This window comes from Patella vulgata, chromosome 8 (assembly GCF_932274485.2).
Source record: "Patella vulgata chromosome 8, xgPatVulg1.2, whole genome shotgun sequence".
Taxonomy (NCBI): Eukaryota; Metazoa; Mollusca; class Gastropoda; family Patellidae; genus Patella; species Patella vulgata.
Genome location: NC_065886.2, coordinates 33387339 through 33497110, shown reverse-complemented (window position 1 = coordinate 33497110; position 109772 = coordinate 33387339). Strand labels below are relative to the sequence as shown.

At 36.8% G+C, this 109772-nt stretch overlaps 1 protein-coding gene and 3 long non-coding RNA genes across 8 annotated transcripts; all 4 read left to right on the top strand.

Annotated features, from left to right (window-relative positions):
- The first annotated feature begins 11397 nt into the window (after positions 1–11397).
- Positions 11398–20132, top strand: LOC126829862 (uncharacterized). 2 transcript variants are annotated; one of them, XR_007683564.2, is made up of 6 exons: positions 11398–11515; positions 14376–14451; positions 15195–15288; positions 16195–16338; positions 17108–17227; positions 17726–20132. It is a non-coding gene; the product is annotated as an uncharacterized LOC126829862 (long non-coding RNA). The 2 variants fall into 2 exon arrangements; XR_007683565.2 differs by having other exon boundaries at positions 17622–17750.
- Positions 20133–36477: 16345 nt separating this feature from the next.
- On the top strand, positions 36478–74195 carry LOC126829848 (pericentriolar material 1 protein). Of its 3 annotated transcripts, none has more exons than XM_056102736.1 (37): positions 36478–36583; positions 38770–38975; positions 39108–39350; positions 40435–40596; positions 42106–42204; positions 43053–43145; positions 43568–43717; positions 44433–44633; positions 45964–46071; positions 48527–48620; positions 49816–49997; positions 50291–50459; positions 51247–51412; positions 52185–52349; positions 52767–52979; positions 54297–54506; positions 55114–55246; positions 55998–56076; positions 56271–56448; positions 57423–57544; positions 57847–58038; positions 58194–58276; positions 58596–58752; positions 59562–60123; positions 60621–60830; positions 61259–61481; positions 62979–63083; positions 64308–64487; positions 64908–65090; positions 65647–65885; positions 66238–66373; positions 67132–67284; positions 67938–68074; positions 69706–69928; positions 70531–70602; positions 70846–70966; positions 71446–74195. In XM_056102736.1, the coding sequence occupies exons 2-37, from the start codon at positions 38793–38795 to the stop codon at positions 71460–71462; spliced, it is 5943 nt and encodes a 1980-aa protein (XP_055958711.1). In that variant the 5' UTR covers positions 36478–36583; positions 38770–38792; the 3' UTR covers positions 71463–74195. The 3 variants fall into 3 exon arrangements, with proteins under 3 accessions (XP_055958711.1, XP_055958710.1, XP_055958712.1); XM_056102735.1 differs by having other exon boundaries at positions 43050–43145; XM_056102737.1 differs by lacking the exon at positions 62979–63083 and having other exon boundaries at positions 40435–40602; positions 43050–43145.
- Positions 74196–92828: 18633 nt separating this feature from the next.
- LOC126829861 (uncharacterized) lies at positions 92829–102720 on the top strand. 2 transcript variants are annotated; one of them, XR_008789145.1, is made up of 6 exons: positions 92829–93009; positions 93130–93404; positions 99039–99171; positions 100107–100239; positions 100929–101017; positions 101459–102720. It is a non-coding gene; the product is annotated as an uncharacterized LOC126829861 (long non-coding RNA). The 2 variants fall into 2 exon arrangements; XR_008789144.1 differs by having other exon boundaries at positions 92829–93404.
- Positions 102721–103730: 1010 nt separating this feature from the next.
- Positions 103731–106094, top strand: LOC130013966 (uncharacterized). Its single transcript, XR_008788934.1, has 3 exons — positions 103731–104247; positions 105183–105315; positions 106005–106094. It is a non-coding gene; the product is annotated as an uncharacterized LOC130013966 (long non-coding RNA).
- Positions 106095–109772: the final 3678 nt, after the last annotated feature.

The window sequence follows — 109772 nt, the reverse complement described above, 5'->3', positions numbered from 1 at the left end:
ACCCTGCTGGCCATTAACCTTAATATAGTGAAATTATTGACTCTGCTGACTTTTATCTTATAAGTGACATTACTCCCCCTGCTGGCAATTACTCTTTAAATGAGATCACCAAACCTGGTGAGACTACTGATCATGCTGGATGTTCCCCTTTAATCTGGTTAAAAATGGGGGTTGGCCGGGTTGTTGAATGGTTTAACGTGTGGCGTTAGATCAAAGGATCTGTCACCAAGTTAAGTAGAGTGGTTTTCAATTCCCTGCTTGTACGTGACAAGGAGTGGGGTTGCCTGTCCAATCTTATGAGTTTTCTCTGAATCCTCCGGTTTCCTCCAACTGCCTAAGACCCCTATGTGCAAGCAACTATTAAAATAAATTGAACCATGTGTTTGTCCCAAAATGACTCTAGTTTGTGTCAAGTGGACAATAAACCCCATTTCTCTCTCTTTCTCTCTCTCTGGTGAGACTACTGACCATACTGGATATTCCCCTTTAAGCTTGTTAAAAATAAGAAGTTTAATTGTTTGATCCCACGACCCACCTCGCCCTTTATTTCACCACTCATCGTAAACTGATTCTATTAATATATTGACACAACGTAATTAAAGTCAAACGATGAGCACGCAAAAAACTACGGAGACATTTATAAGACACGTAGCAAGTATGTTTGTACATGGTTGGTCATCATGATTAGACTGTAATACATCCTGAAACTTGCCAATTTATTTTTCAATGGTAATTCTATTGATTAAATCCTTGTGATCTTTTAAATTAAATAAGATCCTTTTGAAATGAGATCTTTTTAAAATGAATCAATCAATAAGTTAAAAGAACAAAATAAGGAAAATGTGCACTTTGTAGAAAATTTGTTTTTGAATGTTTAAAATAAATTGTATTCAATTATTTATACAGTTGGCTAAATTGTGTAGAATAACACGAAAAAAACCCTAAAAATTTCCATCTTTAAAATATAGTTAAATTTTGTCTTAAGAGGCATTAGGGTTGTTAAAATCTTTGCCCATTGATAAAACTGTTTTTTTGGTAGACTAATGTTTACAGGTGTGCTTGTTTGGTTTCAGTCCCACAGGTGACCAAGTGTTTTAATGAGGGCACATGAAATCATGTTGTTTATAATAGTTTCGATTTTTATGGTTTCTATACATCCCATTTGACACAATCTGATTAAAATACAGATCTATATTTCGTTTCGTTTTTTTAAACTTTTGATGGCCTCTACTTCATGATGATCTGACCAGTTGTATTGGGAGGTCGCGTTGGGGTCATACGAATGGCTTTTGACCCTATTATGTCAGACATTTTGTTAACCAATCAAAGTTGATGTTAATTTCAAGTAGGATACCCATAGTTCATTGCATCACACGCCAAGAACTTGCTGCAACAGACTGTTTCATTGGCTAATCCCTCACATCAGCCAGAACGGGGGTTATAAAACAACTCTTCCAGATCCTTGTGTAGTAAAGACAAGTAAAACAAAATTTTGAACTATAAAAAATGAAACGAAATAGGATCTGTATTTTTATCACACTGGGTATTGTCAATCGCTTCCGTAATCATGTGGATTTCATGCCACTTGGGAAGATGCCTGGGTACCAGTGGATTCTTGACTCTGAGTTTGCTCGCTCTCTCTCTCTCTCTCTCTCTCTCTCTCTCTCTCTCTCACTGAATCCATGAAACATACATTGTGTGGCCTCATTTTCCTGTGCCATTTTATCAGTTTCCCCATGTCAATGGTGCAGGCTGATGGGGCCTGACAAGTACAGTCTAGTCATTGGATGGGACGAGAATCCAAGGTCAGATTTCAAAGCCTTGAGTAGACTGTATGGCCGCTGCCAGGGCAAAATTTCACTCATAACACACTGTATGGTGTATGTCCGTCTTCATTAGCCCAGTTGGTGCAGAAAAGTAGGATGTTACACCCCACTGCATTGAAATTTTATCAGTGGACATTTCATACTGTAAAATTTTTCTCAGATTGTAACATAACTGATCAAACATCTTCATTATCCCAGTCATCTTCATCAGCCCAGTCCATACAGAACAGTAAGCCGTTAAACCCCATTTCATTTCATTAATGACAAAAATGAATTACCAGCTTACCTTTTTGAATTAAGCAGTCTAAAATGATATAATCGTGTGTATTCCAGTATGTAAAATAAAAACCCTTTTTAAATTAATTAAAAGCTGATCAAAAATGCTGTACGGTAATCGTGTATATTCCAGAAGGCAAAATTAAAGCCCTTTTATACTTGTATTCCAGCGAATAAAATGAATCACATGTTTACATGGGACTCCACTAAAATAAATTGTATGGTTGCACTGAACAATAAAACTAAGCCAGGTAATTGGTAGATATCTCTATGATTGAATTTTATTATTACCTGGCAATTACGTCCAATAGAAATAGTTAATCCTCAGAGTAATAATGCGAAATCCATACTTTAACTGACTTACTGTAGTAAATGTTTATATCTGTGACAGGATGCCCTTGTCGGGAATTAAACCTGCAAGTCCACGACCCCACGAATGGAATATTTACACTTCCCTGGAGTGAGCCAAAGGAAATAATTCTCCACGACCAAGTCATGCATCGTTACTTTAAACTCATTGAAAACCACAATAGATCGTAATGTACACGAGGAGGGCCTGACCATTACAGCGGTCTAGTCATTTGGATGGGATGAAAAACAAGGTCCATTGTACACATTGGTGTGCATGTAAAAGATCCCTTGGCTGTTGGAATTCAACATAAAAGTAGGCTGTATCTGCTGTTTGGACAAAATTTCCCTCATAGCACACTGTATGGCGTATGCTCATCTTCATTAGCACAGTCTGAGCAGAACAGTAGGACGTTTGGCCTCATTTCATTTCATTTCATTTGTAATGTACACGGCTCTAAAAATATATCTCAGCCTTATTGTTTTCAGCATATATATCACAAACTGATTTAACTAATACACAGTGCCGGACTGGGCCCACCTGTCCACCTGTCCGTGACAGGTGGGCCTAAGCATCATTAAAAAAAGTGGGCCTAAGCCTATAAAGAAAAAAGAAAAAAGAGAAAGAAAAAAAAAGAGAAAGAAAGGAGAGGAGGAGAAAAGAAAAGAAAGAAGGAAGGAGAGGACAGGAGAAAGAAAAGATAGGAAAAAAATGACAAACAACACGAAAAAAGAAGTGTACTAGAATTCTCAAATTCATCTTATGATAGTGCTCTTGGGTCATTCTGTTATCTAATTGTATCATGAAATCAAACATTTGCCTTCTTCTGCTTTGGTCTGAAATGCTTGGAAAATGGGTTTGTGGTTGTCAATTTTCAAAATTTTCCTGGGGGGAGAGCCCCAAAGACCCCCCTCGGACCGCGCTCGTGACACACCTTTGGTGGGTACTTGTGTGGACCTTGGTCAATGACCTGACAGGTGGGCCTTGGCCCACCAGTCCGGCACTGCTAATACATACAAAACACTAATGTTTCTCTAAACTCTACATTTGATAAAAAATCAAATTAGAATGAATCTATAATATATCTATAAAAAAAATTCAATTGGAATTTGTACTTAAATCAACATATTTTTTTTATTACATCCTGTTTAAATGGAATGTAAATCCAGATGAAGGTTCTTGTGCAACACCATGATCGAACACTCAACCTCCAGCTTAGCGAGGCAATGTCTTACTGGCTGAGTCACCTACGACTCCAATAGTTAACGGAAAACCAGCACAAAAATTACACATATTATGTAATCAGTCCTGAAATGACCTGGTTTGTGCTGAGTGGATGTTAAACCCCATTTCTCTCTCTCTCTCATATTTTGTAAGCCAGGATGCCACATTTGTTCAACAAGGACCCAGGTTCAATCGTTAGTGTTAGCAGACAAAACTCCACTCTCATTGGTGGAGAATGGCTGGTCTGGTTTCCACCCACCATCGGTGGGGGAAGAGGGAGTGTCAGGTTTCCACACGTCTCAGTGGTGGAGAATGGAGGGTCTGGTTTCCACCCATCTCAGTGATGGAGGATGAAGGGTCTTGCAAGAAAAAGTGTTTAGTGATTTGGATGGGACATTAAACCTAGGTATTGTTGAGATTTTTAGGGTTTTGGTGTTAAATAAAACAAGAGATATCATTATTGCTGGTTACTTTTATAGCCCTCCCAACACACACACACCTTCCCCCACCCCCTTGCGAGCATCTCCTGCTAAGTCCCTTTTTATCTCATTTTTGACCTTATATGGATTTTTATATTTCTTCACCCATTAGAATGTATTAACAACATCGTTTTGTCCATGAATATTTTTCTAGATTATTGTTGCTCCCTATGTGCTCCCCCTCCCCCACGCTGAACTCCCCTTTTGTCTCATCTTTGACTTTAGCTTAGAACGGATTTTAGTTTTTGGTCACCCATATTATCTAGATTTATTACCAACATTCTTTTGTCCATGTATTTCTTTATAGATTAGTTCCCCGCCAAAAAAACAAATCCCAGGTCCATGCTTGAACGATTTCTGTTGTCTGATTATTTTCCTACCTTAAACTCAAAACTCCTGTATCCATTACCAAAATACTCGTATTAATCCAAAATACGTCAATCTATCATTTAGAAACCAATAGATCAATCAGCTTAATCCTGTATCTACCACAAGCAGTGTTCAGCTTTAAAACCAACAATATTGAAATAAATAAAATATAAAAAAAGAATTCAAGCAATCTTTTATCTGAGTAAAGATCACATTAATATATATTTAGCTTGAAGCTTTAAATTGTACGTTTATATCATTAAGAGAAGGGTTATGCTAGGCATGACTGCATTTGTTTACATACTCAATTAAGAAATTCATCTTTTTGACGATTTGTCACAAACTATTTCCTAACTAAACAAATTACTTTACGGTTGAGTAAACAATGACGACGGCCAATTAAAATAGATGTATGTCCTGTGAAACATATGGTCAATTACAGTACATGGTGATGCTAGTTTTTTTTATTCATAACGGTTTGACGCTAGATAGAATATATTGACTTTATTTATTTCTATAAACTCATTGTCATTTCTACGCTGGAAAATACTGGAGAACTGCACAAGAAAACAAAGACTGAACAGACAGACAACACAATACCTTGGCCATCTTATGACTAAAGGTGATAACAATTGTAACCTTATTTATTATTTCAATGCTACTCGAATATATTTAATTTTTAAGTGAAGAATTTTTGGTTCACTTTCATTCAGATTTCGAGACACTATGAATCTTTCAACCTATATAGTTATCATTTATCTGTCTATTTCTGAAATTTGTCTATTTCAGAACTTAATTTGATTTCACTTCATCAACGGGTATAAATTCCTTTAGGAAACCTAAAAAAACCCAATACATCATTCTTGTTTGTATAAGAATTGAATGGTGATTACCACTGTTCAAATAGCCTTGAAAAAAAATGAACAAACTACAATATTCAACACATCTACCACAGAAATTTAGGTTATTTTTATAAAGTTGAAATGACAGACATATATTTTTATAAAGTTTAGATAATTTTTATAAAGTTTAGGTTATTTTTATAGGTAAAGTTTAGATTATTTTTATAGGTAAAGTTTAGGTTATTTTTATAGGTAAAGTTTAGGTGATTTTTATAAAGTTTAGGTCTATATAAGTTTAGGTTATTTTTATGAAATTTAGGTTATTTTTATAAAGTTTAGGTTATTTTATGGGTTATTTTTTTTAAATTTAAGGTTATTTTTATCAAGTTTAGGTTATTTTTATAAGTTATTTTTTTTAAAGTTAAGATTATTTTTATAAAGTTTAGGTAATTTTATAGGTTATTTTTTTAAAGTTAAGGTTATTTTTATAAAGCTTAAATGATGAGAGATATATTGAATGTTTAAATCTCTGTGCATAATTTAGTTTTTTCTGAAAATATCATTAATGAAAAATTCATAATATCTTTGTATTGTAAATCCTGAACAGAATGGAGCCATTTTTGAACAGATATCCCCATTAGAGATTTAACTTCAAACAGTCTCTTAAATGATGATCAGAGATTTTAAAATGTAAGGTAATCATGAACATATACCATTAGAACATTGTGAAAAAAATGTATGGTAATCATTCATATATATATATATCATTATAACATTGCAAGAAAAAAATGTGTGGTAATCATGCATATATACTAACATGTCATTAAAACATCGATAAAAAATGTTATTTGTTAAAGATGCATCAGGTCCTTTTTCTGAATTCAAATGTTATAAATATTATCAACTAGACATTTATTTACATGACAAACCAATAATTAAATTAGATTGATTAGATATTGAATGGATTGGAACAACTTTGCTATTTAATATTTAACGATGAAATAGATAATTCAGATTTTGTTTATCATGGTAGCAATGGTACTTGATAATCAAGACTATCTTGTCATAAAAAATTACACAAACACCTGTAACGTCAATCAAATGACATTTTCAATATATTCATTTCTCATTATCTATCTTTAAACTATTATATCAAGAATGGCACACTCTTTATCTAAATCTTACATAATGCACCTTTAAATCCTACCATAGAATTTTTTTATTTTAATATACCGGGTAGTTAGAATGATAGAGAAATATGTTGTTTAGCTATTATACCATGAAGTGATATCTCTAAAATAAAAAATCATGGTGTAATGTTAAGTTAAAGTTGATCAACTCGATTGATTGAGAAAAATCCTGTTGGCACATTAAAACGTTTGTTGTTTAATAAAGATATTAATATCCTGAGAGCCGAGGTGGCTCAGTGAGTGAGGTGCTGGCTCATTACCCAGGGGGTACGAGTTTGATCCGGATGTTGGCTGAGAAAGTTCCCACATAATTTTCCACTGTGGATTCCCCATGTCAGAAGTGCAGGATGGAGGGCCTGGCAAGGAACAGTGTCTAGTCATTCAGATGGGACAAAAAGAAAAGGTCCGATGTCCACTTTGGCTTGCACGTAAAAGAACCCTTGACAGTTGGAATCTAATTGCTTTCAGAGCAATAGTTCCCCCATAGCACAGTGCATGGTCGTCTTCATTAGCCTGTTGATGTTAAACCCCATTTCATTCCATTCATTCATTATTTCATTAAAATCCAGACCACACTATTATAATTTCAAAGCTAAAACCAAAACGAATAATATTTTATCAATACTTCTAATGGTACACATATAACAGAAAAATTAAAAGAAAAAACCCCAAAACTGGAATTCAGAAAAATTTAGAGGTTGTACCTAAACAAACAAAAACTTTTTTATCTTTAAGTTCTGGTTAAATTTGGGGTGATTTTTAAAAAAAATTGAGAAAACATAAGGAACAGAAAAACAGCTTCAGTCAAAAACAAATTTTGTTTTGAGTCGATTTTTTTTAGTTGATAATCATATTTGGTGTTGTAAAAATACTTTTGATGTTGACGGAAGATTTGTGAACAAGCTGTCCATGCCAAACATCGCATCGTGAAGTTGGTGATATTATCCCTGTTCGTCATCTCACAGCATACATCAGCACAATATCTTATTGACAGAGACTACCCGAACAAACTCTAGTCTTTATTGACAAGTCAACAAGAAAATACTGTTCTTGATACCTTTCAATAAGCAGACCTGAGTATCAGACTCAATCAGGGCGGTGTCCTCCACCAGAAAATTAAAAAAAAAAAGATTTGATTTGGTGCATTCTGAGTGAGTAACACAAGTATAATGCAATTTTTTTGTATTAGAACCTAAGTTTTCAAGTTAGTCAAGCTACGAATCCCAGCCAGTCCTTTTTAAAGACAGTCACTTTTAACAGGCTATATGAGAGACCTTTAGCAAAAAAATGAAAATCACATGCTCAGGCGCGGATCCAGAGGGGAGGTTTTGGGGGGGGGGGGGGGTCCAACACCCCCCCCCCCCTGCTCAGCTACATAAATTGTTTTGTAAAACAACCTTTTTTATGAGAAAAGTGTCATAATTGTGCTTTATCCTTTATCGTCAGATGGTTCGACGGGATTGGCAGTCAAAGCACGGGATAATGATATAGACATGTGATATCACAATTAATGCTTTGCATCAATAAAATTGAATCACAATGTTATCGTATTAATTCATAATAAAAATTGACGTCAAACAGGATGTTGGATTTAAAAAGATCAATATGTATGTATATACGCCAAAATGACGATAGAGACCATGTATTTCTCCAAAAATTTCAAGCCGGGGGGGGGGGGGGGGCGGAGGATACATTTTCTCAGGAACCTGGCAAACCCCCTCCTGCAAAAATTCCTGGATCCACCCCTGCATCTGCATGCTTTTGTTTCCATTTGAGGGATAGAAAGTATGCATCACACTTGTAACAGAAAGCAAAGTGTCGACTGTGGGGAGACAACCTTTCGAACCGCCTATGCTTTGGATCCCATTGGCAGTTGGGATTCGCTGAAGATTAGTGGGTGAAATATCTCCCATAGAACACTGCATAACATATGACCATTTCTGTAAACTGACTGGAATATTTTTAAATCTGGAATTTATCAATCTGATCAAAATACAGATCTATATTTTGTATCGTTTTTTTATACTTCGATGGCCTACACTACATGAAGATCTGACCGGTTGTAGTGATAGGTCGCGTCAGAGGTCATACGAGTGGCCTTTGATCTATGACATCAGACATTTGATTAACCAATCAGCATTGATGATACTAGTGGATTACCCACAGTTCCGTGCAAAACACGCCTAAAGCTCGCCGTAAGAGACCGTTTCATTGGCTAATTCCTCCCACCATTCAGAACACGTCAATGATAACAACTCTTCCAGATCCTAGTGTAGTAAAGACAAGTTAAATGAAATTTTGAACTATAAAAAACGAAACGAAATAGGATCTGTGTTTTAATCAGATTGGGAATTTATCTGCTTATTATTAAATCAATCTCGGAATCAAATTGTGTTTTCCTCAACAGCGAACGATTTAAAACAGGAAGAGAATGACAATAATTGCATGAAAATTTGACTGAAGCCAGAGTTCAATAGATCATCGAAGACTTGTTGACTCTGATCAAATCAAATTTACACAAAATAACGTCACAAACAACGACTTCATTCTTGATCAACACCATGCTGAACACTTGACCAATGAAAGGCTGATATTTTAAAGACCACACTAAGGTGAAGAGGTCAAGTATCGTTGTTGAATGTGGTGTAGAGGATTTAATGTCATTTGTTGAGTCCGTCAACCCAATCCACTGTTTATATAAACACACCTCAACAAAAATGCAATCGGCACGGAGGAACTAAGAGCCTTTTACACTACAAATTTCAAGCGTGCCAGGAACATTGCTGAGAACGGAATGGTCAATTTTTTTGTATTGTAAACCGGTCAAACATAATTGACCGTACAATCTGGACCACAGAAAGCAAAATCTTTCTGATATAAACATATACGTTAAGTTTCGTCAAAATCAGATGAAAATATGGGTATATAAAATGTGAAAATAAGGCGGCTATATAATGTAGGTTTATACAAATGTGTAAATGCTTTGGCATTCAAACTGCATTGCCTGGTTAAAAATAAAGTAAAATCACAGAAATATTATAAATTTAATGTTGTAGTGTTATATAAGATTCATTTTTAGAAATTGTTTAAATACTACATCATATTTCCTTTTCTTTGTTTTAAATTGTTTTATTAGTTTCACTCTCCATCAAGTTCTTAACAGTGGCATCTTGGGCAAACATGGATGAACTGATCACTTAAAGTTAGGGATTGGCATTTGATATTTAACAGGAGTTCCATGAACCATGAATGCTGCATTTTAGTGAAGCATATAGTGTCTCTATCTACCACGGCCTGATTAACCCTGTGTGGGGGTGGGGGGGGGGGACAAGACAATGGGAAGGAGGATTTCAGAGCAAACCTCAAAACCTATTATATTCGAAATAATGTATGGATGATCTCATATTTCCTGAAGAACTCGCGCCTCTATCAGAGGCGTAGCCCTGAAATATATATTGGGGAGGGGGGTCCGCAACCCTAACCCCTAACCCATTTTTTAAAACCCCTAAAAAATATAAACAAACACCATGTGGCCATGCTGTCTACCAAGACACCGCGTGCAAAAGCATTATGGTTACGTTGCTGGCTGAGCAGGTGATAAATATTTGGTTTAGACAGTAATGTTTTTGAGTACCTACATGTACATGCGATTCACTCTGATAAGTGGCAGAAAAAAATTAACAAAATATTACTGACAGGCTAACTAGACACAATTTTATGGAACACAGGTACTTTTCACTTCACACATGTTTCCAGGATGATTATCTCTGTGTTTTATTTTAGCAGTATAAACCATATTGGGATATGTACAGGTTTTATACAGATAGAATCTTAACTAATCCAAATAATTGTTGTAAATAAATAGGAGTTTGGACCTACTATGTAAATTTTTTGGGGGGTCCAAGTATATTCAGGCCCCCTCAGAAAAACAATTGGGTTTTAGAAAAATTAACAATAACTTCAACTTACCAAAGAAGAAGCGATGAGGCTCCACCCAAAGGAATAAAACATGGCGTTACCTTAAAATAACGCCCCAGATGCTTCTCTGTTCGTTTTGACAGAATTTTAACCAGCATAGTTTAATTATAATAAAGACGTCTTACCTCCCCGAATAAAATTTAGAAATTCATTTTTAATCATATACACGTGCTCCCCGATAGTCTTCGTCATCATCCAGACTAATCTGTTCTTGCTATAGTGGGCTTCACGCTGTGTCCAGGAATCATATGGCGGGAAAATCATCGTGCACGTGTTTCAGTTCAGTCTTTCCAGTAACATTCCATCAATATAATATGAGAAAGGCTGGAAAATAATTATCAACATATACCGTATAATAAATGCCGTAATGATTTTGGGGAAATGAAATGAAATACCTCTTAGACTACTATATAGCGATGCAGGCGATGAGGACATATAATGTTCCCCGGTGAATGCCGATTCCGCCTACTACTACTAGCCTACTCTTTTCTTGCGAATTTCAACTGCCATTGGTTCATTCGTCCATGTCTGCCAACGTGTAGGCCTACGGGACCGCGGTTTTACGTCCTATCCAAATTATAAGACTGCCGCACCCTTATTAAAGAATGCTACCATTGCTAGTGTTATTTTTTTTTCTTTTTGGGGGGGACGGGGTGGGTGTGTGTGTGTGTGTGGGGGGGGGGGGGGGTCCCCGTTTTCTATAGTCTAGGCCTATAGGATGAATTTTAGTATTCCAGCAGAGGCTCAGTGGGCGGATTCTTCAACATCTAATTTACATTATGTCAGATGTTAGAAACGAGAGTGGTAAATGGAAACGAAAGTAGTGAAGATCTTGTTTGATTGGCTTAGACTTTTTGGGTTCAAGCAAAGTTCAGTGTTACTGTTACAATCAATTATGGTTGATTTCGAGTGCTACAAAGTCTATCAAGAATAATGCCGGGATTTGTCAGATGCCAGGAGAATGAAGCTCTCGTTGTTTCGGGTTAGTAGGATCATGGCAAATCTTTAAAAAGCTGCATCTGCAGATCTCAGAATGTCAGGTCGTGATTGCAGCAATTAAAATTGGGAGAATGTGGATGACTAGGGCGGGATGGAAGATTCCGTTATATTGTAAATACTCGTTAAATGCTGAAACGTTCAACGGACGGATGCCAGAATCCAATTCATTAGCAAATGTTAGAACGTGCTAAAATGATTCATCAACTATTTTACTAGACTACCGATGGTCATGTTTATATACTTCATAACGAAACATTATTATTGCAAAGAGGACGGCGGAACAAGAGTTGATTTACGGTGACAAAAGTATAAATCATTCTTTCACGCTCGCTGAAAGGGGCATAACTTCTGTATAATTTTATAGGTATCAGACCACAGTTATTGTTATCTGAATTTGGCAGTATTGATATTGACTGGAATGGATATAGCTTCCATATCAGCACTATCTAACCCAAGTAGTGTCTGTTTCAGAATCGAATACAAAATGTGGATCATTTTGTCGCCTATAACCGGACCGAATCAAATCTTTGCATGCAGGTATATAAATTCATTCAATTAGCGGCCTTGATCTGATGCTCAAAGCATCAAATCTTTTCAAGACCATCACGGAAGGGTAGTTGGCATAGCAAACTTCCATTTCATACCATTATTAACATAAAGTTATTATACGTTAAATATACATTATAGATAATGAAAAATGAATATATTGAAAATTTCAGTCTAATTTTTATTACTTTATTTTGAGTGAAGTTATGATTGGTTGAAGTTTTGACAAGATACTGTTGACTTAAAAGTACCATTGCTATCATAATAAAGAAACTCTTGATTATCCATTTGAGTCATGTGGCATGGTTTTGATTCCCCGCTTGTAGGCCTACATGATAAGAAGTAGGGTCGTCTGTCCAACCCCGTGGGTTTTCTCTGGTTCCTCTGGTTTCCTCCCACTGCTGAAGACACCCATGCATAAACAAATTATTGAAATAAAAATTGAACGATACCTTAGTTCCAAAATGACCTAGTTTGTGTTGAGTGGAGTAGAGGTTGAACACTCTCTCTCTCTCTCTCTCTCTCTCTCTGACAAAATGAGTGGGAATGCGCAAAGTCTAATAATGAGCTACAGACAAAAACAAGTGAAAATGTTGATTTTGATCGAAATTGAGATTTTCACAAGAATGAGTCTATAAATTATACTAACTATATTGACCCAAAAGATTTAAAACAGCAATAAAGCATCTTAAAACACCTTTATATGGATGTTTTGTTAGAGTACCGTATTCTTAAATCTTTCTTTTTTCTTAAAATCTCAGTGAAATTAGTTATTTTTTGAGGCACGCAGCCAATCCTTACGTAATACTTGGCATCGTTGTGAAGTCGTGAATCACAAGTTATAATTATAAATATGGCCAAAGTATTACTGATAATCCCAATCTTAACGAATACAAACAAATTTTAAAACCCATAGAATACGTAAAAATTCTCATCCCAGACACTCCGCGCTGTGCATTGTGGTATTATGGCTTCGTTGTGCGTTTATCATTCTATCATTCTATCTTGGGTTCAGATTCTGATGCCATTGCGGTGCCTGAAAATAACAGTTGACCTATTGTACATGCAATTTACCTTGTTGAACCTTGTTTTACTTTGTTGAACTTGTGAATGTTCGAATGACAAGAGTTATAATCGGATCTGTATGAAATTTATATGCATTATTTGAATTAGTAAAATGAGAAAACCTGTCGAATTTCAACAATTTCTGAAAATTACTTCCAGAGTTAAGGATCTTGTTTCAGTTTGTAGAACCTTGTGAACCCTCAAACAACGAAAATTATAATCTGATCTGTATGAAATTGTCTTGCAATATTAAGTGTAGGGAGACTGCACCACACATAATTTACACAAAAACAAATATACGGACAAGACACAACACGCAGAAATCACAAACAAAGGAACAATTCAAATTATTGCCCCCAAATATCTACAAAAGAAAAAAATATGCGACAACCCTTGTCGGATGATTTAGTTGCTGTGCAGGGGCGGATCTAGGAATTTTGAAAAGGGGGGGGGGGCGCCGCAAAATGAGGGCACTGACCGTGGAGACGGGGCACGCCGCTGAGAGGGGATTTATTCGTCATTTCCTTGCATCTGTAGCCATTCCAAGAGCTATTTGGCTGATATTTTCGTCTAAGTAAACGTTCGGAAATCGTTGAAAAAGAGCCTTAAAATCGAGCAAAAAAGCCAGTTGAACATGTGACTCGAAAATTGTCAAGGCGAGCGAGGCATTATGATGGGTAAAAAGACGAATCTATTCCCTAGCCACTTCACTATTTAAGCCTTGTAACTTGTACTTTGTACTGCCCACACATGAAACAATGCTACATCAAGTTGCACTAATGCGCGTCGATGATGGGCATGAGTGTATACGCCGCCGATTCCACAAGATGTCTGTCTATAGTCACTCTATAGGATTCGGGCACCGTCAGCTAAACAACAAGAATTCGTTTAAAAGTGGAAGCATTTTAATTAGATCAGAGTGGTGTGTTTGAATCTATGGTTTGGGTCATTTGGGATCCCTGCAACGGGTTGGGAACGGACATATTTGGGTCTGAGAAAGGGCACTTTCAGCAGTAAAAAAGGGCACTGTCTAAAATTAGGGGGGCGCACGCCTCTCACGCCCCCCCTTAAATCCGCCTTTGCTCTGGGTGTATGTTTCATTGCCTGGCAGCCTATCTTTTATTTTTTTTGTCTTTTAAGGTTGTGGTCTTCATAAACCGAAAATCCGCCTTTGCTGTGGGTGTATGTTTCATTGCCTGGCAGCCTATCTTTTATTTTTTTTGTCTTTTAAGGTTGTGGTCTTCATAAACCGAAAATAGTGAGTGATGGAGTAACTTTCATATGGCCAGGACTTCAGAAGGTGGACAGGTATTAAAAACTAACATTAGACATGATTCCTGTTACTAAATTATGGGGATGTTGGATGGCCAAATGGTAAGCGTGTGCGCGTTGTATCATAAGGTCTGGTTTCGATTCCCTGGTTGTACGTGACAAGGAGTAGGGTTGCCTGTCCAACCTCGTGGGTTTTCTCCAGGTCCTCCGGTTTATTCCCACTGCTAAATGAAATTGAACCATATGTTTGTCCCAAAATGACCTAGTTTGTGTTGAGTGGGCGTTAAACCCCATTTCTCTCTCTTTAGTAAATTATGGGAGCTGCTGTGGCTCGTTGGGTAAGATGCTTGCTCGCTAACCAGAAAATCTTGGGTTACCTCCTGGTGTTAGACTGTTAGCTGAGAAAGTTCCTCTGTTGTGGTTTCCTCTTGTCAGTAGTGCAGCGCTGAGGCTGAGGGCCTGGCAAGGACAGTGTCTAGTCATTAGGATGATACAAAAAAACAACAGGTCCAGTGTACACATTGGCATGCACATAAAAGAACCCTTGATAGTTGGAATTAGAAATAAAGTGTCGACTGTTGGGGCGCTGTCTGGGCAAAATTTCCCTCACATCACACTGCGTGGGGTATGGCCGTCTTCATTAGCCCAGTTGGTTCAGAAAAAAAGGATGTGAAATTTCATTTCATTTTCTTTTAGTTGAAAAAAGCTGTTTTTGAACATCTCAGAACTGTTTAGCAATTCATATTACATAAAAAAAATCTGTATTTTGTTTCTTCTAGATTGGTCACCAAACCTTTTGATATAAAAGTAGACCTCAAGAATCAGCCAACTCAAAACTCAACCGTATTAGTAAATCTTAAGGCCCAAGTTCAGGTAGATATTATTTGTATTGTTGAACTTTTCATGATCTAATGGGGTGGGTGAAGGGGGGCGAATGGTTTATCGTGGTGTTTTAGATCATAAGGTCTGTCATTGTCGAAAATTGTGGGTTTTCTCCGATTTATCAGGTTTCCTTCCACTGCTAGAGACTCCTAAGCCCAAGCAAATTATTGAACCATATAACTGTCCAGAAATGACCTAGTTTGTGTGGATATTAAAACCCCTTTATCCTTCAGGCTTATACTCTTCCCTTTATTGGGGAGTGGATGGCTGAATGGTTAGCACATGCGCGCTGTATCATAAGGTCTGTCATTGAGTCAACTGGCATGGTTGGGTTTTCTCCAGGTCCCCCGGTTTCCTCCCACTGCTAAAGATCACTACGCACAAGCAAATTATTGAAATAAAAAATTGAACCATATAGTAGTCCTGAAATGACCTAGTTTGTGTCGAGTGGACGTTAAACCCCATTTCTCTCTCTCCTCCCTTTATTGATTCTTTAGACCAAGTAAAAAATAACTGTGTTTATGGTTACTTGTCCCAAAAAATAGGGTCAGTCAGTCGAAGATTTGTTTTTTTTTCATTTTGTGGGATTTGTATTATCTATTTCTAGCTTAATTACTGAGTAAAGTTCTTGAAAATAATACCAAAATGTCAGTGTTGGAAGTTGCCCACAGAAAACCATGCTAAGACAAAGTTATAGAGCCTGGGAAATGAGACAAAATATTTAAGGTTGGCAACTTTGTTAATAAAAAATAGGATCAGCCGGGTTACCAAAAACACAGGTTTTTTCAAATTTGGCCTTGTCCCATATCATCTTATAACCAAGAGGAACATTTGGTTACGCATGGATGATAAGATAGAATGCACGTCTGAAGGAAATGTGTGTGTTTTTTGTTATAGATGAGAATTGGAACCGAGAACGAAGAGCTGTTACGTGAAGCAATTGGTTCATTTTTGTCTAAATCAGAAGAAGAAATACAAAAGACTTTACAAGGAACTGTCGAAGGAATCCTGTCAACGGCTTTAGGATCAATGACTGCCGAGGTACATTTAATTTAGGGTCCATTGCATCAACACTTGCATCCAAACAATTAAGCCTCGGAACTGGGTGGATTGGTTGAACGACACCACATATAGAATATGATAATATGAAATGATAAATTGAATAATGGTCATAGTTCAAGATCCATGGGCAGTTCAAGATTTATGCGTGGGTTATATGTTTGGACGCACGTGTTGAAATCTTGTAACGCTCCCTTAGTACACAATGGGGGTAGGGGGAATGGGATGTGGAGGGTCAATAACCTCCTGAAAAGTTTGTTTCTGGTCATTCAGCCCAAAATGGGGGTGGGAAAAGGGGATGTGCAGTTAGGGTCGCCAGAGAAAGACAAATTTTTGATGTGAAGCATTGGTGTCATGAGGGGACGAGCCCCATCAATTTCAGTGCTCCACAACATTTCATTCTTGAGTTATCCCCCTTTTCCAAAAACCTTGTTAGTGCTATAGAAATTACAGTTTTAACACATTATCCCCCCTTTTCCAAAGACTGGGGATAAGGGCTACAGTTTTAAATGCATTTGTTCCAACAGTTTTTAACAATTTTTTTTCAAATTCGATGTGAAACATTCAGATAGGATGAGGATGAGCTCTACCGATTTCCAAGTTCTCTGTCCATCTCACATAAAATGTGGGCGTATCTTGCAAGGCAACCCACTCTTTGACTTTTGAATATATTATATTATGAAATATCTAGATTGGTGTGCCTCTAAATACTGAAAAAATTTGGTGTCTTGCAACTTTATATATTTTGCAGGATTTAAAGTCTAAGGAAGAGACTTTTAAAAGTTCAGCATCTGAAGCTCTGTCTATGGAATGTATAAATATGGGTGTCCTTGTTGGGAGTATTAGTGATATTGAGATTTCTGATGACCATGTAAGTATATAAATGGTTCAACGTCCTACTGTTCTTCTCTGACAGGGACATACAGTGTGCTATGAGGGACATTTTGCCCTGACAGCGGCACTATGGCCTACTCTAATTTCAAATTCTAAAAGTCAAGCAAGTGTTCTTTTAGGTGCACGCCAAAGTGTACACAAGATCTCCGAGGAAATCAGGCTGGAAAATACCGGAAGTGAACCCAAGACCTCTTGGTTAGGGTGCCAGCATCTTACACACTGAGCCACTGTGACTCCCTGTATATTAATGAAAATGAAATAAAATGAAATGGGGTTTTAACGTCCTACTATTTTGCGCTGACTGGGCCAATGACGACAGGCAAACACCTACTCTTATTTCAAATTCCAACTGTCATAGGTTTCTTTTACAGGCACACCAATTTTCGAGCCCATCCAAATGACTAGACATAAACAACAAAGAAAACTATCAAGTGAATTAATAGCAACAGAAATATTTTATTGTTTTTATTTGTAGGGTTTTTATAAGAATTTAAAAATGAAAGAAATGAATGACAATCTTACTGAAATTAACTTGACTACAACATGATATTTGACTTAGGTGGCAAATAAGGAAAAAATAACATGCAATTTTAATCTGGCGCTGTATACATATATATGTACATGTCTTATTTAATTGGTATCCTGTTTGTCTGTTATAAGCAGCAGGGGATTATTAAAAGGGGTTTGTCCTTTCTGTCTGGTTGAGTTACCATGATGTTAAACCAGGGGTACACACTACACCACTTTGACTTGGATTTTTCTTTTAATAAACAATATTTCTATTCCATAAATATCTAAATTTGGATTGGGGAACAGGCTAGGCTTCTGTGTGTCCCCTATCTCTAAGCTTAAGTTGTACCAATGAATAATGCATTTCTATTTATGTTGTGAATAATTTTTTTTCTTCATTTCTTATAAATGGTGCTCTTAGTAAATGTTTACAGTATTACTAAATGATATTTTTAATTATTTATTTAAAAATTGTTTTGAATTTACTAAATATTACAATGTTAGTAAATGTTTACAATATTACTAATATGTAATGATATTTTCTAATTATTTATTTAAAAATTGTTTTGAATTATTTTTCTTTTATATTATTATTGGTAAGATGTACTTTTTTTTAAAACCAAATATTTAATCTATTGTATGTTATAAAAACTTATATTTACCTTTAGGCTTGGCAGGCTGAACCCTAGTGGAAGTGCCGGGTTTACCTGAACCCTAGGGCCCTAATATACTCTTCAAAAAAAGTAGGGATATTCAAAAACAATAAAAAAACTGCGAAAATGCACTGCTGTTTTTATAAGAGGTAACCAGTGTATGTTAATAACAAGCCAATTGCCTACACATGAACATAAACGCCCCCATTTCACTTGCAAAGAGATACACCGTCAAAAGTGAAAATGGAAGTTTTTGATTTTTGTCTTAATAATGAGTAATTGCTCCACCAATCCTCAGACATTCAGCAATTCGTTGTGTCATGGTCCTAATAAACCATCCAATCACAATTTGGGGCTACCTGACCCACTCCTCTTGCAGTGCCACAGCCATTTCTTGCAGTGTTGTCGGTTGACATTGATGTCGACGACACGTCTACCGATCAAATTAAACGTAACACACTAAAGCAAAGATATGCTAAACAGTAAATCTTATGCAAGAACCGATAGGAAAGCCAACATGGATAGATAATCAAGCACGCGGCAGCTTTCATCAACCCTTCCTTGAAGTGTCAAATTTGACAATGAGCCCCTCCCACGTGTATGGTGCTATTGCGTGTCGCATGTGCAGCTCAGTGGTTCTGTTGGGGTGATAGGTTCTTCATCTGTGAACATACTCTCAAAGCATGTCAAGTGTCCATGACTATTTATCATATCACAACCTGCATAGGTATTTGCATTTCAATATCCCCTACTTTTTTGAAGAGTATATATGGAGTCCCCGACCAAGGTGTATAATATTTTTGACACTGCCATAAGTCTTTCTTACATGCACTGTGGTCTTAAACATCTGTCATCATCCTCGGCTTTGCTCATTAGTGTTTAAAACACACTTTTTCTTCCTCTAGTCGTAAGAGTGGGGACATTGAGAGTTGCCTCTAAAGCGGGATAGCCTAAACCTTTCTTTGTCTAAATCCAACACTTTATTTACCTTTTAAACATTATAGTTAACTCTAGCAAGGTACTGAGGAGAGGATTTCAAGATTTCTAAAGGCAGGTTCATTTTGAGACTCTAGGCATATGTGCTGGATCGGGGGCTTGTCCAGGAATTTGAGCAAGAGATGGACCGGCTGGTTGGAGAGAATGTCAGGTTTTGTGTGAGGTGTTTGATAAAATCTGAATCCCTAAGACAATATTTCTGCTCATGTAGGTGCATAATAGGATTACACTGGAGTGAGGCAAAAATGGTGGCAAACAATACTTCATACGTTTGTTTGTTTGGGGTTATTTCAATGAATAAACGATATCTATGATGCAACAAATCCACTATTACTATAACTCAAAATAATTTATACCGATTTTTGATAACTTGTCATTCTTTATGCCAAATTGACATTTTTAATTTAGTAGGACGTTAAAGCCCATTTCATTTCATTTCATTTCATTTCATTTCATTTTTCATTTAAAATCATAACGTTATTGTGTCAAAATTCCCCTCAAAATGATTTTTTCAATCGAGGGATTTCTTGGAATACACAAATTAAGTCCCTTAATTGGTTACTGAAGGAATGCCTTTTAAACACTGGTAGAAAGTTGTTTAATAGATTTACTCACAATGTCCATCTTTTTTTTTTACATTTAAACAACATTATATTACACTATCTACTAGCTACATTATATTTAATCTGATATACAATTGTTTTATAAAGTTTGTATTGCGTTTTATACCTACAATTCATTTTATAATTGTATAAAACAAATTTAATAAAATCAGTTGAAATGTGCCTTTATTTTTATAGACCCACATTATGGGTGAGGTCAGAACAAAAAGTTAGTGCTAGTGTGTAGCACCACCGGTCGCCACATCCTACGTATGACCCATGCATCTTTTCTTACTACATATCTTAGTAACCTTGTGATCGTCTAGTATTTTCACCTGTCGTCTTTGCTAAACTTCATGTGTATTTACTTCCTTTCTATCTCAGTTAGTTAAGACATTTGTCTTTCCAGGAAAAACAATGCAACAGTTTGTTTTTATACGCCCACATAAAAATGTGGACGTATATTGCCGTCGCCCCCGTCCGTCCGTCTGTCGTTCCGTCCGTACGTCCGTCCGTCCATCGTCCACAATTTCTTGTGAACGCTCTAACGCCAAAAGTTATCATCCGATCTTTCTGAAATGTATATGCATTATTGAAATTAGTGAAACGAAGAAGCCTATTGAGTTATGGCCCTTGTTTCACTTTATTGAACCTTAAAAGTGAACACACTAACATCAAAAGTTATCTGCCGATCTGTATGAAATTTGCATGCGTCATTTAAATTAGTAAATTTCAGCAATTTCCGTTTATTACTTCTAGAGTTATGGCCCTTGTTTCACTTTGTTTAACCTTGTTATTAATGCTCGATTGATGAAAGTTATCATTCAGTATGTATGAAATTTATATGCATCATTTAAATTTGTGAAACAGAGGTCTATTGAATTAAATTATAATCTGATCTGGGTGGCTGAATGGTTAGCACGTGCGCGCTGTACCATAAAGTCTGTCATTGAGTCAACTGGCGTGGTTTCGAATCCCCGGTTGTACGTGGCAAGGAGTAGGGTCGCCTGTCCAACCTCGTGGGTTTTCTCCGGGTCCTCCAGTTTCCTCCCACTGCTAAAGACCCCTACGCGCAAGCGAATTATTGAAATAAAATTAAACCATGTGTTAGTCCCGAAATGACCTAGTTTGTGTCGAGTGGACGTCAAACCCCATTTCTCTCTCTCTCTCCTGCCTGGCAGCCGCTGGTTTCATTTTAAGTCTGATCCGTCAATCAAACATGTCATTGTCATCAGACCAAGAACTAACTATTTTTTATAATGAGGAAGTACACCTCGCCAAATACAAGAGTCGCATTTCTGAACGACTGTGGGGGCACATCAGCTAGCCGTAAACCTAAATCAGAATATTGTACATGTATTTCAAAAATTGCAGAAAACTCAAATTCACCCAAATTTTTGTTAAATTTTGTTTTTTCGCTTATAGGAAAAGAACAAACAGACATTCTGCCCAAACGTACCGATGATAAAACATGGGCTAACACATTCAACAGTCTCTTTGTCGAGAAAATTGAAAATATTAGACAAGGCCTTGACATGGAAATTTCTGATATGAATAGTCCAAACATAGACAATTATTCAATTAGGTTTGTTAGTGATTAACTGGTTGCCTTTGACGCGTTCACTGAAGAAGAGATCAAGGAATTAATATCAGGAAGCAACGACATGTGCGTTGGACCCTGTGCCCACCAACATTCTGCTTTAAAAACATTAGTATCTGTTATTTAACGGATTATAAATCTAACCTTGGAATCTGGCACATTTCCTAGAATTTGGAAGTAAGCAGTTGTGAAGCCACTAATCAAAAAGTTCAACCTTAACGCCAAACAATTTAACAATTATTGACCAGTTTCCAATTCCGGATAGAACATTGTACTACGAATTTCATTTGGTTTTGAAGGAGAGGGACGATCACTTGTAACGATAGACCTGATATCGAAGCTTGAACCTCCAACATTTCAAACGATTAATACGAATTTGGTTTCATAAGTTGAAGTTTGGGAGAAAGTTTATGTAGCACAGCAAGTCCACCGCCTTTTGGGTTAGATCTACTTCATATGATCAACTTCAAGTTTGGTCAAAGATGACGAGATGTAAACAGGGCTAGTGCTAATCCCAACCCTAACCCCCACACTGGACCTAGCCCTAACGCACACCCTAAACCTAACCTACAATCTCGGCAATAATCTCGTGCCCTAAATTTACACCCTAACCTAGAGCCGTCATTTCTTTGATGATTGATTCATCACCGTTTACTTTTAGCCACGATTCGGTGTCAAGATCATCCTCAAGTAAAGTATCATAATATGTTGATACGTGAAGACTAAAATTTAGGAAAGACTTGGGTTAGATTAGAGTTCCTTAAATTTGTCTATTTTCCGGGAGGTTCCTTGGAGTTGAAATAACACGTATTCGAAGCTTCTAATTATTTCTTCCCCCTCGATAACCTCTTCTCTTTTATTTAGTTGAGACTACCTGAGTTCAGGGATACGCATGCATTCCAATAGTCGCGCGTTTATTGTTTTTTTTGTTCATGCACGTCAGCTTTAATAAGGAATAAATCTTCTGTGCTGGAATTATTAAAGGTTCAGTGAGTATAATATGTTTAAACAATTGGCGAGTAAAAATCTGTTCTTAATGAGGCAGTTTTATGGTCTGTCCAGAAGTACAAGAGCATCGCTAACGCTGGAATATACGTCCACATTCCAGCTTTGATTGATATGGTACTTTTTTAAAATGAAGAGAATGAAATATGAAATGTCTGCAATGATTGTGGACAAGAGGCACAAGTTCTAAGGTAGACAAAGGAAAAGAATTGCTAGCTATTTATCACCTGTAAAATTTTAATTCACATGAATGTATAATAATATACCAATATGAATAATACCTGTCTTGGTTTTAGAAAAAATAAATATTTATATGTATCTATGGTAACATCTATTTTACATCTATAGATTAAAGGGAACACAGAAAGATATGACCAAAACGCTCGCCTACCATTGAAATACAGCAGCGAGTATACCCGATTATGTGTTCCACTGTCGACACAGTAGGCCCAAGGCAAAATTAAAACTCAAATTAGTAAACATGCCGATACCCGCTTAATCTTTCGGGAGAAAACGCGCATATGTGCAACCCAAATCAACACTTTAAAAAACAAAAACAAATCAAATTGGTTTAGCTCGTCTACGTTGAATACGGTAAACAGTTTAGCTACTCTACGTTGTGTAAACAGTTTAGCTGCTTCACATTGTGTAAACAGTTTACCTCCTTCACGTTGTGTAAACAGTTTAGCCACTTCTTGTTGTGCAATCAGTGTAGCTCCTACACGTTGTGTAAACAGTTTACCTCCTTCGCGTCGTGTAAAGAGTTTAGCTACTTTTTGTTGTGCAATCAGTTTACTGTTTAGTTCCTTCGCGTTGTGTAATCAGTTTAGCTCATTCACGTTGTGTAATCAGTTTAGCTTCTTCTTGTTGTGTAATTAGTTTAGTCCCTTCACGTTGTGTAATCCCTCGGGATTTTATTTAATTATGTACTTTTACTAGGTACTCGATATAAAACTCTAGTTAACACGATATGAGAATCAACACTTGCCCGAATATTTTGACCAGAAATTGTTCAGAATATTCGGGCACGTGTTGATGTCGTTCGAAAGAAATATAAAACAGTAGAATGCAAATGGATACCATCCCATTTGGGCATAGTAGTAAATAAGCCTGCAGACAAAAATGCACCCCCCCCCCCCCCAGCTCGTACGCCTATGAATGCATCTGTTCTTGACCTGGACATCAATATAATTAACAATAAATTTAATGTCGGTATTTTCGACAAAACGGGTAAATTTGGTATTGAAGTAATAAAATACCCTTCAATTTATAGTAAAATACCAGATACCACGCTATATAGTGTTTTCAATTCACAGGCATTACGATTTTTGACAATATGTAACAATAAAGAACTATTTCTTTCCCGAATAAAATCTCTTTATTTTAAATGCACTGCCAAAGGCCGTACACAATTACGCATTTTAAAAGAAATTTCGAAACTTCCATTTCTTCAACATACAAAGTTTGACAGTTCTTATAAGTATATAACCGACTACATATTGGATAATGATCAAATTTAAATTTTATTTTAAATTTTCTTTAGTTACCTAATCCTGTCTGAATTATCCCCCTTTTTATGCCTTTATAAATACACTTACATAGTATGATTTCTTCAGCATACCTGTTTTGCATTTCTTGTGTGTGGTATTATATTAATATATTATAAATTGTACAATTTGTACAGTTTATAGCGTATGCCCTTCTTCATTAGCCCAATGGGGGCAGAACAGTAGGGCATTACACACCATTTCATTTCTTTTTTTTTACGTCTCTGCACCAATCGGACTATTGAAGATATTATAGGCATGCTCTATACAGAGTGCTATGATGGAAATATTCAATGGACAGTTAAGTGGCATTTCTTCATCGAATTTCAACTGTGAAGGGTTCTTTTATGTGCACGCCAGTGTGTACACAGGAGCTTGTGTTTTTGTCCCATCTACACAACCAGATACTGCTCTTTGTCAGGCCCTTCGTCCTGCACTACTGAAAGGGAGTAACCATGCTGCAATATCCCGGGGAACTTTCTTGAACAACACCAGGACCAGTGTACATAATCATAATAGTGGTCAAGGATTTTTTTACTGTTTTCTGTTCGTATTGTTTAATCATGTTTTCCACGACTGTCATATAATACAGCTCCGTTAAATTTGTTTAAAAAATTATATATTGTGATGACGTTCCATTGTAGATTTCAGCAAATATTTATACAGTTCATTCACATTTGAAGTTAGCTGCGGATTGGCAATAGTTTTGATTGCAACATGTTCTTGTCTTCATCCACGGATCCAGGGTTTTTACTTTGCTTTTCCACATAAAGCAAGCGGATTCTTTTTCCCCACGTTTTTTTTACTATCCGCACTAATGACACCAAACATCAGTTAGCCGGAGCTCCTGTATTAACTTGTTTTTATTTTGACAAAGGGGGAAGATGATCCGTTCTCTCTTCTCACGACATCGATTTTTAAAACCATTTTTTAAAGCGACTTTTAGATATTCAAGGACTTGTTTTTTATGTTCTTACCCAATTTCCTTTTTATATTTTATTACGTCTTCATATGTAAATAACTTAATAAAATCAATCTGTCCACATAAAAGATCCCTTGGCAGTTGGAATTCGATATAAGAGTAGGCGATAGTACCGCTGCCCGGGTAAAATTTCCCTCATAGCACACTGTATGGCGTATGCCCGTCTTCATTAGTCCAGTATAGGAGCAGAACAATAGGACGTTAAACCCCATTTCATTTCATTTCATTTCATTTATAATGTATTGAACGTTGTATTTTTAATAAACAACAGAATTGAGACAACGTATTTTGTTTTCTGTTCTTATAATTTAGGAATTCAGTTTTATTTGGTCAAAAAATTTGGGGTTCTCTAGACATCATCATGTATGCTCAGCGCCTAGTAACTTTTAATTAGAGAGCAATATCAGTTTTTGCGCACGACAGGTTCACCGCATACTTAACGCCCGAATTAATTCCAGTACGAAATGCCATATATTGGACTGATACAGTATCGTCGCGTGTATATTGTAGCTCTGATCCGTTGTAGTCCTCAGTGGCTGGTCTGAGTAATACACTGGTATTTGTCCAATTTATCCGAAATGGTGTATATTGTTTAGGATTTAACAAGAATCGCGTATCAAAAGTTCTTGATTTTTCAGACCCCCCGTTTTCTACTCTAAGTGTTGTTTTACTGTTACCGTATCCGCCAATCACCAACTCATACACCAAAGTAGAAATATTTGTAGACTTAAATAAACCGATTACTGCATCCTTACAGCCCTTTATCCACACAACTTCCGATTGCTTGTCGTGGATATTTCTGAATTCTGTGTAAGGGGACCCCGCTCCGATATAAATTATTTCACAATTTATCAAATAGACACCACAGATTAAAACAATAAACCAAGGCCACCACAGAACAGCCATTTCATCCTCAGACGGTGTTTATTAATTAGTGCAGTTAATATAAACGTCTAACTGAGCATTAAAATCTGACAATGCTATTCGCAGTTGATTTCTAAATCCAGTTCCAAGCTGATAATAAACGCAATTAATCCAAAAATGATGCTTTAGAAATCAAGCAGCACTAAGCGGATTATAAAAACAAATTTAGCCAAAGACGATGCTTTCTGTCTTAGAAATCCATTGCTAGGCCGTTTAATAATTCAAATTCAACTTTATAGGATGCTTTCTGTCAGAGAAGTCAGTAGCCGATAAACAATACAAATTCAGTCTTATTGGATGTTTTCTGTCATAGAAAGCCAATAAATAAAACAAATTATGTCTTAGAATTAAAGTAGCTAAGTCTCTAACTCAGTATCATCCAAAGTCTTTGACATCGAAAACACGAATTACTTGTCAATTTAAATCAACATTGGCGTTGTTATCGTATCTTGAAAAGATGGGCTTCTGATATCCAATATTTAAGACAAAATAAACATTTTACCATTGGTACACGAATTGTATACCATAATGCGTTTCAGCTCCATTTGTAATAGGGGACTCGAAGAACGAGGCTAGACATATTCCACAAGTCATGTCAAACGGTGAAGCCATATTCTTATCTGGAGAGCATGCGCAATAAATACTATCGGCGTAGACTGGAATAACCAGACGCTACAGATAGCCATTCGATTGACACTTCTGGCGTATTTCGCCGAACATAACTGATTTGAAATTAGAGTAAAAACGGAAACGATTGAATATAAATCAGTTTATATACATTCATATTACATTATTATATGCGTTGCGACCCATTTGTGTCAATTTCTAGGTCCCAAATATTAGCGATTTAGCTCCTTTAACCTCAATGTACATTGACGGTAATACTCCTAAACCGTCATTGGTCAAACAGCCTCTAATAGCAATGTCCCACAACAATTATTAAACATGCATTATGTAAGAGCAAAATCTGCTAATTACAAGTCTTTCTTTAGGCCTGAAATGTTATCTAAATTATCAATTAGACATTAATTAACTTATCCAGACCACAATAAACTCTCGATGTCAAGGCTAGTCTTCCATGTAGGCTGGATTAGATTCCTATATGCCGCTATAAACGGCCAAAGATAATTAAATCAGAAAAAATGGATAATCGAGACTATGCTGTTTATATTAATGATTTTAGTAATGATAACCGAGACTATGCAAAAATTTCTCCGGTTTCTTTCTCGGCTCTTACTGGATCAATTTGACTGAAATTTTCAGCAAATTACCTTTACACTATCTAGTTTTTAACTATTATAGCGAGAACTGCCATCTCCTTATCTTATCTCCCATAATGTATCTTTAAATATAACTCTTTCCTGGATAGTTTAAAGATACATTCGCACCAAAGTATTTTATAGGGTAGTTATTTCCAATATAAGTATGGCATATTTGGAATGTAGAGACACCCATGAGTCTTACTAGAAAAAAATTGTATAGAACAAAAATGTAAGAATGTCCCTATCGGCGAAAGGAGTGTTTTATGTGCTAAACTAATGGCTAACAGTTGTGAGAACACTAAAAGACTCTAAGATTAAAAGTCGGAAAAAAGCTATTAAGAGGATAATCCATGAATTTACTTACCTTGTCTTCGATGTTTATGGTAACGACAAATACGAGCTGTAATTGGTTTCTCCTTCAATTAAGTCACGTGAAAAAGCTTTTTAAAATTGATTATTGTGTCATGGGGTATGTTTTGAGGGGTGATATGAAGAAAATCCTTGATAAATAAAGTAGTTTGAATATGTTGTTAGTCCGCATACATCATCAAATCACACGGTTTGTACGTGGGAAGGCATCTTTAAATTTCCAGTCTTGCTTAACACAAAGAGGCATTTCCTGATAAGACTCAATGCACACATAACTAATACGTTTACTGTATGACTGTGTTGTCACAAAAAAACATGCGAAGTTCATTAAAAATCTAAATCAGAGACTATTTGTATGATCAATTATTATATAAAAATGTTGTCAACAAACAGAAAGTGTTTTCTTTCATCAAGAAAAAAATCGCTAGTTCCATTGATTTTACGTCGCCATTTCCATTCATATCGCCAGTTCCATTGGTTCTATTTTACGCCGCCGTTTCCATTGGTTCTATTCATATCACCGATTCCATAGGTTCTATACATATCGCCGTTTCCATTGGTTGGTTCTATTCATATCGCCGTTTGAATTGTAGGTTTTTATACGCCCACATTTTCATGTGGACGTATATTGTAGTCGCCCCTGTCCGTCCGGACGTCCGTCCACAATTCGTTTGTGAACACTCTACGGGTCACAATTCTTATCCGATTTTGACGAAACTTGAAATATAGGTTTATCTCCAAAAGATCCCGGTTGCTTTCGATATTGGCATGTATAGGATCGAAACTTCATGGATTATGGCCCCTGTTTGTACGAAAAATCACGTTTTTATCTTGCGGACCCTATAGAGGTCACAATTGTTATCCGATTTAGTTGAAACTTGAAAGGTCACAATTGTTATCCGATTTAGTTGAAACTTGAAATGTAAGTTTATACCCCAAAGATCTCGGTTCCTATCGATATTCGCGCATATCGGACAGTAACTTCCTGAATTATGGCCCCTGATTGTACGAAAAATCGCGTTTTTAGCTTGTGGACCCTATATAGAGGTCATATTTTTTATCCGATTTAAAAAAAAAAACGTATTATTATATCACCTTTACACCCTAAGGATGACTGAGTTGGAATGTCGTGAAAATCGGCCCAAAACTGACAGACAAAATGGACGCCCGTCGTTCTCAAATAGCGTAAAAATATGGTATATCAAGGTTGTGGACCCTATAGAGGTGACAATATTTATCCGATTTTGTTGAAACTTGAAATGTAAGTTTATAACCCAAAGATCTCGGTCTCTTTCGATATTGGCGCATATCGGGTAGTAACTTCCTGAATTATGGCCCCTGATTGTACGAAAAATCGCGTTTTTAGCTTGTTGACCCTATAGAGGTCTTAATTTTTATACGATTTAAAAAAACGTATTATTATATCGCCGTTACACCCTAAGGACGGCTGAGTTCGAAATTCGTGAAAATCGGCCCAAAACTGACAGACAAAATGGCCGCCCTTCGTTCTCAAATAGCGTAAAAATATGGTATATCAAGGTTGTGGACCCTATAGAGGTCACAATTTTTATCCGATTTTGTTGAAACTTGAAATGTAAGTTTATAACACAAAGATCTCGGTTCCTTTCGATATTGTAATTTCCTGAATTATGGCCCTTGATTGTAGGAAAAATCGCATTTTTAGCTTGTGGACCCTATAGAGGTCATAATTTTTATCCGATCTAAAAAAAAAACATTTTAGTATATCACCGTTACACCCCAAGGACGGTTGAGTTTGAATTTCGTGAAAATCGGCCGAAAACTGACAGACAAAATGGCCGCCCCTCGTTCTCAAATAGCATAAAAATATGGTATATCAAGGTTGTGGACCCTATAGAGGTCACAATTTTTATCCGATTTTGTTGAAACTTGAAATGTAAGTTTATAGCCCAAAGATCTCGGTTCTTTTCGATATTTGCACATATCGAATTGTAATTTCCTGAATTATGGCCCTCGATTGTAGGAAAATCACTTTCTTTTTAGCTTGTTCTCTATCCATCTCTCGAAAATGTGGGCGTATCCTGCTTGGCAGCCGCTGGTTTTTATATCACATCGTCATTTCCATTAATTCTATATCACACCGTCATTTCCAGTCCATTCATCAAAATAACCTCGAACACTCAAACGTGAGAAGCATTGTCGCCGTTTTGGACAGCTGATTAAATAAACAGAAATATTGTCGTCGTTCGTAGAGTTGATATCGCAGACAAGAAATATTGTCACTGAGCTTCTAATTCTATATAATTCTCGGGCTTCTGAACATGCCCTTGATCTTACCGCCTGTATGACCAATGGAGACTGCGGTTGCGGGATGGCCTGGTGGTCTAGAATGTCGCGCTTTAAAATGTATTAAAGAGCTCCTTAAATGCTGCAAAGGAATACTGTAATTTTATTAGAAAATTTATTTACCATCATTATTTCATATTTTGATATATAATTATTTTAAATATTCTCGAAGGGTTTCGCCATTTCACCAAGTTTCGAGATTGAAAGCTATAGATAAATGTAGTCTACTGTGTTTATATCGTTAATGGTAAATGATACTATAATTAAATTTTGTATATATACTAAACAGCAAAAAATACGTCAGTACGATTTCAAAATCAGAGAGGCACTTTAATCAAATTATTCTAGAAAACGACTTACTCAATGGATCAAAGCAATTTTTGGTGAACAGTATGTTGACACATTAGTGATTAATTCATCACAATTCCGAGACATTATGTACGAGAAGGTTTAGAGTCTGTACACAGTCTATGCCAATCTGTTTCACAGAGAATTACGAACGTCTTCTAATATCTCTGTAAAAGATGACTGCCTTCAACACGTGCCGTCACAGCACGCGGCGTCAATCATTGGCTGAATGGCGCGTGCATTGTTTACATAAGACGTTACTGCTTCGGGCAGAATGCTGCCTTTTAGTCATTTTTATACCCATTTACACTAAATAGGAAATAATTTTTACCTACAAATACGTCAAACGTCTTCATTTATTTTTCTAATACATCAAAAAAAAAAATGTTTTAGAATTTAATTTGTCGGTGGAAAAAAGTTAATATATACTATTCAAAAAAAGTAGGGGATATTTGATTTTTAAGTGTTATTAAAGTCACCTAATGAAACTGACGAAGAAACAAATGACAAAATGAAATGAAGTTCACATTCATCGATTTATTCCAAATGATCGTTAGACTAAGTAAGGCACAGACTGACCATTATAAGGGTAAAATGATACCCGGGGTCAAACAGCAAAGTTACCACAACCAAGTCAGTAACGGGTAAATCCTCCTCTGTTTGCCAAACAAGCATTGATCCGACGTGGCATACTCCTAATGAGACGTCTAAGGTCATTTTGGTCCAGATTGTCCCATTCCTGTTGCAACGCAGCAGCAAGTTCTTGGACATTGGCAGGACGTTGTTGACGTTGACGTAACCTCTGTCCAAGCATGTCCCAGACATGCTCGATGGGGGAGAGGTCGGGACTCAGTGCTGGCCAAGGTAATGTGGTGATGTTCTGTTGTTGGAGGTAACCTGTAACGATCCTGGCCCTGTGACATCTTGCGTTGCCATCCTGGAAGATGAAACGGCGGCCATGACGTCGTGCGAACGGCACAACATGGACTACCAAGATGTTGTCCCGGTAGTACTGGCCTGTAACACGCCCTGCAACAACATGTAAAGCCGTTCTTCCAGCAACAGTGATGCCTCCCCACACCATAACAGAACCACCCCCAAATCGATCATGTCTGATGACGTTAACGTCTTGGAAGCGCTCGTTTCGACGACGCCACACCCTCCTACGTCTGTCTAAAAAATCAACAGTGAACCTTGACTCATCTGAAAACATCACATTGCTCCAGCGTCGATTATCCCAGTGTTGACGATCCCTACACCAACGACGTCTTGCCTGAATGTGATGATCTCTCAAACAAGGGATCACGCGAGGACGTCGGGCGCGAAGGTGACCCCTATGCAGTCGATTCCGAATCGTCTGGCCACTCACTCTCACACCAGTGTCTGTTTGAAGACGAGCGCTGATCTGATTTGCTGTGATGACACGATTTCTCAAGGCCAGGGTACGGATAAATCGATCCTGGGCTTGAGTTGTCGCCCTTGGTCGACCTGAGGGTGGTCTGTCCTGTACAGATTGTGTATCACGGTATCTGGACCATAGCCTGCTTATGACAGACTGAGAAACATTCATCGTCCGCGCCACAACCGCCTGTGTTGTGCCGATCTGTAGCATGCCAAGGGCACGTAACCTTTCATTTTGGGTAAGCCGACGTATATCAAAATTTGTTTTCTGGTCACTAAAACAATTAAACTGATGTTTCCACCCTGGAATTCAATGCCACAATGACTGTAACATTCAAAGTCAGAGTCGTGCAAATCTTGGGTTGGACCCCCATGATGATCCCAAGCATCACCTGCATTCCATGCGGTAGCTATTGGTGCGTTTGGGCGTCACATGTAACTGGAAATGTTTCTTCTGTTAGGTTCTATAGTGACTTTTTTCGTAGTCATTTGCATATTTTAGTATTATGCCCCCAAAATCAAATATCCCCTACTTTTTTTGAATAGTATATATTTGAGACTCATTAAGTCGCATTGATGTCATCCGTATCAGTGATTATAGCGGCCTAGCGAATATTCACTTCTGATCAGTGTGAGTCTATACATCAGTATCTGGGTGTGTCCACAGTGAGTGTCAATAACAGCAGCGCAGCGTCTGTACATGGAGTGGGCCAGATGATTGATGAACGCCATTGGCACCTAGAACCACGCTCTCAGAAAAGCCTGGCACAATCCATCGGCTGTGTTTGGCCTCGGTACGACGTTATTAAGTCTCCTCTGAATTTCATCAATCGGGTTTAAGTCCGGATTAAGGGCTGGCCAGTGCATAACGTTGACACCGTTCTGCTGTAGAAAGTCCCGAGTAATTCTGGCGGTGTGGGCACGGGCGTTGTCATGCTGGAAAACGTTGTTTCGATGACGTGCGAAATGTGGTATGACGTGGGGTCTGAGAGCTTGATTGATGTAGCGCACTACTGTGATGCCGCCTCCTCTCCCTGGACCAAGATTTTGGATAACCACAGGACTCACTCTCTGGTTCAGGCTGAATCCACCCCAAACCATTATGCTTGGACCTCCCCACGAGTCTCGTTTCATGACACATTGGTCAGAATAACGCTGGCCACGCCGACGCCATATTCTGGTCCTGCCATCTGCAGTTGATATACGCAATACCGACTCTCATCCGTGAACAGAACAGTTCTCCATTGCCTGTGTCACCAGTTCAGGCGTTGTTGGGCAAACTGTAGACGTTCACGTCGATGGCGAGGGGTGAGGATCGGTCCACGGTAAGGTCTATGACAAGGGGTGTTCTCTCTGGTGAGACGTCGGCGCACTGTATCGGTACTGATGGGTCTTCCGTGTGTTCCCACTGTTTGATGTGCTGTCTCAGATGCCTGTGTGATTGGATTCTGCACGTGCTGTCGCACAACATGGCGGTCTTGTCGCCTTGTGGTAATCCTTGGTCTACTGTAGATGGTCCGAAAATTGATCTGGAAGTGCAGCGTCGAGCCTTCCAAGCGCCTGGTTCCTCTGAGCTGTCGTGAGTCATGGCATGCTGCTGACGTTGTAGTGTGAATGATTCAGCCAGATATGGGGGTGCATTTTATAGGGCTGGTCCCGGTGAACAGCACGTGCAGCATGAGTTACATGAAAATCATGGAGAACACATTACCATCTCAGACGTCATATTGCGTTTTTGAGAACATTTCCCGGGTTCAATTCTGTGTTTGGGAAGGAGCTTTATTGCTCAGGTAAAGTTGGAGATGTGGTAACAAATATACAATAAAAACATTTGGCAAGTTTTATGCAATGCGTCTATTCAGAGTAACATACCAGTCTGACGTTTCTTTTGCTGCTTAGTATATTTTAACTGTGTGTGTTTGGGGAGTGTTTGGCAATGCTATGTAGCGTACATCTGTAGGGTGAAAGTGGGACAAAATGGAACCCCTCAACTCTATTCTTTCCTGAGATAAGGTAGCTGGAAAATATATGTACAGTTTAAGTAGTCGAGAACATGGGCCTAACGTCCTTTAAAGTTACAATTTCATATTTTCTAAGAAAGTCAAAACATAATTATTTCTATGTCTTTTGCTCAATAGGTTGTCAACTCACTATTATACGATCATAGGTGTCATTCTCACTTAAAACTCATTTACACCGGAAATAATAATACAATTACCTCCCTTGTTTTCTATTCTCCACCATGGAGTAGCTATCCTCAAACGTTTGAATTTGAAGAGGAAAATGATATTTTTGCCAATTTCTCAACTGGCAATGGTGAATTATAGGATTATTCTTTAACAAGGTAGGACTGTTTATAGATACCATCTATTTTAAGGCTTTATTTTAATAAATTTTAAAAATATAACGTAAAAATATGAAATTGCAACTTTAACGTTATCATGGCGAACTGGGCATATCAGCGGTGAAGGGAAGCACCTGCCATGTGAACGTTTTGCCGTTTACTGATCTGTCTGACGGTGAATTGTAGATAGCGTGCCTTTGTGTACAAATTTCGTTCAGGAACCGTTTTTCATACGATAAAGCTTTTTAAATAAACTAATTTTATTGTGCCTGGGCAATTCTAGTGCCGTTCGTTTGGCTAGGCGAGATCGGGGTAATTTTTATTTTCGACCGAAGAGGACCCTTTCATTTGTACTAAATGGACCCCTATGCCAGTTTGCCCCGTACGAAATTTCCAGTACAATCACTGATAAGGATGACATCGATGACAAATTAAATTCTAAAACATTTTTTTTATTCTAATTATTAGAAAAATAAAAAAAAAAACGTTTGTAGGTAAAAATTATTTCCTATTTAGTCTAAATGGGCATTAAAATAAGTAAAAGGCACCATTCTATAGCCCGAACCTTGGTCCATTTCGTACCACTTTCCCCTATATTTGATATACATGTACTAGAATGGGTGAATTGTTAAACATGTATAGGTTCTCCCCCAGAAAATTTTGAAACCTTTAAGTCAATTTCCTTGCATCTGAGGCTATTTCTGAAGGAAAGTTAGGCCCTACTCTTTTAAATGTATAGGCTCTCTCCTAGCTGGCTTGCGGTTGTGTTTCGGTCCCTGGCGTCAGTATATATATATGTGGCTAGGCTTGGAGATAGGCATACAGCTACGGCTGGGGCTATTTGCCACATGTGGTGCTGTGAGGGACGCCGTTCTCAAGGGTTATTCCGAGTAGCCTACTCCGGAAATTAAGACCCCTGCGCGTGCGCTGGCCGGTGTTAAATAATCAATAGGACCTTTTGAGAGAGAGTGAGAAATGGGGTTTAAAACGTCCACGACACAAACAAGGTCATTTCGGGACTAACATAGGCCTATGGTTTAATTTTATTTAAATAATTCACTTGCGCGTAGGGGTCTTTACAAGTGGGAGGAAACCGGAGGACCCCGAGAAAACCCACGAGGTTGGACGACAGGAGACCCTACTCCTTGTCACGTACAACCAGGGATTCGAAACCAGGCCAGTTGACTCAATGACAGGCCTTAGGATACAGCGCGCTCGTGCTTGCTGGCTGCGGGGGGGGGGGGCAGTGAAGTTTTTAGGGGGGGGGGGCACACCCGGCATAGTCTACAGTAGGTATTTTACAGCTGGTTGGCAATTTTTTTTCAGGGGGGGGCAAAACATTTTTTCAGGGGGGCATTGCCCCCCGCTGGCTATGGGCCTGTTTTGAACCACCCGTAAATCTTAATTGATTGAGACAGAATCTACTCAAAACACATTTTGGATTGTAGATCAGAAGGTGACCGAGAGATTCTAATTTAGATTTTAAAATATTAAGTAGGCCTACTGGGAAGTATTAATAAAGTAAATTTAATGGCTCAATACCACTCTTGTTTTAACTGAATTTTATGTCCCAATCTTTATTCTGGTCAACAAATTGTACTATTAGAATATTTCAATTAATTGATGATACAAATTTCATCTTAACACACCTTATTTAAAAATTTTGAAAAATTCAACATAATGGTTTGAAACGTCTAACGTAAACCTTTTCAAATGAAACTTAGATTTAAAAATATTTTCGAACCCCCTGGACAAGTAAAATAGGATGTAATGGATAATTTACACAACAGGTAGGACACTTAATTAAACATCTAGTACTTAAATAGAGATATTATTTATTTTCTCGAGCTTTCAAGCCAGCAAGAGTTTTATTGTCCCTTTAAATTGGACCATATTTGTTAGTCCCGAAATTACCAAGTTTGTGTGTGGCAGTTTAGTTAACCATAACTAGTAGGCCTAGTAGCCTATAGTCATAGACTATAAGGTCCATGGTTCACCCACCACCCCCACCCCCCATCTCTCATTACACAACCCATTTGAGGACACGGTGGTCAGACATGCAGGAAGAAAGATAAAAGTAGACATGTTAAATTTTATCAATTGAACTTGGCGGTAAAAGTAGCCAGTATGCGCAATTGTAAAGCAGTAAAACGTATTTCCGTTTAAGGAAATAAAGTAGTCCCCGTTTCCACGGCTTGTCAACAATTATTTTGTGTTAAGTATAGGTAATTCCACGACTGTTATGTGATAAGTACGTGTTATGTGCATCAATTTAGAGAAAGTCATTAAATAGAGACTTTCGAGAACAGTTTCCACGAAAACGCATCTGGTTTTGACAGGTAAATATTCATGCGCGGTATCAAAATGGCGACTGAAATGTGATATCGTTCTGACAGCATACCAAAGATCAACTATTTTCGTAATAATTTTGCAGTAATCAAGCCTCTAACAGATTGGTTTAAAAGGTAAACGTCAGTTTTATTCATTGATTTCATTGTTTTATGCTATCAAACTTTCATGGTCAAAATATTGAAGTGTGTTGGTCAGCGCAGAGGAAGCGTCTGCACGCCGTTTATGGTTGGTGTGTACCTGCCGGTGCATGCTGTTCTGGTTGTACATGTATGAATGACATCAGAGATGATCATGGTCCTTTTATTACCACGCTCCAGTGAATCGATTGTCGGTCTTGATTACACGATTAAGCATGTCCGTGAATCTGAAGAAAAAATCACAACATATTTTAGGTCATCTACACATGTAGTTCTACTCTAGTGTAGAGTTATTTTGGTTGACAGGAAGTTGTAACTGTTACTCGTAGTTAGTAGTTAGTGTGTGTGAATTGTAATTAAGCCAAGGTAAACACTTAGAATCTGCCTACTACTATTGTCAGGATGCATAGGCTATGACTAATTCTGGGTTTGATACATTACATGTGTTACTGTTGGAAATTAGGATTGGCTAAGTCACGTGGTGTTTTCTAACCTTTTTCTCTAAATTCATAACAAAACATCATCATGAACCTTGCTCGTCTTGTAGTAAAATTAAGTCACTAAAATTTACTATTTGCTAACAGTACCATAATATGAATAAAATTCCATTTATTAGTATCATAGCAAATAAGCAATCCAAAGGTACATATGTCAGGAGAACCCTCAAGGGACCATTTTTCAGGTACCATATACAGCATATTGTAATTGGTAAAACTGAAAGTAGAAATAAAGTAAATAATTGAAAATACAGTGCGGTATCGAAATCAATAGTAAACTGTACTGTAGGCCCTACACATGTAGATACATCTGCCTTGCTTAATTGGTACTTATGTATCCACTTTGTGTTGATATTGGGGAGAGATATAGAACAGGTTTGTCTATTTGACTTGTTTAATAACTGGCATTATTTTAGTTTAACATGTACATGTAGTGTATGTAGGCCTATGGCCATGATCTGATTCAACGCATAGACACAGTGTATGTTAACCTACATGCACATGTAACTTTGATTGTACACAGTTTGTCAGCCTATGATTGATTTAACACATTTTGTGTAGGCCTGAGTGTATTTAGTAGTGTATGTGTAGGCCTGTGATCTGCGTTGAATTAACACATAAAACCAACATTTTAATTCCTACATTGTACATCAACGATTTTAGTTGAAAACACTGAGTATGCCTTTAGAAATTTTTAGAAGTATTTATTTCTCTTCTATTTTCATATTGAATGAAATTCAATATGTTTATTTAGCTGTTGTGTGTATGAAAGATGTCAAACGGATTATAGCGGAAGCACGAAATAGTCCACTAATTATTCAATATGGCACATATTATATCGCTTTTACCAGAATAGCAGAAGTTGACATTTTGCTAACTTGACATTTTTGTTAACCGTACATAAACCAGGTGCTTCGGTTATAAAAAGCCGTAAAGTCGAAAAGTCCCAACCCAAAATGATCACATGAGCGTTTTAAATGGACAGCATTTACATGTAGTGCAGTGATGTATTCTCGAGGTATGAAGTAAATGCATCGCTGTGTGCAGTATGATAAAACTTGGCATGCTTGTATTTTGGTTATTTGCAAATCGATTGAAAGATCAATTTTTGATACAAATACAAAGTCTCAATTCCAAGTTACATGTAGCTGCATTGACATCATGGTCAGTTCCATGGTGCCTTTAGCTGTGTGGAAGTGGGGGGGGTGCGGGGAAACTGGAAACAGAGGACCTGGAGAAAATCTATGAGACTGGACAGGGAATCCTACTCCTTGCCACGTACACGCGGGAATCGAAATCATGCCGCTTTATTATTTACTCATCCAACCCCCAACCCCCCATGGTCAGTTCTTGGTACATGTACATCTAATACACTGTTTTAGATGCATTTTTAATCCCTTGTCAACTACGTACATTGTACGGTATTGTGAAAGATGAATATCAGTTCAGAAGTATTTTATCTTCCTACAAAACATAGACCTGATAATGTCAAATTTATAACATTGTATATCGACCCAAAGGGCTTTCATAGATAGAGGTCTGTTTCACTGTTTACATCCTCCTCAGCTTGTTTCACACACAGGTTGAAACAAACCTGTCTTCATTAGCCCAGTTGATGCAGAAAAGTAGGATGTAAATCCCCATTTCATTTAATTTCTATTGCAGTCGACTGTAAATAACTAATCAAAATGGCATCTGGAGGAAGAAGTAAAGCCTTCTCTTTATCTAAGCTACCACAGTCTGATCCTCGACCATCACGAGGTAGCTGGCAGAAAACATCAGCTAATTCAGATGATCAAAATGAAACAGAACAGCAGCAAATAAATTCCAGTCAGAAGAATCTTCATAAAGAAGTTCGTATCAATAATTGGGTATGTTAATATACATATTATTCTATATATTTTACTGTACATTATTTCAGTTAATAAATATTACTACCATATGGTAATAGAAAAATTCTGTCCGGCATCTCCCACAGTTCCCTATCTTTTTATTTATTTCAGGATTTCACTGACTGGAGACCAAACTCAGCATCAACTGATTCCAAGAGACGTAAAAAATCCAAAGGAAATCCAGAACGCGAGCGTGAGCAGTCCTTATCTTTAGATTCGCCACCGCAAAGGGATAAGAAGCCCCGAACTCCATCGTCGTTTCCGCGAACCAAGATTGGACCAAGCACACCAACATCCCAGAGACGAGCTCTGGAAAACCTGAGAAGTCGAATGACTTTTAGTGAAACTGATGAGGTAATATTAGCCACCATTTGAGATAAATCTGTTAAACAAATTAATCTGTTAATATTATTTGTTGATGACGTTTATTTTATGTTTATTTTTCAACTAAACCAGGCCTTGTACATGAGACTGTTTGCTTTTACTCAAACAAAACCATTTGTCTCGCTTATTGAAGGGGGTTTGAGTGGCCGAACGGTTTAACACAGAACTCTGTCATTGAGTCAAGTAACGTTGTTTCGATTCCCCTGCTTGTATGTGTCCAGGAGTAGGGTTGTCTGTCTTAACTCTAAGATTTTTTCCAGGTCCTCTGGATTAAACAACCTACGTGCAAGCGAATTACTGAAATAAAGTTGCCCCATATGTTAGTCCTGAAATGACCTAGTTTGTGTCGACTGAACGTTAAACCACATTTCTCTTTCTCCGAATGGTTTAGTGTGTGCACATAAGATCACGAGGTCTCTCATGGAGTCAAGTTGTGTGGTTTTGATTCTCCACTTGTACGTGAGAAGGAGTATGGTCATCTTTCCAACCTCATGGGTTTTCTCTGGGTCCTCAGGTTTCCTCCCACTGCCAAAGACCCCTATGCGCAAGCGAATTATTGAATATAATTGAACCATATGTTAGTCCCACTGTACATATTATGAGGTAAGGGTACATGTATTAAATTGCAGGCAAGATCCAAGTGAAGTTGTAACCTGCTCCCGCATATTATTTGATTTTTCAATCTTTCATTCCATTTTTTCCTATAACCATGGATTAGTTTAGTGGGAATTACCCCCCTTTATTCATAAGAAACCGTAAGGGGGTGGGGGGTTATGGGGGGAGCTGCAGTTCCAGTTATACACATTCGTAACAAATCGATTTATGAACTATTTAAAATTTTATGTAACTGAAATGAACATCTGTTGTATTTTTTTGGTTGTTGGTTATTCTCTTTGGAGACTTTGGTTAGATTAATACTTGCCAAGACCAGCTTGTATTTCATTGGCCAGAAATGAATAAAAATTTTGTCAAGATATTGTTGACTGTATTAGAAAATGTCGCGTAACAAGAGTGTGTTTTAGTTAGAAATATTTTTTTTATCACATTTTTGTAGGCGAGTACTGATGGTGAAAGGAACAATGAGAGAGCTGTTCCAATTGGACGTCGACAACCACCTAACTTTACCCGACAAGATACGACTAGTACTGTAGACGGGGCGACGTTACACATGTCCTTACCCAATAGGAACAATAACAGAGATGAATCCATGTCAGATGTAGGGGTAACATTATTTATTTTTATTGTCCCTCCACTTTCCCACTCTTTATTAGTCTTGCAGAAAAAAAATGTATTGATGTATGTTAGCGTCGGTTTTAAAAACAGAAATGGGTTTTAACGTCCAATTGGCACAAACTAGGTAATTTCTGGACTTAGATACGGTACTTTTATTTCTAAATTCTATGAAATGTTTGCTCATAGGGGTCTTTAGCAGTGGGAGGAAACCAGGGGACCTGGAGAAAACCCGCAATGCCACCAGACTCAATGACAGACCTTATGATCTAAAGTGCACTCTTTGATAATATCTCTGTTTCAAAGAAAGCAAATATGGCTTAGTTTTTGGTATACAAGTGGGCATGGAGTTTTCATGTTTTCTGATTGAGAGAGATAAAGTTTCTACTTTTTTGACTTGACTGTTTAATATTTTAATTCTGTTTTATTTTCAATTCACATGTTTTATTCTACTAATTATTTATATATATCACACAATATTTGATTGTGGTTCACAAAATAAGACAAAGAGTAGTCTGGAGTTTTTAATTAGTATTGTCATGAATAATTAATGTTTAGTGTTTACTGGTACTATACCAAGTTCTATTGGTAGTACTATATACAGTATTGAATTCTCTACATGTATACAATGACTGTAATATTTTATATCACTGATGCACTGGTAGGCAGGGGAAACAGGAATATTTTTACATGCAAAATCCAGAGAGTTCACCAGTCTACACCAACCAGGCTAATGAAAATGAGCATATGCCATGGCAGAGGGTCTGACAAGGACAGCTGTCTAGTTGTTTGGATGGAATTAAAAACTGAGGTCCTATGTACACATTGTCGTGCATGTGAAAGATCCTTTGACAGTCAGAATTCAATGAAGAGTAGGTCGTAACGCTGCTGTTCGGGCAAAATTTTCTTCATAGCACATTTGATTTCATTATACACCATGCGTTTCCACCTACTCCTTGTCAAATTCCAACTGCCAAAGGGTTGACTTGACTTTTCACCCCGTTTGAATGACCAGACGCTTTTCCTAGCTACTTATTATATATATGGAAAAAAAAATTAAATTAAGGCGGTTAGAGGTGACTTTTGGAGAGATGATTAAAGGTTACAAATACTAAATAGAATTCCATTCAGACAGAAGTCTGGAGTTCATGTTTTACCATACATGCACATGTATCTCCATATATTTTGATTCCGTCAAAGTTAGAAAGAAGATAAATTTCAACTTTCATTGTTTTTCCAGCTAGTTAGAATTTAGCTGAGATCATAATCAGATTCAGAAACAAAGTGGCCAAAATCCAGCTTCTTAGGTTTAAATTTTAAATACAGGAAGATAGTTATTCTAAAAGAATTAGGAAAACTAATTGACAGTTGTATTTTTGTTGCATTCATTAAATGACGATTTATTTCAAGAGCCATAACTCTATAAATATTCATCTAATTATACTAAAAATAACTAAATTGTGGTTTGATCAAAGTCACTGTCTATATATTTCAGCTTGATAGTAACCAGATTGTGGGAAGATTAATGCAGATTAGAGATTATATAAAACAAGCGAATACGATGAGAGATACCTTAAATAAATCAAAAGAAGCTGTAAGAAAATATTATTAATAGAATATTGTAACTCATCCTGCCCACCTGTACTGCTTACATCAAATATAACCATGGTGGGATGTCATTTTGTATTGCTCATACATGTCATGTATCAAATTCAAATATAATCTGCCCATATTAATATCAAATATAACCCATACTGTCCATAAGGAATATAACCTGTACTGCCTATATCAAATATAACCTGTAATGCACCCATATCAAATATAACCATGATTGTATGTAATTACGTATACCATACTGCCCATATCAAATGTTACCCATACTGCTCATATCAAATATAACCATGGTGGGATGTAATTACTGTACTGCCCATATTAAATATAACTTAAATTGCCTATATCAATGTAACCATGGTGGGATGTAATTACCGTACTGCCCATATCAAATATAACCTGTACTGTCCATATCAAATATAACTGTGGTGGGATGTAATTACCATATTACCATACTGCCTATATCATATATAGCCTGCCAATATGAAATACTAGCAGATGACCCGGCGCTGCACAGGTTGTGTGCATAACCCCGAAACCAGAAGTGGTAGGACAACGCCACCAGCCGTATGTTACTCCCTGGTTCAAGTTACCCCTCAACACCAAATTTCATCCTCAGGACAGCCCTAGTGTAGATACACCAACCCTAAACAGACAAATGACAGTCACAAATATTAGTATAGATAAGCTGCCCATAAGAAATATTACCCACACTGCACCCAAATCAAATGGTGGTGGGATGAAATTACCACACTGGTACTGTCTATAATAAATATAATCTTTAAAGTTATTATAGAGTGTGAATCTTAGTTTGTTTTGTTTTTTCAGCAGGCTAATAAAGATGATATGGGTAAATTGAAGAAACTTGTTGATAATTTGAAAGAACAGGAACGAGGTTACATGGGTCTTTTGCAGCGAATGTTGGTGAGTTAAAATATTCTACAGTAGCATTAAACATACATTATGCAAGAGCTAAATCTTCCTATTGCAGGTTTTTCTTTAGGCCTGAAATGTTATATAAACTATTAATTACACATTTTTATACGCCCACATTGAAATGTGGTCGTATATTGTCATCGCGTCCGTCCGTTCGGCCAAAGTTAATATTCGATTGACTTTGAATTTATACACAGTGTTTAAGGTCATGAGACGAAGAATCCTATTGATTTTCAACGATTTCTGATAATTACTGCCAGAGTTATGGCCCTTGATCACTTTGAAAAATCTTGTGGATGTAGACGACCAAATGGTTTAAATCTGAAGGTCAATCATTGAGTCAAGTAGCATGGTTACGCTTGTGTATATCAACTGAAGTTATCAACTTGTGTATATATATATATGTGTAGGCTATTAGAGATGATGGTATCATAGAGAATGGTAATGGTTTATTACACCCGATGTTACCAGATGGCGATGATGATGGTGATAAAACAGGATCAGATGATACAGTTTCGGTAGATTTAGAAGTACAAACAAATGCATCTGATACAACTACTGTAAGTACACTGGAGATCGATTCATTACTATGTCTATTATTCTAATGATAAAATGAGGCCTGATAATATAAATAATGGTAGGTCGCTACTGGTCATTTGCCCAGGGCTCAACTCAGAAACCAGAAGTGGTAGACCATCGCCACCAGGCCTAGTTACTCCCCAGTCGGAGCTACCCCTATACACCAAATTTCCGCCTCGGTACCGCCATAGTACGTAACCGCCAACCCTGAACAGACAAACAAATAAACAACAGTCACAAATATATAGATTATAAAATGGAGTCTGGTATAATTGGGACCTACTGAAAGTTATATTAATATGAGATTAACCAGTGACAATTCGCTTTTATGGTTTTTGTGCTTGATGTTATTCTATGCTTTTCAAGGCCAAGAATAATCCTGGTCGCGCAGGGCCACAGATAATGAAAGACTCAACACATGGTTTAAACATGGGTGAATAGTCTAAAGCATGCGCCATAGATCATTGGATTCTACTCTCAATGTTTCGATTGATAGTTTATTAACGCTCGAATGGACAATCTATACTTTGTACTTGACAAGAGAGTCAAGCTCTTTATCTAAATCTTACAAAACTCATCTTTAATATTGGTTGTACGGTTTTTACATTTATTAATCAGAAATAATATACAGTAAAATATATAGAATAATGTTTATATCATCATGGTGTTGAAATATTTGATGTTGTTCTTTTAAAGGAAGAACGTACGAACAGTTCCTCATCACGACCATATATAGAGGGTAAATTAGGTGATACTGATGATGAGGATGAAGATGGTGATGGTGTAGATGTAGAAGAAAGACAAAGTTCGAAAGGTTCAACGAGTATGGATAATACCCTCGTAGCACAACGTAATACACCTGCAGCTGAATGGGATTTCGGTGTGGATGCTTTACAGGTAAGTGCCCTACACCTATTCATGTATAATGTGGTGACTCAGTGAGTAGGGTACTGGCTCATTAACCCTTGGCACAAGGTATGATCTCGGGTTGGCTGAGAGAGTACCTCAAAATTTTCAAGCGTGGTTAGATTTTGGGGATACTCGATTGTCAACCGGGAACTTCCCAAATTGACATAATTACAATCGAGTGACGCGGAATTTAGTACTGTCATAGTTCTGCCAGTCTCAACAACGGAGGAGGTGTGAGAAGAATCATGAGATGATTTAAAGGAGCTAAACCAGTAACTCAATATTTTCAATAATTCGAAATTAAAAAAACAAATTAGAATTTAATATTGGTTCATTTCAATCAATATTGATGTTGTTATTTTGCCATGAAAATATAGGATCCTTATATCCAATATTCATGAACATTTTAAATCTGTACACGAGTCAAGTACACTATGGTTTCGGGTGCATTTTGCATTGAACAAAAAACAAATATCCTACAAGGCAATGCAGAAGTACAGGTTGTTAAAAAGCGACAAAATAAAAGTGTAGAATGGAGTAAGCAGGCGGAAACAACTGTTGTTCAATTTTGACAGTTGAGGTATTTCACCTAACATAATTGATTATAAATTACAATAAGAAATTAAAGATTGAATATAAATCATTTCTTATACATTCATATTAATTTAAAATATTACAATGTGCTTCTAGTACCATTTTCGTCTATTTTAAGGTTCCAAAAAATAGAGTCATATGCCCTTCAACACAACCAATATGTTTGAGCTGTCATGAATGGTTGAGATATTTCTTATGCGGTTTGCGCATGCAGTTGTAGACTGAAATCCCCCTTAACACTCGATTGTCAATATTTTTAGGAATGAGAGAATTCAATTTTGAAATGTACAATCAAGTAATCCCCCTTGTCTGGTGGAGGACTGAGGCCTAGCAAGGAAGAGTGTCTAATCCCTCGGAATGGCAGAAAAAACTGAGTCTTTGTACATGTTGGCAAACACTTGACACATGGAAATTGAACTAAGTGTAGGCCATATAACCGCTGTCTGAGAAAAAAGGTCCCTCATAGCACACTGTATGGAGTAAGCCTGTGTTCATTAGCCTGGTTGTTGCAGAGAAATGGGACTCTAAATCATCACTGTAGTGGTTGCCATATCCAAACTCTGACAAATTTACATAAAAATTGGGGTCTATTTTGATTTTTACAACCAGCTTTTAATTCTGAATATTGAATTAAAAAATGTGAAAAAAATGAAAGGAATTGAGTTAAATTGGTCACAAAAAAGAAGTTACAATTTTTATGCCTGTTCATTCTTTGTTATTTCAGACGGATGAAGTTTTACCAGGTCAGTTAGATGCCGCAAGAACCAACGAACTAGCTGCGTTACAACAACAGCAAAATTTACTCAAAATATTGTCTGAAAAACAAGAACAGGTACATCTTTTTTTCACATCAAAATATTTATTTCTCTGGTTTATCGGAAGCTTCTGTGGCTCAGTGTTAAGTAGCTGTCTCGCTAATCTGGATGTCCCCTGTTCGATCCCAGTTCCTTGGAGTGCCTGGCAAGGGACAACATATAGTTGTTTGGTTGATGCAAAAAACCCAAGTCCCATGACAGTTGGAATTTGGTATACCGTATTTTTCGGTGTATAAGGCGCACTTTTTTTACCAGGTATTTTATTTTCTAGAAGGGGTGCGCCTAATACATAGTATTAAGCAAATCTTGGCTTTTCTGTGTGTCAACATCGAGGTCTGAAGTTGATCATATCGACAACAGCAATAAAGATGGCGGCCATTTCCCATACCGATATCCCGTATACCGTTAGTCATAGACGACAGTGGCAACAATATGGGTCAATAGCGGTTTAGTGTTATTAAAATATCTGCAAAGATATCGTAAATAATTAGATGACATATTTTTCTGCTATTCCGACATTCCGATGTCGTCATTTTTCGTGCAATAAATATGGCGGCCATTTAAGATACGGTATCGGCTTTCCCGTATACCGTTAGTCATATTTCTATTATTCCGGCTTTTCCGTATACCGTTAGTCATAAACGACAGTGCTAACAATATCTGCAAAATTCTCGTTAATATTTCTATTATTCCTGCGTATTTGATGACATATATTTCTGCTAATCCGTTTACCGGTACAGTTAGCCACTGTCGCAATCCAAACAGTGTGTCGTCAACGGTGATATCAGTCAAGTTGACGAAAAGGCGGGCCTTACGACAGACAAAGAGTTTTCATTGGCTATTAGAAGGGTAATTTCCATTGAGCACACGCTCATTATACCATAGGCTATGGGTATTGTCTGTTACAATGACAGCGTTAATGGGCGGGATTACAGTTAAACTGACAGAATACCAATTCTCTCTCAATTTATGGAAAACGTGCGGCGCTCCACCTATTCGCTTCTTTACTAGGTTTCATGTCGGTAAGTTTCCCCTTCATCGCCCTCCAACGTCTCACGTTTGACTCCCCCAAACTAAATTGACGACCCGCGGCCCTATTACCGTGTGCTTCAGCGTAACTAATTACCCTCAACTTCTCCTTAGCGGTATAAGCGGTTCGTCTCGTAGCCATTCTGAATAAATAATTTTTAAGAATGATGGAATGTTCACTGGTGTTTTATATACATCGGGGTGTTTTCTTTGAGCAAGACTGTCTTTTAGTAACCGTTTTAAGTTACCGACGGTTTTCATTCAACATGGATTCAGTGATTGGCCCATTGTTATAATTTACCGGTATAGTTAATTATCTACCAGTGAGTTGTTATCGTTTTCTTTATGAAGTCGTTTGTAGTTGACAAAATCATTGTTTCTTTGATTGGTATTAAAAATGCTATTGTATTATTTTACCGGTATAGTTAATTATCTACCAGTGAGTTGTTACCGTTTTCTTTATGAAGTTGTTTGTAGTTGACAAAATCATTGTTTTTTGATTGGTATTAAAAATGCTATTGTATTATTTTACTGATAGATCTAAATGGCTACAATCTGGGTATTGTCATGACGCGTGGAGTGGGCGGGGCAACAGACGCTATCGTTTGTCAGTTGTTTGCATAACTTGGAGTAAACTGGAATTGTTGTTTCTCTTTTACCGGTAGTCAGGATTTAAGTTGTGAGTAGCTGATCATGATATATTATTTCTACAGGTATTATTTAATTTGTTTATCATCAAAACCGATTCATTTATCACAGACAATTACTCACGAATTTAACACGATGTAATAGACGGCCATGTTTGTTGTGGGCGGGACTTGAATGACAATTTCACTACCGTACGAGCAACAGAATTACAGCTGAAAGTTATGCAATAATGCAATTGCGTGTTATAATTTATATAAACAAATGTAACAAAAGCAATTTATTTCATAAAGAAATATAATTATATAAAGCTTGATACGGCTAAATATCGGTAATTATTATAACTGTAAACAATAGAGTTTGACCTAGTTCCTGGAGATCGCAGGTGGATTTGAGTCACATATGTTATGGCACGAGTTTCACACGCGCTGGGAAAGGGTGCGCCTAAGCCACGCATATTTTTTTTTTCCTGAAACACCTCTGCCAAAGTCGCCCTGCGCCTTATCTACGCATGCGCCTTATACACCGAAAAATACGGTAAGTGTAGGCCTTAGCAATGCTGTCCAAACAAAATTTCCCTCAAAGCACACTGGGTGGCTTATGCTTGGATAAATTAGCCCTGTCGATGCAGAAAAGTAAGACATTGAACCCCATTTCATTTATTTGCCTTTGTATGGATTTCATACTTTGATTATCTTCTCTAAGTAACAATAAAATTCATTCTTTTCTTTTATATTCCAATGAAATATTGTCTGTTATAAAAATTAGATATTTCATTATTTATTAATATATTTACAGCTGCGAGCTCTACAGGGAAGACAGGATGCTTTAATGGCTATGCACAAAGAAGCTGAAAGAAAACTGGTTGTAGCACAAAACAAGGAAAATAAAGGTAGCTTTTATATACAGACTAGTGGATGACCCGTCACTGCACTAGTTGTGCCTATGACTCAGGACGCGGCAGGCTAACGGCAATGCCAGTAGGCCTATGTTAATCCCTGGTCCGAGCTACTCCTATACAAAAAAGCCTTCGTATAGCCACCAACCCTGAACAGACAAACGAAAGTCACAAATATTAGTATAGATATTGCATTTTGTTGATAGTCGGGAGCCACAGTGTCTTAGTGTGTAAGATGTTGGCTCGCTAACTGGTAGGTCTTGTGTTCGCTGCCGGTGCTGGCCGATAAAGTTCATCGTGAATTTTCGGAGTGGCTCCCTTTTGTTAGTGATGTAGGACGGGGAGGGTTCAGATGAAACGTACAAGAACCCATGACAGTTGGAATTGTACATGTCGCCCACTTTCCCGGTAAAATTTTGCTCATAGCACACTGCATGGCGTTTGCCAGTCTCCATCAGCCCAGAAGGTGCAGAAAAGTATTACGTTAAATTTCATTTCATTTGTTGATAGTCTAGAGCTCTGATACTTTATTCTTGAAAACAATCAGCATGCATGCTGGGGGGGTTGGATGGCCAAACTAGAGCTCTGAATCTTTATTCTTGAAAACAATCAGCATGCATGCTGGGCGGGGTGGGGGGTAGGGGTTGAATGACCGAATGGTTAGCACATGTAGCAGACTTTTATTTAAATCGTCGGCAAAATCCATGCTTTAGCAATGAGTACGGTAACGATAGCACGTAGATTTAATGACCGCCAAAATAAAAACCGGCAAATTTGAAAACTTTTTTCAATGAATTAATGTAGATAGATGAAGTTTTGGAATTATTTGGACTTTATTTCAGATACTTTTTTTTTTGTTTTTCTTATTAAGAAAAAGACTTGAATAAATATTAAATAAACCGCACTCCCACATCAATTCTTTTTTAAAGGATTGTCTGAGAACCAGAATATTTTTTTTTTTGTGCTGTCTCATAGTTCCTTGGTTTTCAGTCATGAATTTATTAACTCATGACCCCATAATCCCTTTATATACAAGATGTGTGTCAGTAATAAACATTGTATTCTATATAATTGTGTCCTGTGTATTTTCAATTCACTTACTAAATACCATTGAAATAATTCATCGATTTTTATAGTTCAGAAAGTTTTGTTGTAATAATCATACATATTTCTTTTTTTTCCGTTATAGCAAAAGCCTCTGTAAAATTAGCGACGGAAGCTGTACAGAAAGCAAATAATCCTAATGTTAGTCAGAACGGTGATATTGGTGGGGAGGAGATGGCGGACCTAGCTTCTACGGGGGTACAATTTGAACAACTCATGGCCATGAAAAATAGACTTGAGATGTTGAAGAGTGCTTCTGCAGATTTAGTAAGTTCTCATGTCTATTGTTTGTATTGAATATCGGATGAAAATTTGAATCTGTCTTCAGAATCCTATTTTGTTCATGTCATGTCAGGAGCCACAGTGGCACAGTGCATAAGACACTGGAGGCAGGCTTATTACATGACAAAGCTGCAATTCAAATCCTGAATTGAACCATTTTTTGAATGATCTTCTTATTTGACATTTATCTTTCACAATATTGTAGTTTGGAAGTGTTTCTTATAGCGCTAAAATGATGCATCAGGATGTTAACATTTTGTGTAATTTTCTTGGTTCAGGCAGCCGACGAGCAAGATGATAAACCGGTGTCTGGTGATGAAGAGGCTGGAAGACAACAGCTACAAAACAAGCTGGAAGATCTACAAGGCAAAAAACAACGAATGGATGATCTGTTGAAAGAACTTCAAACTTTACGATCCCAGAGATTTGAAACTCTCTTAAATGGCGGTAAGTCGTTAAAAATGTTTTCAGATTGTGTCAATTTCTATATTAGATATTAGTACTTTATAACATTGATGTTATGTGTTGTATTTATAGAGGCATTTAGTGCTTTGGAGATGTGGGTGCTGCAGTGGCTCAGTGAGTAAGGTCTCGAAGATTGATCTCTGTGTTGGCAGAGATAGTTCCTCTGTATTTTCTGGCATGGTTCCACCTTGTCAGTGGTGCAGGATGGAAGGGCCTGGCAAGAACAGATGTTTAGTCGTTCGAATGGGACGAAAAATGGAGGTCCTGTGTACACACTGGCGTGCATGTAAAAGTACTCTGGACAAATTGTATATGATATATAAGGGTAGCCAAGTATGAGGCAGAAAAGTAGGAATTTAAACCCCATTTCATTTCATTTCTTAGAGTCACTCGCTCACTGGTCAATAAAAGCATTTTTTTGTCAATTTTCCATGATTTTGTCTATACAGTTAAAGATGCCTTCCTGTGTAATTTGATGATATATTTTTACTAAAAACATATTTTAACTAATTTATCTGTCAAAAGGTTTTGTCAAACCTCTCTCAAAACCTTTTAATTGCAAGTAAACAATCCCATGCAGCTAGAATCTATTTGGAGGCTAAAGTATATGTGATATATTGAATCCAATATCTAAAGTGCATGGTATATGTCATATATTGAGTCCAGTATTGAAAGTACATCTGATATATTGATTCCTGTATCTAAAGTAGATGTTATGTGATATATTGAATCCAATACCGGTATCTAAAGTATATTTGATATATTGTAGATGGTGAAGGTGGAGCCAGTGGTGATGCTAATGGTGGTGCTACAGCTAGTGCTACATCATCACAAGCTAAACTCAGTGAAGCTCTCGATACATTAGATCAAGCTGATAATACAGCCGATTCAGCTGAACAAGTTCTTAGTATGATGGATGCACAGAACAAACTCGAGTAAGTTGATTTCAATAATTCTCTAAAATCTTTATATTATTAGGGTTCTAGTAAAAAGGGAGATTGTAAAGGTCACTGTTAGAGAAGTTAAAGAATTGTGTATGTAGTCGTGCGTTGTCATCACCCCTCAAAATCACATGACAACGCTCTTTATAGACCATTATGGCCACTTTTAGGCTGTGTCCATGGACGTAGGACATTAAATTAAACCCCATTTCATTTCATTTTATATCCATGCACATTTATTTTGTTTTTCTTGAAGCTGTCTTAAGATTGTGAGAATGGACTAATGGATTTATATTCTCTTAACTAATTCACAGCAATTTTGTAACAATAATTTAGTGGCTTAGTGAGTAAGACGCTAACTTACTAACCATTAGTTCTTGGGTTCGGTTCTGGCGCGGTTTCCCCTTGTCAGTGGTGCAGTGAGGGCCTGGCAATGACAATGTCCAGTTGATCGAATGGGATGAAAAACTGAGGCGCTGTGTACTCATTGGCATGCGTATAAAAGAGCCATTGACAGTTGAAATTCAAAATAAGAGTAGGCTGTAGCGCTGCTGTCCGGGCAAAATTTCCCTCATAGGACACAGTTTGGCATAAGTCTGTCCTCATTAGCCCAGTTGGAGAAGAACAGTAGGACATTAAAGTAGTTAAAACCCATTTGATTCCATTCAATCAGAATTTTGTTATTTTGGTCGTAGAAATGACTACCAGTATGTTTATTGTATTGTAGAAATGATGACCAGTATTTTTATTGTTTGTTGTATTGTAGAAAATTACAGGAAGTAAAAGAGAGATTAGATCAGTTACGTGGTTTAGTTCAGTATTATCATGGAGCGAAAACTGTAGATCCTGACACAGTAGACGGTATCGACCAGTCATCTGTACCAGCTTATAGCGATTACGGTGAAGCTGAATCATCTGAAAATACGCAACAGTAAGTATAACAAGAAAATACATATGGATTTCTTGTTTGGAGGCTTGGATTCCTGATGCCAAGTGCACTTTGGATCATAGGTCTGTCATTGAGCCAAGTGGTGTGGTTTCGATTCCCTGCTTAGCCATAAGTGACCCACTAGGCTCTATACTGACTGCCTGTACAGTCACCTGCTATAGAGATACAGGCTTCACGGAAAATAGAAACAAAATGCATTTTTGATATTTTACACTTATGAATGAGATATAGGGCAGAGATGTTGGAATATTTTAACACATGGTACAATTGTTCAAATGGGACTAGAGGGTATCCACATTAAAATTAAGTTGAAAAAATTCAACTCACTAACCAATAGCTTTTGATTGCGTAAAGAGCACTCATTCATAATAATTAATTTTGATTATTTTCTTTTTTCAGGCGTCATCCAGTAGATGTAGAAAAGGTATTTCAGTCCTCGTTAAATGCCCAGAATCTTATGAACCCACTGGGAGGTATTTCACAGCCCTCTGCTGGTACACAATACGAGTTAGACTCGCAACAATCCGACGAAGATAATGCATCTAATAATGATTCACAGATGTCTAGTCTAGGTCCGTGGGGAGATGAACCAGAAATCAGAGAAAAAGTCAGGTCAGTTCACATTTACATCATAGACAAAATTATCTAGTTATTCGGGTGGGACAGAAAATCAAGGTCCTATGTTATTAAGAAAAGAAATGAAATGGGGTTTGACGTCCTACTTTTCTACACCAACTGGGCTGATTAAGACCGGCATACGGGTGGTATTAGGTCTGGACAAGAATTTCTGTAAATCGATATATCACAATATGTAAATTTTATTGACAATATTTTTTTTACCATTAAAAATACTGCAATAATCCAATATATTGTGTAACTCTAGATTATCGCCATTCCTCCAACAATATTCTCTCAAAGATTATTTTATTTTATTGAAACAAAGTATTAATCAGATTGGTCATACATGAGAATTCTTACTTCATAAATCCATACACAATGCAGCTGTATTAAAGCAAACTAGAGTTGGACAATAACTTTTATAAATCAATATATCGCAATATGTGAATTTTATTGACAATAAATTTTTGATAACGCTATAATCCAATATATTGCTTAGCTCTATGTCTGTTTCCCTAAAAATATTCTCTTAAGCAATATTATATTTTATTGAAATCTGTGGGTAAGACGCTGGCTCACTAGCCTGGAGGTTGGGTGTTCGAGCCCTGCATTAGCCGAGAAAGTTTATCCAGATTTTCCGGTGTGGTTCCCCCTTGTCAGTGATGCAGGACGGAGGGCCTGACAAGGACCGCTGCTTGGGCAAAATTTCCCTCATAGCACACTGTATGGCGTATGCCCGTCTTCATAAGCCCAGCATAGGAGCAGAACAGTAGGACGTTAAACCCCATTTCATTTATTGAAATCTGTTTGAAGGGTTTGCCAACTCTGTCAAGCCTTTTGTTTTGAAGCAGTATAATGGCAATATTTTGTGGATTTTTATATTGATGTTGCAATAATGAAAATTTCAGATATCGTCCAGCCCTAGGTGGTATGAGGGAAATTTTCCCTGGACAGCGACACTATGACCTGCCCTTATTTCGAATTCCAACTGTGCTGAGGTTCTTTTACGTGCATGCCAATGTGTAAATGGTACCTTATTTTACATGCCATCCAAATCACAAGAGACTGTTTCTTGCCAGGCCCTCAGTCCTGCACCACTGACAGGGGGAAACCAGTCTTCTCACTATTCCCGTATTGAATTGCGAGACACTAGATCGTTCTTTTTGCGATTCTTTTTGTGTTTTTTTTTTTGTTGCTTCAGTGAGTAAGCCTGTATGGCGTATGCCCGTCTACATTAGGCCAGTCGGATCAGAACCTCACTTCATTTCTTTTCATTATTTTACCAAGAATTTCTGTGATTATTATTTATAGACAACTGAAGGCTACAAAAGAGAAACTTCAACAGTTACAAGATTTGGTTGCCATGGTGCAACAATCTCCGGAAATGGCACAGACTTTACCAGATAATATCGTAGAATTAGCGGGCAGCATGGAGGAAGAGAGAGGACAAGAAACAAGACAGAAACAAGATAGAAATATTTCCATCAGTGAAGGCGAGGTACCAAATCACGATGCTCAGAGGTAATTTAACTGTTTTCAGTTTGAGGGAGTGATCCAATGAAAGTGCTTTAGATCGTAAGGTCTGTCATTTGGTCAAGTGGCATTGTTTGATGCAAGGCTTTTAGGTGACCAGGAGTCGGGTTGCTTGCCTTACTTTGTAGGTTTACTCTAGTTTCTTCACACTACTAAAAAGCCCTACATACAGCAAACTTGATATAAAGATGTACCTTATGTTAGTAATGAAATAATCTAGTTTGTGTCCCTGACAAAACCTGGAGACGTGTCTGTCGATGTCTGTGACTAGTCCCATTTTTCCAGGCTTGTATATAATTAATAGTAATACTTCGGGGATATACCAGAAGAAAATCTCTTGTGTGAAATGTGATGAAATGAAATGAAATGGGGTTTAATGTCTACTGTTCTGCTCCAAATAGGCTAATGAGGACGTGCATGCGCCATTCAGTGTGCTATGAGGGAAATTTTACCTGGACAGCAGCGCTACGACCTAATCTTGTATCGAATTCCAACTGCCAATGTATTGTTTACGTGTGTATGCCAATGTGTACACAGGACCTCTGTACGGCGTCCCATGAAATGTGAATATAATTATTTGTGAAATTGTTTTCAGTGATATAACTGGAGGAGAATCTCTGTTGTCCGTTAAAGATCAAATAAAAGAACTGAGCGAATTAAAAAAGGAACGGGAGAGACTCCTCGCTATCCAGAATCAACTTAAAGAACTCAACGAACATTTTGAAGAGGCAAGTTCTATGCAGGGACGTCCTTTAACAACACAAACTGTTTACTGTCCATATTGCCGTCGCCCCTGTCTGTGTGTGTTTGTGTGTGGCCTACAGGCCACAGTTCTTCTTAAGTGATCATCTTGAAACTTTACATACTTATTCCTTATACCCTAAGGATGATCCCTATTGTTTTTGGTGCATGCCCGACCCTCAGTGGGCAGAGCCACGCCCATTTCTTGTATTTGTTTGTCATCTACAGGCCGCATTTCTTAACATATCATCTGGAAACTTTGCATACTTATTCTTTGTACCCTAAGGAACATCCCTATTGTTTGTGGTGCATGCCCAACCCCCAGGGGCAGAGTCACGCCATTTTCTTTATGTGTGTCCCCTACAGGCCACAATTCTTAATCGATCGTTTTGAAAAATGTTCATATTTATTCCTTATACCCTAAGAATGATCCCTATATTTTTTGGTGCATGCGCCCATTTCTTTTATTTGTTTGTTTGTCATCTACAGTTGATTAGGTAAAACATACTTGCATGAATGTTATTTACAGAGTGAAAAATAGTATTAAGAAAATAAAAGATTCCACACACCTGAAAAAATATATTTTACAATATTAAAAATATTAAGAAAATAAAAAGATTTCAACCCTTGATAAAATATATTTTACATTATGTTTCTTTACAAACAGAAAAAATTATTAATAAAATAAAATAATATATTTTTCAACTCCTGTGACATTTTGTGATATTTGTTTTATAGGAAGATCATGAAGAAGACGATGATAGAAACCCAGAAAATAAAAAACGTGTCCAATCAGAACCTGGTCCCGTTGTTACATGTAAATAGAACTGTTTAATTACTTTGATGGGGGGTTGGGTGGCCAAATGGTTTATCTAATGATGAGCTGTACAGTAAAATAATTGATTATATTGTAGTTGTGTCTAATGATGAGCTGTACAGTAAAATAATTGATTATATTCTGGTTGTGTCTATTGATGAGCTGTTCAGTAAAATAATTCATCTATATTCTAGTTGCTTCTAATGATGAGTTGTACAGTAAAATGAGAAAGCAGAGAATGTTGCGTGAAGAATTACGATCCAAGAAGAAAGAATTAGAAGCTATTATGAAGAAAGATCGAAATAAACGCCAATATTTTAAAAATCAAGACAATCAAAGCGATACAGTCTCTTACTCTACAGACGCTTTTGGGTAGGTGTTCATTATATCATGTTTAGCTTTAATTGTTCCAGGGGGTTGGGTGGCCGAATGGTTAATGCATGCGCGTTGCATCATAAGGTTTGTCATTGCCTCAAGTGGCATGGTTTCGATTCTCCGCTTGTGCGTGACAAGAAGGGTCGCCAGTTTAACCTCGTTGGTTTTCTCCTGGTCCTCTGGTTTCCTCCCACTGCTAAAGACCATTAGTTAGTCTCAAAATGACCCAGTTTGTCTTGAGTGAAAGTTGAACCCCATTCCTCTATCTCTCTCTCTCTCTCTCTCTTTAACAATCTGATTAAAACACATATCCTATTTCGCTTCTTTTTTTATAGTTTAAAATTGCGTTTTACTTGTCTTAACTACACTAGGATCTTGAAGAGCTGTTATATTACTAGCATTCTGGTTGAAGTGAGGGATTATCCAATGAAACTGTCTGTTAGGGCAAGTTCTTAGCATGCGATGCAGGGAACTGTGGGTAAACCACTAGAAACATCAACACTGATTGATTAAACAATGTCTGACGTCATAGGGTCAAAAGCCGCTTGTACAACCCCTGAATCGATCTACCATTACAACCAGTCAGATCTTCATGTAGTGTAGGCCATCGAAAGTGTAAAAAAAAACGAAACGAAATATAGACCTGGTTTCTCCTTGTCAGTGGTGCAGGGTGGAGAACCTGGCAAGGAAAAAGTTTATAGTCATTCAGATGGGACATAAACACTGTTGGTTTGGGAAAAATTGCCCTCATTGTACACTTCATGGCATTAGCGAATGTTTTAGACCATAAGGTCTGTCATTGAGTCAAGTGGCTTGGTTTTGATCCCACACTTGTATGTTCTTGTTCTACGGGTCCTCTGGTCTCCAACAAACTGCTAAAAGACCCTACGTGCAAGCTTGTGTTAAGTGAACGTTAAACTGCGCTTGCATTTCTCTCTCGGTCTGATTATTTTGTATTGTGTTTTCTTTAGGGCGAGTGCTAGTGCTGATGCTACAATGGCCACATGGGGAGGATCAACCGTTGATAATCTGGAAAATATAACAGAAACAAGAGATGGTGATGGTGATAATAATAACGATGATGATGATGATGGTACGTTTGTATACACATACAATATAAGTACTTCTTCTATAGTTTCTTTATGTACCCACATTGTATCTGTTTTTAGAGAACATTTATATTTAAACATTTTTTAGATAGTATTTATGTTTAAACAGTTTTTACATACTATCTATGTTTAAACTGTTTTTACATACTATTTATGTTTAAATTGTTTTTATATACTATTTATGTTTAAACTGTTTTTACATACTATTTATGTTAAAACTGTTTTTACATACTATCTATTTTTAAACTGTATTTACATACTATCTATGTTTAAACTGTTTTTTCAGCATATTTGAGCGATGGAATTGTACAAGTAGAAGAAGAGGAAGAAGAAAATGATTCGGATAATAATACGTACACGATAGAAGCTGATGCCCGACAACGTCGTGCAGCTCGTACTAAACCCTCCCCTACACCTGATGTACGACCCAAAACACGTAAAACAGCCTCATTTCCTAGAGCTCTGGCTGTCCGAGAAGGTATTTTCTTTTTAAAAAAAAAAAAGCAACGCAAATCCAATTTATAGAATCCTGTTACAAGTAAAATAAACAAGTCTGACAATTTTTTTATTACATTCTCTTACAGAATTAAATAATTTTAATTAATTAAATGCAATAATTTTTTTTATTTACAGAAGCTTCTGGAAGTCAGAGAGCAAAACCACAGAAAAAACGTCCAGCCAGAAAAACAAGGTTACAAAGAAGATCTAAACAAGAGGTAAATTCTGTTTACTACTATGATCAGTATCTTAATTTATAAGATAATGATTTAGTTTATTTGGTAATGTGCCTAAAATCCAAATGGATTTAACAAGAAACATCATCCAGTATAAATAGAATTGAAACACTTGTTCGAGGAGGAGGGTCGTCATCTGTCCAACCTTGTGAATTTTCTCCTGGTTCTCAAATTTCCTCCAACTGCTAATGGACCTCAACACACAAGTGAATTATTGAAATGAAATTAAACAATACATTAGTCCCATAATGACCTCATTTGTGTTGAGTGGAAGTTAAACCCGATTTCTCTGTCTCTATAGAATTATAGATCAGCTGAAGAGATTGTACGAGATGTAGAGACCGGAGATAGTTCACGATTAGACGCTATACAGCAACAAGTTGAACAAACCTTTCTCTTATTACAAGAACAGCAACAAAACAACACGCTACAGTCAGCAACGTCTCCTAATATCAGTGGTAAGTAACATATTACAATCAGCAACATCTCCTAATATTAGTGGTTAGTAACATATTACAATAAGCATTGTCTCTTAATGTCAGTGGTTAGTAACATATTACAATCAGCATCGTCTACTAATGTCAGTGGTTAGTAACATATTACAATCAGCATCGTCCACTAATGTCAGTGGTTAGTAACATATTGCAATCAGCATCGTCTACTAATGTCAGTGGTTAGTAACATTACAATCAGCAGCGTCTCCTAATATTAGTGGTTGGTAACATATTACAATCAACAACATCTCCTAATATCAGGGGACTGGTTAGTAACTTATTACAACCAGCAACATCTCCTAGTATCAGGGGACTGGTTAGTAACATATTACAATATCAGATTTATTGTTTTAAAAGTTAAAAGGTTTATGTGCCTGATCACCATTTTTCGTAATTAGTTTAACTTTAAAATATCTTTTCCTGCCAACCATTTATGAAAGCTATTGCATGATTATTATTGTAATAAACAAAAACACATACTTGTTCTCGGTGAGAGAATAATCTTACTATTACAAGTAGCTGTTTTCGTAAGCAGTGGCTCGGTGAGTAAAACTTTTCTCAATCCTGGTGTGGTTCGCTCGTCCGGTGCAGGACAGAGGGTGTGGCAAAAGACAACCATGGTCCTGTGTACACATTGGCCTGCATGTAAACTAAATGTTGGTAGTTCAAATTCAATATAAAAGCAGGGCGTGGCGCCTCTGTCAGAGTAAAACTACAGTATTACAGCTATCCATTAATAACTAAATGCCACTTACATATTGTTATTATTGTAGGTGTATCTATGGGTAATGGTATGAGACAAGGTGGTCTGCTACCAGCTGAGATGTTACAACAACAGATGTACCAACAACAGATGATGATGTCAATGAATCAGTGTTACCAACAACTTAACATACAACAGATTGAGATGCAGAATCTACAACATCAGTTACAACAGATCAGTTTATATCTAACGGACACGCATCAAACTCAGAACCAAGCAGACGAGTTAACACCCGTAGCGTCATCTTCCACTACCATTCCACCAAGTCCAAACTTCTCTCATCAATCGACAGCACGTCAAACTTCCTTCACCTTGAACCCTCATTTTCCAGCATCCTTCTCACAGTTAGATTCAGTGCGACAATCCACACATCTTGAACCTTCCTCAGTCAGTAGAAGTCCCGCTCGTCACGAACCTCCACAGCCTCAAACCAACAACTTACGTCCAATCCCTCCACCGCGAGTTCAGTCGTATCAGCTGAACAGCAACCTCAATAACCGTATGTCTAGAGACGGAGAACGCGATGTACGAGCCAAGATTAACACAGATGATTACATCAGATCCAAGAAAACGTAAGTACAATTTTGAATCCTCTCATTAACCACATATCCGTGAGGAAGTCATCCCAGAATGGCCAAGTTCCTGTTGAGTGGACAAATAATTATTACATTTACTACAGAAAATGTTTGCCACAAGTAGGTGTCACTAGAGAAGCCTTGTCAAAATGTTGCTCAGTAATAAATGTTGGGGTGATGATTTTTTACTGTCACAGAAAAAAATGTGGAAATAACGGAATCCGTCAGTTGAAACGGTATTTACAATCTGAAATGGGATATTCAAAAATCTATAAATAAATGTGATCATAAAATGCACTTATTGCTGATGTTTTATAGATATTATTACATACATCTCGAAAAACGAAAATTTCCATCTTGTGAAACAAAGAAAAAAACAATTTTCATAATATTTAAAACGGAAAGTCCATCACCCCTATAAACAGTAAATGTATTCCATAGAATTGTGACCTGTATATGTAAATAAATAATATGAATGTTTTTATTATTTATAGTAAAGATAATCAGACATCCAGCCCTAGAGACGGAGCTAGCTATGACAGAAATCAGGCTTATGAGAGAGCAAGTAATCGAATTGGTGACAGTAGGAGAAGTCGTGTTAGTAGGGGTAGTTACAGACATGGTGTTGCCTCGACAGTTGGTGGTTATACAGATACGAGTCTGACAGGAGTCGTCTCAGCTCGTCTCCGTGAGAGTAGAAACAGGTATGGGTCCTTTTACAATGTGCTTAGTTAATTATATATCTGTAGTTGTAGCTGCTCTGGCAAAATTCAATCTTATATTCAAGGGTCATTGGACACAGTCTCTAAATGTTTTCTTAAAATGGGATCTGCTGTGTCTCAGTAAGACACTGGCTTGCTAGCCTGGAGTTCCTGGTTTCGCTGCCAGTGTTGGTCCAGAAAGTTCCTAAGTGGGTAGGACAGAGGAGGGCCTGATAAGGATAGTGTCTAGGTGGATTTTGGTATAAGATTAGGCTGTAGCACTGCTGTCCAGGTGAAATCCCCTCATAGCACACTGCAGGGCATATGCCATCTTTATTAGCCCAGTTGATGTAAAACAGTAGGACTTGAGAGTGTATTTCATTTTACTCAAGCTAACTATAACAAGTTGATTGATTATGTACTTTAAACAGAGATGGTGAAGGATCAGAACTGTCATTGTTTGAAACGTTACGGGAGACGATTTATTCTGAAGTAGCAACATTGATTTCTCAAAATGAAACTAGACCTCACTTCCTGATAGAATTATTTCGCGAGTTACAGCATTTATCCAATGATTATCTCCGACAGCGTGGATTGTACGCGGTACAAGAACTTGTATCACGAACGCTGGCCACGGAAGAAGATCCTTTAGCTGTGAGTATTTAAATTCATATTTAAAGGGGCATTATGTAAGATTATATAAAGAGATGACAGTTCTCGCTATAATGTTAAAAAAAATAGATAATGAAAAGGGAATATGTTGAAAATGTCAGTCAAATTACTTCACTTTCAGCCCAGATGTCTTACAATAACACTGCAGCCTTGATTGTCATTGCTACCGTTGTGATGATAATAAACAAAGTCTTGATTACCCATTACATGGCTAGAAATTCATGCAAATCTCTGAATCTATTTCTTACAAGGATTATCGCAAGAGCTTACGCTGTGAATCTACAAGGATTCGCATAAAAATTTTGTAAAAAAAAAATCATTAAAATCAGACCCATTAAATGGCATTGAGAGTTGATTGTGTGGTCTTGGTAAGTTAATGTCTAATTCATAATTTATGTAACATTTAACTTTTGTATAATGCCTATTTAACTAAACCATGATAGGCCTGTCTCAATTACATTTTTGATCAACAAGAACCCTCAGGATTTTTCCAACTCGGCCTTCTCTTGTCAAGGGTTGTGTCTCCGAGTCTGACAAAGGGTGCCTAGTTGTTCAGATGGCACAAAAAACCTGGGGAGCATCTGTTTGCACATAAAAGAACCTTGACAGTTGGAAATTGAAGTATTTAAACTTTCATATAACTTATATCAAGAAGTAGCATTTAATTAGGTCTAGTACTTAGTACATCTTCTGTGAAGAAAATTAGAGAAAAGTGATATATAATAATACCCATCCCTAAACCATTACTAGAGACTGCTGTTCTTTAGATCGCCTCAAAATGCCAGAGATATTGGATCATTTACTAGTTTGTGCAAGTGACAGGGTGGTTTGGGGTGATATAACCCTTAGGTAAGGGTTAACCACAACATCCTGTTAATGTATTATATGGACTGTATATATTCTTGGTCTAGCATGCTTTACTCGTCACCCTATCAGCTGTTTAAATATTGGCTCATTGGCTCATGAATGAGAATTATAAATCAAATGGTGCTAGTGTATGGTGTTTGTTTGTAGCATGGCTTGTGTGTATTTGTCAGTTATTATCTTTCATAAATAATTCTCATAGACAAGAAAAATCATTATACAGCTGTATGGTAGAAATAAATTTGACAACTTCTAGCATGAAATACCTACTAAAATGTAGTGGCTCTTTGTTTTAGGGTGAATTGGGTTGGGGTTTTGAGATTATGGAACACCAAATCAACAAATATTCAATGAATTAAGGATGGAAATATGTACAACTGATTAAAAATCGATTGATTTGGCATTCCATAGTTTATTTAATACCAGGACTGAGCAGATTAAAACACTATACCCTCCTGACTTAAGCTTTCTGGCCTGTCTGAAAAGGTTAGGGACCCCCCGAGATACTTGATTGAAACGACAATTCATCTAAGTTGCTCAGACCTGTGTCTGTCAGACCTCAACGACAATCACCCTGAAACAGTGGTTTGTAATACGTCCGTAAAATATCTGTAGGTACAACGATCAAGATGGCTTCGTACATTTACAACTGGTGATGATAATTTAACAGCATCAGAACTAACACCTAGTGAAAGTTTTATAACATCGGATGATGAACAGGTGATGGCTTATTATCGTCTTCTAATTCTAGAATAGTTACACTTTATATAGCTACTTTCTTTTATACCTGCTTTTGTTAATACAGTTTGATAGCATGATTAATTATAGCATGACTCTTTGCATGATTTTTATTGATTTCAAATATTGGACTGAATGAATCACTACTAATTAAAGCACTGTTGTTGGGGTCTACTGATATAACCTGTGATAACCAGTCCCTTATATATTATATAGAAAGACTCACTATAACACTGTTTCACTGTTGTTGGGGTCTACTGATATAACCTGTGATAACCAGTCCCTTATATATTATATAGAAAGACTCACTATAACACTGTTTCACTGTTGTTGGGGTCCACTGATAACCTGTGATTACCAGTCCCTTATGTATTATATAGAAAGACTCACTATAACACTGTTTCACTGTTGTTGGGGTCTACTGATAACCTGTGATAGCCAGTCCCCTAAATATTATACTGAAGGGCTTCACTGTAGCATTGTTGATTCCATCTTTACTAGTAGGCTTGATCTCGCTTTAACGCCGTACATCTTATCAATGCCTTTAATCTGAGCATGTTTGTGTCACAAATGCTACTGTTCTCGCGGTTGGAGTTAACGTAGGTATAAGTTCGAGAATTATAAAGCAATTGCTTCAGGAAACAGCCTTATACTATACAGAGGTTTCAGTTGATGTTTTTGTAATAGCACCATATGTATGAATAAAATATTGTGTTTAGTAATAAGCATGATGTTAAATTATATTTTATAAACAGGTATCTTACAATCAAGTATAAACAAATTAAAAACCGTTTAGTTTGTCCTGGTTGTTATGTGTGTATTCTCCATCTTAGTTTGTAGCAGTGGCTAAGTGAGTAAGACACTTGTTAGCTAATGTTAATAAGCAGGTATCAGACTCACTATTGCTGTTAGGTAATAATAATTGCTAAAATGAGAAATAATTGTAATGATTACATTTCAAAAGTAATGGTGATGGTAATATAATTAATTACATTTGCAATGACATGGCCCCACCCCTGGACTTGGCTAAGAAAGTTCCGCAAGATTTTCCGGTGTTTTTTCCATTGTCAGTTGTGCAAGATAGTGGGCCTGACAAGGAACAGTGTCTAGTCGTTTGGAGGTCACAAGTACAGATTAGTGTACATGTAAAAGAACCCTTGAAAGTTGGAATACGAAATAAGTGTATATGTAATTGGTTAATTACAGGTGAGAGAATATACAGAGAAGAGGAAGAAGTTAAAACATCAGGGATCAATAAAAAACAACCCATACGATTATACAGAACAAGTCGAGAATACAAGTTCTTTATCAACGCCATCTACAGGCCTGATAGAATCACCCTTTGCTAACGAATCTCTCGGTGATACAGTTATACATTTAGATAAGGTAAGTATGTAGTAACTGTCCTATACAACACTAGAACTTTCCTGTAAATAACTATATAGTAAATGCACTTTGCTAATCGAGTTTGTGATGTCGGACTTCCTGCATGCTTTTCCCTTGTCAGTGGTGCAGGATGGAGGGTCTGGTAAGGAACAGTGTCTAGTTGTTCAGATAATACAAAAAAGGTTTCATGTACACATTGAGTGCACTTAAAAGAGCCCTTGACAGTTGGAATTTTGAATAAGAGTAGACCGTACAATCACTGCTTGGGCGAAATTTCCTCTGACGCACACAGCAGGGCATGTGCCTATTCATAAAAGTACATGTAGGTTGTTAAACCCCATTTTATTTCATTCCTTGTTTATGAGATTATGATGCTTGGCTGTAGAAGATGATTAATATCACGTATGGTAATTATTTCAGGCTTTAGAACGAATGAGAGAAATGGAGAGAAAAGAATTAGAGGAAGGAAGATTAAATGAACAATCGTTAGAGATAGTTTATAATCGTGTACGTGAAGCACGGCAAGCAGCACGTTTATCAGAACAACAACAAACCACTGCTAGTCTAGATCAAACAAGTGAAAGCTCTGTACCAGAAATAATGGTTAGTTTTATTCAAATATTCTCATATTAGATCATATTCAATTTTTCTATGCACCAATTGTATGTTCTCCAATGTGTCGCTAAAAATCATATCAGAAGTAAAATCTCTGCCAGCTCAAAAGGTCTTTTACCACTCAGTTTATTTGCCATCCTGCATGAGGCATTGAATGCCTATTTATTCTAATTATCAGGAGACTATTAGTTCTTCCAGGGACTTGAGGAATGCACATATATATATAAGAGCTCTTGGCTGTTTGAATTAAACTAAGACTGAGAAGAAATGCAATTGCCAGACCAAATTATCATCTCTGTTGGTTAAGAACAGTAGAACATTAAACTCAATTTCATTTTATTGCTCTTCTCTTTCCATAGGACCTGTGTACACTTGCAATTTGGAATTCAAAATCTAGTCAAATTTCTCCTTGTAGCCTACTGCATGGCATATTTCTGTTTTCACTAGCTGGGTTGGTGCAGAAAAGTAGAAAGTTAAACCCTATTTCATTTCTCTTCTCTTTTAGTATTCACATAAACCCTGTTTTTATTTTCTTTTCTTTCAGTATTCACGTATCAACAGTAGTTTAATAGATCAGCAGGTCAAACAGATAATAACGGAAGTTCTACCCGTTGTCAAGGAACATGTTGATGATGTCTGCTCACCTCAACTACTCGCTTATATAAAACGTCTGGTTCTGTCTCTAACACGACAAAATGACAGTCGACAGGAATTCACATCCTTCTTTCACCGTCAACTCGGCTCTATTTTACACGATTCCCTCGCTAGGTTTGAAGGCAGAAAGTAAGTCATGTTCGATATTGAATTTTGAAAATACAAGTAATCCATAAAATGTACCAAAAAAGACAAATAGGTTTGGAGGTTCAAAGTTTATATAAAAACAAAATCGTAATTAAACTATTATATGTTCCTTGAATGACATTTACTCATGGATGTACTATAAATGTAAGGTTATTATTCATTATTGATCATTGCTTGATAAAGATACCTGTAAGAGTATTGGAAGTTGCATGTAATAAACTAAGAAGTAGTAAATCCATAAAGTTGTGTTATTACGAAAACTATTATATGTTGGGAAGGGGGGCTTATTTTCAGGAAGTTGTATAACTGTAATCAATATGTGTTCTATTTATAGAGTGAGAGAATGTGGAGATGATTTACTAGATGATATGTCAGATGCTCTTTATGACGAGCTAGCGTTTTTTAGAATGATGCAAGATTTAAATCAACCTGGTTTAAACAATACAACACAATCCAACAAGTCTAGCAAGGTAAAAAAAATATCATCACAAATAGCTTGATTCAGTAAAAATATCATCACAATTAGCTTAATTAAATATCACATTTAGCTGGATTCAGTAAACAGTAAATACCAGAAATTTTTCATGTTAAATAAACAGATTGATCTTGATAAATTACTATATAATTTTATATATATGGCTTTTTGCCAGTGTGCTACAAATGGATTTTTTTTTTTTTATGTTTGCAACATTGTCATCAAGCTTGGCTGCTGTCGATAGGAATTGGTTGCAACCAATCGTAGTATAACGGCTTGTTTATGGAGAACACAGCTTTCGCATTTTGGTATTTAATAGTATTTTGATCAGGGATCCTAGCTATTTTGGTCATGTTTGCCACTCTTGATTGAGAACTTAATTATCTGTCAGTCAGTGAATTAACATGTCATAAAATTAGAAATTCAAAAAATTTAACCTGAAAACATGATAATAAAGTTAATATTTATATTTTTTATTTGAAAAAATCCTTTAAAAACATAAATAAAGATTTGGAATTACGCTAAAACATTTCATATTCATTGAATTTTGACACAAATATCTTGCTTATTTGAGATATATAAAATATTGACTGACTGGGAAAGTTATGAATTGAAAGCACTGGTTTTGATATTATGTTTTTTGTTATTCTTTCTGAACCCTTAGGTTTATTTTAATTAGGTTCATGACTCGTGTTCAAGTTGTCCCATTTAATTTATAAACAATTATTACACTTGTGTTTGATCTATATTTAGACGTCCAGTCCTGATAAATCTCCATTACATCGACCAGTACGACCTATTTACACCAAGATTGAATCTAGGGGTCAAAGTTCATCAGAAGAAAGTGAAGATGATTCACAGAATAATTTACGTGTTCCGGCCAGAGAAGAGGAAGATCTGGGAAAGGTTAATAATGATGATAATTCATTTATTTATACAGTGTAACAAAATCCAGCCAATAGCTCCACTAAAGCACTTTGCAAAACTTTAGACATGGGATTTTGAAGTTGAAATGATATTGGGTTTAACCTCCTACTGTTCTGCACTGGCTGGGCTATTGAAGATGGGCAGTTGCTATACAATGTGCTATGAGGAAAATTTTGTCTGGACAGCGGCAGTATGGCCTACTCATTTCAAATTCCAACTGTCAAGATATAGTAAAACATTTATCACGCATCTTACCGTAATTTTGAATGCACACCACTAAGATAGATGCAAATCTTTCAAATAGTTGAGTTCAATTAAAAGACTTAATAAACCAATACATGATTTGCGTTGATACAGAAAAATCAAATATTCTGTGATGCCAAATTACAGTTGATAGATGTCAGTGGAAATCATATCTTGGACAGTTTTAATGAAACATTCATTACACTCACCAGGTCCAGTTTGAAGGCTTCCCACAGTGCAAGATAAGTCAGATAGTCTATCGAAGCTAAATTACAGTTGATGATACCAAAGGGAATTATACATTAGACTGTTTTAATTAATAGAAAATGTCTTTCAGTAGATTTAAGTGGTGTATGAGTATTAATGTGAAATGTTTTGATATAATTTAGGAGCGCGATGATGAGCTGGCGTCAGAGATGATGATTCAAGATGGAGATGATAAAGATCAGGAAACGGAGTGGCCGTACAAAACGTCATCAGGTGTTAAGATAGAACTGGCTGTTAGTGAAACTAAACCATTTACAAGGTAGAATAGTTTCTTATTAATCTGTTGAAACTAAACCATTTACACGGTACATGTAAAATAGTTTCTCATTAATCTGTTGAAACTAAACAATTTACAAGGTAAAATAGTTTCTTATTAATATATTGAAACTAAACCATTTAGTTTCTTATTAATCTAAACCATTTACAAGGTAGAATATTTTCTAGTTAACATGTTGTAACTAAACCATTTACAAGGTAAAATAGAATCTTACTGTGTTTAAGGATCAGTTTATAAATACCTGGAGGGTGGATGGCCGAATGGTTAGCACGTGCGCGCTGTATAAGGTCTGTCATTGAGTCAACTGGTGTGGTTTCAGTTCCCCGGTTGTACATGACAAGGAGGGTCACCTGTCCAACCTCGTGGGTTTTTTTTTTCCTGGTCCTCCGGTTTCCTCCCTCTGCTAAAGACCTCTACACGCAAGGAAATTATTGAAATAAAATTATGTTAGTCCTGAAATTACCTTGTTTTTGTCAAGTCGACGTTAAACCCCATTTCTCTAGCTGAAGAATATTAAATTATGTTTTTAGGATCCGTTTAATACACAGAGTATTTTTAGGATCAGTAAAAAACACTTGGAAGAGTATTAAATTGTTTTTGTCCCCCGCCTTTCGAAGAAAGCAGGGGACTATTAAAATGGGTTCGTCCGTCTGTCTGTCTGTCTGTCTGTCTGTCCTTCTGTCTGTCCGTCTGTCTGTCCGTCACACTTTTTGGGACACAATAACTCTCTTCCTAATTGAGCTAGAATGTTCAAACTTGGTGTATGTGTTTATGAGGTCAATGCCTTGATGGAGTTCGAAGATGAGCATTTTCCGCTTAGGGTAAGCAGAGATAAGCAATTTGATTGGTTGATGCTTTGGGACACGATAACTCTCTTCCTAATTTGGCTAGAATGTTCAAACTTGGTGTATGTGTTGATTAGGTCAATGCCTTGATGGAGTTCGAAGATGAGCATTTTCCGCTTAGGGTAAGCAGAGATAAGCAATTTGATTGGTTGATGCTTTGGGACACGATAACTTTTAATTGAGCTAGAATGTTCAAACTTGGTGTATGTGTTTATTAGGTCAATGCCTTGATGGAGTTCGAAGATGAGCATTTTCCGCTTAGGGTAAGCAGAGATAAGCAATTTGATTGGTTGATACTTTGGGGCACGATAACTCTCTTCCTAATTGAGCTAGAATGTTCAAACTTGGTGTATGTGTTGATTAGGTCAATGCCTTGATGGAGTTCGAAGATGAGCATTTTCCGCTTAGGGTAAGCAGAGATAAGCAATTTGATTGGTTGATGCTTTGGGACACGATAACTTTAGTTCTAATTAAGTGAGATTGATGAAACTTGGTGTATAGTTTCATTACAGTAATACCTTGACTAAGTTTGATAATGAGCATTTTCTGCTCAGGGTAAGCAGAGCGATACGCAATTTGATTGGTCGAGACTTTGGAAAACAATAACTCTCCTACTTTGATTGTTAGACTATAAGTAAAGATATACTGTTTGATTGTTCAATACTTTGTAAAAGATAATTTGTGATAAATTTATATGTGTCCTCTAATTATTTTCCTATTTCGGCGGGGGACATCAGCCTCACTGTTGGCTTGTTTGTTTTATTTTAGGATCGGTAGTGACGAAGATGATGAAGACAGTGATGAATCTCACAGTGCTGAAGATCCTTCAGAAACGGCCGTATCTCGAGATGCCAAAATGTCCTCCCAACCAATCAATGGGGATATTAGTCAGGAAGGGGAGCAGTCTTCCCTAGATAACCAACAGGGGAAGACGGAACAAGATGGCGATGTTAAAGTCAACAATAATACAGATGTTAAACAAACGCACATGGTAGGTGGTGAAAAACTTTACAAAATATTTCAAGCGCTACAAGCACAATATTTGTGGAGTTTTGGCACTATAGAAATGGACACTATAGAAATATAAAATTTTAAGTGTCCAGTTTTAATCTGACCATTCAGTTTTGATAATGAGTGTCCAATTTACAAACGTTTAATTTCTTAATCACTGTTAAAAATTAAACAACCCAATTGATTATTGTTATATAATGATTAATTTTTGAACACTAGTCAGGAAATTAAATACTTGTAAATTGGACACAAATTGTCAAAATTAATCACTGACACATGTACACATTAGATGATTTGGGGTGATTTTAAACGGTTTTTACGAATTTTTAAACACAGATTTGATGTCTAACAAATGTGAAAGAAATTAGTGCTAGATACACAAGATGAAATGATACACAGGTTACAGTGTGAGTGGACAAGTGGTGAACTATAGATCGTAGGGCCTTTTATGGATGCAAGTTGTGCCTCTTTCTGATGCCCACCTGGTCTTCAACAGGGTCAACCACCAAAAAAGCCATACAAGGCGAGGGAAAAAGATACTTTGAACAAGACATGACCCATATTTTCTTGGATATTTTACAGGTGAATGGTGAGAGCGAACCTGCTGATGTTACTATAGATGATCTTCCTACAGCATTAAATATAACCTGCTCAGTAAGTTTATCCTACTCAATAACCTGCTTAATAAGTTTTTTCTACTCCGTATGAATATATATACTATCCTACAGTATATTAGAGATATCTTAGTTCTAATTTAAATATACAATGCCCTATAATATAATACAGATATCTTACACTGCCCTACCATATATTATAGATATTTTAGTTTTAATATAAATATCTACTGTCCTACTACATATTATTGTTGTGCCTACATTATATTATTGATATCTGCAGAAAGATACTGAGAAGATGGCAAAGGAAGAGGAAGAAAAATTATCTGTTGACGCTGCTATTGTGGAATCCATGGAAACATTTCAAGAATTAGCTGGTGATGGAAATGCTTTAAAAGATCCAGGTACAGTCTTATAAAATATATCACCATTCAATTCTTTCTTTCACTTATAAAATATATAAAGATTCAATTCTTTCTATGTATAATTATTGACTTCTTTCTTTCACTTACTTAAAACCCAGAATTAAATCTTATTAAAATAGTTGTGTGTTTTTTTGGTGGGGGTGGTGTGTTTCCTGGTCCTAACTCGAGAGCCGCAGAGGCTCAGTGAGTAAAACACTGGCTCACTTAACAAGGAGGTACCGGGTTTAGTCTAGGTGTTGTCTCGGAAAGTTGCTCTGGACCTTTACACTTGTCTGTGGTGCAGGACAGAGAGCCTACCAAAGAACGGTGTCCAGTTGTTCATATGCTAAAAGAAAAAAAACATGTAAAATTAGCTTCTAGCTCAGTGCATAGGTCGATTGGTGCAGAAAATGATGTCAAACCACAATTTCATTTGTAAACTTTGAATGTTAAAAATCTGATATTTTCATTCTTTTCAGATAATTTTGGAAAATAGATGAAGATTTTGGTCAAAAACTTTGTTTGATTTATAAAACTTAATTGAGTTAGTTAAAAATGAAATTAATTAGATCTAGTTTATATTTATATATATCATTGTTCAACTATTTTAAATATATGCAATTAGTTAAACTTCATATCACCATTCCCTGTTCATCAAGAGTTTTTTGGCTGATTTAAAATTATTTTGATTTTCCGTTGACTAGACTGAAAACTAATACAACTTGTTATTTGGGTTTTGTTCCTTGTAGTACGGTCATCCTCCATTTACTATTGAACTATTCATTTTAGGGGTTGGATTTAAACAAATCTTTAAATGGCACTAAGTATATTGTTTGTAAGATCTTACTGTAAAGGGTAGTTGCCATGTAGACACTAGCTCCCCTCTCAACCAGCAGATCTTTAAAAAGAACAGCCCTCATTAAGTTGTATTTATTGTAACAGCTGTTTTAAACATAAGATCTTGTAATAGAAAAGTGCTTTTTCACCAAACCTCACCTTCCTTGAGAATATCATATTTCGGCAACGTACAGAAAATTGTGTGCTACATGAAATTACCTTGCACTGCCCCAACCAATACCTAATTATAGCTGGGTTAATTGGAATGTAAGGGTAATGCGGCACAGATACTGTGAGAGTGAAGATCAACCATGTAGTTCTAGATTTAATTCACTAACTGCTGTTCTGTTTCCCTCCCTCTGTATGATGTTGGTTATTGTGAAAAATCCCTCTTGTGTTATAAAATGCTGTATAATACACTTTGATTCAGAGATTTATTAATATTTCTAGAAGAAATTTATTGTACAGGCATAATTTCTTGTTGTATGGCTTGTAATATAGGTTCGTTCTCTGTAAATATACAGTCCTCCCCCATGAGGTATATAAATTCATTGTATATTAGTACCAAGTTTGTAAATTAAGCCACCCACAGAACAAATGTTTATTATTGGGTGTTTATATTAAACAATAACACAACATAGTGCCCTGTTGATAGTGATGCCCTGTTGATGGTATTACATTGATAGTGTAGTTCTATTAATGGACATACCCTATAAATGCCCTGTTAATGATTGTTATTTGACTTGAATTGTTTGATAGTTTGAGTGATAAAGATATTTTGCGGAACACCTTGATTGTTGAATGTATATAATGGTGAGAAAGTTGTTTGATTTGATTCCATCCATGCTAACATGTGCTTTATATATACAATGCTTACTGATTGACTGACTGATTTAATTTGAGTTAATTTTGTGGACAAATTTTATCTTTTTCAATAATAATTTATATGATGAAGAATATTTTAATATCTACATATTGTCACAAAATAATAAAATATGTTTTTGATATAAATTAAGATAATTTTATTTGAGTTCAATATTGTGTCAAATCCAAAATCATTTTTAATTATAAAGATATTTTCTTTTGAGAGAATAAGTATATCATCTGTTTAAACAAGCTGATATTTATCTGAAATAATTCCTAGGAAGAATCAAATTGCATAATGATCCCACAATAAATTGAATAAGTTATTTAAAGGGTGTCGACCACTGTTTTTTACCACCACCTGTCGTTAAAGACAAGACTCATCCGTTCATCATTTTGCAAGGGAAGTTCTAAGGGCAGGTAACCAAGAGGTCTGGAGTTGGATCCTAGGGATCCCAGTATTGGCTGAGAAAGTTCTCCATGATTTTTCGAGAGTAGATTCCCCCTTGCCTATGGCAATCTCTTTTTGTTCAAGGCAAAGCTGGTATGTGGGTGTATATGGATGCTTTGTGTGGCTTACTTTACAAATGTGATTAAGTTTGTCAACAAAATTGCCTATGTATATGTTACTACTTGTTCTAGATTTGTTATTTTTGTATTTTATGATGTTTGGACTATTTATTGTCTGAATGAAGTTGAGTTAACTTGCTTTATTTAATATAAATTATAATCTTGGCAGTGTGAACAGTGTTCTTTGGTTTATTTAAAGAGTTGTAAAATTATGCTTCAGTTTGTGTTCAGTCTTCATTAAATATCCTTTAATATTTGCGATTTGCCGTGAAAGCAGTTGATTGTATTTACTGACACACATGTATTTTGAGTTCAGGTGATAGAGAGAGAATCGTTAGCTGTCCAGAGTCATTTTTGATTGGCTAGTAGTTCTAACAAATCCAAGTCATTTCTTATTGGCTAGCTGTCCCAACATAGCCCAGAGTCACTTTATATTAATCTGTGGCCCAAACATAGTCTATAATTTTTTCCTGATTGGCTTGTGGTCCTTAGGTATTCCAGAATTATTTATGATTGGCTAGCTGTCCTAACATAGTCCAAAGACATTTCTTATTGGCTAGCTGTCATAACATAACATTGGCTGGCTGTTCTAACATGGTACAGAATCATTTCTGATTGTCTAGCTGTCCTAACACAGTCCAGTAGCCTACATGTTTACAGATGTACTCCTGATTGGCTAACTGTCCTATCAGAGGTATTTCTGCCCTCCCCCTTCCCGTAATTATAGGTGCTCTATTTATTACATGGTTGTCAGTAATTACAACAGATTGGTTTAATATATTTATTAGTTTTCTGAGTTTTTTTGAAAATAGAAATATTAAAATGTTCATAAAGATTCATTTCAATTATTTTGACCAGTAATAATAATCCCATAAATTTAGAATTTGACCATAAAATATAATTTTATCTGTGAAATATCATATTATACATTGATATATTAAAGTTGTTATTTAATGAGGTGTTTATGTGTCCTACACCAACCAGGGTGTCATAACGTCCGTATACTACTGTAGATTATTTATTTTTTCGGAGTGCTATATAGAGGCTTTAAATATTAAAGTATGGTATATATTTGTGTGTTTATTGTAAAAGCAAATAGTGTGATATTAAAACAAAGGGTTGTGTGGATATCAAGTTCAAACCAAGGCTTACTTTCTCAATATACCTAGGTCACAATTCTATGGAATACAATTACTGAGCCACGTTTCAACTCATTATCGGAATCCCCAGTGGCATCGTTCCTTTAAGCGGAGACAATGATTATATGTGTAGTTTAAAGATAGAAAACATGACATTGGGCTGTATATATTAATACAACACCCTCGTTCAATATCAATATACTACGTAATATATTGCTGCTAACCTTTTAACTTCTCTTAAAATACAGATACCCAATGAGGCCAGTATTTTCCACCATCTTGTTTAAATTAGGCACGATTGTCACAGTGTCCGATTCTTTGAAATAATGTATGCCAACATGAAAGGATGAGGTCACATTAATACATCTACATGTATATAGATTAGATCTGATAATTGTGTATTGGGTGTATACTATTATATAATACCGGTATTCAGTATGACCAACTTGCCGTAAGTTATAGCATTCTATATATTATACCACATTATAATATTACAGAGGGGTATATTATATATATTTTGTCAAAAACACGTTTTTCACAAATAAAATCTGCCTAAAAAAAAGATTTTTAGTTTTTACTACATTATTTGAAATGTTGTTGAACGTACTACATTTAATTTTGTTTGAAAGATTCGTTGAAATATCACAGTCCAGCCATCGATGTGATATTTTTTAAAAGATATGTATTGCATTGCACTCGTAACCATAGAAATGAAAATAAATAGAGGATATTTGTCGTTTTAGAGTGAATAACATTTTATTTCATTCGTGAAAATATAAGTTTTCTTGCTTCTCGATGAAATAAAATACGTTATTCACGACAAAACGACAAATGTTCTATTTATTTTATGATTTTACAATCATTTTAGGTAAAAACAACTAGCCAGTGGAATAACACTTTTATTTCACTGATAAAACGCGGTATTCCACTACTGATCATAAAATAAGAAGAATGTGTTAGTCGCAAAACGACCTAAGTAAAGTCTAGACAGGACAGGAAATTCCATTACGTAGTTTTATCCAAATAACTCCACCTTAATAGTCACAATTCTTATAAGTTACGTAATGCTGATATTTAATGTCAGTGGCTATACTTGGCCCTTAAGACACGAGAAGTCATTCGGATGGGTAAGAAAAGAAAACCCGATGTGCACGTAAAAGAAAGCTTGACTCTCAAAATAAGAGTAGGCCGTAGCGTCCCTGTGCGGGCTAAATGTCCCTCCTTGCAAACTGTTTGGCGTTAACCCAGTCAGTGCCGATACGTAGGACGTTAAACCCCATTCATTTTTAATAGCCAAGATTCTTTATGAGTTGCATAATGCAAATAATTTAGCTCTGTGAGCGACCATCTCAGTTTTGAGCAAAAGCTTCGGGGTTATTTCTTTGGGTCACCATAATGTGTATATTTATCCGCACCATTAAGGGTTGTACTTAAAGAGTGATACAGTTATTAATATGGTCGGAAATAAACAGGTAACTGGGAATAAAGGAATGACAAATCGAGTCAAACTCATCAGCTGTAAATATTCGCTTGGCTGCTGCTATGATTGTATGGAAGACCAAACAGCTCATTATTCACTGTTCTTGGTCCTTATTTCTTAATTCAGTCCTAAACGTACCCGAAATAGTAAATACAGTTGCACCAATATTGTCATATCACTACAGTACTAGAAGTCCTACGCTTAATAAATTCATATCTGACTTATCTGTTTGAATTATATTATTAGCACAGGCACTTGAAGGGATTAAAATAAAATTTCTTACTACTACTTGACTATATATTATCTAATCATGTTACAATTGATTTAATATCTGATCATTTCACCATCATTAGTCAATTGTTGTTGAAGAAACCGAAACCTTAAAAGACCAAAATAACTTACAGGAAGAACAAACATTTAGGTATCGACGCATTCAAAACATCTATAGAAAACAGTAAATTAACTAATTCCTTGACGATCAAATTTAACTGTTTAATGTTACACTCTCCAATATACTTGATAATCATGCACCGACAGTTTCCAAGGAAATAATCCTAAGACCCAACAGAAAATCGTTTTCTAATGACATTCGTGTATCAAAACTTACTAGGCGCTAGGCAGAAAAGACACGGAGGAGTACTAAACTTAGAGGTCCACCGTCAGCTATATCAGCGTGCAGGTACAGATACTAACAACCTTATCTCTAAGGCTAAACGTGAATTTTCTTCACAAGAATTTGCACAAAACTCAAAATATCCAGGTCAACTCTACATACATGCTAATAATATTTTAAAACGTCCTAATGGTAGTATTCTCCCTAAAGGTAATCCCAATGACGTCTGTGAACAATTTCAAAACTTTTTCTCAGATAAGACAACTAAAATAAGATTTGAACTAAGTAACCAGTTATTTCCTGAACCTTTGAAGAATCTGGGTTTAATGGCGATCTCAGTTTTCTTACTTTTACAGAAGTTTCACAAACCAAACTGAAAGAAATAATAATGGCAAGCTCTACCAAATCATGTGAACTTCATCCGATCCCATCGTGGCTACTCAAACGTTGTATTAATGAACTTCTGCCTATTATACATCATCTCATTAATAATATTCCTTAAGTGGCATTTAGTAACTGGGCTGCTGTTTTCCATAAGTATGTTTATTAGTTTATCTCATTAATAGTTCTCTAAAAGAAGGACATATGTCAAAACCTTTAAAAGTAGCATTTGTTCGCCCTCTTCTGAAGAAATCTAACCTTGATGTAAATTTATTAAAGAACTACAATCTCAAATCCTTCTTTCCTATCTAAACTTTTTGAAAAAGTCGCTGCATATCAACTCAAGTCGCATTTTAATGCAAACAATCGCAGTGAAAAGTTTCAAAGTGCATATAGATCAGGGCACAGTACAGAAACAGCGCTTGTTAGTGTTTGTAATGACATTATCAAATATACTGAAAACAAGGCACCAACAGCATTGGTATTATTAAATTTAAGCGCTGCCTTTGACATATTAGATCAGTCAATTCTTATCATCAGGTTCATTTGCTCCACAGGATCTGCCTGTCATTACATTACACAAGGTTTTTAAGATGACTAATTTTTCAAGTTGAAATCAGTATAAATATAAACCGGATATGGATAGCCTTGGAGATACGCATGCATGGAATGCAATGGTAAGCCGAGTAATTTGCCCTCTAAACGTTACCCACTACACATTCGATCGGTTATAATGTTTTTAACAGGATATTGCATGCAATGTATCAAGTAGGCGTAATCTAATTTGACACCTTGGGGTGGGCGTCTGTCTACACGTGAACTTTATATCACTTAGTTAGGGTGACCCGTGCACTTTACAGAAAGTTGGTCTCGACACGGCTAAATGTGCACGCTTTAGTTGCGTGTCTCGAACTGATTTCTGACTACCCCGCACTCGCTTTGAGTCGATAAATAGCCATGGCACGTGCAATTCTCTACAAATATATCAACTATTATAGCCGTAAAAAATCTATTGTTGACGATTTTAAATAGCAGTAAAATTTAGCTTCTTGGTTATTACAGCAGCTTTAGTAATTACGTTTGTTTTATTTTTTAAATTGCTTTATCATTAACTGTACCGTTAAGAGCGGCATCTTTTGGTTTAGTACAAATACTATCTCTGAATCACTTTCTTTAGCAGGAACATGATACTAGCAGTAGTTTCATTTTACTTTTACAAGTTTCTTAAAACAATTGTTGAGTTGTCTAAAGTGCTTATTTCTAAATTCAATTTCTTGTTCTAGCTTTCTGTTATGTTTCGTAAAAAAGTAGTCTTGATTATCCCGACCTGTCAATCAGACGTAGAATGGTCGATAGACTGGTTAAGCGAGACTAATTTCAAAACAAGGGCACGTAACCTATCTTTTACTCAAAAGTGTCTGGATGTTATGGACGCAACTTGGAACCAGTTTTCAGTCTATTATTTATAGATGATTAATGGTCATAGCTTATTAAGTACAACATGATCGTTTATTTAGTGACTATAATTGTGTGAAACTGATTTGAGGCTTGGCATATATATAAATATTGTGGCGTAATTGTCGAGATATTTGGAGATTTTTATTTATGGTGGGTCACCCTAACTTAGTAAAGATGTGTGGCTTCGATAACACACCTGTACGTGACAAGGAATATGATTACCTGCCTAATCTAGTCTGTTGTCTCGTGTTTCCTCCCCCGTTAAGGACCTCTAGCGCAAGCTACGGACGTATAAACCCGGCTTTAAAACGAAAACTGCCAGCTCTGTATCTAAACCTTAAATAATGCATCTTTATTTGCTTAGAAATATTTTACAGTACTGTTTACCATATCGTTGTTAATAAGAGCAAATATTTAAGCTCATAGCCTTATCGGCTAAAAACAACCATTCATCTAGTGAGACGATTAACCCAACTTCGCAGAAAAACCGAAAGAGTGTGGCGTAAAACCAAGTTAGAGGTTCATAACCCAATATATAGAGCACAGTCTGCCAAGAATAGTTACTATAATAATAAATTATCATCTTCACAACCACGTGATTTATATAAAATTGTTCAGTCTCTTACATCCCATACAACTCAACGGCTTCCATCATCAACTGATGAGAGATTTTGTTCTTTTTTCCCAACTAAAGTATCTGACATTAGGAAGGGACTAGATAGTCTGGTTGACTCCGATACGGAGGATAAAAAACCACTTCCGTCGTTAGATTGCAATCTAAATTTATTTGTTACTGTTTCTGAAGAATAGGTTAAGAAGATTATACGAAAGAGTAAATCTGCTACATGTAATTCTAATCCTCTTCAAACCTGCTTCTGAAAGAGGAGAAGGTATTGGAGGTTCTGCTTCCAATCATTACTGGCATTGTTAATCATTCTATAACCACTAGTACTGTTCCTGTTTGCTTAAAGTCAGCTCTGATTTCACCTTTGTTGAAAAGACCAAACCTTGATCCTCAGCTGTGTACATAGGCGTACGGGCTCGATGACGGTTAGGGGGGCAGAACCCGAAATGCCCGAAAAAATTTCGGGTTTACAAACAGAACAGCGGCGTCGGCCTTCCTCGAGAGGCGAAGAAGCAGAGCTTACCTTGCATGCCCCCCCCCCCCCCAAGAAAATTTTGGAATATTTGACGGCTGCAAACACGTTTTCCTGCTATTTCAGTCCTTGAACAAAGTGGTCTATTATAGCCTAATTAAGATGGCTGACTCGAATTCCAATCAAAAGATCAATCGTTTACAGACCACGAAGAAGGGAATGTTAGCAGAAAATTTAACTACCGCAAACGCGTTTTCCTGCTATTCCAGCCTGTGAATGCAGCAATTTCAATTTGGTCCAATATAGCCTACCTGGCTGACCCAAATTCCAAACAACCAATCAATCGTCGCGGAGTATGGAGGGCTCACCCTCCCGGAGAAGATTTTGAAAATTTAACCACCGCATATGCGTTTTCTGCTATTCTAGCCCGTGTGAGCAACTCCAACAGTATCCAATGGTTTTGTAACCTTGTCCTAAATCCCATTTTGAATTCCAACCATTCAATCAGACTGTTGCAGCTGCATTCACAAATAATAATCGATGCCCGAAAAATGTCGCACAAAGTAGAGTGGCTCCAGACAAAATGTTTTAATCCATAGTCAACTCAGTACAAGTTAGTGGTATTCAATTAAAAAATAAGTAAAATTAGTGTTTTATTAGGGCCCGGTGACAGGGAAGCAAAACAAGAAATGCCCGAAAAAATTTCAGGTTTACAGACAGCGGCGCCGGTTTTCTTCGAGAGGAGAAGCGGAGCTGACCTTATAAGGACCCCCCCAAGAAAGATTTTGGAATATTTGACAACCGCAAACGCGTTTTACTGCTATTACAGCCCGTAAAATTAGTGTTTTATTAGATTTCGGGCACTTTATTTTGCCAAGTAGATGAAATAAAAATATTTTTTCACTTTACCCGTCTGCCCGAAAAGTCAGCTTGCCCGAAAGTTAGGGGGCCAGCTGCCCCCCCCCCTGCCCCCCCTGGTTCGTACGCCTATGGCTGTGTAAGAATTACCGACTTACTTACCATTCATCGACAAAGTTATTGAAAGAGTTATTGGTTCTCAAATTTCAAATTATCTGTCTGAAAATGATTTACACGAATCGCTTCAATCTGCTTACAAACGAGGTCACAGCACAGAGACGGTTCTACTTAAAATTAAAAACGATATTGACCTGGCACTTGATAAGAATCTAACTGTGTGCCTAGTACTTTTGGATCTCAGTACTGCTTTTGATACTATAGATCATTAAATTCTATTTCAAAGTCCGGGATGTTCAGTTGTGATCGTGGTGCCGCACTGTCATGGATAAAGTCATGTCTTCAAGATAGAACACAACAGGTGTAAATAAACAGGTATGTGTCTAAACCATGTGCTGTTACAATAGGTGTTCCACAAGGATCTGTATTGGGACCTCTACTTTTTCCCTTATCCATTATTCCAATTGGTCAAATCATAAGAAGACATGGGGTACAAAACCACGGCTTTGCTGATGACAACCAAATATATGGATAATTTCAGCACAACACCTATCTTGCTTCCAAGAATTCTATCAGTAGACTAGAGCCTTGTCTTAATGACATTCGAGGATGGATGACCTTAACGATGACAAATTCGAATTTCTTGTCATATCATCAAAATCACAATCCAGTAAATTGTTTAAAGCGGATTCCATTCAGATAGGTGATTGTTCTATATCCCCCAAGAAGCAGGCTAAATATCTTGGCTATATGACCGATGAATTTATGTCCCCAGTTCCCAAAATCAATAGTATCATACGGAAAATGCATCTTCAAATGAGAGCTGTTTCGAGAATACGCTCCAATCTTAATACTGATGCTTGCCAGGGTGTTGTTAGAGCATTAGTAACATCGCATATGTACTATGCAACAGCTTTAAACAGACTGCAAATAGCTCAAAACAATGCTGCACGTCTCATAACTAGATCACGAAAATGTGATCATATAATGTAAGTTACACAAACTCCATTGGCTTCCAGTTCGAGCGAGAGTTCAATTTAAAGCTCTTGTGAATGTGTTTAAATCAATTTATTCTGACACTGCACCAAGTTATTTAAATGAATTCTTTGATTTCTATACTTCCAGGCGATCTAACCTTCGTTCTTCAGGTGATCGTAGCATTTTGTGGATTCCTAAATATAATAAAAGGTCTGGTGAATATGCTTTCTCTATCAGAGCAGCTAAAATGTGGAATGATCTTCAAAAAACTCTTCGATAGTCCTCTTCCATCCTGAGCTTTAAGACTAACTTAAAAACATATTTATTTCGAAAATGATTTCGAACTGTTTTGTTGTGAATGCGCTTAGAAACTTTCATGTGTAATGAAGCGCTATATTAATCGAACAATAATAATAATAACTTCCAAACATGAAAGTCAACTGGTGTGGTTTCGAATCCCCCAGTTGTACGTGACAAAGAGTAGGGTCGCCTGTCCAATCTCGTGGGTTTTCTCCGGTGCCTCCGGTTTTCTCCCACTACTTATGACCCCTACGCGCAGGCGAATTATTGAAATAAAATTAAACCATATGTTAGTCCCGAAATGACCTAGTTTATGTCGAGTGGACGTTAAATCACATTTCTCTCTCTCTCCAAACATGAAGGGTGATTATTTGATAGTGACCACCGGAGACAAGAAATATGCAGAGACCGATATGTTCTACACGATGAAATTAAAAACTCCACGCCTGTAATCGGCCTGAATAAATGTTGAGAAAGGTCGAACAGGTAGCACCGCATTATCTGGGGTCCGTTGATAAAGTAGTTGAGATTGAACTGTGGACAGATGATTCGGGTTTTGGTAGCCTTCCTAATCTCCAGGTCCTACGGTTTACTCTCACTGCTAAAGACACAACCTCCCCCTCTATTTTTTCTCTCTCTCTCTCTCTCTCTCTGGATGCATTACAGAGCTGACGGGTACCGCGTACGAGTGCAATACGCGGTATACATGTCCTTTCAGTTCTGTATTTTAGTATATCATTCTATATTATTAGTAGACAATTAAGCTCATGATCATGGTGGAGCTATTCTTGTTTGTGTTGATTAAACATGACAATTTATATAAACGTACTGTAGATCGGACAGGTAGAACAAGCAGTTAATTACCTGCCAATTAACAGTACCAAAAATCTTAGTTTAATTCTGAAAATACCAATCGGTAAATCCAAACTTCCGCTTTGATCTGTTCAAAAAATTTTGCAGCAAACAGTGGTGAATGAAAAATGAAATGAAATGAAATGGGGTTTAACATCCTACTGTTCTATTCTGCTAGGACGTTAAACCCGACGAGGATCCGTTGAGAAATAACCGAGATATGGGCAATCTGAAATTATTTTTGTCCCATCCGTAAAACACTTCCTGTTTGTCAAAAATGACCCAATTTATATTTTACAAGCCAACAGTGAGGCCGATGTCCCCCGCCGAAATTCCGAAATAAATAGATGACACATTAATTAATTGTACGTTTATATTTTTCAAAAGTATCGAGCAATCAAACTGATTATCAACTATACATTAAAGGAGCTAAATCGCTAATATTTTGGACCTAGAAATTGGCACAAATGGGTCGTAACACATATAATAATGTAATATGAATTTATATAAACTGTTTTACATTCAATCGTGTCCGTTTTACTGTGAATTGTCATCAGTTATGTTCGGCGAAATACGCCAGAAGTCTCAACCGCAAGTCTGGTTATTCCAGTCAACACCGATGTTATTTATTGCGCATGCTCTCCAAATAAGAATATATCACCGTTTGACATGACTTGTGGAATATGTCTAGCCTCATTCTTTGAGCACCTTGTTACAAATGGCATTGAAACGCATTATGTTTATTGTGTCTTAAATATTGGATATCAGAAGCCCATCTGATATCATCGAACTACATCAAGGCATTCGCCTAATGAACACCTACACTAAGTTTGAACATTCTACCTCTATTAGAAATAAAATGAAATGGGGTTTAACGTCCTACTCCGACTGTGCTAATGAAGACGGGCATGTGCCATACAGTGCCCGGGCAGCGGCACTATGGTCTACTCTTTTATCGAATTCCAACTTCTAAGGGATTTTTAACATGCATGCCAAACGACATGAGGAAACGACTGCACCAATGACATGAGGAAACCACGCCAGAAAATCTCGATGAACTTTCCCGGCCAATGCAGACCTCAATTAGAAGGAGAGTTATTGTGTTTCAAAGTCTCGACTAATTATAATTAAATTGCTTATCGCTCTGCTTACCCTCAGCAGAAAATGTTCATTATCAAACTTAGTCATGGTGTTGATGTGATAAAACTATACACCAAGTTCAATCACTCCCACTTACTTAAAATTAAAGTTATCGTGTCCAAAGCATCAACCAATCAAATTGCTTATCTCTACTTACACTTAGCAGTTCTACGGAGACCAAGAATATCTACGTTGGCAGAATGTTTGCACCATGCATAGTTTGGGCTGCAAACTCTGGCTAAAATCGGTTACCCCCCCCCCCCCCCCAAAAAAAAAAAAATAGAATCCGAAAATACAGCACTGTCGCGTTTCGGTATGTCAGGTTTTTGTTTTAAAAACAAATAAAATCTACAAACACAATTATATGCCTACGTACCGGTAGCCTACTGAATAAAATAAAACTAGATCCATGTGTCATCATTAAAAGATATGTTGAGAAACAATCGTGTGTACATTTAGAAAAAAAATTAAGGGAACTATATTTTCTGAAGAATCTGCTGTATTGTGGCAAAGGGATAATGGACTACGGGCCTAGTTTTTCTAAGATTGTCTATTGGAAAAATGGCATTCTTTGTATGCCTACAATTACTTGCAGTTACTGTTAAGTTTTAATTCAAAATCATATGAGGGGTAGGGATCACGTGGCTAAGTGGATAAGACGCTGGCTCGCTAGCCTGGAGATCGGTTGTTCGATCCCTGCATTGGCCGAGAAAGTTCATCCAGATTTTCCGGCGTGGTTCCCCCTTCAGTGATGCAGGACGGAGGGCCTGACAAGGACAGCTGTTTAGTCCTTCGGATGAGACGAAAAACCGAGGTCCCGTGTATACATTGGAATGCACGTAAAATATTCCCTTGGCAGTTGGAATTCGATATAAGAGTAGGCGATAGTGCCGCTGCCCGGGCAAAATTTCCCTCATAGCACACTGTATGCCGTATGCCCGTCTTCATTAGCCCAGCATAGGAGCAGAACAGTAGGACGTTAAACCCCATTTCATTTCATTACATTTCACATGGGGCGTTGGATGGCCGAATGGTTAGCACGTGCGTGCTGTATCATATAAGACATGTCATTGAGTCAACTGGCGTGGTTTCGAATCCCCGGTGGTACGTGACAAGGAGTAGCGTCGCCTGTCCAACCTCGTGGGTTTTCTCCGGGTCCTCCGGTTTCCTCCCACTGCTAAAGACCCCTACCCGGAAGCGAATTATTGAAATAATATTAAACCATATGTTAGTCCCGAAATGACCTAGTTTGTGTCCAGCGGACGTTAAACCCCATCTCTCTCTCTCAAAATCATATTTCCCCTTTTACTGGTAAGTCCCGTGTACACATTGGCGTGCACGTAAAAGACCCCTTGGCAGTTGGAATTCGGTATAAGAGTAGGCCGTAGTGCCGCTGTCCGGGCAAAATTTCCTTCATAGCACACTGTATGGCGTATGCCCGTATGGCGTATGCCCGTCTTCATTATAGTCTGGTCGGGGTAGAAAATTTGCGGGAAGAAATTCCTACCCAAATGATTTCTTCATTTTCTGAAACAACTATGTCCCTAGTGTTCCAGAAAAATTTTCCCCGCCGATCGGAGTTGAGCAAAATTTTTTTACAGCATTTGTAAATTTTGACCCCCTGGGTCAACATAATGAAACTGAAAACCATTTATAACTTCAAAAATATCAATTTTACAGCCTAGAAATATATTATCAACATAGGAAGGTGATACCAAGGAATCCAGAAATGACGCCAATAGTAATGTACGACGTCACCGTGACGTCAGAATACAAAATGGCGGAACTATGACGCCACTGTGATGTCAAAATTCAAAATGGCGGAGACGTGTTGTGAATAAAGCAATAACAGCAAGCAAATAGACAAGAGGAATAAAATATTCATTCGGATCATTTGTTCTACCCCGTACCAATTTCATCTTCTAAATCAATGCTGATTTGTTCGCTATTGAGACAACCCTCCCCGTGGCATCCTCCACGCGCTTCAACACATTTCAAACCATTCTGTGTACAAGAACATGACGAGCATTGTTGTTTCAACGATTTACATTTACACCAGATGAAATTCAGAACGTTGTCTGGTGCTGATGGAAGAACAGTCGCGATGGGAACGTATCTATTCTCTATCACTTGCCAACCCCAATTCACAGGATCGACGCCATCGTCTAGTTCATCCCAAATTCTAACCTGAACATGAATGCGGTGAGCATGCTGCTCGGCCGCAGCAGCTGTTGGGTGAAGTCTATTGATTTGAATGGAAATGTTTTCAGCGATCATAGCTTTGTACCTTAGGTACCGGACTTTAGTCGGAGATATCTCATTTTTGTGACCATACATTGACATTGCACAGAATAACCTTTCCCCAGCTTCAGATACTTCGAACTGGGAACTTCCAGGTGAAGCTATTGTCTTGCTAGCTTCCTGAAAGATGTCACTGTTCGTATGTTTAAGAAGTCCCAATTTACCGAATCCGAAACAACCAGATTTCCCTCACCAAATTGTCGTATTTGGTTCATAGCTGTCGAACACGACTATTGGCGAGGGAAATCTTTTTACAAATGACCGACAGTTTTCTAAGATGTTGGAGATATTCGTACCCTTATTCCACCTTACAAAGTTGATTAGCAGACCTCCATCAATGACAGTTATTTCACTGGCGAGCGAAGTGTTCGAAACGGGTGAAACGTTCTTGAGCAAATGCTCAGCGAGATCGGACTTGGTTACATGTCGCATGAAAGCTCCTGCAAACAGTGAGGAAGGGAAGGCACTCAACTCATATTTGAAGAACTGTTGAATATCTGTACCTGTGCGCTGTGCCACCGTAATACATCTTTGGAAAAGAACTTCTGGTTGCACTCGCACTGTCTTGCCTTGAACTTTAACACCTGGCTTCAGGTCCCTCGCCAATCGTCGTGTTCAGCGTCTATGAACCAAATATTAAGGATCATGAGCACGAGCGCCGAGCTGCTACGTCTAAATATAGGAGCAGTGACATTTCTCTGAAATCGGACACCACAGTTATCTATAGTCAAGCCCAGTTTCTGGCCAACACTGAAAACAAAATCCGTCTAATCAATCAAGTGGTCAACGATCTTGAATTTTGACATCACAGTGACGTCATAGTTCCGCCATTTTTTATTCTGACGTCACGGTGACGTCGTACGCAAAGCCCTGTACAGGGAAAGTTACGACAACTCATTTACAGGCGCCATTTTGGTGTCCCAACTATAACGCCATATAAACTATGACGTCATGGCGTCATATAGCTTTACTTAACAAAACGTTTTATTTTTTTCTTGGTATAACGTTTTACGGGCTACAGTTCATCATAAACAAATTGCAAAAGTAACCAATGCAGTTTGGTTCAATGATAAATATGTCAGACGAAATCATACTCAAATTCGGCCAAAATGACATGATTAACAGAATTCAATTTGGTGTTCTTCAGGAATTTTCGGAGAGTGGTTATGCAAGCGAAATGTGTGGAAAAATCGAATTTGACAAACATCAATAAAAAAAAATGTATTTGTCATTTGGTGGCGGGCATTTCTTTCAATATGACTGCCAAATTTGGTAAAAGAATATCATTTTAAAAAATAAAAATTAAAATGAAAAAAACAACATTAATTTGGTAATAAAAGGGCAGCGATAATTCATTTTAGGTACATTGAAATGTTGGCAATAAAGATAATATAATAGTTTTTAGTTACACATTGTTTACCAACCACCCATAGATCCTTTAATGACAATAAATCATATCCTTTATTCAGCTCGACGCTATACCGGTATTTAAAATGATTAGATGCAGTTCGTTTAACTTGAATGTAGATATTATATATCTATGTTGCATATATAGGACTTTTCGGTTGAATCATATCTTAGAAGTATCTTATTTCATAGTTTTACGTATTTGTCGACATTATAAAGGTATACTTTTTCTATTGTTTCATTTAGCCTATGCGTTTTCTTGTTTCACTTGACTAAACAACTAAACACAAAATTTTGTAGGAATGTATATAGGCTTTTATAGATTGAAAAAAAAGCTGATAAAAATTGAGATGTGTGGAACATGTTCGAGGCGATTTGTAACAAATCTCAGACACGATATATATTTGATACTAGTTGAGCATCAGAACAACATGATTATTTCATTGGAAATGGGGCGCAAATAGCCAAAAGAATCCTTCACTGGGCCCCTTCAATATCTGTCTACCTGTGGAATAACATGTACATTATTTGTATCTGTTAAATTTTTGCGGTTTATATATTAGATTAATATTATTATTTACCCATGGGCGGGGAGTGATAACGTCTTACCCCAAACAAATTGCAAAAGAAACCAGAAAGTTTCGGAGAGCGATATCTCGTATCAAATGTCACTGATGAAACATATGCCCGAAACACATGTCACGCTAGACACCTTTTATTTGAATTACACTGATTTTACACTGATTTTAAGTTACACTGATTTTAAATGTTTTATCCATTAGTCAATTTAAAGAAATTTCTATTTTCGAAAAATTGATGATACAATTAATGATTGATGACTGAAAACTGACACACAATCCGGAATGACTCCAGACCAAAAATCATGGAATTTCAGGCATTTATTTTGCCGGCTAGAAGGCAAAAAGGTTGTATCTCCCAAATTACTATTTAAATTTTCATTTTTCACTTTACCCGTCTGCACAAAAAATCTGATTTTTAAAAGCGTATGCAATTTAATTGCGCTTTTATTTGGTGTATCTTTTATTTCACTTTCTTATGAATTAGACTATTCTTATAACAATAATGTGCGCTTTCTGTATAATAATAATAATAATAGTTTGTTCAGCTATACTTTTCGTTTAAAAAATGTATTCTATGACATATCTATATACATACTTGTCGGGGGCAGGCAACTTCGACACAACAATAAAATAGATAGTGAGTAGGTACAAATACTTGGGACCCAAGATGGCGTCTAACTACACTTGAGGTCATATTTTCATGACGTCATATGAAATTTCTGGCTTCACAATTGTCGCAACTTTATCTATAATATTATACGGCTTTGGTCGTACGTTACTTTTGACGTCATTTCTGGATTCCTTGGTATCACTTTCCTTTATGTTGATAATACATTTCTAGACTGTAAAATTGATATTTTTGAAGTTATAAATGGTTTTCATTTTCATTATGTTGACCCAGGGGGTGAAAAGTTCAAAGTGCTGTAAAAATTTTTGCTCAACTCCGATCCGCGGGGAAAATTTTTCTGGAACACTAGGGAAATAGTTGTTTCAGAAAATGAAGAAATCATTTGGGTAGGAATTTTTTCCCACAAAGCTGGATTTGTCACCTTCTCCAACCAGCCTATTAGCCCAGGTTAGGAGCAGAACAGTAGGACGTTAAACTCCATTTCATTTCATTTCATTTTACTGGTAAGCTTTAACCCAAGAAAATATTTCCCGAAGCACTATCACTAATGTTAAACAATTCAGTAATTTAATATATTATAACTTTAATTTACGCTGGGTTTATCTGGTAAGCTGTATGGTTAACTTTAATTTGTATGGCAGATAATATACTCTCATTTTAATCTGAAGTTATTGTGATATGGTAGGAACAGTTTGTTGAATTAGAAAAAAAACAACAACATAAAATCATGGAATTGCTCATGAAAACAAATATTTCACGGTCCATCCGTCTATTTGATTGTAAAGCAAATAAAGCAATTAGATGATAAACCATAAACTTAGTGTTTTATTAGTGTGAATTAAATTGTACTATTTCTAAATAATCAGTAAACAAAAAAAAAACCACAAAGATAAACTAAATTCGAGCACACTTCGGGCCTAACGTCATGGATATCTAGAGTACTAGGGCATACTTCATATCAATAATAAATATCTTCTTGTGCAATGGTTTGATCAGATACTGATCACTAGTCTATCTGACCCCAGAGAGGAAAGTGTCAAATGAACGGACTTGCGAACCTCAACGAAGCCCCCGAAAATTTGAAAAGTAGACTGCCCGAAATGCAGTATCTGGCAGTACTTCAAGCACTGATCGTCGAGATAAATAGAGCTTACCAGATACTGCCTGTCGCCAAATCACTGGTTTATCCGACCAGAGAGGAAAGTGACAAACGTACGGAGTGAGTGAAAGTGAATGAATATTTTCGCCAAAATATTTTGAGAAATAGACTGCCGGAAATGCAGTCTGGCAGTATTTCAGATACTGGTCGTCGAGATAAATAGAGCTGACCAGATACTGTTCGTCGCCAAATCACCAGCTTATCCAAACAGATAGGGGGTGTCAAACGAACGGAGTGTGTATTTCAAGTGAATGCATATTCTCGCCGCGTTGAACCTATACCCAAAAACTTTGAGGAGGGTAAAAGGCACTTTTCAAGTGATTCACATGTTATTGATTATAGTAGGTTTACAGCAGGATGGGCTTGTAAGAAATCACTCAGCAGGCTGTACAACATGCCGTAGGGTATTGATTACCGAAACGTATCACAAATATTATTTTCTAAAATTATTGGGAGGGGGGGGGGGGCAAACAGAGTGCAGACCAGATTAGGTGACTTACCTGAATTCCAAATCCAAAACAACCAATCAATGGTCGCGGGGTATGGGGGACTCGCGCTCTCCCAGAAAATTGTGAAAATTTAACCGCCGCAAATGCGTTTTTCTGCTATTCTAGCTAGTGAATTAAGCAACGTCAAAGTTCCCAATCGGTTTGCAACCGAAATCCCACTCTTTGCCGACTTGAATCCCAACCATCCAATCAGACTTGCAGCTGCATTCACAAATAATAATCGATGCCCGAAATATGTCGAACAAAGTAGAGTGGCTCCAAACAAAATGTTTTAATCCATAGTAAATTCAGTACAAATTCGTTGTGTTTAATTAAAAGAAAAGTAAAATTAGTGTTTTATTTGATTTCGGCCACTTTATTTTGCCAACAAGATGAAATAATTTTTGTTTTCACATTACCCGTCTGCCCGAAAAGTCAGATTGCCCGAAAGTTAGGGGACAGCTGCCCCCCCCCCCCCCCCCCCCCCCGTGGCTCGTACGCCTATGCCTCTGAGTACGACAAACAAATAATGAAATGAAATAAAATGGAGGTTTAACGTTCTACGTCTCTATACCGACTGGAGTTATAGACACATACTTTTCCCATACAGTATGCTATTAACGAAATGCTGCCCGTGGGAAAACATAGAAAGAGTTCTGAAAAACAACATGTGTTGGATCTCAACACAAGTACTTGTGTTAAAACTAATCTACACAAGTACTTGTGTTAAAACTAATCTACACAAGTTATGTGTTGTTTTGCATTGCATTAACACAAACTTGTGTGTCGATTTATAAAATCTTGTGTTTTTTTCATATCATTAACACAAGTAATGTGTACCTTCCAAGATTTGTTTTCTTTTTTAAAAAAAAACTCCATACAAAGTCTGAATTCGGGAGTCGTCAAGTTTTAAGAAAAGTAATAAAGGGCTTAATTCACATCTCGAAAATCACATGCTGTTCTTCACTGGAAGGGTGTGAGTACCAATTAATCAGACAATTGCCAGACAGACTTGAATGTTAATTGATGTTAAGTTGTCTGTATAGTTAAAATGTCTGTCTTTTTTTATTGACCCAATAAACTGATAGATCAAATGAATATATAGTGTACATGTGATTTTCAGCACCCTGGTGTTTTCGAAAATTGATTCAATGTACAATGAACAAAAAAAACGAGTAAAACTCTTAATAATGTAATTGGTTGATGTAATCGAAATTGGACAGTATTGGTTAACTGAAAAGTAACCAATCAAATTTAATTGATCATCCACGTGTATCTCATAATCGACTTATTGATATAATGGTTCTCCAAGTTATCTATACTTTTTGTCTGCGATATCACTTCGGTGGAAGCGGACGTAAAATACAACTAACTAAGAAGAAGTATCTATACTTTAGTCATTGCGACAAATTCTTTCTTTGATATTATATCAGCGACATTCAGTTAGATAGATGTAGTGAAGTTAGCATCAACAGGGTGCTTTATAGCCGTGATATTTTAAAAAAAATTATAATGGTCACATAGAATACCAGACCGCAGGTTTGTAAATTTTTACAAAAAATAAAACCGTGTATTTAATTTAGCATGTATATATTGCTTCTATGTATATAATAATTCGTTTCGTCTAAAACAGTCAGATTTAGAACTACTGCCACTGACTGCACCGGAAGTCTACTTATATAATGGCGCCACAAAGAAAATTCAGCAATCTAATGAATCTGTCTTAATTTTTCTGAAATCGTGCTTAATTATTATTAGCTAATCGGCGCTACACCGTTGTTCAAATACTTATAATTGCAAGAAACCCCCGACTAGGACCAGCAGGTAAGAATCTGTCTTGATTTTATAGTAATACCCGGTTGCAATTATTGGCCGCCATCTTTGATTTTTATAGACGTTCGGGCAAAAGGAAAAATGTATATCCAGACATGGACTATAGCTAGATACTAACTTTTGTGTTAGTTGTTTAGTTGAAATGTAATCTTATTTCTGTAAAAGAAAAAAACAACAACAAACAAATCAGCCTTTTTTATATATCAATGTCATCAATGTGTAGGCCTAATATTAGACTTTCAATGATTCAGAAGTTTCTCTACAGTTTCGTTATTTTTTTTTCCAGTCATTGATGTTAGCATGTACTACACAAAGAAAAACAGGTAACAGAATTTCATTTCCTTTTAATATATTTTTTTAATAATGGCCAATAATTGTTATTGTATGTAACACGAAAAGTATTTATCTCTGTAGAGAGAGGGCGAGTAAATGGGGTTTAAAGTTCACTAAATTCACTTGACACAAACTCTGCCATTCATTTCCTATTAAATTCGTGGAATCAAGTAGGTCCATGCTATATATATGTCCTAGAATCAAGTAGGACAGGTAGTCTTCTTCCGTTTCCGCCCTTTTTCTGAACACTGTCTCATTCTATTGCCATCTGTGTATGTTGTGTTATATTAATTCTGCATAATTAACTCTAGTTAACCTAGTTAACTCTATAATAATAAATGAATTTAATATATAAATAAATAAATAAAATATAAATAAACCAATAATATATTTGTAGTTTAATATGTTTTATCTTATCATTACAGGCAAAGCATGACTTCATCATGAAGCCAAAGGAAATGTTTTTACCAAGGCACGTTCCTCAATAGCGGAGAGAGTTTTATCCAGTGTCGGTTCTGCAGAAGAACCCATTCATAGCAGACCACCCATTGCAGCACTTGTAAGGTCGCGATAAAGAACCCGACAGACTCTGCGACCAAAAGATCCCACTGACGTGTCGTCAAGCATAAGTACTCATGCAATTAAATACCCATGTATATAAGAATTTATTAACATGTAATTAAATGTACAATTTTATTTATTTATTAACATGTACTTAAATGTACTTTTTTATTTATTTTTTGTTTTAGCTTGACGAAGATTTCATCGATCATAGTGCACCGGGATTTTATCAAAAAAGAGTAAAAGTTGGGAAAAGGCGCCATCACATTTTTAGTACTGATAGACAGATGCAACTACTCGCACGCGCAAAAACTTGGTATATGGATGTAATTTTCGGGTGGTGAACAAGCCATGGTCTCAGCTGTTTTCCATCCACGCCTTCATTAAGACTGGAGAGACCACCCGACAGTTACCATTGGTGTTTTGTGTAATGTCGGGTAAAAGCCAAGAAGACTATTATAAGGTAAATAGCACTTACTGATTGAATTACTATTAATAGTAAAAAAGGACTATTATTTGGGACCTTGAAATTGTCACAAATGGGTCGCACTAACAGCGACATTTGTTTCAGGCATATTTGTTTCATCGGTGACACGTCTGGTGTCATGTGAATGCAACGACAACAGCCTGGTTGATTGATTTGTTGATTGGAGTTCAGATGTCTACATTAAAATCGACCACTTTCAGGTTGCCGTATTCACGGCCAGGCAAGACTGACTTGAAATTTCTAGAAATTTTTCTGGGGGAGACAGGCCCCAACAAATCCCCCGACGGTGCGTTTCATGACTTTGGCGCAAGACGGTGACCTTGAAGCGACGTCGAAAACCATTTAATAGACATAGTAAAAGTCATATCTTACGAAATTATCGCTGGTCTTGTCAGAAAATGTTATTTTATATATGACCAGTTTGTGTTTGAAAAATTTAATTATTTATTCTCCCACCATTAAAGCACACTAATTACGAAATATCGCTCTCAGAAACTTCATGGTTTCTTTTGCAATTTGTTTGGGGTAAGACGTTATATAAATAATATCAATCTGTCTACCACACATATTTAACAGATACAAATGCATGTTATTCCACAGGTAGACAAACAGGGCCTCCTTTGAAGGGACTCAGTGAAGGGAACGCGGTTGGTTTAGAGTTTGTCTGACCCCTTTGAATATTTGCGTCTCATCTCCAATGAAAACAATCATGTTGCTCTCATGCTGTTCTCAACCAGAATCAAACATATATCGTACCTGAGATTTGTTAGCATGTTCCACACAACCCAACATTTATCGGCACCGGGATTAAGGGTGTATATCTTTGTTTCTAACGCTTATTGGGAATACGCCACGGAAACTACAATAAAAAATTATTTACAAAAACATTCTAAAGAGGGAAAACTGACATATTTCAAGCTTTACTGTATTTAAAGAAATTATTTAAATCAGCCGGCTGAAACCCCGTCTCTGCTATTTGTTCAGTCATTCTTTAGGTATAGTGCCAGTTTCCACCGACAATGATATTGCAAACAAGTGTCCAATCTATAAAAGCATACATTCCTACAAAATGTTTCTTTAGTCAAGTGAAACAATAAATTCATAACTATGTGAAGGTGTGGAGAGTAAATTCGTGGTAACAAGTGTGAATAGGCTAATGTGACATAGAACAAGGTCACATTGATGTTGACAAATACGTAAGATGAAATGAACATCAACTAAAAAGATATGTAATGTGATTCAGCTGCAAGGTGATATATGCATATATGCAGCATAGATAATTAAAACTTCTATTCAAGTTAAACCAACTGTATCTATTTATTTAAGTCTTACGTCGAGCTGAATACATTTTATGATTTATTGTCATCTATTGGTGGTTAACAGTGTGTAACTAAAAACTAAAATTGGATCTTATTATTGCCAATGATATAATGTACATGTAATAGCAAGTGTATATATATTTTTTGTTCATTCTGTACACAGTAACATATCTGAGAACCATATTATTATCATTTCTGCCCAAGGCTCCCTGTGCCTTATAGTTAGCAGTGATACAAGGCAATTACCAATTTTCCATGTTCTTGGCCTGAAGAAATAAAATAATAAAAGTCAAGTTTTTATTATTATGCAAGTGGAAAAATACAATTATTCATAGTATGATTTGAATAAATACAACTGATTTGAAGTTGGAATTATTATTTGTCTAAGATGACTGAGCATTTACAAGTTGAAATAGCTACTCTTCATCAAGAAAATACATGAATATTTTTCCCAATTCACCTGGATTTTATTGTAGGTCTTTGTACGTGAAATAGCTTTATTTAACGTCCGCTACCACCGAAGTGATATTGCAGAAAATTAACAAATTCGGATTCCCTTTTAAAGGAAATTGACTGCACTATCGCTGGATTGTATTATATAGGTCATGTCAGTTTTTTTTCAAAATGGCGCCCAGAACACAAAACAAACATTGCAATTCAGGGCTGACTGGTGTCGAGGCTGTATCCTAAGAATGATTTTTTGAATATTTAATCACACAGAAACACAAGTATGCACATGCAGTTATGATATAATATTAAATTAGCTTACCTCAAATACCTCGAAATATACTGTTTGGTCAGTTTGTCCGCCCGCCATATTTCTATTAGTCACACATCCTTCGGCCAATTAAAATGGACCTGTATTTTGTTTTAACCGAAACGAAAAATTTGCGTTATAAATAGTTAACGAGCTTGATTGACCGACCACTGCTAATGTTTTTTCGTGAAACGGTATAACTGAAATCAACACACGGCCGCCATTCTCGATGATTGACAACTCCCGTTTTTCCTCATCCACCAAAGAACCGTTAGGTTTCTTTGAACATACTGTAATAACATTGGGATTATCAGTTAATCAGCTTTAATTATCCCGCTTTGATCGTTTCCATTTCTTATATTTTCCACAAAAAAACTTTGCCTTGTACGCACTAATTTATCAATTGGTATTGCCATCTACAACAAGCATGTCAACGTGCAGCTCACGGATTATCGTTAACAATTTCTAGGGGCTTGTAAAAAAAGATTGCATGTCGTGTAAATATTTATTTTGTTTTTTGTGTAGGTCATTTTCAAATAAATTCATCAGCATATTATTCGTTTTAAATAAATATAAAACTTTTATGAGAAACGATGATTATCAAAGAACCGTAAGTGCAACTAATGTTTTATCGTTTGGTTGAGCCTTTTACTAACCACGTGTTTCATGTTAATAAATATTTTCTTTCGTGTTTTGTTTGAATTGGCCTATTTCTAATAAATTATCCCGAGTCCCAAACGTCGTTAACCCGAGTCCCAAACGACGTATACCAAAGTCCCAAACGTCATATACCGGAGTCCCAAATGACGCGAGTCCCAAATGACGTGAGTCCCAAATGACATGTAATCAACCTAGAGTTGTTGTTAGTGTTTGTCGGATAGATCCTTTATACTTACTGGCGCTAGGTAATTTCGAGGCTAATATTGTTCAATTTTATTTGAATGATTTGCTTGCGCGTACCGTAGGAGTGTATTAGAAACAGTGTTTGCGCAGGTTCGAGAACGGCTGAAGAACATGAAAACACTTTCGTGAGTCTCGAACATGAGAGAACGGTATCCATGGTAACAAGATGAATTAAATTTATACAATCTGTTACGATAACTTGTTTAGTATTTACTTCGCTATTAAGCATAATTTTGATAAATTATGACACCGTTTTACTCCTTTTCAATTCTTTGGATGACGATTACATCACCTTTTGATACGCCCTCGTCCGTAGGTTTGTCCGTCGTCTACAGAACTGATTATTTTGAAATTGATATGTTGTTTATTTTAATGAGATGAATCCTATTTAATTTCAATAATTTCTGTTAGTTTCTTCTGGAGTTATGGCCCTTGTTTCACTTTGTGAAATTCATTTGAATCTTTTAAATTAGTGAAACGAAGACGTCTATTAAATTTCTGCGATTTCTGTGAATTATGTCTAGAGTTGTGGCCCTTGTTTCACTTTTTCGAACCTTGTGAACGCGCGAACAACAAAATTATCATCCGATTTGTATGAAAATTGTATGCATTATTTAAATTAGTAAAACACAAAACAAAAAAATCTGTCAAATTTCAACAATTAAGGCCCTTGTTTCAGTTTGTAGAACCTTTGTAAACCCACAAACGTCGAAAATTATAACCTTGTATTAAATTTTCTTGTAAATGCCCACATTACCTACAAAAGAATGAATATGCGACAATCCCTGTTGACTGCGCAAACGATCAAACTGCTGTGGGCATATGTTTCGTTGCCTTGCAACCTAACTTACTTGATGTTATACTGGCCACATACTACATCCAATTTTCGAACGGTATTAAACTTTTAAATTAATAAATGCACCCATGATGCTGTTTTCTCAGCAGTTATCGATGCGTCGACCTTTGTAAACCCACAAACGACGAAAATTATAATCTTGTATAAAATTTTCTTGTAAATGCCCACATTACCTACAAAAGAATGAATATGCGACAATCCCTGTTGACTGCGCAAAACGACGAAAATTATAATCTTGTATGAAATTTTCTTGTAAATGCCCACATTACCTACAAAAGAATGAATATGCGACAATCCCTGTTGACTGCGCAAACGATTAAACTGCTGTGGGCATATGTTTCGTTGCCTGGCAACCTAACTTACTTGATGTTATACTGACCACATACTACATCCAATTTTCGAACGGTATTAAACCTTTAAATTAATAAATGCACCCATGATGCTGTTTTCTCAGCAGTTATCGATATGTCGACCATGTTTGTTCTCCCTCACACCAGCTATGAGGTAGTGTGGGATTTGAGAACGGGAATGTGTTCGTGAACGCATTCCAGACTGCTCAAGTCCGACAAGAACCCATTCTCCATCCGTTCTCTGCACCGGAACACTGTTTCGAATACACCCTAGGGGTATTTAGCAAAGGGAGGAAACCGGAGGACCAGGAGAAAACCCACAAGGCTGGACAGGCGACCCTATTCCTAGTCACATTCAAGTGGGGAATCACATAATAATGGCCTATTTCAAATAAGATATTTGCATATAAAGAAAGTAGGCTTACAGCCTCTTTCAAATGTGATATTTGCATATAAAGAAAGTACAAACTTAAATCGTCAGTGCTGGATAAACTAGCCAAAGGATTTGGCTGAATCAATTGGCGCTAAACTTCACCTAGTTTATCCACTGACATACGCCCGAATCAAACATGTTTGATATATTTGGCCAAATTGTATTTGAGTGGTGTGTCCGCTTCGCCGAAGCATTCGTCTGATTTTAGAATTCATTAGCCAATCACCACTCATTCATATCGAGTGGGTATTGCAAACTTGCAGTCGAACTGTGACACGGGTGCTACAGCCAACAAATTCCAACTACCATACTATCGGCTTAAATGCACGCCAATGGGACCTCAGGTTTTGTGTTCCATTGAAACGACTAGAAATGAAATGAAATGGGGTTTAACGTCCTACTGTTTTGCTCCGAACTGGGCTAATGAAGACAGGCATACACCACACAGTGTGCTATGAGGGAAATTTTGCCCGGACAGCGGCACTGCGGTGTATCGAATTCCAACTGTCAAGGGATCTTTTACGTGCACGCCAACGTGTACACGGGACCTCGTTTTTTCATTTCATCTGAATGACTAGACAGCTGTCCTTGTCAGGCCCTCCGTCCTGCATCACTGACATGGGGGAACCACGCCGGGAAATCTGGGTGAACACCCGACCTTCAGGCTAGCGAGCCAGCGTCTTACCCACTTAGCCACCATGACGACTAGGCATGGAATCCATGCTGAAAAATTCAAATGAGCTTTCTCGGTCAACACTGGGAGCCAACCCGCAACCTCCCGGGTACCAAGCCAGTGCCTTACACACTAAGCCACATGACTCTCTTCTAATTACTGTGACAGTCCAGTCACATGACAAACAAGGGTTATTAAAACAGATTTTCAAGGCTTGGGTAAGATCTTCGGGATTCAAATGGTTTTAGAAATCACACAGTTTGTATATGGTAAGGTATCTTAAACGGTTTATTACATGTCACATATTCATATTTTTCAGTTTCCATATTAGATGCCATAGCAAATCAAAGATCATATAATAAAATAAGTCAAAAAACCCAAATATGGAAAAAGAAAGAGCTGAAGAAATGGTGATTTGAGCACCTATGCTTTCTCATAGGTGTTTTTGGAGGGTGAGTGTTCAATTCTAATAGAAAAGATTGTTGTTATGGTATTTTAGAATCTCACCATAATGTGTTTGGCACAATATATCCCGGTTGGAGCTGATGTGACATAAACCTCCATTTCATTTTATTGTTTTGAAATTTAAAATTCAGTTTAGTATAGTAAATTTGTACACGTACATGTATGTGCACAAACAGAATCTTACTTATGTCCAGATACATGTAGATATGACTGTCTCATCTGTGGGGGACCACGGTGGCCAAGTGGGTTAGACACTGGCTCGCATATTTTAAGGTCGCAGGTTTGCAGTAAGACATTGCAGTACGGAGGACTGGGCTAATGAAGTTGGGCATATGCCATACAGTGTGCTACGAGAGAAATTTTGCCGGGTACCGTGACCTTAAGGCCTTCTCTTGTATCAAATTCTAACTGCCAGGGTAGCTTTTACATGCACGCCAATGTGTACATGGGACCACGCTTTTTTGTTCGATCTGAATGACTAGACAGCTGTCCTTGTCAGGCCCTCCGTCCTGCATCACTAACAAGAGGAAACCACGCCGGAAAATCTGGGTGAACTTTCTCGGCCAATGCAGGGATCGAACACCCGACCTCCAGGCTAGCGAGCCAGCGTCTTACCCACTTAGCCACCATGACGACTAGACAGGGAATCCATGCTGAAAAATCCAAATGAGCTTTCTCGGTCAACACTGGGAGCAAACCCGCAACCTCCCGGGTAGCAAGCCAGTGCCTTACACACTAAGCCACATGGCTCTCTTTTAATTACTGTGACTCTCCAGTCACATGACAAACAAGGGTTATTAAAACAGATTTTCACGGTTTAGGTAAGATCTTCGGGATTAAAATGGTTTTAGATATCACACAGTTTGTATATGGTAAGGTATCTTAAACAGTTAATTACATGTCACATATTCATATTTTTCAGTTTCCATATTAGATGCCATAGCAAATCAAAGATCATATAATAAAATAAGTCAAAAAACCAAAATATGGGAAAAGAAAGAGCTGAAGAAATGGTGATTTGAGCACCTATGATTTCTCATAGGTGTTTTTGGAGGGTGAGTGTTCAATTCTAATAGAAAAGATTGTTGTTGTGGTATTTTAGAATCTCACCATAATGTGTTTGGCACAATATAGCCCGGTTGGAGCTGATGTGACATAAACCTCGATTTCATTTTAATATTTTGAAATTTAAAATTCAGTTTAGTATAGTAAAACTGTACACGTACATGTATGTGCACAGACAGAATCTTACTTATGTCCAGATACATGTAGATATGACTATCTCATCTGTGGGGACCCATGGTGACCAAGTGGGTTAGACACTGGTTCGCATATTTTAAGGTCGCGGGTTTGCAGTAAGACGATGCAGTACGGGGGGCCTTACAAGGACAGCTGTCTAGTCGTTCAGATTGAACAAAAAAACGCGGTCCCGTGTACACATTGGCGTGCATGTAAAAGAGCCCCTGGCAGTTAGAATTTGATACAAGAGTAGGCCTTAGGATCACGGTACCCAGCAAAATTTCTCTCGTGGCACACTGTATGGCATATGCCCAACCTCATTAGCCCAGTCGAAGCTGAACAGTAGGACGCCAAACCCCATTTCATTTCATTTTTTTCATTTTGTCTCATCTGTGACAAAGCAAACCAACACATTACAATACAATTTAATTAAATTAAAACTTTCGTCTATTTAAATATTGAATCGATTTAAGTCAACTAAAACATAGTATGTTTTTTTTCTCAGTTAACTACATCAGAAAGATCAAGACAGTTGGAAATGGCTATTCATATTATGGAAACTTTTTCTCACAGAGCTTAATAATCAGGTAAAATGTAAGTAACATACATATTTGTATTTTTAATCATCACCTAGTTCTATACACTTGATTGGTAATCTAGTTATTCTTCTTGGGGCAATGCCTAGGACTCTCCTATTCAAGTCTTGGCATTCTTGATTTTTGACAATCACATCCATTGATTTTCTTCAAGTTGTGATAGACCCTATGTGTATTTTTACAGTAAATAGCAGTATAAAAATGGACAATATTTTACTTTTCAAATAGATTTTAATAGGTAATATCCAATTTGTTGTCGATGGAAATAAAATATAATAATCTGCCTGGGTCTGTTACTGGACAAGACACAATAAGTGTTACCCAAAGATGAAACAAAATAGAGACTCAGTCTCGATGTGGCAAAATAAATTGTTTATTTAAACATTGTGAACCATAAATAGTAAGAAAGTATTCTTATTGCCTACTTTTTATTTTTTAGGCTGGAAGATTTATTGATGTATGATAACAACAAGAGATCCCAAGCATCAATTTATTTTATAATTCTGGAAAAGAATGCATTTGACCCAATTTTTGAATATTTTTTTTTGTTTTTACTGTTAAATATTCATCCCAAACACAATTAGATTTTAATTCTCTACAGAAATTTATGTATAATATAGAATGTAAAGTGACATATAAATCACTTAGAATTTGGTCGGAAATCATAAAGTATTTAATAGGCATAGTCTAGAAACCAAATGTAGATCAAATATACCCAGAATTACAAAAAACCTTGACCTACATTAAGGTGACTTTCCCTTGCTTATGAAATGAAATAGGGTTTAATATCCTACTTTTCTGTGTTATTATGGTGATTCTGCCCTACAACCTACTCTTATATCAAATATTTCAACTGTCAAGGGTTGTTTAAAGGGAACCCAGGAGGGCCGAATGGTTAACACACGCACATTGCATCAGAAGGGTCTGTCATTGAGTCAGATAATTCAATTGTCAAGGTTCTTTAAAGTAAACGCAGTGGGGGTAGTTTCAATTCTGGGCTTATACCCAATTATCCCTTGCCATGTCCTACACTACTGACGTGTGGGAACTATGTCGGAAAATCCAGTTGAAATTTCTCGGCCAATGCACTCACTGAACTACAGTGGCTCCTCCTTGCTTTTGACTTGTGATTATTTATATATATTTTGTACATATTATTTAATGTTTGCAATTTTCTCTGATATTTTTTTATTTTTCAATCTTGTAATCTTGATGCTTTGCTCCTTTTATGTACAAAATATTCATTTTGTTTGTTGTTTTTTTTTTAACGAGGAAAAGGTTCTACATCATTTTATTACTCCTGCAAAATAGTGCATTTTTCTTTTGTTAGTTTTCTGGGTATGCTAGTTATTTCTAGATGCCTCACAAATCACTTGTAATATGACTTTGTAGCACTTTTCAGGTTCTGAAAGTATTTCAATTTAGTGCATAATTAATCTAATTAGGGCTTGGTTTGGATGTTATTAAATTTAGATATATTTGAATTATATATTTTTGGGGTATGGGGTAGGGATCTTTCTTTTCTCAGTTCTTGTTTTCGGGTAAAGAAAAAATTAAATAGCTATTTTGTATTTTGTGATGTGGGGTGGAGGGGGGCAAAGTATAACAAAAATTTTATTAGTATTAGAATTATATCTCTGTTTTTCTGTTAACATTTCAAATGATGTCTATTTAGTTTTGATTTGGTGGTGTTAATTTACTTTTTCCTATCATTTTATGAATACATGATAATTTAACAAATAAAATTATTGTTACCTCATTTATCAAACTTTACAGGTTAAACAGAGCAAAAGGGGTGGGGGGCTGCATGGGAAAGATTGCTAAATTGAGGGAAAATAAAACACAAGTTTTTGTTGGTGGTTATACACAAGTTTTTATGAAACCACACAAGTTTCAGAAATTTCAACACAAGTTTCAGAAATTTCGACACAAGGGAGGAAACCGGAGGACCAGGAGAAAACCCACAAGGCTGGACAGGCGACCCTATTCCTAGTCACATTCAAGTGGGGAATCACATAATAATGGCCTATTTCAAATAAGATATTTGCATATAAAGAAAGTAGGCTTACAGCCTCTTTCAAATGTGATATTTGCATATAAAGAAAGTACAAACTTAAATCGTCAGTGCTGGATAAACTAGCCAAAGGATTTGGCTGAATCAATTGGCGCTAAACTTCGCCTAGTTTATCCACTGACATTTGCCCGAATCAAACATGTTTGATATATTTGGCCGAATTGTATTTGAGTGGTGTGTCCGCTTCGCCGAAGCATTCGTCTGATTTTAGAATTCATTAGCCAATCACCACTCATTCATATCGAGTGGGTATCGCAAACTTGCAGTCGAACTGTGACACGGGTGCTACAGCCAACAAATTCCAACTACCATACTATCGGCTTAAATGCACGCCAATGGGACCTCAGGTTTTGTGTTCCATTGAAACGACTAGAAATGAAATGAAATGGGGTTTAACGTCCTACTGTTTTGCTCCGAACTGGGCTAATGAAGACAGGCATACACCACACAGTGTGCTATGAGGGAAATTTTGCCCGGACAGCGGCACTGCGGTGTATCGAATTCCAACTGTCAAGGGATCTTTTACGTGCACGCCAACGTGTACACGGGACCTCGTTTTTTCATTTCATCCGAATGACTAGACAGCTGTCCTTGTCAGGCCCTCCGTCCTGCATCACTGACAAGGGGGAACCACGCTGGGAAATCTGGGTGAACTTTCTCGGCCAATGCAGGGATCGAACAGCCGACCTCCAGGCTAGCGAGCCAGCGTTTTACCCACTTAGCCACCATGACGACTAGGCATGGAATCCATGCTGAAAAATTCAAATGAGCTTTCTCGGTCAACACTGGGAGCGAACCCGCAACCTCCCGGGTACCAAGCCAGTGCCTTACACACTAAGCCACATGACTCTCTTCTAATTACTGTGACAGTCCAGTCACATGACAAACAAGGGTTATTAAAACAGATTTTCAAGGCTTGGGTAAGATCTTCGGGATTCAAATGGTTTTAAATATCACACAGTTTGTATATGGTAAGGTATCTTAAACAGTTTATTACATGTCACATATTCATATTTTTCAGTTTCCATATTAGATGCCATAGCAAATCAAAGATCATATAATAAAATAAGTCAAAAAACCCAAATATGGAAAAAGAAAGAGCTGAAGAAATGGTGATTTGAGCACCTATGCTTTCTCATAGGTGTTTTTGGAGGGTGAGTGTTCAATTCTAATAGAAAAGATTGTTGTTATGGTATTTTAGAATCTCACCATAATGTGTTTGGCACAATATATCCCGGTTGGAGCTGATGTGACATAAACCTCCATTTCATTTTATTGTTTTGAAATTTAAAATTCAGTTTAGTATAGTAAATTTGTACACGTATATGTATGTGCACAAACAGAATCTTACTTATGTCCAGATACATGTAGATATGACTGTCTCATCTGTGGGGGACCACGGTGGCCAAGTGGGTTAGACACTGGCTCGCATATTTTAAGGTCGCGGGTTTGCAGTAAGACATTGCAGTACGGAGGACTGGGCTAATGAAGTTGGGCATATGCCATACAGTGTGCTACGAGAGAAATTTTGCCGGGTACCGTGACCTTAACGCCTTCTCTTGTATCAAATTCTAACTGCCAGGGTATCTTTTACATGCACGCCAATGTGTACATGGGACCACGCTTTTTTGTTCAATCTGAATGACTAGACAGCTGTCCTTGTCAGGCCCTCCGTCCTGCATCACTAACAAGAGGAAACCACGCCGGAAAATCTGGGTGAACTTTCTCGGCGAATGCAGGGATCGAACACCCGACCTCCAGGCTAGCGAGCCAGCGTCTTACCCACTTAGCCACCATGATGACTAGACAGGGAATCCATGCTGAAAAATCCAAATGAGCTTTCTCGGTCAACACTGGGAGCGAACCTGCAACCTCCCGGGTAGCAAGCCAGTGCCTTACACACTAAGCCACATGGCTCTCTTTTAATTACTGTGACTCTCCAGTCACATGACAAACAAGGGTTATTAAAACAGATTTTCACGGTTTAGGTAAGATCTTCGGGATTAAAATGGTTTTAGATATCACACAGTTTGTATATGGTAAGGTATCTTAAACAGTTAATTACATGTCACATATTCATATTTTTCAGTTTCCATATTAGATGCCATAGCAAATCAAAGATCATATAATAAAATAAGTCAAAAAACCAAAATATGGGAAAAGAAAGAGCTGAAGAAATGGTGATTTGAGCACCTATGATTTCTCATAGGTGTTTTTGGAGGGTGAGTGTTCAATTCTAATAGAAAAGATTGTTGTTGTGGTATTTTAGAATCTCACCATAATGTGTTTGGCACAATATAGCCCGGTTGGAGCTGATGTGACATAAACCTCGATTTCATTTTAATATTTTGAAATTTAAAATTCAGTTTAGTATAGTAAAACTGTACACGTACATGTATGTGCACAGACAGAATCTTACTTATGTCCAGATACATGTAGATATGACTATCTCATCTGTGGGGACCCATGGTGACCAAGTGGGTTAGACACTGGTTCGCATATTTTAAGGTCGCGGGTTTGCAGTAAGACGATGCAGTACGGGGGGCCTTACAAGGACAGCTGTCTAGTCGTTCAGATTGAACAAAAAAACGCGGTCCTGTGTACACATTGGCGTGCATGTAAAAGAGCCCCTGGCAGTTAGAATTTGATACAAGAGTAGGCCTTAGGATCACGGTACCCAGCAAAATTTCTCTCGTGGCACACTGTATGGCATATGCCAAACCTCATTAGCCCAGTCGAAGCTGAACAGTAGGACGCCAAACCCCATTTCATTTCATTTTTTTCATTTTGTCTCATCTGTGACAAAGCAAACCAACACATTACAATACAATTTAATTAAATTAAAACTTTCGTCTATTTAAATATTGAATCGATTTAAGTCAACTAAAACATAGTATGTTTTTTTTCTCAGTTAACTACATCATAAAGATCAAGACAGTTGGAAATGGCTATTCATATTATGGAAACTTTTTCTCACAGAGCTTGATAATCAGGTAAAATGTAAGTAACATACATATTTGTATTTTTAATCATCACCTAGTTCTATACACTTGATTGGTAATCTAGTTATTCTTCTTGGGGCAATGCCTAGGACTCTCCTATTCAAGTCTTGGCATTCTTGATTTTTGACAATCACATCCATTGATTTTCTTCAAGTTGTGATAGACCCTATGTGTATTTTTACAGTAAATAGCAGTATAAAAATGGACAATATTTTACTTTTCAAATAGATTTTAATAGGTAATATCCAATTTGTTGTCGATGGAAATAAAATATAATAATCTGCCTGGGTCTGTTACTGGACAAGACACAATAAGTGTTACCCAAAGATGAAACAAAATAGAGACTCAGTCTCGATGTGGCAAAATAAATTGTTTATTTAAACATTGTGAACCATAAATAGTAAGAAAGTATTCTTATTGCCTACTTTTTATTTTTTAGGCTGGAAGATTTATTGATGTATGATAACAACAAGAGATCCCAAGCATCAATTTATTTTATAATTCTGGAAAAGAATGCATTTGACCCAATTTTTGAATATTTTTTTTTGTTTTTACTGTTAAATATTCATCCCAAACACAATTAGATTTTAATTCTCTACAGAAATTTATGTATAATATAGAATGTAAAGTGACATATAAATCACTTAGAATTTGGTCGGAAATCATAAAGTATTTAATAGGCATAGTCTAGAAACCAAATGTAGATCAAATATACCCAGAATTACAAAAAACCTTGACCTACATTAAGGTGACTTTCCCTTGCTTATGAAATGAAATAGGGTTTAATATCCTACTTTTCTGTGTTATTATGGTGATTCTGCCCTACAACCTACTCTTATATCAAATATTTCAACTGTCAAGGGTTGTTTAAAGGGAACCCAGGAGGGCCGAATGGTTAACACACGCACATTGCATCAGAAGGGTCTGTCATTGAGTCAGATAATTCAATTGTCAAGGTTCTTTAAAGTAAACGCAGTGGGGGTAGTTTCAATTCTGGGCTTATACCCAATTATCCCTTGCCATGTCCTACACTACTGACGTGTGGGAACTATGTCGGAAAATCCAGTTGAAATTTCTCGGCCAATGCACTCACTGAACTACAGTGGCTCCTCCTTGCTTTTGACTTGTGATTATTTATATATATTTTGTACATATTATTTAATGTTTGCGATTTTCTCTGATATTTTTTTATTTTTCAATCCTGTAATCTTGATGCTTTGCTCCTTTTATGTACAAAATATTCATTTTGTTTGTTGTTTTTTTTTTAACGAGGAAAAGGTTCTACATCATTTTATTACTCCTGCAAAATAGTGCATTTTTCTTTTGTTAGTTTTCTGTGTATGCTAGTTATTTCTAGATGCCTCACAAATCACTTGTAATATGACTTTGTAGCACTTTTCAGTTTCTGAAAGTATTTCAATTTAGTGCATAATTAATCTAATTAGGGCTTGGTTTGGATGTTATTAAATTTAGATATATTTGAATTATATATTTTTGGGGTATGGGGTAGGGATCTTTCTTTTCTCAGTTCTTGTTTTCGGGTAAAGAAAAAATTAAATAGCTATTTTGTATTTTGTGATGTGGGGTGGAGGGGGGCAAAGTATAACAAAAATTTTATTAGTATTAGAATTATATCTCTGTTTTTCTGTTAACATTTCAAATGATGTCTATTTAGTTTTGATTTGGTGGTGTTAATTTACTTTTTCCTATCATTTTATAAAATACATGATAATTTAACAAATAAAATTATTGTTACCTCATTTATCAAACTTTACAGGTTAAACAGAGCAAAAGGGGTGGGCGGCTGCATGGGAAAGATTGCTAAATTGAGGGAAAATACAACACAAGTTTTTGTTGGTGGTTATACACAAGTTTTTTTTCAGTTTATGTATTGTGCAATTCACAAGAGTAGGTGTAAAATTAAGATAATGAACGTATCCTGTTTTCGTGTGATATTGATAGCATAAAGCTGCCCACTCTATGTAACAATTATTAAATTGAAAGTCAAAGATGCATTATGTCAGAGCTAAATCTGCCGATTGCCGATCTTTCTTTTGGCATCAAGCTTTATGAAATTATTAATTAGACATTTGTTCACACGACAAGTCAGTAATCATTCTATTGCGTTGACTATCGGATAGTTGTGATTTTGAACGGATTGAAACACGATCGCCATTTAATAATTTGATTTAAATATGGAAAATCAAGACCTTGTTTATTGTCGTAACAACGGTAGTAATGAAAATGAATACTACGCTATTTTTTTAAAACTTTCATAACTGCCCTCAGATGAAGTAATTTGACAGAAATGTTCACTATATTCTGTTTTCATTATTCATTTTTAGGGGGGTTGGGTGGCTGAATGGTTAGCTCGTGCGCGCTGTACCATAAAGTCTGTCATTAAGTCAACTGGCGTGGTTTCGAATCCCCGGTTGTACGTGGCAAGGAGTAGGGTCGCCTGTCCAACCTCGTGGGTTTTCTCCGGGTCCTCTGGTTTCCTCCCACTGCTAAAGACCCCTACGCGCAAGCGAATTATTGAAATAAAATTTAAAAAAAACCCATGTGTTAGTCCCGAAATGACCTAGTTTGTGTCGAGTGGACGTTAAACCCCATTTCTCTCTCTCTCTCTCTCTCTATTCATTTTTATACTTTGTAAGCTACCAGCCGCCGCAAGGCGCTTGCGAACGCAACGTGGAAGATGGCAACACATCTGTCGTTTGCGGCGGTCAACGACGTACGTTGACATCAACCAAAATGTGTGAACACAAACCAACAACAGCGAATTCTCGAACTAAAGGAAACATGGCGGATTTTAGCAACGAAAGACCCTCAGACATTGATGCTATTTAATGACCAGGATGAACAGATCAAGCCTACCAGGTCGTACGTAAGGTCCATATTTGCAAATTTTACGGCGTTGAACGTTGGCGTCGGTTGTTTCGTGACGGCGTTTTAGGTCCGTCATAAGTATAAATATTGAAAGCGTCGGAAGTGTAAATCAGGTTTTATTGCGAAAGCTGTCAGCTCAGTATCTAAAATCTTAAATTATGCATCTTCAATTACTTAGTAATATAGTACAGTACTGTTGACAGTAGTAATAGACAAATAAGGATAAACTATTTGAAATATTAATTTGAAACATAAACGTGTTTAATACGGAGGCGTTTGATAGTAACGAATAGAATCTGAAATCATATATCAACTCGATACTGATTGGTCAGAGCACCTGAAGCCCACTGATATCCTTGTCTTATAAGAGCAAATATTCTGGCTGAGAACAACCATTCCTCTGGTGAGACGCTTCGCCCAACTTTCCAACATGAAGGACGATTTTTTGATACATGTGACCACTGGAGACAAGAGATGGGCTGGGACCGACGCTAATGTCTACATTATTCTCCACGATGACATTGGAAATTCCACGTCTGAAATCCATCTGGATAAATTCTTCAGGAATGATTTTGAAATTGGCCGAACGGATGTCTTTAGGGTAGCACGTCAGAATCTGGGATCCGTTGATAAAGTAGTTGAGATTGAAATATGGAGAGATAATTGGGGTTTTGGTAGCGCCTGGTATGTCAACAGAATTGTAGTGGAGAATGCCAGAACGACGGAGCAAATCGTTTTTCCGATATTACGTTGGATTAAAGCTGACTTCCACCATAGAATTACAATAA

Excerpts from the sequence above, each read along its gene's own strand:
- LOC126829848 (XM_056102735.1), top strand. The coding sequence starts at position 38,793 with ATGGCATCTGGAGGAAGAAGTAAAGCCTTCTCTTTATCTAAGCTACCA. Across the intron at positions 44,634-45,963 it reads TCGGTGTGGATGCTTTACAG|ACGGATGAAGTTTTACCAGG; the intron begins GTAAGTGCCCTA and ends TTGTTATTTCAG. Across the intron at positions 56,077-56,270 it reads ACCTGGTCCCGTTGTTACAT|TTGCTTCTAATGATGAGTTG; the intron begins GTAAATAGAACT and ends TCTATATTCTAG.